At 36.2% G+C, this 143,207-nt stretch overlaps 2 protein-coding genes across 6 annotated transcripts; both read right to left on the bottom strand.

The window, feature by feature from the left end:
* Positions 1-19,180: 19,180 nt before the first annotated feature.
* On the bottom strand, positions 19,181-20,923 carry LOC145688842 (uncharacterized). The gene is made up of 2 exons (XM_081763010.1): positions 19,410-20,923; positions 19,181-19,268 (listed from the first exon to the last, which is right to left on the bottom strand). Exon 1 carries the CDS (start codon positions 20,791-20,793, stop codon positions 19,567-19,569), a length of 1,227 nt encoding a protein of 408 aa, XP_081619136.1. The 5' UTR covers positions 20,794-20,923; the 3' UTR covers positions 19,181-19,268; positions 19,410-19,566.
* A 28,657-nt stretch (positions 20,924-49,580) lies between these two features.
* On the bottom strand, positions 49,581-110,789 carry LOC145689972 (uncharacterized). Of its 5 annotated transcripts, none has more exons than XM_081764382.1 (4): positions 103,154-103,464; positions 77,027-78,717; positions 68,606-69,359; positions 49,581-53,261 (listed from the first exon to the last, which is right to left on the bottom strand). In XM_081764382.1, exons 3-4 carry the CDS (start codon positions 69,226-69,228, stop codon positions 52,079-52,081), a joined length of 1,806 nt encoding a protein of 601 aa, XP_081620508.1. In that variant the 5' UTR covers positions 69,229-69,359; positions 77,027-78,717; positions 103,154-103,464; the 3' UTR covers positions 49,581-52,078. The 5 variants fall into 5 exon arrangements, with proteins under 5 accessions (XP_081620508.1, XP_081620506.1, XP_081620509.1 ...); XM_081764380.1 differs by lacking the exon at positions 77,027-78,717 and adding an exon at positions 74,032-74,130; XM_081764383.1 differs by lacking the exons at positions 77,027-78,717; positions 103,154-103,464 and adding an exon at positions 110,361-110,789.
* Positions 110,790-143,207: the final 32,418 nt, after the last annotated feature.

The raw sequence follows: 143,207 nt of genomic DNA, 5'->3' as shown, positions 1-143,207 counted from the left end.
GACCATTTATCATTATTACTCAATCTTTTTTGTCTTTCGGTACAAATATAAACTTCCGTGAGTAAAGAAAGTGGAAACTACTGCTGTTTTATTTTAAGTATTGCATGTGAATATATTTTACGAAAACAAAAATGAAATAATATATTTCTTTTATGTTTTAATTTCCTCACTTTCTGACTCAACTTGTTTGTGTTGAATCCGTATGAGTTTTGTTTTTCACTAGAAGAGTAGTGTCTTTATAGTAGGTCATTTCAAATAACGTTACTCCCTTTTATTTGTGACAGAGAAAACCGATGAACCGAAACTACAATAGGCTGCAAGCCAGAAACATAGTCGCAAAATAGAAATGACACAATCAAAATTCCTAAGTTATTTAATTTTCAAAGAAACAGGCATATATCTTAAATTTCAAACATATCAATCTTTAAGTAAGTAATTGAATATTTTATGTCTCAACAACGGAAGAAAAGTTCGTTTATTCTGTCTACTACATAAAATTTTAAACAGCAATGTTCAAATATCACAATTACTTGAATTTGTCAAATTTGAAGTTCCCAGCGTCCGAAGACGTCCAATAGCTGACTTATTTCTCCGTAGAATATTAAAAGCTAACCTGGGGGGCGCGGTGGCTCAGTGGTAGAGCGTTCACCTCTGGTGCTTGGGGTCCCGGGTTCGATCTCAGCCCCCGCCAAGTGAACTTTGTGGTGGACAAACACCGTGCTCGTGGGTTTTCTCGGGGTTCTCCCGTTTCCTCCCACTTTATTCATTCCACCATTTCACTCATCTCTCATTATCACCGTCTCCTTTAGCCTAACCGGCATAACCGTGGGACGTAAAACTCAAAGATTTCATTTCATTTCATTAAAAGCTAACCTTAAATGAAAAGTTCACTATTTGGAGCATCTGCATCTCTATAACAATCTTTGTGTGTTTAGTCCAAATATTGATATAGTTAGAACGCCCTTCAGTAAATTTTAAAGAAGTAGTTAATTTTTAAGTAGCAGAATCGATGTTAAATCAGTCATTAACATTATCGCTTGACTGCTTATTCTACTGTTATATGATTTTCTAGTTGTGTGAATACTGTAAATGGTATATTTTTACTTGTAATATTCGTCTCCGTAACTAAAAAAATGCAATTGGAAAGATGAAGAAAATATAGTTAGGACATATGGCTGAAGAAACTATGTTAGGAAGGAAAAAGAAAGGCGGGAAAGAAGAGAAATTTACACTGATCGCATGGCATTAAACCAAAAAAAAAAAAAAAAAAAAAAATCATACGTGAAGTCGAAGACGTTATCTGAATGCCATATTTTATTGATTTTTAGTTTGTGGACTGTTACCAGCAAATGATGACAGAACAACTATCATGGTCATACAATTCAACTACTACTGAATTTTTTTAACAGAGAAATCCACAGAAACTTTTATTTTATTAAAATCCTTCTTCATTCACTTCATTGACAACAAGAAAAATTCAGTGTATATGAATCTCTTATGCACGGAACAGCTAATGTAGGCAGCCCATATGAGACATTATTTTCTGTAGTTGTGAGAGAACGTATCAATTTGTTGATTTTCTTTATTAATGTTTTTATTATTAGTTTTTATTATTTATTCAATTTTACTTTCTGTTATCAATAAGAGAAAAAGACTATGGTGAGGGTAAATAAATTATTTCATTTTTTCATCGAATTTACATCCTTCATGGTATATCGAAGTCCATTTAGTTTTCAACTCCCGTTTTTAAGTTCAACCATATGATGGAGCAGTTATTACTGAAACATTTATTTACGAAATCTAAACTTACATTAAGTATTTTCAGTATACATTGTACGAGGAAAACTTATAACACAGACCAAACTACCCGTTCTTAATTTTTTCATGAAAAATGATCCTGTTAGATTGTAGGATTGTTAGTAATTTTATTTATGAAATATAGACCAAAACGATTGAATGTTTTGGGGAAAAAAATAAAAATCCTGGAAATAACTTGGTTTCCAAGAGTAAATAATTCAAAGGATTTTAGAATGAACAATTACGTCAATCATGTTATAGGGTTGTTAGAGAAATGGTTTCTGCTCTTCTCTGGTTATTAGAGAAATATTTATAAATGAAATCACACTGTAAAAGAAAACAGCATTTAAACATTATTATGACATTTTGAAGAGAAAGTAGTCTCCGTTTATCCAGAAATTGCTCATTTTCAAACCATTATTGTAGTAAGACGTATTCATAACAACTACTTTTGTGCAAACACTGAAGGAAATTTTTATCTTAATTCTTGGACAAATATCTGAGCCAGTTGGGAAACACTATGGCAACTCCATTCTGACCCCAAGCTAGCTAATCTGGAGATCCTATGTAATGAGTTTGAAGATGATAATGTACTGATGTGAGACTATCTGAACTCGCAAGCCATTTCTGGAACACAACATGTCTGAACTTCAGTGCCAAAAGTCATTAGTAATCGGAGACAATTCGAGCAAGTGTCAACTCCAATAAGAATACTGAAGGCGAGCATGAGCCTTTGGTGAATCCGAGTCCGGTGAGATTGATGGTTGCTATATCTATCGTGAGCCTTCTTGAAATCTGCGAGCACCAACTCAAGCGAGTTTTGAGTTAGCGTAGGATTCATTTGAGACTAGTGAACACGAGTCCATAGGAATAGTGAGTCTGAATCATTGCGCGTCTGAGTGAGCCCTTTTAATAAGTACCATTCTGTTCTCACCATCTTTTTTATTGAAGACAGGCAAAGACGAAAATTTTTTTAAAAAATGTTAAAATTTTAAATATGTACATCACAATTGTAAAAATACATTAAAATTCTAAAGTATTTTTATTGCTATTAAATGCTGTAAGGAATACATTATGGATGTACCGTATCTGTGACAGTCATCTGACACACGTAACAGCTGTTCAGTGAATTAGGTGTAAGTGATCCCGGGTTCGATTCTTGGTTGAAGGCTTTGTAGTATTACTATTCCACAGTGTATTCGATAGTCCTGAATAGTTGACAATGAGTAAAATAAGTGTCAGATTTTTTTTAAGGAAAAGAAGTAGGGCGAGAACTTACAGTCCATAAAGTTCTCGGCTCGGTACAAGTCTCATTTGTTCACATGTGTGATAGCATAACATTGACTTCAATATAGAAACAATGTAGGTACTGTCTGAGCTCTTCTTTCTTGGACACTAAAATACCCTGCCTATTCCTCCAATCCTGTATATTTGTATCCTTTCTTCCACTCGCTCTTCCTTTATATATATATATATATATATATATATATATATATATATATATATATACGTTCGCTGTTCCTGCGCATCTGACAATGAAAAACTAACAGCTTGTCACAGTGCAGTCTCAACAGTGGCGGAGCTCACTCCAATCAGCACATTTTTCATGACCACTAATAATGACTTCTTTTAATATTTACGCAATTGACACAACTCCCAATGAAATGACTAAAAATAAAACACTACTAAAATGCGTAATCCTCTTTAGGGTTGTGTCATTTTAAATCATACAACGGGTGTCCATCGTCCATTTTGAATTCTTATGAAAAAAAAAATAGGGGAAGGTGTTGTACCTGTGAACACTTAGAGTTTTCTAAATTTTGGTGCTAATATTCAGCACTTTGCTCCCAATTTTTGTCGTATATTTGAAGTGCCATCTCGTTGCTATCAGATAGGATGATTTTTAAATTTGTTGCATAATTACAGTAGTTCTTATAAGATATAATAAGAACATATCCGTTTTGTTCACAGGTAAATTATGGTGGTGTACTATTGAAGATTCCCTCTTGTACCTTTGAACAAAGTGATAATTACAACGTTTCTGCGGTAATAATATAAAAAGAAGCCATAAATATTAATAGTAAATTACAATACAATGTTTAGCTATAAAAAGTTCCCCAGAATTGAAATTTATTAATTTAATTCAAAATGGAAGAGAAGTTCTAACAAAAATTTGTGAAAAATAATGTTAAGCATAAACAACTCTTAACATAACCTTACCCTACAATCTTAGCAATTCCATAAATGTCAAATGCCTTTAAGGGGTTGTTTACATGCCGTGTATCTACCGCTTGATATGGTTCAAACACAGTTTTGTGTAATGGCTGTAACTTGCTTGAAGCATGGGGAAACTGTGTCACCATTATTATCCCAACTTTTCATGGCCTTTCAATTACTTGCAAACTAAGATATTAGTGGTTCAAGGACATCCAGAATTCGTTGATATTTTGTTGGCTTTGTATGACTGATATAATGATCTAAAAACTGAGGAAAGCAATTTTCATTTGTCCAACCACTAGGATTTGACGTTCCAATCGTCTCACTTGATGCCCTCTTTAGCTTAATTTTTTTTCAGATTTACCCTAGGAAAAATCAACATAGGTGGTACATGGTTACCGAAGGCATTTACTCCTGCTATCATTGTCAATGTTTCCACGTTCAGTTGAAGTTGCTGCGCAGACTTCCTTCATTGCTTTAGGGCTGTAATACTTCTGGATTCCTGAACTGTTGATAAGCCTGTTTCGGTCTACATTATATATCCGATCTGTTGGGATTGGCGCGTAACTATGATCAACCCGTCTTAAAGTTTCGAAGAAACAGTTTATTTTTTCATGATTAAAGCTTGCGGATCGTACAAGTTTAGTTGCTTCTGGCTACCTCAATGAAAGTTCCTGTTTGTGTCTTTTCAGAAACAAGCGCATCCACTCCTCACCTGCAATTTAGTTCAGATCCCACTGACTTCTGTCATTCTTCCAATTAGTAAAGGCAAAAGTGTAAGCTAATTCTCTTGCAGACTTTTTTTTTTGCTCAAACCATCTTTGCATATGTCTCCAGGTACTCTGCAAGTTTTCTCTCTTCACTCTCAGAAAACATCCTCTTTTTATCGTATCAAACACTGTATGAAAAAAGTTTCGACGAACCTTGTCACATGTTTATGAAGAGCAACTAACTTTACTTTGTAGATCCTGCACGTTTCACGAAAAGAGATCCGTCTTTTCGTAAACACATTTACGGGAGCAACAGCTGTATTCATAGCTTCAGGGTCAATGTGCTCTCTTTTTCACCCAGTCTTTCTTCTCGGCATTTTACCTGACACACATGTAAAAACAAAAGAATACTTAGAAACTATTTAAAATTATAATTAATAACTTCATAATCTAACCAAACCCATATATCAATTTCAAATTGTTTTAACTACTTACATCGTGTACCTTTAAACAGTATTATTTATCGTTCAATGGTACACGATGCATTAATGTTCATAGATACAAGATGGTCACCATTACGAAAAAAAGTTCTGCATTAGCTTAAATAATGTACAGAAGTAAAAACTAAAAGTACTAGTGAACTCACTGATAATACTATCCCAAGTTTGAAAAATTAAATGTCACAAGTTGCGAAAACCGAAGAGCTCAAAACTCAAAAGGTAACTACAAGAAAAGAAAAAAACTTTGTTTTTGGGTGAAAAAATTAAAAGGAACATTACTCGGCACAACGCTTAGTAAACAACAGCCAATCGCGTTTGTAGTGCCCTTTTTAATTAACACTTCCGAAAGAATTTTAATCACTGCATCTAGATAGCTCTGAATTCGAGAAAAGCACAGGTGTTCAAAGGTACATTAAATCAAAGGTACAACGCCTTCCCCTATATTAAAGTTGAACATGGCAAGAATACAGAAACAAAATAGTTTTGGTCTCTGGTGATTTGCAACAATGTTGCAGCCTATTAAAAAAAACACAAATAGTTACTTTTGCAACAAAGTAAGAAATTCGCGTTTTGAAGGTATTATTGACAAAGAACAAGAAGTGCCAGAAACCTTTTTTTTTTTTTTTTGTGGTTTATCTTATACTGTGTTTTCAAGTCTTCCAAATCATACCAAACACAGACATTAAAGGTGTAACATAAATCATAACAAAATTGTTGAACTTGGAGAAAACTTTGTTGTGCACATATTTTGGATATTTCCTGTGCGTAAATGAAAGCACACAAAATTTGTTTTGTGCTAGAAGTAATACTATGGAAACAGAACATTACAGTAAAAATATTATTTCCTACCAATCTGTACACCACAAGTGAGAATTTAGCATGAAAAAAGTGAAAATTTTAAAATTGGACTATTTTTAAAAATTAATATCTCACTTTGAATTTTCATAAAAATGACACAAAGCATGCACCGAACATGGTTATCCAATCCTGTGAAAACAGACTTGGTATTATTTTTCTGCGAAGAGAGACATGTATTTTTATACTGCACCTTACACAAGTTGTGAAATAATATCAAAGTAGTGAACAAAGTGTGGGGTTGGCAACACTGCTTTTGATTGAAATTCCACATCTAAGGTGTTATATCACCATTAGTCCAGGAACTTTAGCATTTTTCTTCGGAAAAATTAGAAGCCAAGGTTTTTCTTCACAAAAACGTTCATTAGGTCATTCTAAATGACATATCAAAAGTCCTCGACTTTCTGATGTACGCTTCCTCTTTTTTCGGGGGGTTGAAGTGGGAGAGGAAAACGCAATTTAAAATACAATCAAATTCAGCTTATTTGCATGTTAACCTAAATATTCCGAATAAAGAAACAAAATTTACCGGGAACGCTTAGCACATTTGCTCGTAAATATTTCTCAGAAAGTCCGAAAGAATATAGGGTCGGGTTTCGGAAATATGACGTCATCAAAATGGCCGACACCAGAATTTGTAGTGTTTTGTGGGAATGGTTATAACTTTCCGCAGAATAGTGAAAAACCGTCGTTTTTGTTTTAGATTGAAGATAATTAATTACCAAATGTACGGAATGAAACATGCTTCTGTATTGTTAATTTCTTTCGAGATGCAATAACAAAAAAAAAAAAAACTAGTTTTTGAGTACCTGGTTTTAAGTTTAAATGCAAATAACTCAGTAATCATAAAATATTTCAAAATATATCTTCAAACAATGGTTGTTGGGCATTATAAAGCTTTTCCAACGGTACCTGTACCTGCAATTTTTTTTTTTTTTTTTTTTGTATTATGAAATGTAAGGAAGGTATGTTGTTTTATTTAATAGACCGACTCTTGTAAAGACAATATAGGCCTACTTTTAAAACAAATGAAAAAATTGGATATAAGATTCAATATCGCATTAGAATCCGTAAGTAACACCCACGCCAGATACAGATACAAAAATGAGGATTTACAACATTCGACGATAGATTCTTATCGTTTGTAGAATGAGAAATGTAAAATTCAGAGTAATAATGAATAAGAAATGTAAACTGTTCAACTTACCTGAAATGGTTTACTTATTGAGTTCCTTTGCTGATTGATATATAATAATTGTAATTATAACACGTCCACCTGGTTTGGGACATGCTATAATTACAATTATTATTCATCAATCAGCAAAGGAACTCAATAAGTATTCGGCCTCTATTTCTTCGGCGTCCATGAATATTTCACGTTCAGAGATTCCTTCCGTTGGAGTGACATTCCAACAGGATTGTCCATGACAATTTGGGCAAGCAAGAGAGCAGAACAGACCCAGCTTTCGACACCCACACACATTGCCGCATCCTTTAAATCATGAACAGAAAATCATTTTAAAGGGACGGTGGAGCAGGTGGCTGCGTTGATCGAATTGGTACTAACAAATTGTCTTTCATAACCCAACCCCACTCCTCAGGATTTAGTTGGTTTCCGAGCCATGTTTGTACTTGGTAATAAACCCGAAACAAATGTTGTGCTGCAGCTGAAGTCGGTGGTATGGCTTTTAAATCAACAGATTTATTTCTCTTCACGGATTTGGTGAAATAATGATAACGGTAATCATTTAGTGAAATGTCATTTGCAGATGCACCGTATAAACCCCCCAAAAAACTGTATGCCATTTTCAGTTATTTCTGGATGGGAAACATTACTTAGATTAAAAATTTCTACGACATGTTTTAAATCTTGACGTTGTTGTAATAATTTCAAACAAGCTGATTTCCCCTTCTGAAAAATGGCAGATGTTCCATCACAGCCTGAAAAAGCATGTAGAAATAAAATGTGATTTTTGAATAAACCTTCTAAACTCCTTGGTGAGTAAATCTTTTGCTCTGTCTTTCCTTTTCCTGGCTTCAAGAAAAAAAAATTCTAAAGTCGGCGGAGATCGAGCTGTCATGATTACTAACAAATGAATATACTCGCCAACAATAACCGTAGAATTATAATTAATTTTTGATATCGTGAGAGCGGTTTCTACAATGAGGACATCAGCATCATTCTCTGCTTGTTTGACATCAATATTGGCAGCCTTGAATTTATCAGTGAGCAAACCAATCAACCTACTTTTGTTGTTTGCATTGGCGAGAAGGTTTTCTTGGCTCGTAGTCGCGACCATGTTTCCATCAAATATAATTGTTGGTGATGCTGCTTTCGAGCACCGTCGAAGTTGCTCCATGCCTTTTACATTTTTCTGAGGATTACCATATCCATCAAATACGATGACAGTGTTTCGACCGAAGTGTTTTTCCACATATGCCACGTATTTATCACAAACATCCATGAAAGAATCGTTTTGACGCCACACCACTCGATGAAGAAGGAACCCTCCATCAACGACGTAGTTTGCGTTTCCGAAATCAGGATGAACATTGGTCGGGTTGAAGATGTTGAATAAGGATGATTTCTTCGTTTTTCTCATTCCAGTTGCATCAAAAAGAGCCATTGGGTAAGGAGCCAGTTCGAAATTTAAACATGCTCGAAGGTTATCATCTGATCTTTTGATTACGCTGAATCGTTGAAACAACAGCAGTGGATCGACAAGCACAGTAACATCATGCACCGTAAGGTGACTCTTCACTGTTTGAAGAGAAAGAACCCTATCAGTACGAGAATATTTTGTCATGAAACTTGTCACCAACTTTTCTTTCCATCATGGTTGCTCCAATGTTCAGTGCATCGTAGCAGTTTATCTTCTCCACATCACCTGTAAGCCCTGTTGCTATAGACATGATCACTTGTACATTTGGGAAAGGGTTGTGGGCACTGAACCACTCTGATACTTTCCTAACATCTTCTTGGTCCCGTTTGATTCGAGATTTTCGTGCATCTACGTGCTGTTCTTCACTTGCAAACGAAATCCCACAAAAGTTTTCTAGTCCTTCAGAAATGTTGCTCGCACTTAACAAACCAATAACAAACTTAGTTAAAACATTCTCTTTTGTACTTCTTTCATGCACAAAGCCTCCTCGTATCTTTGAAGACTTCATGAGTGACTTCTACTACCATATCTGTTGGAGTTCCACTAAAAAAAAAAAAAAATTATCTCATCGCTTAACAGTGAAAAAGCCTGTAGTAAATTTTCTACAGACTTCTCCATCCATTATGTTCTCCAACTTTACCATGTCTTGTACAAACAAGTTGGCACTTTTAGCGTACAAAAAATGTCCTGCGACGTGGAAATACGGAATCATCCTATTCACTGCAGATAGATATGCCTTCCAGTCACCCATCCTCTCTGCCCGAATTAACTCTTTGCGGATTAACACCATATCTAAATACTGGTTCTATAATTGTGCAGTTGGACCTCTCCCTTTTAGTTGGTTTTAGTTACAAAAATATGCAGGTACAGATACCGTTGGAAACGCTTTATAATCTTCTACAACCTTTATCTGAAGATATATTTTGAAATATTTTATGACTACTGAGTTATTTGCATTTACACTTAAAACCAGGTACTCAAAAACAAGTTTTTTTTTTTGTTATTGTATCTCGAAAGAAATGAACGATCGAGACAATACGTTTCATTCCGTACATTTGGTAATTAATTATCTTCAATCTGAAACAAAAACGACGGTTTTACCACTATCTGCGGAAAGTTATAACCATTCCCACAAAACACTACAAATTCTGTTGTTGGCCATTTTGATGACGTCATATTTCCGAAACCCGACCCGATATTCTTTGGGTCTTCCTGTGAAATATTTACGAGCAAATGTGCTAAGCGTTCCCGGTAAATTTTGTTTCTTTATTCGGAATATTTAGGTTAACATGCAAATAAGCTGAATTTGATTGTATTTTTAATTGCGTTTTCCTCCCCCACTTCAACCCCCCGAAAAAAGGGGAAGCGCACAGCAGAGAGTCGGGGACTTTTGATATGTCATTTAGAATGACCTAATGAACGTTTTTGTGAAGAAAAACCTTGGCTTCTAATTTTTCCGAAGAAACACCGATTTTTTGACTAAAGTTCCTGGACTACATAGTAACATTGTAAGTCAATATATTGACCAAGAATAGTTCGATAAAATCTAGTGTCAAAAATATGTGACTTGCAAACAATTGGATCATGAAAAGCAGGGTATAATCTACATCCCCCAACACCACTCTAACACCCCTCCAAATTTCTTTACACACACCCCTGGATAGAAAAGGAATACTCTCCCAAATCCAATTATACCAATCAGTATCATATAGGTTATTTATTGCATCAAGTTAAAAAAGGTTTAGGGCCTTATGCAGAATCGTTTTGACGTCTGATTAAGGCAATACTACGAGGTTGACTAACAGATGGTTACCAAAAGTGTATTCAGAGTCTCTGATTAGGACGTAGTAATCGACGGGGTTCATTACATGTGATTAATTAATCCAGATCAGAGGGTACCCTTTTAGCCACGGTTTAGCTTGTGCGACACATTTCGGATTTCTTATGTCAAATATTTCCATTTTTACAGACTACGCATGCGCACATCTCTTTTCCGTAGTTGCCATATTTATTTTACTCACCTGATGCATTGGGTTATATTAGTTAATCATACCCAGATCAATTTTTAGTTGTACTCAAAGTAGACTCTAAATACCAAAAAGTACACCTTCCTTACTGAAAGCCAGTATGACACTAGCTAGTCCGTGACTAACCACTGATTAACGAATTCTCTCTGAATACCACCCTTAGCGTTTAGGAAAGAAGGCAATATCCTTATTTATTTATTTCACTTCAAAATACGAAGCGACCTTTTTCTCATGTAGGCCTACGGCTTCGACAACCACATGACCTCATTGTTTCGGGCAGTGTTTTGATCGAAACAATTGACAAAACAAACTGCTTATACCTACCCTTCTGGGCTCCGCGGTCGTTTCCGAGAAAAGAGATTGATGGACAGATGCAGATGACTGAAATTGGCAACGTCTTGAGCGGTCGTTCACCTACCTCCTCCTCAATAAGGAAAAATGTGACAATATAGTAATAAGCCTATACCAGATTCAGTTGGTAAATGCTACTCTGCAACAGGCTCGTAAACAGAGGGGGGCTAGGGAGGGCCTGCCCCCCCTAAATTTTTCATGTCACCTCCAGACCTCAATACAAAATGCACAATTTAGATATTTGTAAGAGAATTTTTAATGACTTGGCCCCTCCTAACATATTCATGCCCCCCCCCCAAAGTTCTGTGGCTGGTTTCGAGCCTGCTCTGCAAGTGGTGTATCAACGGACGGACGTTAGAAGGGTGTAGTCAAAACGTTTTTAGAAATGAAGAGATCGATCGAAGTAAGAATTATATATATTTTAGACTGAGTTTAGTGTTATGCAGGAACGCATTTGGCGCTAGCTTAATTTTTGTATAGTATATTTTTATTCACGTAAATTCATTGAGCAGAACAGGGCTCATAGCGAGTCACTTTTTTAAAAACTAAAATTTACTTTTTTTCAAGTTAGTCACAAAGTTACATTTTTGAGAGTTAAAGTGACTTTTTCGTGTGATTTATCTTTTGCATTGGCAGTTTTCTAAGAAAAATATATATAAAAAAAAACAAATGGAAGAAGGCAAAAACTTGTTACTCATTACTCTTCTGAAAGCTTCAGTACTGGCTGCTACATGTGAAACAGTCAACATTGTTGTCACTTCAGCTTTTATTCTTTGTAAAGCACAGTGGACGGTTGGTGGATGCTTAAGCTCTCAAGGTGGGGTTGAGAACCCTCCTGTGTCTATTCTTTCTTCTATCATAATAATCTTTTAGTTTTCTCTCGTAAGAGTTAACGCTCCGTTCAGCTTTGTGTGTGTTTGTGTGGTTCATCATGTTCGTCTTGTGTTTTGTTTCTTGTATGTTCTTTTTAAGAGTATGTGGTGAATTTGAATATTTCACGTTTTTGAGAACTGTTAATGCGAAGTTAAATAATATGTCTGGCATGAAGAAATTCAGAAATAGGCCAGAACTGGTTCCACTTACTCAGAAGCTTTTTACATCCTAAGTCTGCTTACCGTAACTCAAAGCATACTTTGAAAACCTAAGGTAGGAGGATGCTCAAAAAGAAATAAAGAAGAAACAAAACAACAAACGAAGAGGGAGAAATTGACAAAGGAAAAAAGCGCATGATGAGATTTTAGTCCCTTTTTCGTGTGCTTTTGACCATTTTTGGTCACTTTTGAACTATTTACAAGAGACCAGACCACTATGAGCCCTGGGATTATTAAAATTAGGGTATATTAAAGAAGACAAAACAGAAAGATACAAAATATTTGTAAATTGTAAAAACTGCATTTCTGGAAAACAACTAAATTAATGAATGATATTCAGAGCCAATAACGTAGCCATTGAAGGGACAGGAACGGAGATTAAAAAATCAAATAATATTACCACAATTAACGTTAACAACAGGGTTAGTATATTAAAATAATGAAATTGGAACTATGTACAGTGTTAATTACTAAACGAATGTGATTTCAGCATGAAACGAGGGGATTTTTTTCCCAATTAATATTTTGGAAAAAAATCGCCCACTAAAACGTGCTGGGGGTGAAAAAAATGAAATAATACCAGAATTTTGCAAAATAATTAGACTACAATAATTCGTATGTAATCTATTCACATGTAATTACTGGGTAAAATAGTGGAGGTTAATTCCTAATACAGTGAAACCTCTCTTAACGGGCATCTCTCAATAGTAGACATCTTCATAAGAGGACAAACTTTCTTATTCTTGAATGCCATAAATATGTGTGGTGTGGTATTATGAGAGAGAACCCTTCCTTTTAGGGGGACCTCTCATTTACGTACAAATAATCGGTTCCACCGATGTCCATTTTGAGAGGTTTTATTGTATTACTTAGTTTAATAATAATAATAAATGCTCAAATGTATGAACTTACTTTATTGATCCTACCACTGCGAAGAGCTGATATTATTATTATTATTATTATTATTATTATTATTATTATTATTATTATTATTAGTAGTAGTAGTAGTAGTAGTAGTAGTAGTAGTAGTAGTAGTATTGCAATAGTTGCGTAACAAAATACTGTTTTCTTGTTTGAGTTTGTTTAAAAATTTTATCATTATTCTGAGAGCACACCCCCTTTTATTTCGAACACCCCCCAAGTAAAAATTTCTGGCGTACTTACTGATGAAAGGGGTCTGTCATGCTCACATTCGCCGCATTCAAAGGGACGCCATTGTTGCTTGGAAAAGATCAAGTACGTCAACAAGTGATACTTTGGTCTTGCACTTTGATTTTGCAGAGAACTTGATGGTTGTGTTGGAGAAGAGAACCAAATTGTTATCATTGGCAAACATTCCAAATCTCAGAAACGCAATGAACTTTTTGAATTTTACGTCCCACCGTTATGCCAGTTAGGCTAAAGGAGACGGTAATTATGAGAAACGAATGAAATGGTGGATTGAAGAAAGTAAGAGGAAACGGGAGAACCCAGAGGAAACCCACGCACATGGTGTTTGTCCACCATAAAGTTCACTTGGCGCGAGCTGGGATCGAACCAGGGACGCCATGAACCAAAAGTAAACGCTCTACCACTGACCCAAATCTCAATTTCACATATGCTGAATATTTTCATGGTACCTCACATAGCTTTGCAGTAGTCAGTGATGACTCATGATAGTGCACATGCACTATGTGCTGTCTAATTGATCACGGGTGAAATATCAGCACTGTGTGATGGACACACGTTTTCTACGCAGGTATTTGTATCTGAGAGTGCAGCCTCCATTTTCAGAAACATATTTCAGTTATTTGAGCTACAACTCATGAGGGACAACGTTACAAGGAAATTTTAGGTAATGGGCATGGAGAAAGCTCCTGTGATTGTGTAGGCGGTTTAGTAAAACACTGTGCAATTAAATTTAATCTGCAACATAGCCTGTTAATGCAATTAGAGATGCAAGAGAATTCGTTGAAATTGTCTTTACATTCATGAAGAACACAACATTTTTGTTTTTAGACAGGTGTACTGTCGAAGAATGTCGTTCAATTAAAAGGGAAGAGTAGGCGAATGTGCAACCGGTGACTGGAATTCAGTCCTGCCACTTTTGCATTGAACCACATGAACTTTCCATTGACAGAACTGCTGTTTATACAAAGAAACCTCTTATTTTTAGTTTCGTATACTGCAGGGCCGGATTAAGGGAGAGACTTAGAGGGCCTATAGCCCCGGGCCTCAAGGTGGACTAGGGCTTCCACTGTGATCAAAATCTCAACTAGCTATCTTAAAAGAATCATGAAGATACAATCATCATAAAATCAAATATGACCAAAAATACATATTCTCTTAATTTTCGCAGAAATGTATTTGGAGAAGTCAGCAGGGGCCAAATTTTTTTCTAGCCCAGGGTCTCCAGATGGGTTAATCCAGCCCTGGTATACTGTGATGGATTTGTGTGTATGTGATTTTGTATCGTGTGTATTAGACAATCAGTGGGGGTGGGACAAATATCGCACGTATCATTCAAACTGGAAGATATTACTATCTCTCTCATGACTCCACATGGTACTGCAACTGCTTTATAATGAACTTCAGTGCAAAATCTCTGTAGCACTACTGTAAGAAGCGTACAACTCAAGATGGATTCCGTTATTCCCACTGGGTGCTCTCCTCGTCCCCACAAATTTCCAGTATCCCAACTAAAGCTTACAGACGACGTTTTTGCACAGCTGTGATAACTGGTGAGTGTTTACATAAAATAAGTCTTAGTAATTACTGAACTTGTTCTTGGTGAACATATTCACTTACATTGTTACTATGGTGATATAGCACCTTGGATGTGGAATTTAAATCAAAAGCAGTGTTGCCAATCTCACATTTCGTTCAGTACTTTGATATTATTTCACAACTTGTGTAAGGTGCAATATAAAAATTCATATCTCTCTTCACAGAAAAATAATACCAAGTCTGTCTTCACAGGATTGGAGAGCAATGTTCTGTGCATGCTTTGTGTAATTTTTGTGAAAATTGAAGATGAAGTTTTTGAGATATTAATTTTTGAAAGTAGTCCAATTTTAAAATTTTCACTTTTTTCATGCCAAATTCTTACTTGTGGTATACAGATAGGTAGGAAATAATGTTTTTGTTGTTTTGCTGTCATGTTTTCGTAGTATTTATTCCTAGCGTAAAATAAATCTTGTGTGTTTTCATTGAGGCACAAGAAATATCCTCAATTTTGTTACTATTTATGTTACACCTCTAATGTCTCTTTTTGGTATGATTTGGAAGAGTTGAAAACACAGTATAAAATAAACAACGAAAAAGTTTTCTGGCACTTTTTGTTCTTTGTTAAGAGTAGGGGAGACCGGGTATGGTTGTAACAAAGCGAGTAGTTTCTACGCTAATCACTAGATGTGGTTCATGTTCCAGTCAAAACACAAGCCCTTCATGCACTTTCAGTCACTGTTTTTGTGTGAGGTAACGCGTGATCGTCTTGAAGTTGTCGCGGTTTTGGTGTTTTTTGGGCAGTTAAGTAAATTTTCTATATCCCTGAAAATATGTAATATTACAATATGTGTGCGAAACATTTAGATAATTTGAGTAAAATATTAAAAAGGATACTAATGAGTATTTGTTTACGTACGGAAACCAAACACAGAATCAACACAATTTTGCAAGTACTCTGGCAAAGATGGCTTCTGCAGTATGAGGTTGGTTGTAACAAAAATAATGGGTCTGGTTGTAACGCTGTTACAACCAGCCCCCACAGAGTAAAACAATGCATATGTAATTAAGTTTGTATTGTTTACTTGAAAATTGTTTACCTAAACAGTGATTCTGTTACATGAACATTGTTCCCCATCCCCTCTCTCTTTCGTTCTTTGAAAAGTATTTCAATTCTCTTATAAAAGTTATGTAGCTACTTAACGACACACAACAGCCTAATGTTTGCTAGGTATATGCTGCTATAAAGGATATTGGTTTTACCTTTCTATTGAAGCAGATGTAATTTTAAGCTATAATACTGAAATATATTGTGCATCTTGTCATCTGACAAAGACATTGATAACGCAATTTGCCTAGTTTGTTGTGAATTACTTCCCAAAAGTGCGCCAAGAGAGAAATGGATTCAATGTAATTTTTGTCATGGATGGGCTCATGTCTGCACCACGGTGACGGTGAATACAAATGTCACAACTGTGATTCAAATGATTCAATGTGGGTAAAAGTAGTAATCGCATGACTTGGTCTCACTTTTTGGCCCCTGGGTCCCTGCCTCAGGACCCATGGTCCCTGGCCCAGGGTCAATGACCTAGGGGTACCATGGCCCACCCCCTAAAATTTGGCAGGGGTACATAGGACCACCCCCAGGACCCATGGTCCCTGGCCCGTGTCAATGACCTAGGGGTACTTAGGACCTCCCCTCTAGATTTTGGCAGGGGTACATAGGACCACCCCTTAAATTTTGGAAATTGCCAAATCTAAAAATTGGGTGTGGTAGCCTAGGACCACAGTATGTACCTCTATCAGTATTGGGTGTCTATGTCGTTCCCTTTCATGAGTAAAAAATTGCCAAAAATTCAAATTTCGGGGTGTTTTTTGACCTAATTTATCCCCTTGGATGAGGTATTATTACCCTATATGGTTATATGTGCATATACAGGGATTCATTCCCTTTTATAAGACATGGGTATATTAATGCACCCCTTGAAATTTTTGGGAGGGGTACTTTGGCCCACCCCTTCAATTTTGGAAATTGCCCAATTTAAACATTGGGTATTATAGTACAGGACCCTAATATGTATTATGATAAATTTGGGTGGTCCACCTCGTTCCCTTCTAGGGGTATAAAATTGCCAAAATATAAACGTAAGCAATACGTAGTACCACGTGTTTGGTTTTTGGTCGATTTTATCCCCTTTGATGAGGTTATTATCCTATATATATAGTTATATGGTCATGTATAGGGGTCCATTACCTTTCATAAGATATGGGTATATTTGTGCACTCCTTTAAAAATTTGGGAGGGGTACTTTTGGCCCACCCCTTAAATTTTGGAAATTGCTCATTTTATATATTTGGTATTATAGTACGGGACCCTAACATGTATTATAATAAATTTGGGTGGTCCACTTCGTTCCCTTTTAGGGGTACAAAATTGCCAAATTTTAGTACAACCACGTGTTTGGTTTTTGGTTATTTTATTCCCTTGGATGAGGTCCTATTACCTTATATGGGTGTATACAGGTGTTTATTTCCTATTGTAAGACGTAGGTACATTTGTGCACCCCGGCAGGAGTGCCTTGGCCCACCCCTTAAATTTTGGAAATTGCCCAATTTAAACATTTGGTATAATAGTATAGAACCCTAATATAGATCACTATAAATTTCGGTGGTCTATCTCGTTCCCTTTTAGGGGTACAAAATTGCCAAAATATAAACGTAAGCATTACGTTGTACCACGTGTTTGGTTTTTGACCTAATTCATTTCCTTGGATGAGATCCTATTACCTTATATGGTTATATGACCATGTATAGGAGTCCATTCCCTATTATGAAACATAAGTACATATGTGCACCCCCGGGAATGGTACCTTGGCCCGCCCCTTAAGTTTTAGAAATTGCCAAATTTAAACATTTGGTATCATAGTACTGGACCCTAATATATATTACTACAAAATTTGGGTGGTCCTCCTCGTTCCCTTTTAGGGTGCATTTTGTTCCGCTTTAGGAGTGAACCTTGCAATCGTCCCGAGTTTGATTCTTGGAAATGTTGAATTTAACGTCCCCGCGAAAACGATGGTGAGAGATGATAGGACGAAACATGAACTTACTTGACTGAGGATTGAAGCAGTGACCTCATACAGTAGAGAGACAAGCACTGAGCCATCGTACACGTGTGTTGATTACTATGCAATGGTCCGGAGTTTGATTCTTGGTGCTAGTGTTAGAAAAATTTAACGTCCCACTTGAAACGATGATGAGAAATGAGAAAACATCATAAACTTACTTGCTTGCGGATTGAAGCAGAGATCTCACACATCAGAAATAAGAGCTGAGTCACCATACTCGATTGAGAAGTTGAGTTTGTTGATTACTATGTCATGGTCCCGAGTTCGATTTTTTGTGTTAGTTTTAAGAAATGTTGAGTTTAACGTCCCCTTGAAACGATGATGAAAAAATGATAGGAGGAAACATGAACTTACTTCGTTGTGGATTGAAGCGCTGAGCCGCCGTACTCCATTCAGTGCGAACAGTTTCGCGTATGAAAAGAAGACGAGCAGATTATGTTACATTACACATTTCAGTGCGAGCAGTTTATACTAGGTTTTTGTTTCATATAGAAAGATAGAAGATCTGCGTTGTCATCTTTTTTACTTCGTGTGCAACTTTGACCTTGAAGAAAACCTTGTTGACTCAGTGCAAAGCATTGACGTATACACATAATCTTATTGTTTAGTTGGCTGTATTTAGAGATGAATCAGACATGTAAGGTTGCTGGTTCGAATCTAGTTGTGTTCGCTGTAACTCAGGGTCTGAGCGATACTTACCGAAATTTTCCAGTGTTGCCAACACTATCAGAATGAATCGATTCATTTAGTCGGAGCAGTTTCGTGACGAAAACTGATTTTTGTTTTGCACACAAAAAATTTTCTGAAACAGAATTTTGTTTGTACATAAAAATTTTTTTCTGAAACAGAATTTTGTTTGTACATAAAAATTTTTCTGAAACAGTTTTTGTTTTGTACACACAAAAAAATTTCTGAAACAGAATTTTTGTTTTCGTACACAAAAAATTTTTCTGAAAACATTTTTTTTTTCGTACACACAAATTTTCTGAATCAGTTTTTTTTTTCGTACACTAAAAATTTTTTGAAACAAAAATTTAGTTTGATTTTACCGGTAAACTGATTCAGAAAAAAGAAATTGAAATCGCAGTACAGGAAAAAGAATTTGATTTTAGGATGTGAAATAAAAACACAGAATCATGTTTTTGTACATTTATTTTAGCATGTGAAATAGAATACAGAATTTCTTTTTTCTTCAAAGGAAGACGTGTCCGTGACGGGTACAAATTCTGTAAAGAGAAAATAAAACATATGAATATACATGGTAATATTTATTTTGTTTCCTGTGAAAGAAGAAAAACAGATTATTAACATCGAACTAACTGATCAAGAGAGAGTGAGGTGAGAAAAGAAACGCAAATGTGACGTACCTGAATTCCTTTTTTTTCTCCACGGGTTTCTGCAAGGTGATGTCATCTGAGTTTTGTTTTTCCGCTGTGGCCTCGTTGAAGCATGTCCCGTGTTGCGTTGATTCTTTGCCCCGTCTTTGGGAGGTGATGTTGGTGGGATTAGGGAAAAATATGGCTGTTATTCTGTTTTGGCTTTTTTATACCCATAGGGCAATGTCTCGTATGTGTCTGGTATTAATCGGCGTTTTTTATAGTTGAAACTGTACTTCTTTTCTTCAGGTTTTGTGACAAGATGATGATCGTGGGTTCTGTAAATTTTGTGCGGCGTGCTAATGGAGATTTTTTCATTCGATTGATTTATGATCATTTGCTCCAGACTGTTAAAATTTAGCTTTTGACTTGCAGTATAATTGAGTGTGAATCCACGAATTTTGCATACATAACTGGTTGATTTCGTGTCGGGGTTGTAGATTTCCAAGGCGTACTGTTTTGGGCCACCAGACACGAATTTTTTAATGTATGCTTTTGGTCCAATTGATTCCAGTTCATTTGACATTGAACCAAGAAATACTTCTGGTTCTATTGTGGGCTGTGATGGTCGCTGCGTGAATATTACGGAATCTGTATCGAAATATAGTACTCTTTCTTGCAGCAGTTCTAAATATTTGTAGAGTTCCAGACGAGCTTGACACGTTGTAAATGCTCCAAGGACAACATTAGCATTGTGATTTTGTACTGGAACATCATCTTCATACTGCCAATAAAGGTATAACATCGAATCGTTAACAGGTAAAATTTGGTTGACTTTTATATCTGGAGCAGTTAATTTTTGATACAGTTCTTTGGGGTCGTTAATGATGGTCGTTTGGCTGAAATTGTCTCTTATAGCGAGTCGTCCCCAGAAGGCATTCAAACAGAGTTTTGCAAGACTACGACGTGCTGAATTTGTCATTATATTTGCTGCATCTACAGTTATGCCTTCCCGTTGTTGTACCACTTGGATATACTGCTGCTTTTCTTCTTCGGTGACGCAATTGGCAGGCCATCCAGAAGCTTCCAGCTTAGATTTCAAAAATGTGTTAATGTATTCGCTGAATAATCCGCCAGTCTTGGTTTCTGGATCATATACGGTGATGTCGTAATCCCAAATTTCGTAAATTTCAATGACTTGATACCCAAGTTCAATGGCTTTTTGAATTTCATAGGACACCCATGTTCCCGTTAGACTTCGTTCACTGTCCGAATGTGTACATTCAGAATCTTGATTTAATGCTGTGGCACAGGCAGCACAAAGTGGAAACAACAACTTCTTATTTGAGCGAAATGGCAGCACTGGATGAAACACATTTCTGCTAGGCAAGATCTTCAACTTGACCAATCCGTTGACATCTTGAATGTCGGGCATTTCTGGATCTCCCTGTAGATATATTCGTGGATGCCCTATTGGATACCGTCCACATTTATTCACATAAGGATACAGGGAAACGATATCCAAGAATTTTATTTCTTCGCCTTCATTTTCATTTGCGACGTGATACAATTTAATGGCATTAACACGGCCACCATAGAAGCTGTCTCTTGGATTAATGGTGTCTTATTAGTATAAGGATGTGTGCTTAAAGAAGAGGCCAATGCTGGATTGGATTTTAACACTTGACGAAATTCACATTCCCACATTTCATGTACTTTATATCCCATGGATCGTAATAATTTCATTTTACGCTGTGTTCTCTCGTAGCGATAGTTCATTGTTTCTTCGGAGTTCTCATAAATGGGTTGATCACGGCCTGTAGGGACACATACAGGACAGCCGTGGAATCTGCACCCTTCAAATTCATACACGTGTTTCTCTTTAGTGTCAGGATCTTTGTAGTAACCGTCCAGATGAAAACCAGCAACATAAACTTCTTTTCCTCTCGCAGCATGTTGAATTGAATGACCCTCTTTTTCCTCCATGTAGGCAAGCCACTGCAAAGCAATCCGTGACTGATTGTTTCTGTGACGGTATCCACGTGCAGGAAGAATGCTAATAGTATTAGGTTTTAAGAAATTTCGTCGAAATACTAAATTGCACGCACTCGCCAAAGTGATAGCCTCCAGGAAAGGATTGACGTGAGTTTCTTGTTCAAAAGTGGTCATGAAAGATATACAAGCCAATCGAAGTACGTTGACGTCCTGGATACAATAGTTTACCAATTCTTCTTGGAAAATAAACGTATCGTTCTGGTGTTCGTTGTACCATGTCATGAATTTTTCTCGTTCATCCACTTTCATTTCATCTGCACCATAATAATGGATGTCCGGTAATTTTCCCACATACGTTTGATTTGCAGCAGTATTAAAAAAGTGTGGAAAATATCCTTTGGTCGCTGGTAAATGAAATGCCTTGGATAATTTACTTAAAGCCATTGGCATGAAATTTAAAGAGTCAATAAACGATAAGTGATTCACTTTCATGCTTAAAATTTTTGCTCCGTTCAAGATCAAAGTAGGTTTCAATTCATGTTCTTCCACTAAAGATTTAAGAATAAAATGACCATCATATCCCTTACAGTTATGTGCCAAAGATACAATAAGTTTGATGTTGGGTCGTGGTTGACGTAAATACGCAAGAAAGGCATTGATCGGATCATCTTGAAAAATATGTTCTCGCTGTCCACAAACTTCACACGGATGATGTATATCCTCATCTTGAACACAGTTGTAACATACTTGTTGGGCCACCAATAAATTGGGCTTATGAATGAATGTGTCTTCATCGAAGAAAGTATCCTGTGTGGCTTCGATATCATAGAAGACAATCATAGCTTTCTTGGCATGTAACACTGATGGAACTCCAGGTTTTAATTGAGTCGTATCAGGCTTCATGTAGCATTGGTGGGTAGACGTAACGTGTTTATGGCACACATTACAAAAATAATCTGTACAATCATGTTTTCTTTCCCCTGTATGGACAAACGAATAAATGCGTAGACATTTCGCACACTGTTTCACCATCTTGCATATTGGTTGGCCTTTATGGTATGGTAGAGTCAGATGATTTGTATAACATGTTTCACCATAAAATTCACGATTGCATTCTGGACACTGCTTCTCCGTATTGGTCTTACTACATGGCGGTTTCTGCAAACATTTCTCGCACACGGCCGAACAGTTCTTGACGTGTGCATTACGATGATCATATTTTTTGTGGCATGCAGCACAGTAATAGTTGGTAGAAAAAACAGACGTTAATGACGTGATGATGTCATAATGAGAATTGATGCACATTAAATTGATTGGAATCTTGTCTTCGCCACCCGGCCCTTCATACAGAATATCTTCTCCGGAAAAACTGGTGTATACGGTAAGTTTATAATCGGTTAAGTAGCGTTGCAATTGTCGTAATTCTTCCACGGATCCCCCATGCTCTAAATTCACTGATGATCTGGACAAAAGTTCATGTACGTCAGGGAGAACGACACACTTTCTCTGGTTGTGATATTGATCGTAAACTTTTTTATTTGTATCCTTATATTTCTTTAGGCCAATAGCAATCACAATCGCATACGCTAAACATTTCTTGTCGGTGTTTTTTACACGTAAAATGCCTTTCTTGCGTTTTAATAATTCGTCGTTTGATAAAAGACCTCGACGCACCAATCCAAATCCACGGGGCACATCCACATGATGAAAATGGACAATGAACGGTTCGTTCATGAGAAAACTATCGTTACTTTGAAGGATGCGATCAAAGGATGCCCATAAAGTCTCCAGTGTCAAATTACTTGCATGCCGGAAAGATAAATAAAATGGCTTGTTCTTCTCATCGTGGGATAAAATCGATAATCCAACCATCGATGATTCGTCGACGTTTTCCAATAAGTAATCCAACATCTGTTGAAAGGAGGCCTGAACCCACTCCACAATATCGGTGCCACTGGTCGGAGCATTAATTTGAATTTCCAGCATTCGTCCTTCAAGATTAAAACGCCGATAATGTCTATTGATTTCTCGCAAGACAGTAAAGCCAGAAGTAGCCATATTCAAATAGGGAAAAAAGGTAAGGTAAGCAAAAAAGGAATAGGCAAAGAAAAACAAATATCTAAAACGAAAAGAGAAAAAAAAGCACGAATTAAAATTGAATTCAGAGATCACTACGTTATCAAAATGACTACACGATCAATCCTAAAAGAATTATCATATCTCAAATAGTTCTACTACTGAAACGTTTTATTGTCGTCAAACCCGGACCAACATCAACATGTAAATGACCTAAGTTTCTGTAGTGATAAAAAGAATGAATGAAATTGTTTTTCTAACTGTGCTGAAAGAATCATTGTAGTAGTAAGCATTTTTTCCTCTGACACTGAACTTTAAAACGTATGACGAACATGAAACGAAAACAAAATCTCATGCGCTTGCTTTTCTCGAGCTAAGGCAAGAAAGACTCGAATTCGTTTCTCGGCGGGAGATCAGATCCCACATTAAACTGTAGGTCCACGTCTCACGTTGTAGGGAACAAATTCGTGCGTAGTTTCTTTGTTTACTTTCAGAAACTGAGCTAAGTGGTTAGCGTTACGTTCCTCTGGCCCGGGTTCAACACCCAGTATGCGATCAGATTCAACATTAAGCTGTATTCGTAGCCCCCCACTACTGAAGGGACGCTAAAACCAAAATCAACAAATTTCTCGTGCTTACTTCTAATGTGTGGGATGTGGCCCCGGGTTCAACACCCAGTATGCGCTCAGATTCAACATTAAGCTGTATTCCTAGCACCCCACTACTGAAGGGACGCTAAACCAAAATCAACAAATTTCTTGTGCTTACTTCTAATGTGTGGGATTCCTAATTCGATCCCCGGTCAAGTTATTCTTCCATTTGCTAAATATTTCGTGTTAAAATAAAACAATGATAACAATGTTATCCTCATGCAAAAAACACTCCATTGATGTTAAGAAAACGCAGTCGATACTTACCTCAAATTCAAGGAACGGAGTAAAGTCACGCTGTCACTAGAGGTACATCTACGTTCATTCAAGATCTTCGTGGAAGTAGGATTTGAAAATGAAATTAAGAAATTTATTTAGGTCTGAAACGGTTCAACTATAAAGTGACAACACTATCAGCCAATCAGAAACGAGGAAAATGAATCAATGACATCACGGAGAACCAATGAAAACACAGCTTTCATCATGAGCCGAAACGTGATGTAAGAAGCAATCTGATTGGTTGTGACATTATTCACGTTTTTTCTCCTTACACATCAATCGTTACGACATCTAGTATCGCAATTTTGATAATGACATCATACCGTTGACTCGTTAGTTTCTTACGACATTCAAATTAACACATCTAAAATGTGATTCATTTTCCTTAAACTTGATTGAAAAAATGTAACACTCATCGATATGTTACGAAACTGTCTTTGACATAAATGTAAAGTTGAGCTTTAAAAGTCCGTCAGCTGAGAAAAAAATGCTGATGTAGTATAAGCAGATTCTGCAATTTCACAATAACAAGCTTCTATGCGTAACAACGAGCAGAAATGTGTAGTAATGTAACATAATCTGTTCATGTTCTTTTTTCATACGCAAAACTGCTCGCACTGAATGGAGTACGGTGGCTCAGCGTTTTTTTTTTTCTGATGTGTGAGTTCTCTGCTTCAATCCGCAAGCAAGTAAGTTTATGATGTTTTCTCATTTCTCATCATCGTTTCAAGTGGGACGTTAACATTTCCTGAAACTAGCACCAAGAATCAAACTCGGGACCATTGCATAGTAATCAACACACGTGTACGATGGCTCAGTGCTTGTCTCTCTACTGTATGAGGCCACTGCTTCAATCCTCAGTCAAGTAAGTTCATGTTTCGGTCTATCACCGTTTTCGCGGGGACGTTAAATTCAACATTTCCAAGAATCAAACTCGGGACGATTGCAAGGTTCACTCCTAAAGCGGAACAAAATGCACCCTAAAAGGGAACGAGGTGGACCACCCAAATTTTGTAGTAATATATATTAGGGTCCAGTACTATGATACCAAATGTTTAAATTTGGCAATTTCTAAAACTTAAGGGGCGGGCCAAGGTACCATTCCCGGGGGTGCACATATGTACTTATGTTTCATAATAGGGAATGGACTCCTATACATGGTCATATAACCATATAAGGTAATAGGATCTCATCCAAGGAAATGAATTAGGTCAAAAACCAAACACGTGGTACAACGTAATGCTTACGTTTATATTTTGGCAATTTTGTACCCCTAAAAGGGAACGAGATAGACCACCGAAATTTATAGTGATCTATATTAGGGTTCTATACTATTATACCAAATGTTTAAATTGGGCAATTTCCAAAATTTAAGGGGTGGGCCAAGGCACTCCTGCCGGGGTGCACAAATGTACCTACGTCTTACAATAGGAAATAAACACCTGTATACACCCATATAAGGTAATAGGACCTCATCCAAGGGAATAAAATAACCAAAAACCAAACACGTGGTTGTACTAAAATTTGGCAATTTTGTACCCCTAAAAGGGAACGAAGTGGACCACCCAAATTTATTATAATACATGTTAGGGTCCCGTACTATAATACCAAATATATAAAATGAGCAATTTCCAAAATTTAAGGGGTGGGCCAAAAGTACCCCTCCCAAATTTTTAAAGGAGTGCACAAATATACCCATATCTTATGAAAGGTAATGGACCCCTATACATGACCATATAACTATATATATAGGATAATAACCTCATCAAAGGGGATAAAATCGACCAAAAACCAAACACGTGGTACTACGTATTGCTTACGTTTATATTTTGGCAATTTTGTACCCCTAGAAGGGAACGAGGTGGACCACCCAAATTTATCATAATACATATTAGGGTTCTATACTATTGTACCAAAATGTTTAAATTGGACAATTTCCAAAATTGAAGGGGTGGGCCAAAGTACCCCTCCCAAAAATTTCAAGGGGTGCATTAATATACCCATGTCTTATAAAAGGGAATGAATCCCTGTATATGCACATATAACCATATAGGGTAATAATACCTCATCCAAGGGGATAAATTAGGTCAAAAAACACCCCGAAATTTGAATTTTTGGCAATTTTTTACTCATGAAAGGGAACGACATAGACACCCAATACTGATAGAGGTACATACTGTGGTCCTAGGCTACCACACCCAATTTTTAGATTTGGCAATTTCCAAAATTTAAGGGGTGGTCCTATGTACCCCTGCCAAAATCTAGAGGGGAGGTCCTAAGTACCCCTAGGTCATTGACACGGGCCAGGGACCATGGGTCCTGGGGGTGGTCCTATGTACCCCTGCCAAATTTTAGGGGGTGGGCCATGGTACCCCTAGGTCATTGACCCTGGGCCAGGGACCATGGGTCCTGAGGCAGGGACCCAGGGGCCAAAAAGTGAGACCAAGTCATGCGATTACTACTGTAAAGATAAAAGTAGACTAGGTAACTGAAAGTGTAAATTTGAGTGTCGAAGTGCATAGGGTACTAGAGTAGATGTAGATGTCGAAATGTAGATGTGCATAGGGTCTAGTATTATGTTTCATATAATGGTTATTATAACAAATGATCTGTTGACATTTTTAAGCTAAAAGAAATATGTCAAGGCTAGTTAGGGTTACATTTCTTTAGGTAAACCTGATATGTAAAAGGCAAAGTAAACCTAAATATATCATACAATTCTGTTCATTCATCAAACTATTAGCTATTTTATTGTATGTATACTGTAAACTGCAGACCTAGCTATCCATTCGCTGCTAAGATATATTTCCAATGTGAAGAGAGAGTTAGATATATATACATGTAAAAGAGCACAGTACTTTCATTAGTCATAAAGTTCTCAAACGTAATCTATTTCACTCTCTGAACCTGTAACAGAGGAACATATTAAATATCGATCTTATAATCTAATTTTGTGTTAATGTTGTGATATATGTAATAGCAATTGTATCCACTTACCAAAGATACAGCGCGTTACAACGAACCCCAATCACTGTTACAACCAACCTCAACGTCGGGGTTGGTTTTAACATTTGGATAGTCTTTGTTTTCTCACTATATCTTAGCAAATACTTTACATTATCTGATATTTGCTAGGTATTTTGAGAGAAGGATGTCCAAACTTCCGATCACGTGCAAAAATTCGTATTTTTCTTCAATTGGAGTCTAGTTATGGATAAAAATGTAAAAAGTGTTACAACCATACCCGGTCTCCCCTACCATAAAAACACAAAATTCCTCAGTTTGCTGCAAAAGTAACTATTTGATTCTTTAAGAGGCTGCAACACTGTTGAAAATAATCAGAGACAAAACTATTTTGTTTCTGTAGTCTGGCTGTGTTCATCTTTAATATATATTTTTTCATAAGAATTCAAAATGGTCATAGTACACATTTGGCTATCACGTGTAAGATTTGAAATGAAATGTGCCTTTAAGAATATTGAAGCAGTAACAAAAATATTGAACATTTTTAGAAGCAGAAAACGAGCAACTCGTAACTCAAGTCCTAATAACTTTCAAATTTACAAAATGTTTGCCAGAAACAGTGGAAGCTGCGAACAGGACAATAAACGCAAGTAAAAGTTATCTCCTTATTAGTGAACATATCCCTGAACACTTACTCTTCAACGTATCCTTTATCCGCCCTAGCATAAGCGTGGGTCGATAAACGAAAACAAACCAAACCAGAAAGCTTACTTTTCAAATTTCATTCCGAAGAGAACGGTTATTTTGAATTTAGAGTCACGTACGAAACATGTTATCAAATCTTATGTAGTATGTCTTCTGTCATAAAATTATTTAAAAAATATTAGCTGCAGGATCTTAATGTATGTGAAGAATGAAACTAGGTAAATTCTATTTGAGCTAAGTGAACAGCAAACTCGTTTGACAGTCTTCGTATATAAGACAGCATAGACATTTGCAGTATTGGATACTTGCGGTACAGAAAGAAAACCATTTTTCATGGGACATTTGCGGTACTGTTCAAAACTTTTCCTTAGATAGTGGCACATTTGCGGTACACACCGTGAAATGTGTGTATATTCTGAAGACAGATGATGGGAAATACTTCCTGCTTTCAGATGACACCGCAGAGGAAAGAAAAATATTATTTTGCACTACGAAGAAAAGATATTGTACAACTGAGCACGCTACGTTTTTTAATGGACGGAACAATTAAGTGTTGTAGTCGGGAGTTTGCCCACTTCTAGACAGCACAACCAGACATCGGAAGTAACTTGGAGGAAGCAAACATTGTATATTTGATCTTTGGTCTCTCACCAGTAAAAGATAGTAAGACGTATCAGAGATTCTTTCAGTTTGGTGAAGGCTAATATTAATGATTAGAATTCAAAATTAATCAAATTCGATTTCGATCAACCTGCGATAACATCTCTAAGAACACTGTTCCTGATTCCCGGAAACGCAGATTAGTGGGTGTAATTCCATTTTAATTAGTGCTTGTGAAGTAAGGTTCAGTAATTAGGCCCCACAAATGACTATAAATCAGTTCCAGAGGTGAGTCTCTCCTCAGAATGTGTTCTCTTCTAGCATTCCTCCCTGTAGATGATGTCGATGTTGGGAGAGTTTCCATTATGAAAGATGCACCACATCAGTAAAGACTTGAGAGTTTTTTATATTATTTTGTAGGACTGTAGTTACAACGACTCACCAAGGGTAGTCGTCAACCTGGTTCGATCGATGATATACAAATCTTGAGTGGTAGCAATTGTTTGCATGTAAAAAATATCTTTAATAATTATATATACTATTATTCTCACCTTTTCTATAAGAATTATAAAATCGATGAACGGTACTAAATGGTTTATTAGTTGATACACTTTTATGTATTTTCATTCAAACTATCATACACACAGACATGATGATTAGGTATCCATAAACAACTACATAGCAACTAATTACATAACACTATCCCATAATATATTTCTTTTTTACATATCTTAAAAACATTCTTCTTTTGTTATTTTTACATTAACATTATATTAGGTATAGTGCTTGTGTATGAGCACTTTCTGCCTAAGGTGCAGGTAATTATTAATCTATCCAAAGTATTTCGTTATATAAAATGTCGCCCGACAATTGGACTGAATATAAAAGTCATAAGCGAGCTTGGCTTTTATCTTCAAGAACCACTGGTCCGTTTACAATAACGATATTCCATTGATTACATCCGTTACATTTTCATCAACCCTCGTATATATAACATCATTTATTTTCATTCGTATAAATAAATTCACAATAAATCTTTTATTCCATTATCATTTATCTTTTATTACATTAATATTTATCCTTTATTATTAAAAACGTCGACGCTTATTAATATAATTAACGAGGGTGAAACACAAATTACCATGATTAATAGTTTCAATCATTATTGCAAACGGTGATGTTACCAATAATGTTTGATCTTTCAGGGCGCATTGAATAACAAATAAGTTAGATGGTGTATTTTAATGTATACATCGTAGCACTAAGATGTCATAATAAAGAAGAATCTTGTTCGAATAATATATAGGATAGCTCATAAAAACAGTCGTCGAATAATTAGTTTTATAGAATGGATCTTATTCTTAACATAATCTTTGGCAATTAAGTTTTCAACACAAATCAATCTAATATAAATAACCTTTGCTTTTAATCATTTATGAATCGAATTATAATTCCTCATATTGCCTGTATAGCGAAGTTATAAGAATTGTTTTCATTATTAATATTAACACATAAACTTAAAAATAAAAGTTCACAAGAATCTATAACTGATATGGGTTTAACCTAATTTCATTAACGGTAATCAGCTTACATTCATACTTGCATATGATTCTAATAAAGTACATTGTACTGCACAATCATGATTAGGTTCCACAATATGTTGTACATGTATTTCATCGTGATTCTGATTTTGATACGAAGTGCCATCTCTTGACCTCCAATTACGTCTATCCATGTAGCTTGTTGTATTCCTGTAATTTCGCCCTATATTCCGATTGTTTTTATGTCTACTTCTGTTGGGTGATCTGACATCAGGATTACCACGATTAATTAGGTTAGGCGGATTCCCTACATAACTTTGCCTATTTTGCTCGTTTTGATTGTTAGAATTTACTCGGCTTAGGTTGTGTTCCGTATCGTTCACACTACGGATATTTAGATTCCGAACAGGTACAAAATGATCTGAATTATTTTTACTTTTACCCACTCCTACTTGTTGATTCAAAGCATGGTATTGAGTTTCATAGCATTGGACAAGCATTAATAAATGATTGAAACTCATATACTGTGTAGAAAACAAGATCTGTTGTAACTTAAATGGGAGCAAATTTCAAATCGATGCTATTATTCTAGATTCCGATTGCAAGGGATTTACGACTTTTAATTCGTTGTATGTATTTACAACAAACTCGACAACAGATTTGTGCAAACGAGGATTGAAATGTTGATTTCTAAGGGTGGCATCTCTATTTGCAAGCAAAAAGTCATTTTCATAATTTGCGATCAGTGCCGCTTTGAATTCCTCATATGTATTGATGTGATCACGTACTGCTTTAAACCATAAAGAACATGGTGGGAGTAATACATGAGGGATTAATTTCATATATTGTGATCTAACTATACCCATTATATTGCATTCGTCCTGAAATTTTTCAGGAAAGAAGTAGCGTTTTCATTACATTTACCACCGAATTTACTCATAGCCCGTATTTCACACATCTTAACACTTAACTTTACCTTCCTTTTATCATTCCGTGTACTTATTGGGTGACAATGCCTATCCATGACGTGATATGTCGTTGCACCATCCCTTTTCCGCCCATCTGTCCTCTTCGGATGAATTTCTTCCAAAATAATATCCTCATCAGACACAGGTGAAGGCGAAGTCATCTCTGGTGAGTGGGGAAACTCCAAGCGATCACTACCCATATTATTGTGGTATGTGTTGTCCTTAACCTGTAGCGTTCTAATTTCTTCCTGTAGAGTAGCTATCAATTGCGTATTTGCACGTATGTTGTTAGAATTATTGATGACCTGAATCTTTTGCTGTTGAACAGAAGATTCTATTACTTCTAAATCCTTTTTTACATCACTGATTTCTTGGATTTGGTGGTTGTGCTTATCCTGACAATCCTCAGATATTCTTTTTAACTTTTCCTCGAACTGCGAGGTGATGTGATTCATCGCCTGGACAATTGACTGTTTCGTTTCATCTGACTTCTGTTCCATTCGTCTACTTAATTCCTCGTATTGCTTATTGGATTCTTCAGACTTCTGTTCTATCGTCTGCTTTAATTCGGTAGACATCTGAATCAATTGCCGCTGTAAGGCTAGCAAGATTCGGTCTTCTGATGTCATTCCTGGTGCCACACTATGTTCACCGTTGTCACTATTATTGGATTCATTCTCCATTGCTTCACCGTTCATTTTTCTTATAATTATTCTACCACTTCTTAGTCTTGTGAAATTTGTATTCATTAACCTTATTACAAAAGTAAATTCACCCTTACTTTGCTTCGGGATATGAATTTATGAAAAATCCCGGGTGAGGTAAACCAAAATTTTTACAACGACTCACCAAGGGTAGTCGTCAACCTGGTTCGATCGATGATATACAAATCTTGAATGGTAGCAATTGTTTGCATGTAAAAATATCTTTAATAATTATATATACTATTATTCTCACCTTTTCTATAAGAATTATAAAATCGATGAACGGTACTAAATGGTTTATTAGTTGATACACTTTTATGTATTTTCATTCAAACTATCATGCACACAGACATGATGATTAGGTATCCATAAACAACTACATAGCAACTAATTACATAACACTATCCCATAATATATTTCTTTTTTACATATCTTAAAAACATTCTTCTTTTGTTATTTTTACATTAACATTATATTAGGTATAGTGCTTGTGTATGAGCACTTTTTGCCTAAGGTGCAGGTAATTATTAATCTATCCAAAGTATTTCGTTATATAGTTAAACTCCCAGTATTGACATCTTTATGTGAAATTGCTCGAATCAACAGCACAGAACGAAAAACATTGTTAAACGGTAAAACCACAGACTCAAATCATTAGGTAAGTCAACTCTTAATGTGTAATGTTTGATGAAGTATCTAAAACGATTACGTACAACGATTACTTATATGAAATCAGAATTTTAAACAGTGAATGCAAACAGATGACATCAGTACATAAGATGGACAGAAGAATACAAAACGTATTAACTGAATGTTTAACTTGGGAAGATGTTAAGAAATTCTTGAGGAAAATGGCACACATTCAAAAGTTGGAGTGATTTTTTTTTTTTTACAGAAGACAAGCTATTTACTAATGTACTAACCGAACTCTATTATAAATCAGTAAAATAAATTTCTAATTCATTGAAAGTTGATTTTGACTGTTTCTTATGCTTATTACGAGTAAAATCAGACCACTAGTCCCTAAATATGCTCATGACAATGGACAACTGTTGTGACTAATCATTCCGCTAGCAAGCTTTTGTTCAGATAATCCCGTAATAGTTACGCGTAATTATAAATATCTCAATATGTTAAAAACGAAAAAGAAGAATATTTCAACTCTGAGTAACCATTGGCAAATAGTTATTGGAAAACTGTTAGAGAAACTATAAAAGAAAAAAATAATAAATATTTGTAGAAGTTCCCTTTAAATATCAAAGTCAGACGTTCGACCAATCAGAGACAAAGACCTGTTTATATTTTTTTCCAATTTTAGCCAGTCATAAACATGCATTTGTTTATATTTTTCAGATATGTTTAGTATTTTTCTCAGTAATTGATCTTTCTTTTTTTTTTTTTTTGATAACTGATCCTTGTACTTGCATTCACATGTTTGCAAGTGCTGTGAGAAAGATTTGTGTTTGTATGGCGAGTTAATAATCATTTATATTATGAAAAATTTTAACTGCTTTTAGTATAAAGAAAACCCAGGCCTCTGAAAGCCGTGTTATCTTCCCTCTAGAACAACTTGTTGGCTACACCAATGTAATAAAATTTGGTCTTTTCGTAGCAATTCTGTGCCTGTCGTTAAACTCAACACAAGAAAATATCCTCTCTCAGCCTGGAGAATGTTATTTTGAATATTACCGCAAATGCCCCAATATACACATGTGAAAACTCGATGCCGCAAGTGTTGCGCTTTCACTTCTAATAACGACCGAGCAGATAGACCAGTGGTAAAATAATAGGGAAAATAAAACAATTAAACAAAAGTTGGAGGTTAGATTCCGAGACAGGAGAATTGTCACTTTTTCTCTCTTCAAAAAGATTATGAAATGTTAAATACAGAGGCTAATAGGAACACATAAAACAAGTCAGAAAAAATTAACATTGAAATATGATGATATGATTTAAGGACCTCGAAGAATTATTGCCCAAAACAAAAACTCCTGAGTAAATTTGTTTACACACAAAGCCAACTTATTTGATAATGATTATAATCTATCCTACTATGATATCTAACCATGTGTGACTGCTTTTTTCTAGGTAAACCAAAACTTTTTTCTCGATGGTTTCTCAATTTGAACTTCACATATCCTTCCCATGCGAGTAGCACGTCAATATTATACGCCATATCTAGAAACTCTATTAATGAAGAGACGCGTAAAATCATTTGAAATATTTAGTCTATTATAAATAATAGAAGTCGAAAGAGACTTGTGACAAGTAAACTACAAAATAAATGGTAATAACAGCGCAAATTACAAAATAATACGGAATACATATTTTGTTTGAGCTGTCTACTTTTGAGGTCTATAATTTATTTCATGTTTTGTTAAATTTCGATATTTTGTCGATCATTACTAATTTCATTTTTCCACATTTCAACATCATTTTTCCACTTTTTTGAAAACAGCGAAGGTAAAAATTATACCTAAAAATTATCTATTATTCAGTAGTTACAAAATAGCATTTAATGGAGTAGTGTTTGTTGTTGGCATTTCTCCCATTCTTAAAAGAATAATGTCTCATTTGATTATGAAACTACTGACGTAGAGGGCATGCAAGCAAAAAGTTTCATCTAAGAAATGTTGGTTAATTCAGTACGTATCATTTTGTACTCTCTAGAAAATTACACACATATATATTACAATATTATTCTTTCATTACTCTACTGGGCGTGGCCAAAAGTCTGGACTGGGCTAAACATTTCCGAAACTGTAATTGCAGTCGATCCGAAGTCAATTCGGATGTATGTTGGTGGGAGGGTGAATCATTATGTCATGGTTAAGATTTGCCATGTTGGTGGCCGCCATATTGGAATCAATTTGTTGATTTTAAATGGCAAAATGGTCATATGACATATTAAAAAAAACTTCCTCGTTCGAAGAGAAATCCAGTGGTAAAAATATTTTTCCAAAATCTGCAACGGTTTTGAAGTTGGAATAGATTCACGATAGGTTTTGTTATACAGGTTCATCAAAAATGAATGCCAGGATTTTGAATAGTTACTATGAAAAGAAAAGCGTTAAAAGCAATTCAATGGTTTTAGCCTTAAAATGTGTAGAAAATATCAAAATAGTACGCTTCGGGCTATCGGTATGCTTTATTTCGTGTTTACATGAATTTTATAGGCATGAAGGCGTATCCGTTTGTGAGATGCATTTTGAATAGATGTTTCTAGAATCTGTAACTCAAGATTTCTTAGAGCAATTGATTTCTTTGGGCTTCTAAGAGAGGGCTGGCGGATACGTTTCATATTTTTTTCTGATGTTCTTGTAAGCCTATCGAATGTTGTTTCCAGGCTCCCTGTGTTTTTGAACTGATTAAGCCATTGTCGAATAGCTTTGTCAGGTGCAGTTTGACGTGGATAAGTTCTTCCAACGAGCCGATATCAATCGACTTTGTTTCCGCGAACCAAAGAACGCACTGGTTTTTCTGTTGCACAGTAAACATTATAGCAGACGGTGGAAGATGGCTGGCGCACCGCGTGGCCTTGACGACAGCGCAGCCAGTCTGCGCAAACACAGGTCACGCTTACGCATTCTGGCGGGTATCGAACGAAACTTACGCTAGAGTAACAGGAAATGTTGATGATTTACCTCAGCCAGGACGACCACGAAGTGCAACTGATCCAGATACATCAACAGCAGTTTTGGGTTTAATGGTGGAAAGCCCTACAAAGAGTGTGCAACGTCTATCAAGTGAACATAATGTTAATGTCAAAAGTGTTCAAAGAATCTTAAAAGAGAAAAGTGGCAACCTTAAAAATTACAGTTGAAACAAAACTATTAGTGTGATATGTGAGATCAATGGAGTTTTCTGAGTGGGCTTTGGCCCAGATAGCTTGTAACCCAGTGTTTCCTCATAACAGTTTTTAGTGACGATGAAAATTTCTATGTAACAGGTGATTTTAACAAGCAAAATGTTTCGTACTTGGTTAGCACAAATCCTAATTGAATAAATGCATCAAAGATTAAAGATGCAGGTAAGTAATGGTGTGGTGTGGAATATGGGGCTGGAAACTTCTTTGACCTGCTTTCATCGATGGGACCTTGAATTGCGCAGAATATGGAGATATGGTTGTAAACACTGTTGTGCTGCCATTGTTAAACGAGGAAGGGACATTTTCTCAATATTGGCAACAAGGTGTGGCACCGCCGTGTTATGGTCGTAGGTAGATGTAATTCGAGGTGTTCGGTAAGGCTGAGGACCTTTCGAACTTCGAAAGTGAAAATTTATCGAGTTGTCGAGGGGTTACTCGAAACCGTTCGAGTATTTGAAATTATCGAAGTTTCGGGTATTATCGAAACTTCGAGTATTATGGAAGTTTCGGGTATTATCGAAGCTTCGGGTATTATCGAAAGTACGAATATTATCGAATTTTAGGGTATTATGAAAGTCTCTTGCAGCCAATGATTCCTTCTTGCAGCCAAACTACTCAGACAACTTGTATCATCTGATAAATTATTGCAAAGTTATATTTGTGAGGAGAAAGGAAAGCGGGACATACACACACTCACAGGAAGTCAAATTTCTTCTGAATTCTAAGTCTTGTTTGTTACTTTCTGACCACCTATTGTATCAATGTTGCTAGACATACGGTCTTAATCCTACAAAAAATAAGGTAAACGATATACTATACGGTCCATCATCTCAACCATATTAATCATGTGCGGTGTTGCTAAAATTTTGTAGAAAATTTTGTTTTTAAGCCAAATGAATTATCTTCTGTCATGTTTTCTTTCCCTCAATGGCCTCTAGTTCACACATTGTTGCACTCAGATATTGTGATGATTTGGGAGCAAACTCATCCTTTCTTCTTTCAGTAAAATAAATGTTAATCAAATCAGTGGTGATTTCAAGAGATCGCTAAGGAGGGCTATTCCCCCACAAACATATCTCTGATCATGTTCACCATGGGTTACCAGTATTTTTGCTACTTTCGTCCTATGTGTGTTTAAAAAATCTCCCGGCGTAGGATTACCATAATTTCTGGACACGAATTCCGGAAACTTTGTTTAGAATGTTGTGAAGTTGTTGAAGTTAAAGAAATTTAGCCTTAAGTTGCAAAAATGCTTATGCTCACTTTCTTTACTTAAAATAGCCTATATTTTTATATAATTTCTTAATTATTTTCTAAATTATTTTTCTGAGTAAAGTATTCTTCTGAAGAACACCTTATCGCTATTGATTTTTTCATAAATATCAGCAAAGAACAAATTTGCAAGCCAACCACTTGACCAAGTACAGTGAAATTTCCCGGCCTTCAATTTCCCCTAAAATTTCGGACATTAGTTAATTCCAGACAATTTTTCGGACGCCGGCTTGAATCCCTGAAGTATGGTAAGCCTATCCGTGGGAAACTTTGAAATCATCACTGAGTTCAATGAAGATGAAAAACGGAAATAAATTTTCTAACTCGACAATGAATATACAGCTTATGTTCTAAATTGTCGGTCGGTACGTTATGATGAATCCACAGACTAGCGCATCCAGAAGCGTCGTTTGTTGCGGGAAGATTGCTTCCTGGATGTATAATGTAGGCTTAAAATACGCAAAAGATTTACATCAATTCAGAATAACATGGTGCATTATTTTATATATATACACCTATTAAAAGGTAGTTTTGGTGAAGGCCAGGTCGGCTGGACTCCCATCCCTCCCCTGGATGCTACAGTGGATCCATATGTGATACTTTCATACCATCCCAAACTAAATTAAACTATATCCGCCTTATGCAGAGTCGTTTTGACATATGATTAGCGTCATACTAAAGCCATTACTACTGCAGGAAACATATGTTAGTCTACGTTTTTAGTATGGTACTAAACACGCTTCCGAATGACTCTGCATAAGGCCTAATAAGTTGTCTCCTGTATAGCTCGAGCCATTGGCTTGTGCAGAATTTCATCCAGGGGTGTTCACTCAATTTTACACTTTTACGACAAGCATGATTTTTGTATATATACAGGGTGGCCCATTTTAATATTTCCACGGAAATATCTCGTAAACGGTTGAACATAAATGAACTGAACAAAAACTCAAATAGGTAATACCATGGGGAAAATCGAATGTGATGTCGCGGTGCCCACAATTCCGCTCTTCAATGGGTCCCGGGGCCCAATTTTAAAATTTTAAATTGAAATATGGGGCGAGTGACAACTCGTTCGATAGATCTTTGAAAACTAAAAAGCGATGTGGCAAAATATTTTTCATATCTGTCACGGTATTCAAAATGTCCGCCAAGATACGTTACCCGTGTCAGATAAACGTCCAGTACTACTAATATGGAAACGGTTGAACATAAATGAATCAAATAAAAACTGAAATAGGAAAGCCATGGGGCAAATCGAATAATGTTGTCGCGATGCCTCCCAGGACCGCCCTAGAAATTTTAATCGGAAATATGGGTCAAGTGATAGATAGGTCGATGGATCTTCATACACTAAGCAGCGTTGTGGCAAAAGATTCTTCATATGGATCACCGTCAAAATGGTCATCAAGACATCGTGCCTGTGTCAGATAAAACGTCCAGGACCACTAATATGAAAACTGTTGGAGATAAATGAACAGGATAAAACTCGTATATTAAAATACAGAGGGTATTTATCATTCCACGCCTTGAGAACAATCCAACAGAGAAAAAGGTTATTAAAGTATAAGTGATATAATGCTACAGAGGAAATCTAATTGATAGAAAATTATCTTTCCGATCTCCCTCCGTAAGTGGGTGAAGCGGGAATAAATGGTAAAATCTTAAAAGAGAACCCAACTTTCAATTGCGATAGGTATGGTTTGTCTGATATGCTTGGGTGTTTAAATGACTGGTATTGTAATGGACCAATATTGTGGAGACGACTTTTGAGGAAAACCAGCATTTGTACACAATTTTCTGAAATTGCATTGTTCGACAAATTGGTTTCGCATTTCTGTTGATTCATTTTTGCACAAATCATTCCCTGCAATCAAAAGGGAAGGTAACATTTTACAAGAATTTTACCTACCTTTTTCCATTACACGCATTAATCTCTTATAGAAACACATTTCAGGTAATTTTGTTGTGTAGATACAATTTGCAAAAACTAAGGATCTCATTTACAATTTCACCGTTCCTTCCCGTCCCGCGTCACCCATTTACAGAGAACGTTGGGACGATGATTTTCTAGGAATTAGATTTCCTCCTTTGCATTATGGCATTTTACTCTAATTATCTTCTCTCTTGTAACATTTTCGAGCCCTAGAATGACAAATACCCTCTGTGATTTCCTATAGGAATTTTATTCTGGTCACCCGTTATTATCTTCAAATATCTTCAACCGTTTTCATTTTAGTGGTACTAGATGTTTTATCTGATACAGGCACCATGTCTTGGTGGCCATTTTGAAAACGGTGACCCATGTGAACAATCTTTTGCTACAGCGCTGTTTAGTGCATGAAGATCTACCAAACGAGGTATCGCTTGATCCAAATTTTCGTTTAAAATTTCTAATTTGGGCCTTGGCCCTCATCAAATACGGCCCTTGAGAGGCATCGCGACAACATAATTCGATTTGCCCCATGGCTTTCCTATTTGAGTTTTTATTTGGTTCATTTATATTCAACCGTTTTCATATTAGTGGTACAGGACATTTATCAAATACAGGTAACATATCTTGGTGGACATTTTGAATACGGTGACCGATATGAAAAATCTTTTGCCACAACGCTTTTTAGTTTTTAAATATCTAACGAACGAGTTGTCACTCGCCCCACATTTCCATTTAAAATTTGTTGGGCCCCGGTCCCCATTGAAGAGCAGCACTGGAGAGCACCGCGACGTCACCATTCGATTTTCCCCATGGTATTTCCTATTTGAGTTTTTGTTCAGTTCATTTATGTTCAAGTGTTTTCGAGATATTTCCGTGGAAAGATTAAAATTGGCCACCTTATATATATACACCTTATATATTCCCTCTGTGATATCCTATAGGAATTTTATTCTGTTCACCCATTATTATCTTTAAATATCTTCAACCGTTTTCATATTAGTGGTACTAGATGTTTTATCAGATACAGGTACCATGTATTGGTGGCCATTTTGAAAACAGTGACCCATGTGAACAATCTTTTACCACAGCGCTGTTTAGTGTATGAAGATCTATCGAACGAGGTATCGCTTGATCCAATTTTTTGCTCAAAATTTCTAATTTGGGCCTGGGCCCTCATCAAATGCGGCCCTGAGAGGCATCGCGACATCATTCAAGTTGCCCCATGGCTTTGCTAGTTGAGTTTTTATTTGGTTCATTTATGTTCAACCGTTTTCATATTAGTGGTACTGGACATTTACCTAATACAGGTAGCATATCTTTGCGGACATTTTGAATACGGTGACCGATATGAAAAATCTTTTGCCACATCGGTTTTTAGTTTTTAAATATCTACCGAACGAGTTGTCACTCGCCCCATATTTACGTTTAAAATTTTAAAGTTGGGCCCCGGTCCCCATTAAAGAGCGCCACTGGAGGGCACCGCGATATCAACGTTCAATTTTCCCCATGGTATTTCCTATTTGAGTTCTTGTTCAGTTCATTTGTTCAACCGTTTTCGAGATATTTCCGTGGAAAGATTGAAATTGGCTACCTTATATACATATATATATATATATATATATATATATATATATATATATATATATATATAGTGGCGGATTCAAGGGGGCTTTAGGGGCTATAACCGTTCACCCCTTGACGCTAAGGTATACACTGGATAAAATTAGCTTCAATCCAGCTTTACACTGCATAAAACGGCAAAATATGTTTTAGTCCCTCAATTGATCATATCCTGGATCCGCCCCTGGATACCCTGGTAATATATATATATTTGTGTGTGTGTGTATTAACATAGTAAATGTTTATTATTCCATAATATCTTGCTCAAGGGACTTAGAACCTCAAACTTCTTGTATACGCCACTGGTTTGATCTAAAATATTTAATCTAACTAATTATTGTAATAATCCTTTTATTTCATTGGGTACAATTTTAAAGCAAGACAAAAATGTCACGATACAGTTTATTATTTTTTTTTAATTTATCTTACCACGTATATACTCCGAGGCCAAGGAAATTGGTTATGATGGTAATATGATGGTAATGAAAGAAATGTTGGAATTAAGAAAGCGAGAAGAAACAGAGGAACCTCGAGATAATATTACGTGCATGGTGTTTATGTACCACAAAATTTTACTTGATGCGAGCTAAAACGATCCATGGACCCCACGCACTAGAGATATCTTGATACGAGCAATAAATTATTATGTATATATAAAAAGTACATTACTTACGTCAGAAATTTTGTTTGGTCCTCCAAACAATATAACAATCCATTCTAATCTTGATTACGGTTTTTGCCTGTCTTAAGTCTAACAACGTTGTAACGCTAATGCTGGTTGTAAAAGAATTTTTATTGCCTACACACATTTTTCGACAACATAGAATACGTTACTAAGTACTTTTTCTTCTAACTAATAAACAAATTCAGAGAGAGACTTTAATGTTAGGCCGTGGTGGGTGTACTAAAGTACTCACCACTGGCGTGTGGGGTTCTTGGTTCGATCCAATCTCTCACCTCTGTGCGTGGCTTTATCTTCAGGGTTACCCCGTTTGCTCCCAATTTCGTCATTCCTCTAATATCATCTATCTCATCATCGTCTCGCTTAGTGTCGATGCAGAACAGTGGAATATTAAATTTAAAAAATAAGAAGAAGGTTATTTCCGGTTTGATTTCCGTAGTATTTTCAAAAATGTGAACAACGGAGAGGCACTGATGAGCACGCTCAAGGAGTACGCAGGATGCACGACCCTGTATATGAAATCCGTTATAGTTCGTGTTTTCTCTTGACCAAACATTATCTTCATTGCACCTCTTCGCAACCACATAGTCATTTCCTAGGGGCAAGTATTTCTGTGATGTTGCAACGCTGTTTTCTCAGGTACAATAATGGATTTTGGACCACTACACCTTACTTCACATTCGGAACTATAACACAGGAACGGTGCAGAGTTTCGAGCTGTATATTACCACATGACCTACACAGTTAGTTAGAGTTACACATGTAAAATATTATCGCTCTACGGCATGTGGAAGTGGGTCAGGGTGAAACTTTCTCGCTGTTGTAATTACAAGAAGAGTAAGTACTTTTTATGCAATTTTATCTGCATAATTTCTATTGATATTTAAATTATAATGTGCAAATTATTATGGGTGGAGAATAGCATCTTTGGGCGAATATTGAAACATCTTCCCTCCACCCTGAAAACCGGTACGTACTGGAGAAAAACGGGTTACGGATTCGAACTCTGGAGCTTGAAACCTATAGAAATGACCTATTTTTGTTCGTGGGAGCGAAAAAAAGTTTCATTTTGCCGACCAGTGTAATTTACGGTAAAATAGTATGGAAAAATACTTTTCTATTATACAAATCGATAAATAGTATGGTATCTCCTCCTTATACCAAGCGGAAAACAGTATGGTTTATTTATTTACTTATTTATTTATTTTTTTACAGCAGATTACACAATTTACTGCGATTCATATTTGGCACTTTGAAGACAAACGTTTCAACAAGGTATTATAAATACAACAATAAAACAATGGTACTAATAGCTATGCATGCGCACGGATTCCACAAAAGAACGGAGAGATTCCCGGACATGCTGTAGAAGAAAGAAGTGTCACATGTTAATCCCGTGCGCACACGTAGCTGAGTTTTCAAATATGCATTTTTCAATAGAATAGATACGACTTTTTAAGTGACGTTTTTAACCACACTCTCTACGATGTGTTGTTACTAAGCTGTTGGCCTGTGAAGTTCATGTTCCCACGCTTTCAACACTCTGTCATTCCTAAACGGAACGGAATTTCCCCCATTTTCACCAGAATGTTTTTGCTTTTTTTTAAAGATGTACTATCACCCGTCCAAGTTCGTCCCCGTAGTTACCGTTCATCGTATATATATATATATATAGATAGATAGATAGATAGATAGATAGATAGATAGATACATACATACATACATACATATTTCCATTATTTTGAAAAGTTGCGAACTATAGCCTATATAAATTGAATCATACAGAAGGAATTCGAAGACGCACTAGACACCAGCATGACTGGTGAAGAACCCTGTGTGTATTACAATACAATAAAACTCCGTTTTGTGGTTATCGCAGCACGTCATACGCTTTTCTGGAGTTAGTTGTTAGTGATCGTAACCACCGCTTTAAAATTCCTTCGTGTTCCCACTTCTATCGCTATTTCTGAGAATATTATTTGAAACTTCTGATTCCAATCATTACCCACTCTTTTCTTCGAAGAATTTTTGCATATGAAATAGTAGAAACATTTTTTCGTGAAATAATATTTTCCGCGACGGAACGATGCACGATTTGCAGACCTAAGGATATTAAAAACCTGATTCGTCGAATATTAATGTCGTACTACTTTTTTATTATTATTTTTGGATTTGAATATTTCTGAAGATATCAAGTTTATTCGCATTCTCGCACCGATTTAGGAAACAACGAATTTGTAAAGTGGTAAACTGAAGTCCGAAGTCCAAAGAAGATACTTGAAAGCTTGTTCTATAAATAAAAACTACCTGGAGTATAATTTATGCAGAAAAAGCGAATAATAATAATAATAATAAGCTAGAAACCAGTGTTCTTTACTTTCCCGAAAGAAACCGAAATTTTCATTTTTTTCAGGCCTCAAGAACACTAGCTGCAACATAATTTCATTTGGCTTTGTATGTGCCCCCCCTGAAAAACGACGGGCCCCTCCTACATAAACCTGCTGGCTACACCCCTGACAGTACCAATCACCGAAAACCACGTAGCAGAATCATGCGTTTACTTACGTCTCCCCTTCCCTTCAACACACACACACAATATAAGTTAAACTATTTCTTGAAAAGTTCTCTGCCATCTTCTAAGAATATATTTAACGATACGAAGTAGGTATATTATACACTAACTTAGAATCTGAAGTGTGAATTAACTGCCATACATTAAAACAGAGCTCAATATGCATGAAATTAGCTTAAATGGGTACAATACACATCACACGAAACGAGCTACGTCAATAAAAAAATCACAGTCGATAAGAATTAATTTTCAGTCTAGATTCTTAAATTGGTGCCATGTTGACGCTATGAATTTTGGGCTTCCTACACTAAATGTCTCTATGCCAAACTCTCTATATATAAAAAGATTTTGGTTGAAGTTGTGACCATGTGGAAATTGAGGAAACCGAAGGCTAATGATGGGATGATGATGATAGCATGCACACTGATGATAGTTCATCATTTATAGGAAGACAGTTTGAAATGCTAGGTGAGACAGAACACTCTTCTTTTTCCTGGGATTCATTCTCACTTACGGTCAAATTTGGTACCGTCTATGTAGTACCAATGTGCGATGTACCTTGAAATCATCTCGTTTGTTAGCCTCCACAGTGCACTCCTAAAATAAAGCAATAGTTTTAAAATTGGTATTTGCAGCATGTGGCAAAATTTAAAAACGAAATACATATCAGAATCGAGATTGTCAAACGAAGCGTTTTACGCGTATTTTTTTATCTTACCTCAGGCTATCCAAAACACTAAAATATTGATTCCTATATTTTTGGGAGTTACTACTAAATATCTTAGTAGCTGTTACTCAAATTGCGCACGCTGAATAAAGCTGTAGTGTAGATATACAATTGAAACTATGGTCCAAGCTTAAAATAATGATATTACCAACACAATAAACTTATCTTAGGATGAAAATGGAAGCTGTAGACGCATAAGTATTACTGAACGAAGGAAGGAAAATACCAACTTTATGGCACCTTCAGCCGGGTTACGAGTTTGGCAGAATTCATGGAGAGAAATCGTTCGGTGGTTTATATTTCCTGCTTCGACTTAAAAGATAAAGAAGATTTGCTTGCTTAAAAAAGAGTTTAAAAGAAACTTTAAAAAGATTTAATTTATTCTGTATCTTTATTCAGTATTTGTAAATAAATAATGTAGAAAACCGACACAGAGCTTGCCCGCTGGACCTTAGCGCCCTAATCCCAATTCCGCTATTTGCATGCCTGCCATAAAGTAATAGAGATATACACTTTTTAAAAACTACAAATTAAAGGTAGCTTAATATTTACATTTTTTGTAATCATACTTATAAATTAATAAGGTAGAAGTATATGTGGTCCTTTTCACTATGCTAACTTATATACACTTGAATATGATATCTTAAAGCATAGTGATAAATCCAACCTTTTGCTCCTATACTGGAGCAGAACGTTTGGGCGCGAGACGTTTGGACGCAAAAGCGTATATCTAAATAGGTTAATCTATTTAAATGGATTATAATGTATTTCATATCTAGAAACCGGATGATATGTGCTAAGCCTTAAAAATAGGCACTAATATCACAAAAAGTCTGTCTTAAAAAATAACTGCACAACCTAAAATTAAGAAGTTCAGAAAGCTGAAAATTGGTCCAATTTTTTTTCAAAATGCCACTTTCAAGACTCTAAATCACTATTACGTTATGGTATGTCTTATGGTAAACAGTCACTGAAAGTCTCAGTTGCAACGAGTGCTGATTTAGTTCTAATAAATTTTTGTATAATGCAGAAACCCAAAAATATGGGTCTATTTATTTTGTTTTTAGAATGATATATCCTAATTTCAGGAAAACCAGAAACAATGACTTGCAGGATTTTCTGTCAGCATGAATCTATAATGGGCTAAAATAAAATTTGCTGTAGGCATCCTGTAACACCCCAAAGTAAACTTCTGTGAAGTTACCTTTATACTATATCTAACGTAAATGATATTCATAATTTCATAGCAATTCATAACATTGCATTAGTGCTTATTACTATGTATTTGCAACAGAGATAATTGGAAAGGAAACAACAGTGAAATCTAATATATATATTGAATAATTATTTTGCCTTACGTCACATATTACCATGACATTATCATTCCATGATGGAATTATAGGCCAAATCCAGAATTATTCTACAATATGAACAGTTTCAAAATTCTATATGGCGAATTCTTTCATCTGCCTGATTTTCTTTTTTCTTTTTCTTTTTTTTTCTGAGTTGAGTTGATTTTGAGGTTAACGTCCCTTTCAGCAGCGAGGCTATGCGAGACGTGGACCTACTGATTAACGTGGAATCCGAATCACATGAGCTCCTGCCAGGAAATTTCATCTTTTCTTGGGCGGATGGTCTGCTAAAAGCATTACCTCGTACACTAAGTCCTGCTTTTCTTTCCCTCCGAAATGCGTTATAAAGTGCCAAATCGACCAATATTACCTTTGAACGGCAAATCGGCGTTTCTTTACGTTAGATATATTATAAAAAACAGAAGTTTATTATTTTTGGGGTGTAATAGGTTACCTTCAGAAAATTTTTGCTCCATTTTTCCAATTCAAATGTATAGTTAGTGCCCATTTTTTGAAAATTTATTAATATTATTATGTTTGAACTTTATATTAGTATAATAATCTCAACTATCCGGCCTAATGGGCATATTGAATAACAAAGAAAACATTCAAATACTCACTTCCTGAATCAACCATAACATAGCATTAAGAACACCATCTTCATTCCAAAATCACTCTCATTTTCTTTTGTCTGATCTCTCGGAATAGGCCAGTACTTAATAAATATTTATGTTTTATACCATGAGTTTAATACAAGGGTCACTACGAAAGTTTTGAGATGTGAAATAACTTACATATTTAACCCTTTGGGGATCCGATGATACAATTTGTACCATACGGGTGTTTCATGGTACATTGCGTTATAACTCTCCTATTTGAGCTTTTTCGTCTGGATTTTTTTTCCAAGTCCAGAGGCATTAAAGAAGACCTTACGTATGGTTTCATACCTTCTTGCGCCGTGACATAGGAGGTGATGACGTCATAATTCTAAAATATATTTTCTTTTATTAAGCCTATGTTCATTATTGTTTGGCGGGCTTACTTTTGCACGTAAAAGATTGAAATTTTGCACAAACATTCAGCACACTGAGTAGTATTTACTAGTTTTTTTCATATTTGTGCGTTAAAACAGGGGGAATCCAGAGGGGCAAAAAGTTGAAAAAAGGGATATTTTTACAAAAAATCCATTTCTTCGGGCTTTTCCCGCCTTAGGTACATGATCGAGACATGTGAATGGTACCGCCTGAAAGGCAGTTCTATTCTGAAGAAAATGATGTGCAAACCATGATCCCAGGGTAATTAAGGATGTCTCAGGGAATTTTTACAAAATATCCTTCTGTATATGGGAATATGGTACCTTGTCGGTATATATATATTTTTGGCGGGCTTACTTTTGCACCTAGAAGATTGAAATTGTGCATAAACATTCAGCCCACCTAGTAGTATTTATCAGATTTTTCAGATCTCTGGGTTAAAACAGGGGGGTCCAGAGGGGCAAAAAGTTGAAAAAAAGAATATTTAGACCAAAAAATCCCTTTTAGGGATTTTCCCGCCTTAGATACATGATGGAGACACGTGAGCCATACCGTCTGAAAGGCAGTTCTATTCTGAAGAGAATGATGGGCGAAACATGGCCCTAAGGTAATTAGGGATGTGTCAGGGAATATTTATCAAAATATACTTCTGTATAGGGGCATATGGGACATTTTCGGTACCTTTTTTGACGAGCTTATTTTTGCACCTAGAAGATTGAAATTGTGCACAAACATTCAGTCCACCGAGTAGTATTTAAGATTTTTATTAGATTTCTGCGTTAAAACAGGGGGGTCCAGAGGAGCTAAAAAGTTGTAAAAGGGATATTTAGACCAAAAAATCACTTTTTTCGGGAATTTTCCCGCCTTAGATACATGATGGAGATACGTAAATGGTACCGCCTGAAAGGCAGTTCTATTCTGAAGAAAATGATTGGCGGATTATAGTCCTAGAGTAAATAGAGATGTCTCAGGAAATTTTTTACCTGAGATCATGGTGTTTTGCGGTAATTTTGGGGCATTGTGGGAATTCGTGATAAAATTTCTCCCGCCTTTAGTATTCAAGATGGAAACTTGAAATTTGGCACGAACATTTAGTATACCAAGTACTATCTATCAGGTTTTTTGAGATCTCTACGTTTACACAGGGCCGCTCCAGTGGGACCCAAAGTGTGAAAAAAATTTACCCCCGATATTTTCTCTTTGACATCATTTTTCCCTCTCCTGTTATAAGGTATGAGCATGCAAGTGATACCATTTGAAAGTCAGCTCCATTCTGAAGAGAATGAGGTATGAACCATTATCCTAGGATAAATAGTGACGATGCAGTAGCTGCTTGACTGAAAGTCTAAAAATACCCCCAAAAGGGTTAAAATCAATTTAACCATTACATTTTCTCAAAGTATTCACCATTACACTGTACACACTTTTGCATCCTCGAAAACCACTTTTGGAAGCCAGTCTTTTTCAGTCTTTTTCTTCAAATGTTGAAAGTTCATTCTCGTACAGCTTCTTCAGGGCTGCAAAATATCTTCCCACGCATGCAATTTTTGACCCTGGGGAACGGAAAAAACATCGCACGAGGCCAGGTCAGGGCTATACGACGGATGAGTCATAAGTTTGATCTCCGTAGATTCTAAAAACTGAATTATGATGGCCGTGTGTGCGGACGCGTTGTCATGATCCCACGCAATCTAGTTCTTGGACGCCCTTCCCGAAGCTTCTATAATACTTTTGTTGGGCAAACAGTGGTGTACCACTGAGCAGTAACAGTCCTTTGTTCTTTAAGTGGAACAGTTGCAACATGGCTAGAATTGGAGAAGAAAGTTGCGACCATCTTTTTCCCCACACTTCGCGGTCGCTTTACTTTCCTGGGTGAATTTTCGTCTGGAAAGATCCAAAATGTAGACTGGCGTTTATTGTCAGGTTCAAATTGATATATCCAAGCCTCATCACCAGTAACAATGTCCGAGACGCGTCAAGAATTGCCTCCATCAAATCTTGCAAGCATTTCTTCACACCATTCCACACGCATGCGCTTCTGCTGTTCAGTGAAGATGTGAGGCACCCAACGAGATGAAACCTTTCTGAGCCGAAGATGATAATGAAAACTTTTTGTTACTGCTGGCTATCCAATATTCACTGTAGATTCAATGTCCTTTAAAGTTGTTCGAGGATTTTCTCCAATCATTTGTTCCACAGCGGCATGTTTCCATCTGACACAAGTGTTGCTGGACATCCAGCTCTCTCTTCATCTTTAAGCGATATCCGGCCTCTTCTGAGTTCACCAAACCACCGAAAAATTCTAGCACGGAAAGGAGCAGGGTCCCCAAATGCGCCCTGCAAACGGTCAAGGCTTTGTGTCTCGTTTGAACCACTTTTGAAATCGTTAAGGATCATTGCCCCAAAATGTCACCTTTCGAGCTCCATTCTACACAGCCGAATACTGCTCACATCAACAAACAAGTAATCCAACGAAGGCGGTACGGCCACGCCGATAAGCGAGGCGAGTTGAAACTTGCATCGCTTCTTCGCTCTGGATACCACTACGGAAAACAATTGTTGGAATTCTAATACTGTTCCACAACAATGCGTATCTCAAAACTTTCGTAGTGAACCTCGTATAATATATTATAGAAAAAGAAAGTGCAAAAATTAAAATATCTACAGTATTGTACAAATTTTAAGTAACACCTTTATAGTAACTGAAGGTTAGGGAGAAATGTGCGTTGTTTTTTTAAACAAAAATTACATGTCCTTATTAGATATGTTATTTTAATACCACAAACAAAGATATTCGAACTAAATTCTTTTCAAATTCAACTACAAAATTTCCTGGAAAAGACATATATCTTCTATGGTGGAAAAATATTAAAACTTTTCAATGTATTAGTATTGATGAAAAATATCTAAGGACTCAATTTGTCACTTACATTTTGATCTTATCTAGTCACTACATACATGTATAAAATTTTCAAAAAATACTGAACATGAAAAATACATATACAAATATTGACATGTTCCCACATCAAAAGTCAAACACAGCTATATTGTTAAAAATAGTTTTGTTTCAACTTTGTTTGAATGTTATTTCTTTTCTTCGATTGCACTTAACTACGTTTTAAACCTTGTGTACATCCTCAAACTGAACATTTTAAATGAAGGAAACAAAATTAATCATCAAATTGTATATGCCGATGTGATTCATTTGTAACAAATATTAGAACTCTGATTTAAAAGAGTACCGAATCGAGCGTTTGAGTTTTGCTTGTGTTCTTCGTTCTTATTTCCATGCTTTTCATTACAGAGTAAAGTTAGAACCGGAGGGGATTTAAATGTAGAAACGCTTGGATCCCAGCCATTTTAAATGTATTTTTAAAATTTTGTTACTCAGAAACTACCCTTTTGAAGTGAATGAAACTTTCAGATTCAATCGAATAAAGATGTACTAATATAACAGAAAAACAGTAATGCACTTAGCATTGTTACCGTTGAATACAGAGTGTTGCAAGCTTTAAGGAATATTTTTTGTATGTTGGAAATCCAATCGAAAGACATATTGTCCGATAATTTCGAGTAAATTGCAAACGACCATACAACTAAATATAAATAAGTTTAAATATACACTACGTATTACAATATGTCACTCCGCCCCCTCCTGTCCCTTTTGGTGACATGTTAGGTGTGAGGACGTTTAGAAGCGCGGCGCGATGGTTGAGAACTAGTGCTAAGAACAGCATTGAGTGTTGTTTTCGTGTCACTGTCGGAAGATTCTAGTTATTCTAATATTGTAGCAATGTCTAAACATTCGATTCATCGTCCGTTTCAAAAGCATGGGAGTCGCTATCATCTATTATTTCCGTAATTTCTCCGGGCGAAAATACGCCACTATCATAAGAACCACGACTTGTTGCGGTGGTATTCATCGCCAGAAGCTCAACTAAAAAGGGGAAGTGAAGCCTAAGCAAATTACAAGAAGGATGTCGAAACAACCACACACACTTCCACTGACTTATAAAACAGGAGAAAAAATAACTACATGTTTTTTTTTCTTCTGAGTACTCATATCTTTTTGGGGTATATACATTTGACACAGCATTTCATATAAATCTACGCAGTACGTGACCTGTAGGCATGAAGGTGATAAATATTAGTGAATAGTAAACAGAAGGGACTAGCTGTATGAAGCTGCTGGCTTCTTTCGTCAACTGCGTGCTGAAGTGCGGGAGCTGGCCTTGATGGGTGCACGGCAACTAAAGTTGTCTCCGGGACTGAACGCCTCGTAACAAGAGGGCAACTATAGTTGTCCATGGGTCTTTAAGTGTTAAAATTTATATTTCTATCGCTTATTAGATTCAAATAGCACTTGTTAAAGAGTTATTACACTGTTGGATTTAGATGCATTAATTAATGTGTTGCATGAAATTTGAACTTTTCAAGTCGCATTTTACCAACTCATGTTGTATCGTCTTGTTGTCAAAAATATTATCTTCCCTCTTCTTCTAGGAAACACAATGAACAAATATAAATTTAAGTATATAGTACTAAAAATGCATATTTAAAGACATGTTGGATTCATTGATATTTCTTAATCTTGAGTGTCATTACTGCCACTTCATTTAGGAATGTCTATTATAGAAACATGTTCTTTCCTTAACTCTGCTGTAGCTTCCGGCCCTAGTAGAAAAATCGTAGCGCGTTGTCTCTCGGCACTAAATTTAATTTCACACGTTAGATAGCGGCGAAATGTACGTCTTGCACAAATATGTATTAGAAAAGAACCATGAATGTTATTTCTCAGAATTCAGTACTTCATCATAGAACGTTTGGAGATTCAAGCAGAGTCCAATAAATACTGCTTTGTGTTGTAAAGATACGAACAAATAGCGTAACAAGAGACTATAACATACAGTCTTACAGACTTATAATCATTCCATAAGAATTACATTATGAGAAATTACAATCAATCGCAATGAACTGTACCAAAATATTTGAGGTGAAGTGATAATTTGTGTTATATCAGGTGAAGAAATGATGAACACACTGCAAAAATTCTCTTTCCTGTGTGTGTTTCACCTACAATCATTTTTTTTTCTTCTCTAAGCCATCGCCCTGTACATTGGCTATATTTATATACGAAGACTACTTCGGACTATGTATATACGAATTAACTTCTTCCACTTAAAATTGTTTTTCTCTATGAGTTTTCATATGTTCTGAAAGACCATATTGTCTGGTGTATCTTTTGCTACATTTTTTACACTCAAAAGCTTTCTGTTTGGCATGTACGGACATATGATTTTTGAGAGAACCTTTTTGTGTGAATCTTTTCCCACACGTATCACATTCAAAAGTTTTCTCCCCCTTATGGATTTTATGGTGCTGCTGCCGCGCTGCTGACTGTATGAATGTCTTCGAACAATAAAGGCACTTATATGGTCGTAACCCTGTATGAATACGTATGTGAACTTTCAGTTCGCCTTTCTCATAGAAAATTTTATTGCACTCAGTACAAGTATAAGATGTATCTTTGAGATGGCGCTTTATATGGTTCGCTAAATTGGTTCTATTACTGAAAATTTTGGCGCAAAATTCACAATTTAAAGTTTTTTGTTCAGTATGTATCTTGGAGTGAGAATTAAGATCACTCTGCAATTTAAATGATTTACCACATTTGTTGCACTTGTATCTTTTGTGAGAGACATGTCTTTTCATGTGCACGTAACAGTTATTATATTGTGCAAATTTTACCCCACAAATTTCGCATTCAAATGGTTTCTTTCCTGTGTGAACAATTCTGTGTCTTTTCAAACTCCCCTGCTCGGTAAATTTTGCTCCACATTCTTCACACTGATATTTCTTTTCTTTAGTGTGTACTACTAAATGATTCTCCAAATGAGCTTTATAAACGAAGGATTTTCCACAATCATTGCAATTATACGATCTTACTTTTTTATGGTACAAACAATGGTTTCGAAATTGAATTCTAGACGAAAACTGTTTTGAACAGTATTCACATTTAAAACGTTTCTCAACGAAGTGTTCATGCTTTACATGAAGAATTAAATTCGTTTTCGTCAAGTATCGTTTGTCACATTCATTACAATGAAAATGTGTGTTTTCACTGTGGATATAAGATTTGAGGAAACTTTCCGACTTAAAGGATTTAATGGGAATATTGTATTTATCAACTTTTGCATCTGTTTGCTCACAACTTGTGTTTTGTTTAATGCGTCTTTTAAGTTGTTCTTCGGTTGAAGGAACTTCATTAACTACTTCATCAGTACTTCCTTTTGGATGTTTTAGAACAGTAGCAGAAAATTTTAAGAAATTAGAATTGCTCTCAAACCCACAATACGGATAACTGAAAGAAAGAAAAATCTATATATTCTTATTTATTAATAGGCATGAGCAGTAAATATGTTGTATTTTAATTACATACAACATACACCAAAAAACAGAAATATTTGCAGTTAATGAACAAATCATTTTTTTTTTTTAGATTTACGGGGAGATCTTTACGTTGATTTAGGTTCAAAAATATTTTTAAAAAAATGTCTTAAAAATTTAAAGATAGACCGAGATGAGTCTCAGATATGTAACTCCGAGATTTAGTGAAAACAATTGACTATTTTTAATATATTTTAGGCGGGTCACCTAAAAACATATATATATTTATTACAGTGAATCATCTCACAAATAGACTGCAATAACGATGGCCACTTAAAGTTCATAATTGTTTTGCTATATCTAAAATTGTGAAAAATGTCATAAGATCATGCTAATTCTTAATTATTAATGTAATATGGAAATATTATCGTGCATTATACTCAAACTACACTGAAATAAAAGTGGAGATCATCGGAATATTTGTTTTATTCACAATAATTTGGACTTCGAAACACTTTTCGCTTATTTAATATTTAAAGTAATTTAATTATTAATAATTTTGCAATGATATACGCAGTCCCTCCTGCGTGAAGCGACTTTTTTATGAATGTATATTTTCTTTAATAGAATTATTATTGTTCATATTACTACCTTCATTTTCTTCGAAGGTTTACAGTATTCAGTTTGGCAGCGTTGAAACTCCGTGTCATTAAATCAAATTGTTACTATTATGTTTGGTACTCACAGTTTTCTTTTCTACAATTGGGGCAAAGCAATATTCTTATTAGAAGTTTAGTTTAAAAAAAGAAAAAGAGTAATGTAGTTATATGTATTTGACACGTTTTACAATATCAAATAAATAAAGTAACGCAGTTAGAAAAGATAGTTAGCAAAAGATCGTGTACCTCCAGTGGCGCACGTCAGGAATTAAGGAATAGCATGCACAACCGGTGGCGCACGTCGGCATTTCAAAAAGCATACTTTCTTTATTACTGTCAGATATCGGGCTGAACGTGTTAATTCTTTGAACAGCATCGAGTGAAACATTTAAACTTTATGTTCACAGTATTTTAAAGATGTTATGAGACAGACGCCTTCGATTATTCTCAATACACTGCTTTAACTCTCAAGTTTCGTTTAGCTCTTTCCCGCATATCGACGTGTATGTTGCCGACAGCTTGGAGAAAATTGTTCTTCGTGAGAGAAAGTTGTTCTTCATGAGAGAGTTGTTAACAAAGTGTCTGTTGGAGTGTTATCGTGCAACAATATGCGCATATGGCTCTAGGTTTTTAATAATGATAATGGCTGCCAACACACGGCAAACTCAGAAAAGTATCTAAAACACGCGATCATAACGTGTATAAAGATATCGCCGAATTATTTCGATTAAACACGTCTGGAACGGCCTTGAACATCTGCGTTCATCCCGAAATCTACCACCAGGGATTTTCATTGACTTCGGACTGCTGCTTGTGCAATAGTAAGTTGTATTACAACAGAACCTGCTGGTTGGCCTGATTTACAGTATGAGGGAACAATGAACAACTTGTAAAGACGTTCTGGTGATCAAAAATGAACATTCCGAGCCGAAAATGGACAGCATGAACCTGCATTGCATAGTTGCCCTACTATCACTATCTTGTTTCTATCTCACATGAATTTCAGTGTAGATTTGCGTATCTCGCCCACTCGTTCAATTTCGCAGATGGACATAAGTTTTCTGTCACCACATTATTAAATTATCACTCCTAAACATGTGGCGTAATTAGAAATTTATCGTTACTTCATCCAATGATTCATAAATACAATTCTTCTCCATACTAATAATTAACAAGATGTAATCTTATACGAAAACATGAGGTTCTTAATGAGATGATACATCATGACCACAAAGATTAACGTACCATAAAATGAAGAACCGAAGTAACGCATTCCCGTTCTTGGCGACTACGAAAGAGCTTAAATGAATTCTTCGAGCTCGATCCAACTGGGCTTTGTGGTGAACAAACTGTGTGCATGGAGTTTCTCACAGTTCTCCCGTTCTTTCCAGTATTTAATTTAATATAATCACTTTCTCATTTAGCCCACCTGGCATAAATGTGGGACGTAAAGCTGGAAGATTTTTTATCCACATGGATTTTTATATTTAGCATTTACATGTCGATCTCTTTAAAAGTAATAAATATATACATAAAACGCAACCTTCTAAAGGTTAGTTGGATAAATTCTAACCGCCTTAGCAGAGTCGTCCTGATATACGATTACCTTCATACTAAAGGCGTGACTACTGCAGGAAACGTATGTTAGTCGAACTCTTTAGTACGCTTTTAATCACGCGTCAGACCGACTCCGCATCAGGCCGTAAAAGTATTAAATTTTAATGAATATAATTTCTACAGTGAGTAATAAACTCTATGGCAACTAAATCTTACTACATCTATTGCAAAAATTCCATTCAAGTTTTCTTAATGCTTATGTTTACTTAATTAAATACTATAATATATAGACTATTCTCTATTAAAAGCATCGTGTGTGGTATTATTATTTATTGGCATAGAACTGCTGGGATAGAAGTATCCTGTTTTGCAATGTGGAAGTAGTTTTAAATTTTAAATCGATAAGAAAGGATAGGAGGTAATACTTGCTCTTACGAAAGAAAATTGACGAAATGACATCCTAAAGCAATTATCTTTTTTAACAGACGTTAAATAACCGACTAAATTTGTAATAACACTAATAGCTTATTTGATAATCTTGAATGCAATACAATTTTACTAATACGAACAAGTATTTAATATTTTTTATTAGAAAATGTGGCAAAGGCCTTTGGATGATGCTTAAATGAAATTTATAGTGCAAATATGAAAACGGTCTTGCTTCAGAAAAAGGACAAAGCACCTAGATTTGCCTGAATTCGTTTATACTTTAATTAATTCGTAGGTCGAATAAAATCAGATGAATGGGAATCATGGAGAAATCTCGACCATTCTCTTAAGCCTAAATATCAAAATTTCTTTGCCAGAGTATGTTATATTCTCAGATGTTTCGAACGAAAGTGTACGTGTTTTTCTTATTAGCTAACTAGAAGAAAGAACTTTCAAAAGATTTATTGTACATCATTTGAAACGTATAAAATGATATTGATATTAATGACAACGCAGAAAATCACTCAATGCTAAATCAGAATGCTGATTGTTTTAGAACAAACTAGGAAATGAGAGAATTTACATCTATATTTTGATGCTATTTGAAACAAGTATTTTGTAAATCCATAAAAGTATAGGAAAACTGATTTAATAACCTAGAACAGTATATTCAACCATTCATATATTTAATATAGTAAATATTGAATACCACTAACAAAGATATTCAAACGAAAATTCTTTTCAAATCAAACTATAAAATTTCCTGGAAAAGACATATATCCTCTATGGTGGAAAAATATTCAAACTTTTCAATATATTTGTAGTGGTGAAAACCAACTAAGGACTCAATTTGTAACTTACATTTTAATTCTTCTAGTGAAGCATAATGAAAAGAAAGGTCAGCGATTGTGATTCCTATTAAGAGATGGAAACATTGGTGAACATTGCGAATAGTTCATGTGCTACCACCTACTAAGTTTCGTGGTAGAAATTGACCTATCGAACCATGTAGTAAGCAAAGGTAATACACGAAGTCAACATGTAAAATTTTGTGGTAGTGAAATTGTTTCGAAATAGTGTCGTGATTATGAGAAGTTAAACGAAGTGTATCAGTGGTTTGTATAAGGAAACGGGAGCATTGTAAGTGAGTGATTAATTTTCACAAATTCTAAATTTAAATCTCTTTTTTTATTCTTCCATATTTTTGGTCAACTTTAAGGTGAGTATTGGTCACCCACTTGGGAATGGCCCCGTCTCCTATTAGATCTATAGTGCATGTAATTAATAACATTAGATTTGGTAAAATATTTGGAATTACATTGAACATAATAACCTCTAAATTGAACAGAAATTAATGGACTTTGAATGAATTTGTCAAAGAAAGTTAAATTACTTAGAACGACATTAAACCGCGATTGCGGAGCAATTTTACCAGGAATCGGTTTTCTCATTGTTAAATTTATATGTTATTCTTTGAAGTTATTTGTTATAATAACTTGTATGTCTCTGTTGAAACTGATTCCTTCTATTTTAAAACTGTTTAAATAACCTTTCACCAAGTCTGTTTTCCGCAACCACTCGAAAAATGCAGTGTACTTGTTCCTTTGACATGATTGCTGCATATTATAATTAGTTACCTTTGCTTACTACCTGGAAATATTAAGACTTGGGCTAGAAAGAAAGGTATATGTATATTATTTTGGAATTGAACCTGAGAACGAAAATACGAATGAATGGCAAGTCATTAATTGAAAGAATAATAATAAGTGAAAATAGCGAGAAGGTATTTAGGCTTAGTATTAGAAATTATAGCTTTTGGATTTAAACCTGGAAAAAAGATGTCACAAAACCTTCTTGAGTGTTTTTCAACGGGTGAGAATGGCAAAGGTAATTCTCTCTTAGTTGACCTTGGCAAAGGGGAAAGAGTGAATGCTTGCGGACACGGGCGAGTAAACGATGAAAATTCCTCGCTTGAGTTCGCAGGTGTTGTTCTTCCTCCACATCGCGTGTCAAAGCCGGCTGTTAGACCAGCAATAAAACGTAATTTCGATAAGCTACTGGATGATAACATGTATAAAGCTATAGAAAAGCAAGTTAGTAAGTTACCTGAAATAGATGGAAGTAATGGCTTTGACGTATGTAAATTTCTATTAAAATTTGACTTGTTACAAGCCCAACTCGATACTTGTATAGAAGCCTTGTTAGTAGCCTCTTTGAGTAAATGTACAGGCCCAGCATTCAAGGAAATGCAGCGGTTATTAAATATCACCACTGACTGGGAAAGAATTATAGTTGCATTTCTAGAAAGATTTGTTACTCCGCTAGTTAAAATGGAATTCTTGAAAATAACGTTGTATAGAATAAGGCAAGTAGAGGAATCTCTGGTAGATTTTATTAAGGAAAAATTAAGCGTATTCATTTTTGATATGAAAATGTCGGAAGATGAATTAACTAAAACTATTGCTAACCTTGTACCACCTGAAATAAGGGATTTAATGTTAATTACTCAAGTTCCCCATACTGAGAAGGAATTAGTTGCATTTGCAGAAAGTTACGAAATGAATCGGCGTTACCGGTTGGATTATAAATTTATTACACAAAAGCAAAATCAGAATGTAAAGCCCCTTGGTTCTGTTAATGAGAAAAATAGGCAGAGGAATAATTTCAGTAAATGTAATTCATGTGGTCTTAATAATCATTTTTTGAAAATGTGTCGTTATAATAAAATAAATATTCGTGGAGAGAAAACATAATATGTTAGTGAGGAACAACCTCCCTCCTTATTACAAATGCCTGTTTCGCTTTGTCGAGAACTATATCCCTGTATTATTGACTCTGGAAGTAGTCTGTTCTTAGTTGAAGAACAAGTGTTGGCCAGGATTGAACGTAGGTGCCGTCCAAAAACTAGAGTAGTGAACTTTACCCTCTCAGCCATGAATTCTGAACCTATTAAAATCTCGAAACAAGTGGAACTAGTATACTTTATAAATGGTGTTAAGTTTGTTAACTGGTTTTCGGTGATTCAACATCCATCTTTAAAACTGCTAGTGGGACTTGATTTCATACAAAAATATAACGTTAATATAAACATTCGAAATCGTGAGTTGAACTTTACGGATAATAATTTAACCGTAAAATTAACTGAATGGAAACAAACTAGTTGTGAATCCAGTGATCTATGCCCACAAATTTATCGCTTTAGGTCTGGTCCTCAGAACTCTGTGTCGCCGCACGATCTTGACGCAGGGGAAGCGGGGAAACCCAGACCTAGTCAGCGAACGTTTCAGCCGTCAACCACTTGTCAACTTCGATCAGCTGATTCACGGAACAGCGGCCGGTCAGCCCGGCAGTGTTTCCATACCCAGCGCAGAAGGGCCAAGCGGAATTTTTATAAGGAGGAGTCCAAAGCCCAGCAACCGAAACCAGGGACTAGCCAGCGATCTTCCGCTGTAATTCAGAACCATGATGCTAGAGGAGGTGAACAGTATCAAGACGTTCCAGCTGGAGTACCAATTTCCAATCCTACCATCCATGATATTTATCCGGAGGAAGAAAATACAGGTACAGTAAACCTTCATGAAAATATTTTTTTTGACGATTTAATACCATATGTTGAGAACGTGTTAGACAAATATAAGGACGTTATAAATGAAGAACTAGGAACTGTTAAAGACTTTGTTTATGAAATTAAAATGAATGATTTAAGTCCGAGTATAACCCAACCTTATCCGATGCCACGTCATAAGTTGCGTGAATTAGATGAATAATTGGATGAATTCATTAAGAAAAAGGTAATTGAGGAAGTTTCCAGTTCTGCCTATATTTCTCCGTGCTTCCTCGTTAATAATCGCGACGGAACCAAGCGGCTTGTGGTAAATTATTTTAATATTAATTCAAAAGTGCTTGTAACTGGATTTCCAGCTCCTAATGCTGAAGCTACTATTGCCAATATAGGTAAACATAAGATTTACAGTGTCGTCGATGCCAAGGGGGTATTTCACCAATTAATGTTAGATGAAAACTCTAGGCAATATACTACTTTTGCTATTCCAACTAGGTTAAGATATTTGAAAATGCCGATGGGCTTCATAAAATCGCCGAATATTCTTTCTAGTATCATGAATAAAATCTTTAGGAATCTCTTAGGAGACTATTTAGATATATTTTGTGATGATATTATTATTCATACTGATACTATTGAAAAGCATAAAGAAATATTAGAGCTAGTTTTGCAGAGGTTACGAAAATGGGGTATCACTATTTCTAAAAGAAAAACTAAACTATGTAAAAATAAAATAACATTTTTAGGTTATATATTTTCAGGTGGATATATGATGATCAATGATGACCGAGTTCAGATAATTAAAAATCTACCACGTCCTAAGAATCGTAGAGCGTTGAGTAAGATGATTGGTTTCTTGTCATATTATTTAAAATTTGTGAAAGATTATGGTGAACTAATAGGTCCTTTACATGCCTTAAAATAAAATACCATTTCGTTGGGGAAAAGAAGAAGATGAGATATTAGATCAAATAAAGGAGGCAATTATTAATCATGTAGTATTGAAAGTTCCAGACTTCTCTGGTCCTTTTGTAATCCACATAGATAGTAGTAGTCGAGCCTATAGCGCTATCTTAAGTCAGTATGATGATGAAGGGCGTCTTCGTTCTGTATATTTCTTTTCGAAAATGATTCCACCTAGTGATTGGTCTAAGAGTATTTTCGATCTTGAAATGAAGAGTTTAGTTTAACCTTTAGATAAGTTCGATATTTACTTACAAAAGAAATTCACAATTTATACTGGCAATGCTAGTTTATCTTGGATATTAAGAAATCATAAGAGGCAAAAGAAGTATGGTTCTTCAATAGAGAAAATACGTAAGTACTCTTTCGATATAATTTACCTGCGCTCATTCAAAAACCATCTCACAGATTACATCAGTCGTATGTATAATTATGTAGACCTTACTCCACCCAACAGTGACATAGTAGAGATTAATACTATTAACGAACAGAAGGTCCATCTTTCTTTTGTAAATTTCTGGAGTCACTTCATTTTTAATAAACCACTGGCTGAACATCAAAGAGAAGATCCTCAGTTAAAAGAGATAATTTTAGCTTTAGAGAGAAAGGAAAATAAGGATCCTTACATATTGAAAAAAGGTGTACTGTTAAAAAGAACCAATGGTAAGAAATATGGTGGTTTACGTGCAGTAATTCCCCATTCTTTGCGCTATTCTGTTATAACGTACTGGCGCGAAGAATTAGTAGGGGGATGTCACAGTGGGATCCAGAAAACTATCTCTAAGGTAGCATCTAGGTTTACATGGGATAAGATGTATGCTGAAATTAGTGATTTCGTGAGACGATGTAGAATTTGTCAAGAGAGCCAAGAATTTAATCGGAAACCGTATGGTACTTATTATTCTAAGGAGCAGCGATACCCAAATAATGTCCTACACTTAGATTGTATGGGAGCTTTGCCTATTAGTAATGGATTTAAATATATTATGGTTTTGACAGATAGTTATAGTCGATTTGTAATAATAGAACCTTTAAGATCTTTGAATTCTAAATTAATTTGTTCTAAATTAACTAAGATCTTTCTCACTTATGGGTATCCGATTTCGCTTCTGCACGATAATGCGTCATACTTCTCTAGTGAGTACTTCAAACAATATTTGTTTAGCTTAGGTATTAAGAATATCTGTAGTTCACCTTATTCAATGTCTTCGAACAGAACAGAGCGTATGAATAAGACGATTAAAGGGATACTACGAGCTTATATTAATAAGAATCATACGAAATGGGCTAACTATCTTTATCAAATCCAATATACTTTGAATATAACTGAAAATAGTGAAACTCAGAAAATTCCGAGTGAGTTGTATCTTGGTCGGAAAATGTTCAATCCATTAGATGTTAACTGGATTTTAGATTTGGGTATAATAGAGAAATCACAAAATAAAGAAGACATTAATGATACTGTAGTAGGTAACATCGAGAAAACTTGGAAAAGGAGACAACAAGCTTATAATAAAAAACATGTACCTAGTAATTTGCCTGTTGGAAAACTAGTGCTTGTAAAGAAAATGTTAAAATCATTCTTGGATAAGAAATATTATGCCAAGTTTAATACTAAATATTCTGGTCCATTCAAAATTTTGATCTATGTAACACCCAATACTGCGTGGGTTGAGTTAGTAATCCTGATGTAAAGTTGAAACGACATGTTCAATTTATAAAGAAGTACTTGCCTCCAAGGAATGTAAACAGTGTTGCAAACATTAGTAATAATAATGACAACTAAAGAAAAAAAAGAAATTGTTCATTTCCAAGATAATGTAAATTGTATATATATGTGTGTGTAGTTTATGTAATGTTTCTGTAAGAAATGTACTGTTGTGTATTTTTACAATTCTGCAGGTACAGAATTATGTGGATCCACAATGTTTGTGTTTGCGTCTGAGACAACTGATTACCTTGAATCTACTGCTTGGAAGAGAAAAGGCGATTTTGTCAACACGAAGGCGAGTTATGTTTTCCACTCCTGTCATCTCATGGGTACTGCCAGTCAATCTGTGGTGGATAAGGAAGAAGATCTCATCTTGTTGTGATCATCTACTTCTGGGACTTAAGATAGGACGTCCGGACATGGGTAATCGTGTAATATCTGGAAGTTGTTGGACTACTCTTGGTGAGTCGAACCATTCTTATTTCTGCATGCAGTGATTTGACATCTACAGTGAATAATATATTTTTTTCTTTTCATTTCGTTAAACCATTGTAAAGAAGTAAAACTTCCCAGAGGGGAGGAACTTAATATGAAGCATAATGAAAAAAAAGGTCAGCGATTGTGATTCCGATTAAGAGATGGAAACATTGGTAAACATTGCGAATAGTTCATGTGCTGCCACCTACTAAGTTTCGTGGTAGAGATTGACCTATCGAACCATGTAGTAAGCAAAGGTAATACACGAAGTCAACATGTAAAATTTTGTGGTAGTGAAATTGTTTCGAAATAGTGTCGTGATTATGAGAAGTTAAACGAAGTGTATCAGTGGTTTGAATAAGGAAACGGGAGCATTGTAAGTGAGTGATTAATATTCACAAATTCTAAATTTAAATCTCTTTTTTTATTCTTCCATATTTTTGGTCAACTTTAAGGTGAGTATTGGTCACCCACTTGGGAATGGCCCCGACTCCTATTAGATCTATAGTGCATGTAATTAATAACATTAGATTTGGTAAAATATTTGGAATTACATTGAACATAACCTCTAAATTGAACAGAAATTAATGGACTTTGAATGAATTTGTCAAAGAAAGTTAAATTACTTAGAACGACATTAAACCGTGATTGCGGAGCAATTTCACCAGGAATCGATTTTCTCATTGTTAAATTTATATGCTATTCTTTGAAGCTATTTGTTATAATAAATTGTATGTCTCAGTTGAAACTGATTCCTTCTATTTTAAAACTGTTTAAATAACCTTTCACCAAGTCTGTTTTCGGTAACCACTCGGAAAATGCAGTGTACTTGTCGTTCCTTTGACATGATTGCTGCACTAGCCAGTACATACATCTATACAATTTTCAGAAAATACTGAACATGAAAAATACATATATAAATATTGATATGTTCACACATCAAAAGTCAAACACAGCTATATTGTTAAGCATTGTTTTGTTTTCAACTTTCTTTGAATGTTATTTCTTTTATTTGAATGTACTTTACTACGTCTTAAACATTGTGTAAATCCTCAAACTGAACATTTTAAATGAAGAAAACAAAATTAATCATCAAGTTGTACATGATGATGTGATTAACTTGTAACAAGCATTAGAAATCTGATTTAAAGAGTACCGAATCGAGCGTTTGAGTTTTGCTTGGGCTCTTCGCCCCCAATTCCTTGCTTTTCATTACAGAGAAAACTTCTTGCTAAAATTTATATTTCTACCGCTTAATAGATTCAAATAGCATTTGCTAAAGAGTTATTACACTTTTGGATTCAGATGCATTAATTAGTGTTGCATAAAATTTGAACTTTTAAAGTCACATTTTACCAACTCACGTAGAATTGTCTTACTGTTAAAAATTTTATTTTTCCTTTTCTCCCAGCAAGCACAATGAACAAATAGAGCATCGAGTGAAATATTTAAATTTTATGTTTACACTGTTTTAAAGATGGTATCAGACTGATGCCGTCGATTATTCTTAACACACTGCTTTAACTCTGAAGTTTAGTTTAGCTCTTTTCCGCGTATCGACATGTATGTTGCAGACAGCTTGGAGAGAGTTGTTCTTCATGAGAAGCAAGGTCCTAAGATCGTCGCCAAAGAAAAGTGATTTTAGATAGTCTCATAAAAAATAGTCGCAGGGGGCTAATTTAGGCGACCATGCTGCATTTTCTCGAGGAACAAAATCTTGTGGATTAAGTTCCAGCGGCGAAACGGCCAATTTGTAGGGATGAAACTTTAGTTTTTCATGACGGTTTCGCCTCACCGAACGAGTACACAGCCCAGCAGCAGCTGCATAAATGCTAGCAGAGCGTTGAGGGGATCACAAAAGTGACAGCTTTACAATGCTAGTGCTTTAGTGTAACCTTGCTGTTCGTAGAAACCAAGATTTTCCTTCACATCGCCAGTTTCCCTTAGGTTGTTTAAAAAGAAACAATCGGCTCTTGGCTAGAACAAAACTACAGGCATAACATTGAAATGGGTACGGAATGCACGTTATGTAATGATGATTAAGCGACCGTTAGAAAAAAGTTTGCCTCGACAGCGTACGAGCGTTCCTCCTCCGTCTAATAAATGATGCCAACTAATGCAGGTGGAGCTACCCTCTCGAATGTGCCTACGCACATCCTCCTCAGACCAACTATCGCTTCAGGGCGCAAAATTCAAATAACAAAGATGTATTCCGCACTTTAAACAACTGTTATCATTTTCCTCATTCAATTTCGTTTTGTTAATTCAGTATCTTCTTTGATTGAACTGAAAAAGAGTCTTTGAAATTGCTGATTGTGATAAAAATATTTAGAGAGAGGTATAACCCTTGATGTTCTTGTACGATATAAATGTAAAATATTTGATGCACTATTATATATATATAAAAGAAAACTTCCTCCGTAGTAGATATTACTAAAGTGAAGTCTGACCCCTATTCCGAAGGTATTTGACGAGTTTGTGCAGTGATGGAAGAGGAGGGGAAGCGTCAATATATTTTTACAATTAAAGTCTGATTATTGATGAAATGCTGAAATTAATTCGTGGAAATCGTGTAACATACTGAAGTTTGGAGAACTCGTACTGTTGTGTTTTGTATTCAGAATGTACTTCTGTTATCTGTGGTTTACGTTAGCAATTACATTTTAGAAAAATTAATGATTTCCGGAGAATCATTTTCTGTTTTTTTTCCTTAAAATATTGAGCAACGCGAGAACAAGTAAAAGTTGATAATATGGAGATATTTGTCCGTACGTTTTAGCAAATCTTCAAGCAGGATTCATTACTGTGATATTTTAACGTAAGAACCATATATTGTGCAAAACATGTACCGAAATTACCAAATTTAGACCACTACAATAACTTAAATTATTATTTTTACAAAGTACGGTGCTCACAACCGACTAATAGAGGGTTAAACACCGATATGCCTACGGAGACCCTGAGACGCATTTTATATTCTAGGAGAAGTTACTATAGTCACAAAAATATTTTACTGAACCCACACTAATTTTAGGCTGTCCCTAAAGTAATGGCCAAAAATGAAACTACGGATTCGATGCACCAGAACAAATAAAAACTTTATATGACATATAATCCGGAACTAGATAGGTGCGCAGCTAGAACCCTTCGAATGTTGGGAAAAGGATCTTCACACCTGACTACCGGACTAATGATAGTAGCTAGTAGTTCGAAACAGAAATACACGAAAATGTATCAGTTAGACTTGTTAAACGCATGTTCAAATGTTTGACATTAGTGTGCAAGACATTCCCGAAACATTGTCTGGGAATTACTGGAATTAATTTCCACTGCGTGTAATGCAACGGTTTAATGAAGATGGACAAAATACAGTTCGAAGTTGTGATTCATGGATGACGAGAAAATGGCGGTCAAAACAAAGCGCACCTAGCATCATTGTAAGAACCTCAGGCACAGTGTGGGAATTAAAGGATACTTTAAAGGTGAAGAGTATATCCAAGAGAATTATCATGGGGAAATTCAAAATTTATAGAAAACATTCAGTTCAGCAAAACTAATCACCTCGCAATAAGAGCGAGAAGAAAAATAAAGAGAAAAGACAAAGTGGGAAAAAGAAAGAATAACAGTAACAGCGAAAGAAAGTTTTGAGTCGTTGATTTGATTTTAACGTTCCTTCCAGCAGCGAAGCTATATGGGACGGGACCTACTAATCAATATGGAATCCGAACATGAGCTCCCGCCAGGAATCGAACCCGGGTCTCCTACGACAAAGCCGCGTACGCTAACCGCTTAAGGGGCCGCGGTTGCCAAGTGGTAGAGCGTTCACCTCTGGTACATGAGGTCCCAGGTTCAAACACTGCTCCTGCCAAGTGAACTATGTAGTGGACAAACTCCTTGTGCGTGGGTTTTCTCGGGGTTCTTCCGTTTTCTCCCACTTACTTCATTCCACCGTTTCATTCCTCATCATCACCGTTTCCTTTAGCCTTACCGGCATAAACGTAGGACGTAAAACTCTAAAATTAAATTTTCATTTGCTAACCGCTTAGCCACGAATGAGCTCGAAAGAAAGAATGAAAGAAATAGACAAAATGAAGAAAGAAATCGAGAAGGGAAGAAAGGGCGAAAAAAGGAGAGAAACAAAGGAAAAAGACAATACCTAAAAGATACGAGAAAAATATGTATATATATATAAATATATAAATAAGAAATGGCATACTTGACAAAGCAGGTCTTCTATTCACACACTTGCCGACTTACAAAACCGCATTTAATATGCATGTAAAACTTACAAACACGTCGACTGATAAAACTCATTCGAATCTTATTCCAGTGATGATTAGCAGGTTGCATTGATGTAGGAGGACAGCACTTTTGACAAATTCTCTAGGTACATTTATTGTTACTACGTATGACTTAGAAGTTTGTAGTGCTACTCTGCTAGATACTATATTACAAGTACAGTACGTCGTTATGTATCATGCGTGATATTGCATAATATTACACGAGTAGTTTGACTTGTTCTCGTCTCTACCCTCTCTCTGCAAGTTTCTACGTGGTATAACTCTTTCCATTCCCCCTGGAGATTGCGCAACCATGTTCAGTGGTCTATGTAGTCATATAACATGCGTTTAACAGATAAGGCCGTTACGATTTTTATGTATTTCTAAGCCCCCTTTCTAGCTCCTATCATTATTCCGGTAGGTAGATCTGAAGTTCCTTTTCCCACTTTCAGACCTTTCAGCTCCTCTCTTGTCCACTTCTGGAGTATATGCCGTATAAATACTTTTGTTTGTTGTGATGCCAGGAATTTGAGGTTTTATTTTCTCCATTACTTTCGGGTTACACTGTATACAACCTTTTCTAACTCCGTCAGAGGATCAACCTCATATGTATGTAGGCTACCACAGAACGTAATTTTCACGAAGATATTATATTACGCCCAATGTATAATGGAAATGTCTTCTTTCTTTCTCCTTAGCTTTTTCCTTGAACGCTCAATTTACACAGTTCTAACTTCGTAATCAGCTTTATGATTTCGCTCGCTTACATTGACACATTTATGTTTTATTACTTCTCTTGAAAACATGATAAACACACAACGAAAGATTAGAACAAGCAATCGCATATGAGCACATAAGAAACAAGAAGCACATACGGTTCCACTCATATAAAGAGACTGTCAACTAGTGGTCAGTTCCTGAAACAGTAATTTATGTACAGTACTCTTGCAGTATTTTCATCAGAATCATCCCCTATAAACTTTCTCTATTTCTTCCGTTAAAGGACAGGCCGAGGGACTAGGTTTTAAAATAATCATATTATAAACCCAATGCACCAAAGACTTATCCTTAACCATCAAATATAATGACGAAGACCTACCAAACCATATTATTATCCGTTGTAATTTAAATACTTCCCTTCTAATTATCTAAACACATGACACTATTTATCGGAGAACATGACATTAAGTCAGTCATTAATGGCTAACTATGATTAACCTAATTACTCAAAAAAAACTGATTCAAATATACATAACACTTAATTCACATCGGACTAATTTATTCCTTGTATCTCTGTATTGAATTTATCTCTTCCGTAATTCACGCACCTCATTTGTTTTTAAGAAAAGGTTCCACAATAAATAGCAAGCTTTCAAGTAGTTCCTCATCCACGTAAATCAAGAGTATTCCACAATTACAGTTTGCAAAATTTCATCCATTTTACCTTATATATCAATAAGCAAATATTTCGTTTTGTTTAAAAATAAGAATTGTTTTCTCTTTTTCTGTTTTCTAAATACAATATAATTATACTTTCGCATTTTCTTTGTATTATGTGCGATTAAATCAGAGGATAGCTACATTCTACTTTACAAGTAGTATAAATTTTAAAGTTACTATTATTGTTATCAATGATATAACTTAATATTAATTTTAGTTTTGAAATAAGTATAACCATACCTTTCATTTGAAAACTTTGTGTGATGTACAGTTTTAATTTCCTTAGTGCTGAATTTCTTGTCTGCTAAAACCTTATCTGCACTCTTTCCGAAATTATCAACTACTGATATTTTAGGGAATATTTCAAGCTTCAATGGCTCTTTCTTGATCGATGAAACAGTATACTTGTATTCCAATGATGTGTTCGTTCCACCAGCTTTACCGGAAATGTCTTTACAATTTTCATTTAGTAAATATGTATATTTATTTAATAGTTTATTATCAATCATCGCCTTTTTTCTGCTGGGGTAATACTTCTCATCACTATTTGAGGGAACAATTTCTTTTCCATTAGAAATGTTTTCACTCTTTAGTTTATCTCCTTGCAAAGTCAAAATGTTATTTATTTCGTCCTGGCAGTTAGGAACTGACGGCTTTTCTAATTTAAAGTGAAATTTATCTTTAGTATATACATTCCCAAATTCTTTAATGTGTTCAGAAACAGAAAATAGATGTTCTTTGTAATTTATCTCACATTTCAGCACACTGTGATTCGAAGTCTTTATTTTTATGTTGGCTCCCGGCTCGCTTAAAACAGGAGGCAATCGCTCACACAAAACAATAGCTTCTTTAAGAACAAACATTTTGCTAAAACAAAACTAAGTTCCAATACTTAAACTCCTTTTATTTCATCTCCACACTACTTCCTTCTAAACTTACATTAATACTTTCCGAAGCAATTCGGTTACAAGTTGGCAGGTTCTTAAGTTGAAATCTGCAAAAAGCACAATAGATCTTGTTAGTTAATATTGCTAATTCTGTGGATTATAAAACTACTTCAAGATACTAGTAGGATCAGCAACGCAAACATAAACATTAACACATTGGATACTGCGTCTCGCGCAATATATGATTTGTATGATGTCAGGAAAGTAAATGTACACCTGATTTTTGAGTTTGGGATTCCTGCGCTCCATCTATGGAGAGTATGAGAATTAAATCAATCAAATGTTTACTGAGGGACAAGAAAAGTCTAATCTGAATAAGACATTGCACAGGGGTACAAGCTGTAAATACGAATAGTGCGTAATGTAAATAAAGGGCAACACCGAAAGAGAAAGCCAGAAACAGCTGCTAAATGGAGAAAAAAAGAGTAAAAATTGTCGAAGTGGGAAAATAAAATACAAATACAACCCTTATGCCACCAACTAAGCATTCACCAAGCAACGATCTTGGTGTAGTGGTTAAGGCGCTAGATTACAAAGAACGGCGGTTCGAATCTGCTCCAAGTAGTATATTTTTTATGTTTTTTTTTTAAGTAATGCATACAGCATATGAAAGGTGGTAAACGAGAGCGTATTACCCGTTAAATATATTAAGTGAAAACAAGTTAAAAATTTCGGTGAAATTTATTAGAGTGAGACAATGAAAATGAGGAAGCAAGTATATTAAATCAGGGGTTGTATCAGAGGGTGGTGACCGGAAAAACTGGAAATTTTCCTGAATTTCGCCCATGTGAGTCTGTACGATAGGCAAATTTCTTCAGAAATGTGCGTATTGTAGAGAGAGAGAGAGAGAGCGAAAGAAAGAGAGAAATGCTCCCGGAACTGAGAGTGTGGTGCTTCCATTCAAATCAACGAGATGACAAATAGACGCTTACATAATAAGAATGCCGAATACAAACAGCCATAAAACAGCAAAGTAATAATTGCAAGTGTTATCACCTAAGGCTCCAAGATCCGAACAACATATCACTAATATCCCGAATGCCAAAATATTGTGACCTACACAACACCCCATCTCCCCAAATGTGTCCTGTGGAAACAATCATAAGTTTTGGGATGAGGGACCATATTGAGACTACAATATTAAACTATATAAGTAGACTTTTAGCAGATTCGTATTCAGTTATTTTTTCCACAACCAGTTTTATTGATATTCAAGACAGCAAAAGCACTATATTTGTTAACGACAAAGCGAAGTTATTGCAACACTGCGTTACACAGTGAATCATGCATATTACACTCGTGAGTTTTGCTATGCAGAGGCTAGCCATGGAGGTACGCTGAATAACGCCTGAAGGAAGCAGCGAGGACAGATAGCGATACAGTGAACGGAACAAGCAATGCATTACAGACATTTCAAGAGAAAAAAAAAGAAAGATCCCTCTTTCCACACTTCATGCTGTAGTTTTAACTTCCATTTCCCCATGAAAGTTACATGCCTAGACTATTATACAATTCCATTACACTTAATCCAGAGTCTTCAAACAACTTTATTCTACGAAGGGAAACGTAGAACACTACACTTATAGATATACCATACATAGACAGTTAAGTAGTAATAGATGAATGCAATTAACCCCACATAATATCAATTATCTAATATACACTGGTTTCAAACAATTAGACACATAACAAACATTCACAACACCATTATAACCTATCATATGTTAATTCCACTTCACAAGTAGTAGAACGAAAACCGTAGACTGACCGTGGAATGAAAACCGTAGAAAATAGAATGATTTTTTTTAAAAAAATACAATTATGAACACAAGTTAGTGAATGAAACAATGACAGTCAATGAAAAGATGATGATCCGAGGACGGATTTCGAGAAATAACTTGATAATGAGATGAAAACAAATTTTTTTAAAAGAAATGGTTATGATGCGCTAGACACAACATGGTTGCCTGTTTCGTCTCGTCATGTGAAAATGTCTCGTCTTAGAGAGGCGAGAAAAAGCCTGTGTTTCGTCATGTGCTGTGGCGGATCTAGCTCGGGGCGGGGGTCTAGGGCCCCACTTTCAGATTGACGAAAATAATTTAAGCTATTATTTATATAGTTTTGAAAATTTATAGTAAGGTCATGATATATTTTATCATAGTCTAAATTCAGGGAACGCCCCCCCCCCCCCAGCTTTTACCTTCTATACGAAGATCGTTGCTTGGTAAACGTTTAGTTGTTGTAATATACGTTCACATTTGTATTTTATGTTCTCACTTCGGCAATTTCTACTTCCTTTTTCTCCGCTTTCTCTGTATTGATTTAATTCTCATATTCTAGATGCTTAGAGCGCAGGAATGTAATGGCTAATACGCTAGATTGAAAATACAATGGACGTAAGTTCGAATCCACTACAAGTAGAATGATTTTTTAATAATGCATACAGCACGTGAGAGGTGGTAAAAGAGAGCGTATTACCCGTTTTAGATGTTAAGTGAAAACTTGGTAAAAGTTCCACTGACATTTATTAGAGAAGTGATTCAATGAAAATGAGGAGGCAAGTATATCTAATCAGGGGTATGAAGCAGAGGGCGGTGATCGATAAAACGAATTTTTTCCGAATTTCACACATGTGAGTCTCTACAATAGGCAAACTTCTTCAGAAATGTGCCTATTACAGAGACCATCATATTCCACCGATTGCGGTAGTCAAAGTTAGTTTAACAATACCAAATGGTGTAGTGTTTTTTCCTTAGAACGATAAATTAAAAAGTGCATGCTGCAGATGAACGAAGTGTTTCGAATGTCCTAGTAATTTCCTTGCCCTCTCCCAATTGACATGCTTAATCGTCTCTATCATGATACAAGTGTCCACTTTCTTAAGGATTGCTCATTTAGTATGAGAAGTCACTCTTTGATTCTTCACGATTGCTTTGAAAATAAAATAACTTGAAAAGGATTTGAAGCTATATTGATTAGCTGTATTACTCACAAGTCCAGCACTTCACCCCTACATTATCTTCTCATGCAACATCATAAGCTAAATATTGCTAAGTTCAGTCCTGATATTTGGAACGAACCGGTAATATTCCTGTAATGATATTTTCATCAAAGTGCATGCCGAAGTTAATTTATTCGATGATCTGGAGACAATTTAGTGCCAATTAATAAACTAAATAACATACAATGGAGTAAAATTTCAGAAATGATATCGTTTTATACAGTAATTGCGCCACGCAAGTTCAATAGTATAATAATAATAATAATAATAATAATAATAATAATAATAATAATAATAATAATAATAATAATTTTTCATCGGTCCTGCGCGGAAAGTGAGAATTAAATCAATCGCATGTGTAGTCAAGGTACGGAGAAAAGCCTAAACTGAATAAAACATTGAAGCGGGTCACAAGCTGGGAATAAGAATAGTGCATGGTGTAAATAAAGGACGACATCGAAAGAGAAATCCAGAAACAGCAGGTAAACGGAGAAAAAAGAGTAGAAATTGTTGAAGTGCAAACATAAAATACAAATACGAATAGGGATAAGCACGAGTCGAGCCAAAATTCGACTGGACTCGGGTTCAATTCAAGTCGAGTCAAAAGTAATTTTCTTGAGTTGAGTTCCGAGCCAAGTCGCTGTTTTCGAGGTCGAGTTTCGAGTTGAGTCGAGTTTGATAATGGCTCGCTCGCTCGTTCAGCTCGTTTTAGCTCGTTTGGAAATAATGGCCTGATTAAACTGGAAAGCGAAAGCCATGAGAAATGTAAGCAGTAATATGGAATACTTTTAGCGTTGCTCACGACAGGAGTGCATCTCATCTCGTAATTTTAGTGCATCTCGTGGGACAATTTTAGTGCATCTCGTCTCGTCTAGATAACGAGAGGACAAGAGTTGTTTTATTATTATTACGAGACAGCCTCAAATGTCGTAATCACCAATATAAGTATATACTGTAGTTCTTAAAATCAGGGCTGAGACCTGCACGGTCGAATTCTTGAACCCAAGCAGAAGACCAACCCGGGTAGTGATATCAACCGGCTCGGCTCGTATCAACTGAGCGAACAGCTCGAGTCGGCTAGGTTGGGATAAGCCGCCGGCTTGGCCCAATTGAGCCGATGACCTGAGCCGGCTCAGTTGGAACGAGCCATCGACTCAGCTCAATTGAGGCGATGGCTCGAGCTTTCTCGGTAGGGATTGGTCACCTACTCGGCTCATGTGAACCGGTTCGACTCAGCTCAACTAAGCCGATGGCTCAAATCAGCTCGGTTGGGTGAGCTGTTGGCTCGGCTCACTTCTCGGTTCGGTTCGGTAGTGAATGAGCTGTAAGCCGAGCCGTTGGAAAGCCTAAACCCGGTCCCAGCTGTTTTGAACATGTTTGGCTGAAGCCTATAACTTTTAACAATTTTTGGCTCTAGCCCGAATACTTGCCCCTTCGGAACTCAAACCCAGAAAGTGACCGATGTCCTTGCCTCCTGAAAACTTCTCGACGACCGAGAGCGACAGTCAATTAGCTTTTACTATTCATATACAAACTGCATATCTTTTAAAGATTATACACGGTGTTGATAATAATAATAAAGTAATAATAATAATAATAATAATAATAATAATAATAATAATAATAATAATAATAATAATGACATTAAAATTTTAACTTGCCCCAAAATTTGGCAAAACTTACTTAAAAGTAGAGATTACGGGGAAAAGGTTCCGTACCTTCAACACACAACTCTGCAACTACCAAAATTTTTAACTAGAGCGTTCCACTGAAGTTTCATGTAGAAAGTGTTCTACTGTATGTTTTAAGGAAAATACCTGTAATAAAAATAACTGAATATCACGCAACAGTAAGATATATAATAAACAAATTTTTAGGATATGCAGAGGTAAATATAAAAGCTTTGCTACAAAAATACCTACACAGACCATAATCCAATGAGCTCTAAAATACAATGAAACGAAATAGCCTATGAGATTCAGTCTACAGAGCAATTGTTAATTAAAGAATGGACTTACACTATTTCGAGAATCGAGACAAGACGGGAAATGTTTACGATACTTTTCGTCTCGTCTCGATTCTCATCTCCAAAGCGAGACGACAATTTTGAGTTAGCCTGTTCCCGTCTCGAATGTAAAATGTTAACTCTCATGTTATTTTGTTTGTTTTAGAAACGAGACGAGAAATTCCTCTTCTCGTGGGCAACATTAAACCAAACAGAAATATTCTTTCCAAATGTCACGTTTCTGCTTGTAATGGTATGACTTGAGCGATAATTAGTTCCTAGCTTTTAATCTTCTACGAGATAATAATAATTATTATTAATTTATTATTATCCTGAAGATTTGATAGTTCAAGTATTGAAACATCCGAGTATTCTAATATCTGAATATAATAAAACGTATGTTATCGCCGATCAATCGCCATCAAAAATCCTAAAGTAAAAAAAAAAGTGCGACGTGGATTTGCACAAGCACCTTGACCACTGAACCGCGATCGCTACGCGGTAAACGATTCGCCTTAGTCTGGTTACGTTAGGTTCTTTGTCTCCCCTTGCAAATTTATGTGTTATATTTCTTCGATTCAAAATGAATTTCAAATTTCTTTTATGATGTCCGCAAAGTTTATATTAATAACTTGAGTTTTTCTTAAACCGTTGATTCACAAGTTTCTTTTATCTCCACATGAAACTACAGATATGACAGATTGGATTCTCATACTCTTCATTTCTTTCAAAGCAGTCGCCATTACCTGGTCAAAGACTTATTTCAGCCACGATTCATATTAACCAAAATAAATTCATTTTTCGGAAACGGAACTTTCACTTTCCGGATTTCGGAAAATTACGGAATTCAGTTAAACTCCGGAATTCAGAAGAGGATTCCGGAACGGATTCCGCAATTGCAGCTACGTCGGAACGTTCAATTTTTATTCTTTACTAATTGCAAATGGCGTTTACATTCAAAATAAGAGGAATTTTGGTGGCATTTGTTCGGATATTCTTCTTTTTTGAAATGAAGATAAGAATAAAAGCAATATGCAAAGACAAAAAGCATTATCTGTACTAAATATTATCAATAATAATTGCTACGAAAAACTAAATACGACCTTTTTTACGATCTCTCATGAACTGTATGTATTATTAACAAAAGTTTTCGAAAATGTCCTTGCTGGGGATTCAAACTGACGTCTTTTGTATTTGTAAGCCAGTATCTTAACCACTACACCAAGATCATGGCGTGGTGAATGTTTAGTTGTCGGCGTATTTGTTGTATTTGTTTTTTTGTTCCCACTTCGACAATTTTTACTCTTCTTTCTACGTTTAGCTGCTGTTTCCGGCTTTACACTTTGCACTGTTCATACTCACAGCTTGTGCCAATCTGCAATGTCTTATTCAGATTAGACTTTTCTTCTTGCCCCTCAGTAAACCTTTGATTGATTTAATTCTCATACTCTCCACGGATGAAGCGCAGGAATGCCAGACTCGAAAAATAGGTGTACATTTACTTTCCTGACAGATAATACAATTATAACTATTTTAAAGACATTCTTCCTTCAAGCGAAACTCTACTAGATACTTCCCGCGCTAACTGACAATAATAATAATTATTAGAAAATTTAGAAGTCTACCAGCAATAAGTATCACAGCTTATGGAGAATGAATGTGAGTACAGAACTGCTCTTGTATATTCGAACGCCTGAGAGATACGTTTTCATCTCAATAGTTCGTTCATTACGTATGTATTTCATATTACAGGCTACTGCGGTGTTATAAAAATGAAAGGGAATAATGCCAAAGGAATTGCTAGAAAAAATAAAAAGATTCTTTATTTAACGTTCCACCATTATGCTCTTTCAGCCTCACGGAAACGGGCAATTAGCAAATGTGAATGATGATTAAATGAAAAAATTTTCTCCTTGCGGACCTGGCATTGGATCCGGGACAACCTGCATCAATAGATCACGGGCTATCCAACAGATAAGCAAGGACTGCAACTGAAATGAAGATAATATAAAAGCACAGAAAATCATGTGGAAAATGCTATTTATTTCAAATTTGTATCTATTACAGTGGAGCTATAAAGTTTTACACAAGGAGATAAAAACTGAAGAAACGTTAAAATCTGAACAGTTTTCCGTAAGACTTCTATCTGTCAATCCCCGAAAACTATCGCATGATCGAGAACATTTTAAAGGTTGTTGTTAAATATCAACAAATTCTGGGAGACCCTAGTATTAACTTTTTCCGTACACCAGTCCACTCATTCACTTCAGCAACAATTTCATACTACCGCAAAAATCCTTTAACATCCTCCTCAAAACGTGCAAATGTGGCTCAGGGCTAATGATCGAATTCGTGTATTGAACAGGATCTTCACCTCCTGCGATATTTCCTGCAGACGCCATGTCAAAAATTTTCAGGCTTGAACACGACGAGGAAGACCAGAAATCTCAGAAAAAGTGTCTGACACAAGTAACTGCTGACACAAATTATACAAATACTGACGCGTAACCTTCGCAGACTTTTGAGATAAACTCAGGTTCAAAATAAACGGCATTACTGTGATCTAAAATTTCCTCAGTTGGCACACCTAATTCCTCATATAAATAAAACAACATAGACACAAAAACTTTAAAAACTTGGGCAGACAACTACACATCACATAAATACTAAAAATTCTAATAATCTAATATATATATATATATACTTACAGGATAGAAATCTGGGAGCACTCAGGAAAACAAAACTTCAAAAAGTATTGAAAAGAATATTTAGCCACAACCCAAACATCATGCTCGAGAAATAAGGCATACAGGTGAGCTACTTTCCACTTGAGGAGAACCTCTCGGACTCTAGCGATACTTCGCCCCTAAACGAGGAATCCGGATCGGTCAGAAATTCCATCTAACCGCAACGAACTCCATGTGAGGACTCGACCACCAGGCCTCAACGCTTGAGTAGTACTTTTCACTCGAAAAAAGACCACATGCCAAAGGAGCAATCACAATAGGGTGAAACCCTCCTCATACAGCACTACGCCCTTAGCAAGGTTCTGCTCGGGGTAACGTCCATACCTCCGCAATAAACCTTGCATTGACTCGCAAAAGAGATGCCTCGCTGCATAAGTAGTGAATTACTCTTAGACCCAACAAAAAATAGCGAATCGTCCTCCATTCTGGTGAAACCATCTGTCTGTTGCAAGAGATACGCCCAATAACTCGTCTCGATCGGAGTCCGTCTACTACACTCCCGCAAGAGATCCAGCCTAGATTTGTCACGGAAATACCCGCTCAAAAAACAGATATTGGCCAATTCAGAAACAGAAAATCATGAAAGGAGAGAAAAACGCTAGAAAACAACAACTAAAAACTTGCAAAAAGAGAACTAGCAAAGTTAGAAAAGCACATCTCCACCATGAAGAGGGTGAGTGAGAGGAAGGAAAAATTGGCAAAAGCAGCTGTTACACACTAGACGTCAGAAGAAAAATGGGGATTATAGCTCTAGACAGGTATTAAGATCGGACGGCTATCCTCTGAAGAAAAGGCATAATTATCCAGTAAAGAATTAGCAAAAGGATTTCTTATAAAAGAGAGACTGGGTATGGGAAGAAGGTTAGGGAATTGATAGAAAACCCTTACTACATCTGGGCCCAAAAGCTGATACTTCTCGATGATCAAGTCAGATCTCCACAGGCTCGGCTCCTTGATCTCTGAATGGCTCCGGTGGTCCGTTGGTCTCGGATCGTTGGTGAAATTCCCTCTGGTGAATCAGGCTCTCATCCACTGACAGATGCAACAACCATCAGCCAGTTCGGAGTCCAACTCCAACAGCCACTCCGCTCCGATAGCAACCTCCACCGCAACCTCCAAATCTTAAGATCAACTCCCCAAAGCGGAAGTCTCCGGTCCTATTTACGCTTGAGCCCAAGGCTTGGCGACTATTACAGGTGAGCCTAGAAGCGAGTCCCAGACGTCACGGGAGTTGCGGTAGTGGGAGGGGTCAGGAAAGAGTCTCTCACACATTTATTACAAAACGCAAGACAATTACATAAAAACATATTACATTTACAAAATGCTGATTCAGCAAAACACTGAACAATCAGTTACTACTTTTTCAGAGAATCAGTCCACATGTTGCTCGTTTCTTAAAACGTATTATAAACAAATAATCATAATATAGCAGAGTTTTATGTCCTTTTTCAGAATACACTAAATTCCACAGAACAAACAGTACGCACACATATAGGCAACCCACACAATTGTTCGCTGACAAATTTGATATTTACAAAATCAATCATTCAATAACAGATCAATCATTATCAGTCTTTAATGTGGGGGACAGCACAAACACAGAGCTTCCTTCACAATATCAACAAGTTCTGGGTGACGAAGATTGGAAACGCCTGGAATTTAATGTTTGATAAATGAATTTTCAGGGAAAGGAATTTCTGTTTGAAATTGAAGTTGATCGAACTAATCATAAACATATTTTCCTTTGCACATTTGTTTAATAGAAAATCGTTTTGTTTGCAGGGGTGCCCACAAGGGGGGGCTATGACGCAAACTGCGTCATTGAAATATTGGGGGGGGGTAAAAATCTATATAAATATGTTTGAGAGGGTGTAAATATTAATCGAAAAGATTTTTTTTATGGAGGAACACCTACGGATAGGCAATTGAGGGGGGTGCGTCATGGACATGAGGGGGGGCACCACTGTTGTTTGTATACATAACCAGAATATATGAGGTGAAATTATACTTCTGATGAATTTAACAATTCTTCCTTGCTGATCTCTTTTATGACATTTTCACTATATAAGAACAAAATATGACATAATAATAAATTTCGAAATGCTTTGTACGTCCCGTTATGAGGCAGTTGTTTTCGTTTGTGGCTGCGAAATAATTTTAAAACTATCCTTTACATCACTTAATAAACAGTTTATCAACGTACATCTAACATATCCTTCTGTCACATATTGAATAGTACCTACTTATTCATTCTCAGAATAATTAAAATTAAATATATTTCGTACAACATTTACAATTATACGAGATCTCTCTTTATTAATCAATTTAATGCAAATAGCAGATTTTTCTATTAGGTTTAGCTGATTTATTGCATTACTATTCTGTTGGTGATTTTGTGTTAGTATATGCCCGTTTTCTTTAGTGATTTACTGTATTGCAGATTGTCTTTCTTAGTGTTGTTTTCCTACTTTAAATCGCCGAAATACCATCTCAATTTTCATGTAAATTTAATATTTGAAATGAAATGAAGTCTTTAAGTTTTACGTTCACGGATATGCCGGTTAGGCTAAAGGAGACGGTGATTATGAATGAAATGGTGGAATGGGGATGTGGGAGGAAACGGGAAAATCCCGGGGAAATTCATGCACACGGTGTTTCTCCACCACAAGGTTCACTTGGCGGGGGCTGGGATCGAACCCGGGACCCCAAGCACCAGAGGTTAAAGCTCTACCACTGAGCCACAGCGACCCCTAATTTAATATTTGAGTTCATACACTTAGTTACAGGCATAGCCACTGACTCATTACAGAAGGACATGTGTTTCATTACTCGCTAACGAATTAGGCCTATTCATTCAATTATCCAAGTGTAGTGCTGTAGAAGTCTCTTTCATATATGTATTTTTTTTAGATGACTTAAGTAGAATGAATCCTACTACAGCCATAATCTACAGCTTCACTCTAGTACACTAAAGCTACAGGAACAAACTCAAAAAGTGCTAGTGCAAATGTATAGTATAAAATCATATTGTATGCCGGAAAATTATAACAAAAATGCTACAACATGAAAACAGCTACAACACTTAAAATTTTACACACTAGTTTAAAAAGATACCAATTTCTATGAAAGAAGCTGCATGAGAAATGATTCGGTCAGAGATGATTAGGATCTTAAAATTTAGATTCGGTTAACACAAGGGAAAAGAAAGATCTTAGCTTAGTTAAGCAATGTAATGGCCGATTATAAGAAGTAGAATTCCTAGTATCGTGAGCACAATGTGCATCAAATACACATAATATTACACTTTGTATTCCAACAACAGATGGTAATCCAAAGATGCGTATTTTTGAAAGCTTCTGTCATGTTTCAATGTTCAGCTATGATTCTAACTCATGTTATCGTCATTTTTTCTAATTTACGTGATTTCTCATTTTTGGAATGTTTGGGTCTTAGTTCCATTTTCTTTTTATTCTTTTGTTTTGGAAACATGTTTAAGACTTTGCACTGTGCTAACAAAACTTCTCATAAGTTGGAATTTAAAAGATGATCAGAAAACGTAAGATGATCTGAACTATATATATTAGTCTTTGTTTATATATTATAAGCACATCGGCTCCATGAAAGGTATGTGGGAAACCTGAAGTGGTATCTTCATTATATATTTACTAAATTAATTGTGTGTAATATATTTCAACCATTCCTGATGTTTGAATTGTTATTTTTTTTTACCGTCTGTATCTTGTCGGAAACAGGCAGTGTGTCTAGGAATTCCATCTTCCTGAAAGTGTCCCTGTTGAATTTTAAACATTAATTACACGATTTATGTGCAGATATTGTTTCTTTACTTTACAGTAATGTTCAGCACACAGAAACACAGCATGTTACATAGCAGGTCCAGATGAGAAGAAAGAGTTCATTTAACGCTGACTAATATGCTGTATTATCTTAATCGTTACATTGTTTAAATCTGCATTTGCTTATTTACTTTTACAATGAAAAGTCATATTTCAACTGACAAAGCTATCGTAACTTTCTGGCTTTGAGGAGACTAAGTCCATCACTTGGTATATTTGTTGCTTTCTTTGAAGTTAACAGTTACGAGCTTAATTCTCATATTCTCAGTTCTTAGGTCATTCTTCCGTATATCTATCTACAGTTTTAGGCCATGATAATTCGCCTCTAGTGATGTGTCTCTTTGATGGTTGCACGATACAGTATCAATGAAAAGTTATAATGATGGACTATCACCCGCTAAAAAATCGACAAAATAGAAATGTTCTCGATCTTGTTTGCACATCGCAATATTACGAATATCTTGTAAGCTCTAACGAACTAAAACCCTGTTCTAGTTTTTACCTTGTTTAGTGTTGTGTAATCTTGTTGCTTTTCTTCAAATTGTACATTTATAATTTGTTTCAATCAGAAAAGGAAGTAGGTTTGCACCATCTTATAATTGTAGGACAGTGACGTAAGTAGTGGAGGAGAAGAAACAGAGTAACAGAGAAAATTTTTGAGTCTTATTACGTCAATCGATTTTGTTTTATAAATATCTTCGCAGTCTTTCCGAATAATAACACTAGTCGACAGAAAATTATTTTTCTCTCCCACACGCAGAAGCTGATGGTGTCTCAACTCCTTCCACTTCGCACTGAAAGAACCAAGAAGACATCTTGTCTCCTCTTGCTTATTTCCACATTGAAGCCTTGCCGATGTCAATCATTATCAGCCTCACTGTTGTAATGGTAGAGTTGCTGCCAACTACAATAATCTCTCTCTTCGTTTGACTCCTACTCCTAACGACCTGTCTTATATGGGAAGCACTCTGATACCGAAGCTTCTCCGGTATAGCTCTTGGAGTCATTAGAGCACGCAAGCCCCACACCGCCAGCTCCGAACGCGGCAAGGTGGCAATATTCTAGAGGGAGGCTAAATTAGTTGCAGCTTTATACCTAAGGCAAGCAAGGACATGAGTAACCACGATGTCGAAAAGCAAATTCAAAATCTATGTGGACCAGTTATTGCAAGCAGAGTTAAAAATTTAGTTCATTGAAATCATCATGCCAACGGAAGTGAAAGTACATGTTATTTTTTATTATTTAACACTTCCATACATTTGTAGTTAACACGCATGTCTTAATACACGTTCTCTTTACAACTCTAGCGGCGAACAAAAGTGCTCAGCTCACTTCCGTGCAACCAACAAGATAGGATTTCTCAATTACGAGAGCAAGAAACTTTCAAATATCCTTATATTATGAGAAAAACGTACTTTACCATCAAATTACTATTACAGTGGTCAACAAGGTTTTAGCACAGAAATGAAAATACCTGATTCCAACAGAACTTTTTACGTAGAATTCGAATCTGCAATCAGTTTTCCTCCATCACCCTGTTTTCCCCTGACAGAGGGATTTTCGGCAATTTTTTTTCGTTTTTTTTACCATTTTCATACCTGTAGATCGGGGACCCTTAGGTATATAAACACACGAATTATATCGTATGTTAGCTTGACTTATACTTAGTAAGCCCTCTAAGTCTCATAAGAATTGGATTTATCTTTCTAGAGAAATAAACATATTTATATAAAAATATGCTATGGGTACCGTTCATTTTACCATATTTATTAGTGCAGATAAAATCATATATAACTTCCACTAGAATTACAATATAAGCACGGTCTATACCTCATTGGATTTGAAATAAAAAAAAAAATTTCAATGATGTATACACCGTGTCACCATTTGTTTGTATGAGGGAATTTCTAGAGGGATTTTGTGAGAAAATCCCTCCAAGAAGTAGTTTATAGGATTTTTCTCTTAACTTGCTATTTGTATATAGTGATACAAAAACAGAAACTGCACTAAAACTTAATTCTATGTCTACTTAATCAATAATACAAAAGAATGAGTGGCATCCTCTTATTAAATGAACACTTACTTACCTTAACTAAAATGTTTTAGTTGTCGACTTTATTCTGTGTTTAGCTTCTGGAACATCTCTTTTGAGTGTCCAAGAGTAATCAGCTAGCATTTGTGAACTCCACTGTCCTTGTCATCTCTTCTCCATGGAGGAAATATCCTGATGAAAACGTTCCCCATACTCATCAGTAACAGCACCAAGGTTTCCAGAAAAGAAATCTAGATGTGAGTCTAGAAAGTGAACTTTAAGGGACATGTTGCAACCCATTTCTTTGAATGATTGCAGGAAATCACTCGCAATTTCACGGTAATTTGGGGCTTTCTGGTTTTCTAAAAAAGAATCTCTGTTACACATTTAAATGAACACCAAGCTGCTTTCTCAACCAGAGTTAAGATATCCTCAAAATTTTGGTCACGAATCAAACATCATTTTGGGGACCTACAAAAATCTTCTTGACTTTAATGTCACTAACCCGAGGAAATTTTACCTTGAGGTAACAAAATCCTGCATTACTTTTGTAAATTGCCTCAACGAAGTTTTTGAAGAGCCTCAACTTTATGTCAAAAGGAATTAGAATTATCAGGGCTCATTAGTGAGGAATAAACAACATTCTTCTGTCCAGGAGTTAATACATGCTTTGGTCATTCCTTCTTCATGTAATGGTCCGCTTTGTTCCCGCTGTCTCATTCGCAGAGGAAACAACAATATTTAGTATAACCAAGCTGCAAACCCATTAACAAAGAAATAACTTTTAAATTGCAGCAAACGGCCCACTTGTAATTCTCATACTGAATTCTTTCTAACACTATTTTGATGTTTTCATATGTTTCCTTCATATTAGTTGCATAAGCCAAAGGCACTGGAGGAAATTTGTTGCTATTGTGCAAAAGGACAGGCTTCAAACTAGTTTTGGAAGAGTCAATAAACAATCTCCACTCTGTACTTATATGTGCATGTCCGAGTGTATCCATCACAGCACAGACATTATTACAATACACCAAATTATTTTCTTGAGAATTGTACTTTTGAAACTCTGTATGACAGTTTCGAAAAATACACACTTTAGTGTCATGATAAAGCAAATTCCAGCCTTTAAGTCTAGAAGGAAGAAGTTCTGCCTGTATCTTGGAGAGTTTTAAATCCCGTACGAGGTCATTTAGTTCATCCTGAGTTATCAGATGGGTATCCAATGTAGATGTGCTTCCTACATAAGTAAGATCAACTTCTTCATTTGGAACTTCAGTAGTTGCCTCAAGTACGTAATCCTCATTTACCGTAAGATGGTTATGGTATATGTGATTCTGCACTGTGTGGAACTGGCCTCATTGCTGACGGCAAATTAGGGTACTGTACTGTATTCTCAGATTTATTGGTTAATCCTTTTATGTGTGTCATACAAAAGTAGCAGTCTTTTGGTTCCCTCCAGATCATCGGTACTGCGAAGTTCATGCTTCGTCCACCATTTGCCCACCCAGTCAGACGTTTCACGCAAGTACAACAAATGTAGTGAGGAACCCAGTTCTTATCTTGGTCTCCTACACAGCAACCAAAATATAACTGATAACACTTCCTCACAAGTGGAGTAAAACATCGAAGTTGCGATTTAAATGTCAGCTCCCCACATACATAACAGAAATTGTCCGGGTGATTTACACACTTCCTCGGCATCTTGTATCCTGTAAGGTATCACACACACATACACACGAATCTACACTCCATCAATCATGAAGCAGCACAAACGTAATCTGACTCAGTGCATCACCACACAACACAATCTATTCGAACTCCACAATGCATAAGCACTTCAACTTACACGCGGCCACATCTAAAACACGTCCAGCTTGGACCGTCACTCAACGCTACTCACAATCATCAGGCTACGTAAGTCATCATTTTTTATGCATTGTTGCCAGATCAAAATATTAAAAAGTTACTTATTTTGCACAGAAAGCATGCGTGTATTTGTGCATCCATCTATGTGCCGACAATAATACGTCAACGTTAGATTTTTGTGTTTGGTAAAAGTCTTGCATAGTATATTCTTTATTACCTATAAATAGACAAAATAGTTTATATAATTAGACAGAACAATGTGATACACATGAAATTAACATTATTTATTCAAATTAAGTAGACAGAAAACTATGGTTTAGTGCAGTTCCTGTTTCTGTATCACTATATACAAATAGCAAGTTGAGACAAAAAAAATCTTATAAACTACATTTTGGAGGGAATTTCCCACAAAATCCATCTAGAAATTTTCTCATACAAAAATGACGACATGGTGTACACATAATTGAAAATAGGTTTTATTGGAAGTCCAATGAGGTATAAACCGTGCTTATATTGTAATTTTGGTGGAAGTTATATATGATTTTATCTGCACTAATGAATATGGTAAAATGAAGACTACACATAGCATATTTTATATAAATATGATCATTTCTCTAAAATGAATAAAGCGATTCTTATGAAACTTAAAGGGCTTACTAAGTATAAATCTAGCTAACATACAATAAAATTTGTGTGTTCATATATCTAAAGGTATCCGAACTACAGGTACAAAAATAGTTAAAAAAAAGAAAATTTTAGGGGAAATTTCCTGAAAATCCCTCTGTCACGGGGAAACTGAGAGCGATGGAGAAAAACTGATTGCTGATTCGAATTCTACGTGAAAAGTTCTATTATAATCATGTATTTTCATTTCAGTGCTAAAATCTTGTTGATTAGTGTAATAGTAATTTGATGGTAAAGTAAGTTTTTCTCATAATATAAGGATATTTGATAGCTTCTTGTTCTCGTAATTGAGAAATCCTATCTTGTTGGTTGCACAGAAGTGAGCTGAGTACTTTTGTTCGCGGGTAGAGTTGTACAGAGAACGTGCATTAAGACATGCGCATTAACAACAAATGTATAGAAGTGTTAAATAATAAAAAATAACATGTACTTTCACTTCCGTTGGCATGATAATTTGAATGAGCTAAATTTTTAACTCTGTTTGCAATAACTGGTCCACATAGATTTTGAATTTGCTTTTCGACATCGTGGTCACTCATGTCCTTGCTCGTCTTAGGTATAAAGCTGCAACTAGTTTAGCCTCCCTCTAGAATATCGCCACCTTGCCGCGTTTGGAGTGGGCGGTGCGGGGCTTGCGTGCTCTAATGACTCCAAAAGCTATACCGGAGAAGCTTCGGTATCAGAGTGCTTCCCATATAAGACAGGTCGTTAGGAGTAGGAGTCAAACGAAGAGAGAGATTATTGTAGTTGGCAGCAACTCTACCATTACTACAGTGAGGCTGATAATGATTGACATCGGCAAGGCTTCAATGTGGAAATAAGCAAGAGGAGACAAGATGTCTTCTTGGCTCTTTCAGTGCGAAGTGGAAGGAGTTGAGATGCCATCAGCTTACATAGTCCCTAGGAAACAACACTGAAAGGAGAAAGACAACGTAATATTAGGGAATACGACATTACTGTCTCAAACTGAGTCATTTCAAGCAGTGGAGAGAAACAAAACAAGGCCTCCTCGCTCGTCATCAAACGAAACCCCTGAAGGATAGAAACCTGGAATATACGATCGCTATTACAATATAGAAAACTTGGAAACATGAAAAAAGAAATGGAACGCATGAAGACAGATATCTTGGGAAGTCAAGTGGCCTGATGGGGGAGATACATGGAGCGGGGAGTTCAAAATGATATATTCAGGAGCAGCAAACGGCGAAGCAGAAGTCGGTTTTGTATTGAATAAGAAGAAAGGACAGAAAGGTATAGGCAGCTGAACACACAAAGGATTGTAATATTGAAGATAGCGAAAGAACCGAGGAATTTGACGATAATCCAAGTATATGCGCCTACATCAAGCTACACACATGTGGAGGTACAAGGAACCTATGACCAAGTAGAGGAAGTATTGATGAAAGGTGAAGAGCAGAACAATTTAATAATCATGGGTGACTGGCACGCAATAGGCGGCGAAGAAAAAGACTAAATTGTAACTGGAAATTTTGGCCTAAGAGAAAGGAATGCGAGAGGTGCACTACTAGAACAGTTCTGCAAAACCATAATTTGACTGTAACAAATGATCTCTTTGAAGAAACACTAAGAAGATAATCAGTAGTCAAATCATGGACAAAATCAGTAGTCAAATAGACTATATACTGGTCCCAGAAGCATTTAGAAATCAAGTGAAGAAGAGTAAAAGTTACCCAGAAGCAGACGTTAATTCACACCATAATTTAGTTTTGATAAAGAGCGAACTCCGGCTAAAGAAGAAAACAACGGCAGCAACAATCAAAAGATAGAGCACAATCCAGCTAAGAGAAAATGGAAACACGAAAAGGGAATTTGCAACTCTGACAGAGAGACGTCAAACATACGTCTAGCGGTTTACAACATGAACTCGAAATGGAAAGCCATGAAAGCAGAGATTATAAAGCAGCCGAGGAGCACACAGGAAGAGAATCGATAAAACCTGGACAACAGCAGAAAATTTAAAAAAATGAAATGAAATCATTAGTTTTATGTCACACTATTATGCCGGTTAGGTTAAAAGAGACGATGATGAGAAATGAAGGAATGAAGAAAGTGAAAGGAAACGGGAGAATCCCGAGAAAACCCACGAGCACGGTGTTTGTTCACCACAATCCACACGGCACGAGCTGGGATCGAACCAGGGACCCCAAGCACCGGACGTTAACGATCTACCACTGAGCCACCGCTAGAGATATTGAAACTGATGGCAAAAATAAGACAGTTGAAGCTAAACAAAACAAAGATGAATTAAGAAGGCGCAGAAATCATATCAACGGACAAATAAAGAAAGCCAGACAAAACTGGATACACAACTTGTGCAAAGAAATTGAGGAAAATATCGTCAAGAGTAATCAGAAAGAGCATATAGAAAAGCTAGAAAATAATTCGGTGAGAAAAACAAACACACATACATTATCATAGACAAAGACGGGACAACGCTAATAGAAGAGCAGATAAAAAGAAGAGGGATGGAAAACACTGAAGAACTCTACAAAGGAGACTGAGTGAACGAAGAAGAGATAAGGAAGGAAGAAGACGTCGATGAAAATTAATAAGGACTATCAATTTTACAGTGCAAATTTGACAATGCTTTGCAGAAAATGCAACTTGGTAAAGCCCCCAAGAATACTTCAAATACCATCGGAAGTGATTTAGAATTTCAGAATAGAAACAAAGAAGAAATCACATAATCTCATTAGTAAAATATACATCTCGGGAAAACTACCCAGAGAATTCAAGGAAAGCATATTGATCCGTATCCAGAAGAGAAAAGGCGAACGAAAATGCGAGAAACATAGAATGTTAACTTTACTTTCCCATGCATCGTAAATACTGTGCAAAATTATCACACAACAAGTGCAAGGGAAAATTGAAGAATAGCTATCGCAGGACCAGTTTGGATTAAGAAGAATAAGGTGAACAAGGGAAGCAATATTTAGTCTACGATTGATCATGGAACAGCACAATAGAATAAACATTGTCAATTGTGATAGCATTTTTAGATATAGATAAAGCTTTTGGCAACGCAGAATGTAACATCATGCTCAGAGCGTTGAAAGGTAAGAAGGTAGCTTACAGAGGCAGAAAAAATATATACAAACTTTACAGGAACCAGACAGCTGTTATAGGAAGAGATCAGATAAAAGCAAGAATATGTAAAGGAGTAAGACAAGGATGTGCAGTTTCACCTCCTTTGTTTAACGTCTTTATAGAAGATGTTATGGGAGATTTTAAAAAAAAATGAAAAGGCGTAAACGTAAATGAACAGGTGTTGAGCACAATAAGGTTTGCTGATGACATAGCACTGATAGCGGAGAACGAAGAGGACCTAAAGGAAGCACTTTCAAACTTCAACGACCAAGTAGGAATAACATGCAAAATGAACATAAATTTGAAGAAAACCCAAATGCAAAACAGAAAGGTGAAAACGTATGGCTGGACGGAGAGAAAATCGAATATAGTAAAACGTTCCCCTAATTAGAAAGTCTAATATCCTCGTGCGGAGGAGAGAAAAATGGGAGTTCCAGAATAGCTCAGGGTAAACAAGAAATCAATACGAAAAGAGGACTGCCAACATGAAGAAATCTGTCGTTGGAAGTTCGAAAACTACTTATTAAGACCCTGGTATGGAGCGTGGCGCTTTACGGATTAGAGACGAGGACACTGAGAAAAGCTGAAATATCCAACCTGGAAGCATTTGGAATGTGGTGGTGGCGTAGAATGCTGGAGATATCATGGAGCAAGAGGAAAAGAAACGAAGACGTACTAAAGGAGGCTAATGAAAAATGATACATAATGAAAATAATAGGAAGAAAAAGAAACAGCTTGTTTCGCCATATTATTCAGGACCCCCTTAATCCATATAAGCCCTTATTTTTTTGTTTTGTATTTTGATTTATTTTGGAAAATAGATCATTTTTTACCTATTCTTGGTAAATTTAGTGTCATTTCGTTTTGCTGATCTCCCATTGGCGAATTATGATACCGGGTCGAAAACGACCCGGGGGCAAATATATAAGCTTTAGCAATAACAAAATACTAAGTGGGTCGTTTTTAACCCGGGAGGCGTAAATGGGTTAAATCATTGTGTTCATAGAAAGAAAGGCAGAAGGAAAACCAAGAAGAGGAAGATTAAGGATAGAATATGTATTTGTAGAAGATGTATTTACGGAGATACCTTCTCAAATTATAAAACAGTTCTCCCAAGGGAGAGGAATGTTTTAAACTTGTGTGTTGCTCACCAACATGTGGCTAGGGTGAGAAACAAAAACGGTAATTTAGCAATTTATTTAATTACGTTTCCCATTCTACTATAACCTGCTAACTTTAAATTTTCTCCCCGACATTTGAATACTAAATTGTGTAAAGTTAGACAGAGAATATTGCTAATAAACGGCATTTCTAAAATAACTTGCTACTGTTGTATGTATATTGATTTGAAATTGTGTGATCCTGTGGCAGTATAAGACTGCCAAAAGCAAAATATTTTAAAACAATGGTTTAAGGCAATGATACGTTTACAATTCAAGGAGAAAATGTATTTTGCAAAGAGTTTGCTAAACAAGTAATATTTTTCGGTTTACTGGATTATTACTTTGTTTAGGAAGAAATCACAAGTGAGATTATTATTCAGAAAAAACATGAATATCCATAAGCCCTTTTAGGATTTCCACTTTTTGAGGTAAACTTTAGATTTTCACGCAGTCACTGCTTCCTTACTATTTATCTTATCATTATGGCTCATAACTCGTTTTACTTTTTCCACGATAGAGCATAATTTCCAACGGTACCATTTGCTTGTCCATATTATACGCCAGAAATAGGAAAAACCGGAAGATTTTTGAAAAAAAAATTGAATTTTTTGCGTCCCTCTGGCTCGGGTCAGCAGTGACGTAGTGATCTGAATATTTTTTAAAAATACGTTGTTATGTATCAAATACGTGTGCAAAATTTTAATCATCTACCACGAAACTAAGACAGGGAGAATATTTTGGAAATCTGAACGTGACCCATATATATATATATATTTAAAAAATATACTGCGTCATTACAATTTGACCAAAAGTCATGGTTGAAACACTATTTTCTTCAGTATAACGAGCAATTTTCCACGGTACCACTCGCATGCTCGTATCATACACCTGAAACAGAAAATTCGGGAAAAACCCGGAATTAAAAAAATTCCCCTTTACACTTAGTCCCCTTGGCCCGGATCTGTGTTCACGTAGTAATGGGCAAATTACCGGGAAGATATTTTTCGGGAATATTCTCGGAAAGGTTCCCCAAAATGGGAATTTATGTACAATCACAAAGCTAATTTTATTCTAATACTATATTATGACTTAAAAGTTAAATTCATTTTTTATCACAGTATATTATTACTGTTGTTCCAAGGATTCTTTAAATTGTATATTCTGAACGGTATTATGTTATTTTATTGTATTTAGAAAGTAGGATAAATGTATATTTACTTTCAATATGTTCTTTGCAGTAAATATATGGAAAAAATGATATAGTAAGTCCATATACTTTTACACCGCTAAACACTTTATATGTAAGTGGATTTTCTAAATTTAAGTGGATTTTCTAAACTTTACTACTGATATAAACATATCAAATTTTTAAATGTTATAAATAAATTAGATTGGGCAACTTTCAGAAGACAAATGTCTCACGATTTTATCAGCATTTGCGCATACATATTCATGTTCACAATATTTGCAAGATACTGTCTTATGGTTTTTAGTTTAGCACGTAACATTGCCACACACTACCCTTCTTCCTACGTATTTCTCGAAATTTCATGCGTTAATTTACATGTAAAAGAAGTTTGAGCAACTCTTCAGAGACAGGAGATAGACCAACGTCTATTACTAACGGTAATTTGTGGTGTGTTAATACTACTTCATCTCTATTTCTACATAATTTCTACATTAATTAACAAACTGGTTTCTTTTCATCATTTGTATATTAGTACTTTACTACTTTTTAGTGCAAATGGGAATGGAACTTTAAAAAATCATATTAATAGTTATACAAAGTACAGTCAACGAATTTTAATTTTTTAAAACATCCAAATTATTTAAAACCTAGAAGTAAATCATAATAAATGAAAATAAAATTATTAGTAATATGGTTCTTAATAATAGATATTATTAATAGATATATTGTGACGGAGCATTCCGAATTCCATCTAGTTCCATGCCAATCATATGGACTACAAATGACGATAGATAAACCGATTCGATCAGATAGACTCCCAGGTAGAACTTAAGAAATCACCACAATCACCAATCACATGAGCATGGCAACAAAGATTCCAGTTACACTTGTTAAAGTAATTTTGAATTTTGCAACAACACTAATCCCTTTTATAGGATGTCTTTACTGCCGAAAGAGATCTCGTTGCTGTCCTTGGTGGTATTAAACGAAGATAAGAAAAAGAAGAACTGAGTTCCAATGGCTTCGGAAGACTATACCTTTTTCACTACTTTTTTATATTCTTTTACTCGAGATTTCTTCATAGTTTGTTATTAATATACTTACTAACATATTCTCATTTTATTGTCCTAACAAACCAATATGGGTATGTTGCCAGTAAAATATTTCAGATCGATCGAGCCCCTGATGTGTGTAAGCACAGTATTTCATGTCAACTCCTCCCCCCCTGGGAAATCCTGGCTAAACAGACCAATATATGTTGCCAGTTAAATAGTTAAAATTATCGAGCCCCAGGTGTGGTAACCAGTATTTCATCACGGACACACCTATTACTAAATCCTGGCTACATGCCTGGTAGCGGTCTTTACAATATTTCAGTTACATAATTTTCAAACTGTTCAAAAGTGTAGAAATCAGGTATCCCATGGCACAACCGAACATCAATGGGTTACTCACTTACTTTAGCGTAACAACATATTTTGGGTTGTTGTTAAGCAATAATAAATATTTTTTCGAAGTTCGTCGTACTTCGTTGCGACCAGTGCTGTCCAAATCGGTTTTTGAAAGAACCGAAAACCGGTTTTTCAAAAAAGTGTAATTTCATAAAACCGAAATGTCGGTTTTGAAAACCTCATTTGCTGTTTTCGGTTTTAACAAAACCGGTTTTCTCAAAAACCGAAAACCGCAAATGTCACAAAAATTCGACAGCACTAATATCAAGTAACGACGAGGAAACAGCAAAATATCTTTCCCCACTTCGGCTCACAGTTGCCAGATGGAGGAAAATTTTCCTCGTCGTAGGGAAAAAATGCTCAAAATTTGCAGAGGGGAAAGAAGGTATTTTTTAAAGTCTTAAAGTGTAAAGAAACTTTTGTTGAGTACAATTTTGCAATCGGCAGAATAAAAAAAAAAAAATAAGTTGCAATTTTTCACAAAGAGGCACGGCTATCGTTATTGGGAAGTAAAAAGATACAGAATAAAACACGATCGGTGTTTCCTTCATGTATAAACTATTGCAGGTGCCTAGGACTTGCGATAAGAAACAAGTCAACACATACAAAACCACAACATTCACATTTATCGGAGTAGCAACAAATCAACAATAAAATTGTGTATTGCGATCTACATTTTTCTTTCTTTTCTTTTTTTTTTTTAAAGAGAGGGCATCAGGTGGTGCATTTTTTTAACAAAAGAATGAAAGGCAGTACTATTTTTAAAAACAAGAGGATAGAGTAATAATAATATAAAAGAACCCAGTCTAAGTAGATGAGATTTTAAATTGAATTTCATGGGTTGCATGTGTATTGATCTTAAATAGGGATATACCTTATCTTCTATTTGGCTTAGTGTTGCCAAATTACCCGATTCTAGTGGGTACCACCACATTTTCAAGTTCTATATTCGTCCCCCGCTTAAACATATCTTGATCACGAAAAAACACCCGCTTTTTGGGATTGGAGAAAAATCTAAGACGACTTAGTTGATAAAGTGTTGGTGTATTGAAGGTAAACTGCTACACCTCTGACAATCTCAATAGCGATTGAGTTAAATTTGTACTCGCGCACAGGCTCAGGCTGTGGGCTATATGAGCGGCGTGCGTGTGCAGGGCCATTTGCTAATAAGAGATCTGCTCTATTGCACAATAGTTTTCTTTGTGTAGTTCATACGTTTTTAACGTAATGAATTGGAGGTTCTATACGAATGAATATTCGTTTGTAGATGTTATGAGAAACATACTTGACTTATTCATGCCGTCATAAGCTACAAGAATGCCGAACGACAATTTCAAGTGTAACTTTAAAGATTCTTATAGAAGCGAATTTACGTTTGTTAGCCAGGGCAGAACTCAGTTTGAAGCAAAGTGTACAATCTGGAAAATACAGTTTCGTTTGAAAACTAGCTGCAAAGAAGCAAACTGGACCCCACCATATTTTTATATATATTTTGTAAACTAGACCACGAGGAACACGAATCTGAAGGAATCTGTAAGATATATAAAGGTAACCAAGAAAATTCTGTCGCTTTTGTGGAGGTCTGTGTTCAATTGGCCCTCACACCGTGAGTTGAAAGCGAATGGAAATAGGGCGAAGGTCAGTTGTTGGTGTGGGTATATCCAACATTCTACCTGGTTGTGGCACTTACAACATGAACTTGTGTAAGGACAGAGTGAATATGAAACCTCCACAGTGCGTCATAAGGGCGTGAAAGCTGTACGAGTTCAGACTTGGGTGAAACGCCACTGCAGCGGGACGGAAGATATTTCAGGTCTTTCGTGATTACGCAGACAGTGCAAGGATGGTTTAGCAAGTTTAAGGACGATGACGAAACACTCACGAAAGACGCACCACGTGGCGGAAGACCAACACATGTACAAAACGAAAATCTTCAAGTAGCAGTTGAGGCGAACAGTGGACAGACATGTGAGGACCTGGGGCTAACATTCAATGTGAGTGGAGAAACCATTCAGCAGCACCTCCATCAACTTGGGAAGCACTACAAGTTGGGTCTATGGGTTCCACATGATTTGACTCCGAACCAGAAGGCTACGCGAGTAGACATCTCTTTCTTTGCTGTCTCGTATGAGGAAAGAGCCGTTTTTGAACAGGATGTGTCCTGTACGAAGCTCCACGGCGTCGTCGTCATTGATTAAAATCCCATTAACCGGTTCCAAAACAGCTGAAACCAGTAATGCAGGAGAAAGTCCTCCTGTGTTTTGTGGACTGCTCTCGACAGCGTGCATCGGGAACAGCTACGGATGGTCAGAGCAGAACATCAATGCAACTGTCTACTGTCAGCAGTTGAGCCGTGTTCACGAAAAACTCAAAACCTTGGAACCAGCACTTCTCAATCGCTAAGGGGTTCTCCCGTTGCGGGATAACGCTAAGCTCCACATGGCTAGAATGAACCGAGACACTATCCTACACCTTGGATTGGAAACACTATTGCATCCGCCATACTGCCCGAACATTGCATCGTCCGATTATCACCTGTTCCATCCCTTGGACACTCACCTTAGAGGACTCCAGTTCAACTCCGTAGTAGAGGTGCAAAATGCACTTGATATTTTTTCGCTTCACGGCGAACCAAGTTCTACCGCGAAGGAATCCATGCCCATCCCGAACGTTGGCAGAAGGTCGTTGATACTAATGGGTACCATTTTTTATCTTCCAGGTACGTCTTAGGTGACATATCTATGCTCTAAGGTGATAGGTCAAAAAGTGACAGAACTTTCTTCGTTACTTTTATACATACTATATAAAACTACTGTATTAGTTCTAGTATCTCGAGTTCGGGAAGTCGGAATGTTAAAATTCCTTCAGATTATGCTCATTTTAGTCTAATTTACAAAATATATAAAAAGCAGTAGAAGTCCAGTTTGCTTCCGTATTCACTTTATGTTCGAATATCTGGAGTTACAAAATTTGAAATGTCAAATTTTCTTCAGATTCGTGTTCTAATTTACAAAATATATGAAAATCAGGGGGGTCCAGTTTGCTTCCCTACAGTCGAAAAGTACATTGGAAGTGTCATCAAAGAAAAAACTTTTAAAAAAGTGCGAAGGATCCCAGGTCAGTACTTGTAACACAGAAGTTCACATCAATTCTTACGGTTTAAAACCCTCCACTTTTCTAATTTTAAAATATGGCAACCCTAATTTAGCTTTGACTTTGTACAACCATCGAACTCTCCCTTTCGCACAGTGATACATATATTACCATAATAGTCTTGGAGCAAATGAAAAAAAGTTAAAACACACATATAAATAAATACAATTGTCTTGATTGATAGATGCTTTCGCAATTGTTAAAAGGTGTAATTAAAAACAGCAAACATTGTTTCAGCTTTGGAAACGACACATATGGTTTCGCTTATAAAACCGCAAACACGGTTTCTGGCGGCCTTTGCAGTTTCGGTCTTGGAAATCACTTTTGCGGTTTTCAGAAAACCGGTTTTCTCAAAAACCGAAAACGTCTCAAAAATTCGACAGCGACTTTTCGACTTTTTTTTTTTTTTTAGATAAACGGTTGCATTGTTAAGTATGATTATTGGATTAACTTCTAATGCCTGCTCAAGCCGGTACACTCAGTCAGAAACGAGAAATTACGCCGTATTAATTTTATGAAAATTGGTCAAAACTTCCCTAACCTTCAGCTAACCCGTTCCTACCTCTACCCTATCCTAGTATGCTTCATTTTTTTAAAGCAGCCCTACTTATCGATGCGCAGCTGAAGAGTGTATTGTAGAGTTTACCGCAATTATTATACCATCCTAAACTAAATCTGAATTGAAAAATGCGATCCCGCCCATTAAATACGAAATTATTAACAGTGAAGAAGGATAAAAGTGAATAGTGCATGTATTCAAACATTATTTGCGCTCATATTCTCAATTCGAACAAATGAGTAATATGAAAAAAGTATAGATTCCATTATACCAATCTAAACTCACATTTATAACCTGCATGATATACTCATTCCTAGGAGCCTAAAATGAATTAATATATATCATTAGTTACGCGTATGCGGCCTGCATAAACTTCTCCTAAGCATTTATTTTTGAATTTGTAAACTATATATTAGCGCTAAAGCGTATCCTGAACTTCAAACTTTACGTTGTAATGCACACACAAAATGAATAAAATAAAGGGAAAAAAAAAGATTTGAATTGATAGTAGACACCAAAATATGACATTTTTTTGCATTAGGGGAGATAAGGGATGACTACCGACCGACACACCGTGGAGGCAAACCAAACAACTCTTGGCAAAAACTCGAAAAATTAAGTAAAAAATTGACTCGAAATAATTTGTTAAAATGAAACACTATAGTGTACACATAAGATGGTGTGCAGGAAAGGAAGTCATAGCAGCTTACAATGAGCTTATGACACGTAAACATGAATTTCCGCGGAAGCCAGAAAGGCGCTGCATAGTGACAGAAGATAGGACATTGACTTTGAATGTCACTATCCGTACATAGCATATAGATAACATGAATTTCCGCGGAAGCCAGAAAGGCGCTGCATAGTGACAGAAGATAGGACATTGACTTTGAATGTCACTATCCGTACATAGCATATAGATATTCAGGGGCTCCTAAACATGATGACACGACCCACATTTATGTATCGTTTTGCTTATTTAGAATGTTGATGTGATGTGCAGTAGTACTACTTAATATCATAATTGAAAAATGATGTAGTAATCGAAATATATAAACTATGCTCAAACGAGGAATTGGCATGTTACCATAAAATATGATATATGTCTCTAGTCTTTTCAATATGTCGTAGCGGAAACATTGTTCTAAATGCATGCAAAGAGAAAATCCGCAGATATTTGCACTTTTCGGATAATATAGCGCATAAAAATGTTTTAGGAAAAACGCATTCTGGATGTAGTGCTGCTTTTGAATTGAGCTGGGATGAATGTAAGAGCAAATGCTAGGTTATTAGACGTGTCATCCCCGTGCACGCACTGACAAACTTGAATATACAACGATTCTGGGAATGGACATTTCCACTGGTTTTTCTTTTATTGCTCTAAAAAAAATCAGGGCTGGCTGATTACGGAGAACACTTTCTTTCGCTCACGAGAAGATTCTAACAGGTTGAAATTTGCGATTGAATTCCGGTCTGCTACTCGTGCGCTTAAAATAACGACCACCATGTTTGTACGTGACGTGTCGGTACAGGTGAAAACGTCTGGGTCGCTCACTACGGAAACGGCTTAGCGAAAGATACGATGCATAATTTTCACATGTGTACGGCGTTGCTAACAACACAAAGAATAAGAAAAGTAAAAGAATTTAAGGTTTCTTTAAAAATAAACCTATTTGTCTATTTATTACCGATTATTTGAATATACTTGAATTTCTTAGGACAAAGTTGTATTGTACTAATTTGATATATTATTGACATTGTTTGCACCCTCAGGTAAGAAAGGAAGTAATATTCTCATGTTTCGGTCAACGACCGACGTTACGAAGTGGATTTTATTCTTTCTTAAGAAAAGATCAACAACATAAAAACATAGTTATTTGATAGTAGAGTGCTAATTTCTTATATGAAAGTTCGTCGTGGATTCGATAGTTACGCTCTCAGGGGGAAGCCCAAAATAAGTGGGAAAACACATTTTTCCAAGTAAAAATTACATAAATTATTTACTGAGTTCAACACAAGGACCCACAAACTTACCATAATAATCATGTTTAAGAGCATTCTGAGAATTTACCAGTGTTCTTATCGAAATACTTTTCACTATTATTACTATTATTATTTCACCACAATATTTTCCCACTTACTGTCAATTTAGAGACTGACTGAAAAGTTTTGAACACATGAGTTAACATTTAAACCAATAGAAAAACAAGTACGGTCTAGTAGTGATAGCAAACTAGTTACATTGGCTTATTATTGAATAAAAAAGAATAAAATTTCTAGTTTATGTTCCACGTAAATGCCCTGCACGCAAATGGAAACAGATTATTAATGAGAGCGGATGATTATAAAAGACTGGATGGAATGGTCATGTGGGAAGAAACGTCAGAATGGTGAGAAAATCCAGGGAGACGATGTTGTCCACCACAATCTCATATGGCCTGAATTCGAACCAGAGAACCTTCTCGCTAGACGTGAGCGCTCCACTTTTGATCCACTCTGCCCTTTGATAATGAATATTTGTGATATGTCTTGACTAGCAATGAACACTATTGTTCCAGTAACTGAAAACAATATAAGGAAAGTCAACCCACAGGTCGAAACGTAAGAAAGGACTGAACTCTTCAACCATTCGCTTTTATGATTTTTTTTTTTTTTTTTTTGTTACCTGTGCCCCTCAGAACACAGAAACGCAGTACCTTCATGGTATAATCTTTCGCAAATGTAAAACCATACACCAAACATTAATCACCCCAGAGCTGAGGGCAGACCCGTAGCCACCCCATAATTATAATGGGGCCTGGTAGAAGTTAGGGGGTCGAATCTAACCATATTATAGTTTATTTGCAAGCCTACCGAAAATTTTAGTGGACTAGTAATAATCTTGGTTCAGCCTTTAGGGGGGTCAGCCCGCCGAATTCCTTGTCGATACGGACCTAGCTGAAGGAGAGAAAGAATATCAATAAACTTATATTTGTATACTTAGAACAATATTTTGTGTGAAAAGAAAAAGTTTCAAAGTAACAACATATGTAATTCATAATGAATTTCTGTCAGTATTCCTCTTGCTCAGGCTCGAAAAATCTTGGACGCCAGGTACTCAAGCCGATTGGAAATACGAGTCTAGCTCCAAAATAAGTTAAATCGAAAACAAAATTATGCAAACCCATGTATGAAATTGTATTATTATTATGGTGTTTAGGTTTCAGGACCAGCACCTTGGACAGAAGAAAAATTTTTGAACTTATCTTGTTTATTAAGATGCTCTTTTGACAGCATAACCATCTGCCTGCCTCTATTTGCTACAGCTTTCTTCAGCTTCTAAATACTGCCGTGACAACAAAAGCACTACCTTTCAAGAAATATACTAAGAAAGAAAAGCGCTATATCATACAATTCTAATGGCATTAAGATAACAATAGTAGCAATGGTGTGGGGATGAGCAATTGCTATGCACAGTAAATAGTATTAAAAATGAAAGGATGTAATAGGATATAATGATTTTATTTAAGGCATTAAGAGCATTTTGCTGGAGAAAGTGCTTATTTGTTGCCGTAGTATAATAGCATGGAGATTCATGACTAATCTTCAAAATTTAAAAAAAAAAAAAAAAAAAAGCTGTAATATAGTAGCCTACACAATCTCAATCTGCGCATATATTATTTTGAACTGATATGGTACTTACTTTTAGGGCCTTATGCAAAGTCGCTCTGACGCGTAATTAGTGCAATACTATAGCCTTCGACTAACATATGTTGCCTGCAGTAGTAAGACCTTTAGCATGACGCTAATCATACATGTAATATTGCGACGCATGTAACACAATAGTAAATTAATCCTACTTAAGTGTTCAAGTATCTAAACAATTAGTAATGATAGAACATTACAAAAGACCTTTAATGTATTTCAAGCTACAAAAATAGGTCTCAGTAAGACGTTACATTTATATACATTGTGTATTACTTATTTTGAGACTTTTTCTTTCACTATTCTGCTAAATTTATTTGAAGTCTGCGGTAAGATACTGCAATACGAAAAGATTGTCTGAAGCTTCCAATGCGCCTCCCAGAGCGATACTGATCTGTGACGTCACGCAACAACCACTATTTTCCTAGCCATAACTTCAGCAGCTGATTTTTGCAATGTTTGAAGCGTTGTATCTCTGTAACGAAGAAATATTTTTCTGAAATTCTTTTTATGTTGTATATTAAAGATGAGCTCTACACGATGGGTGTCTTTACATTACAATATTTGGTCAAAAAGGAAATGTCTACTTTGTTCCAAGACCTGATTGGGTGCTTCGCCTCTAGGCCTAATCTTGTTCCCTACATCTAGTCATACTTCTCTGGCATTTATCAAATGAATTAAACTCTAGTCACCCATATCTGATTAATTGTGATGACATTTTGAAACGTCAATGTTTGCTAAGTAGTCTACGGACAATAAGGTAGCACGATACTAAAAATGGTTCAGATCAATTCAGTGCTTTGTTTTTTGTGATGCGTTAACAGGAGTGACATTAGTATCAATTATAATGAGAATCCGCTCGCTCCAGCTCTGAGTGTTCCAATCAAGATACTGAAATGAGTCCACGTATTGCACAATGCAATATGTGACACAACCGTGTAAATCAAAATATATATAATATATCTGCTAATATATTCATATCGAGAAATTGATAATTTTTATGTATTGAAGCGTCCTTGCATCACGAATCCTCCACAATTTTGAAATACTTTTCAGAAGCAAAATTTTTTTTTTAATTTTATTATTCTTCAGTTGTGGATTATATTGTTACACTTTTTCCTTTTATGCGGAAGAATGTGAGCAAATAGTAAATTGCCAAACCAAAGGATATTGCTACACATATGTTTATGCCAATCAAATAATTGCTTACATAATTTAGGCGCGAATGAAACAAAAAAAAATAATTCCTTTCATGATGTAAAATTTTATATATATATTTTTTTTTTTTTTTTTTTTTTTACGAAATAATTTCAAAATAACATGAATATTTCAGTCCACGATTATTCTTTTACACTTTCAAAGACATGTTCATATAACGCATCTTGGTGCGAACCTAGTGATGGGCAGTGGGAATATTCCCAGTGGAAAGGAATTTAAAAATGGGAATATTCCCGGATTTTTTCCCTGGCGTATAAATTCCCGTGAAGAAATTTATTTCCATTTCTTTATTTTATCTTCCAAATTATAAGAACTATATGACTAATTACTTTATTTTAATATATTATGACTTATTTCTACATTTTAAAGAATTTGGAGGTAAAGATATTTAAAATTCTTTGACAATACTTTACATAACTAATAATATGATTTTTTAGGTTCCATTTCCATTTACAGTAAAAAGTAGAGTAATTGTTTAGTATTGGGGGGCCAAAACTAGCAAAAGGTAGGATGATTTATGGAAGAAATGAGTTGATAATAGTGTTCACGTGGTCAGGAAAGTATCGAACACATTTTTTTAGGGCAGTAGGTGATTTGCACAAACCGTAAAAAAAAGGTAGGTCGAAGTAATTTATGTGAGAAAAGAAAGCGAATTTTTGGTAACGAAGATGGAAAACAACGTGCCCTGCGGGGATCTAACCCGCCTTCACTCGCTCGGCAATGCTGTCTAAATTTAATTTTGATAACATAATTTAACGTATGAAACCATAAAACGACCGCATCGAAATAGAATATCGCCAAAAAGTAGGTGCAAAATGTGACCCACCAAAGCTAAACAATCGCTAAAATTAGCAAAGTACTAATTTACAAACGATGAAAAGAAACCAGTTTCTAAAGTAATGTAGAATTATGTAGACATAGAAATGAAGTACTATTAATAAACCCATGAACCACTGTTAGTAATAGACGTCAGTCTGTCTCCTCTCTCTCTGACTCGAATTTCTCAAGAGGTACTCGAACTTCTTTTACATGTGAATTAATGCATGGAATTTTAAGAAATGGGCAGGAAGAAGAGTCGTGTGTGGCAATGTCACATGCAAAATTTTAAAGACAGCAAAGTATCTTGCAAATATTCAGTGGCGTATTTACGATTTTGTTTCGGGAGGGGCTTTGCAAACTTTCGGGGGGGGACTTTGCCTGGAAATGTGAAAATTTTGCAAGATATTTCATTTACTTTACTATACTAAGTAAGATTTCGGGGGGTTAAGCCCGGAAGCCACCCCCCTAAATACGCCACTGATTGTGAACATACATATTTATGCGCAAATGTCGAAAAAATAGTGGGAAATGTGCGTTCTGGCGGTTACTTAACCTAATTTGTTTATAACATTTAAAAATTAAATGTTTATGGTATAATATCAGTAGTAGAAGTTTAGAAAATTCACTAACATGTATATTTAAAATGTTTAGAGGTTTAAAAGTATGTGGACTTACTATACCATTTTTGAAACATATTTACTTTCATAGAACATATTGTAAATAAATATCCATTTTGCGTACTCTCTAAATATAATAAAATAACATCGTTCAGAATATACATTCTAAAGAGTTCCCTGGAGACCACAGCAATAATATACTGTGATATAAAAACGAATTTAATTTTTGAAATCATAATATATTAACAGAATGCAATTTTCTTTGTGATTGTACATAAATTCCCGGAAAATTTTCACTTTTGGGAATCTTCCCGGGAATTTACCCATCACTATGGGTACCACCCAGAAACTGTTTATTTATGTTTTTGCTTGTAAATTTATTTTATGTCTAAATCTATCATCTACGTATAGAATACATTACTGTGGGTTATGTTTAGCAGAAGGGGTCCGGAAGCAAATATATATATGTATATATAGAAGAAGTGGATGATGCAGAAACTTAGACCTAATGTTAGTAGAAATAAGCGAAATACTACCTCTTATTTGGGGAGGGAGATTATGCTGGAGCCCCTACAGTAACATAAACTAACCTAATGCGAATAGAAATTACCAACACTAACATTTTTTTAGAACAAAAAAAGTGATGAATCCCTTTTGATAAATATTAGCCCATTATTGTAGTCACTGTACGCACCGAAAAATTGGTTTCCTTACAATTTTCTGCTTCATGTTGCACATTAGTACTTTCTATCAAGAATTCAGAGCTTTTTCTCCACTGTGCGACATGCATAGTAGTAAATATACCTACACATATTTGAGCACGTAATATTTCATGTTATAGTGCACAACATTTATAACTTAAGAATTTCACCCACATAACATAACCAGCAACAGTAAAGATTGTTACATTTCAATAACAAAACTAGATTTCGACAAAATTTCCTAAGAATCAATTAATTTTCGAAAATCATTCTCTTCCAATTGTAAAATTTCATCCTGCATTCAATGTTGCCAGCCCTGAGGATTAAAATATATCATGTTTGAGATAGAAAAATATCCTATTTGGACTACTTGTAACTCAAACATAAGAATTAATTATTTTGTAGCTGTACATTTTTCTTATACTAAAATAAAGGTTAGGATTAGCAATGGGCAAATTCGCGCGAAGATATTTTTCGGGAATATTCCCGGGTCCGGGAATTTATGTACAATCACAAACAAAATTGTATTATATTATTATATTATGATTTCAAAGCTAAATTCGTACTTTATCATAATATTTTATTAATGTTAAGACAATGTTTAGCAGAAGGGATCCAGTTATTTTTTTTTTAAAGAAAAATGTTAAAATTTCGGTAGTTTCTATTCACATTACGTTAGTTTAGGTTAGCTAGTTTCAGCTAGGTTAGGTCAATTTAGGTTAGATTATATTACCCTAGAGGTCCGGAATAATTTCCCAAATAATGATAGAATATCGCTTATTATTAATAACATTAGGTTAATTCCGGTTACTTTAAGTCAGGTAAGGTTAGATTACGTTAGGATATGTTGCATCTAAGAACTTGCATCTTCCATTTCGGGACAACTTCGGCTATGGAGACCTCTACCGATTTTCAAAATTTTGCCATCATTCGATAGGATGCCACTCCCTAAGCACAAAACTAAAACAATTTCTTGTCGGAACCACCCCCTTCCGCCCCATAATACATATAAATTAAACGACAAGTGTTATGAGGAAATCTACAGATTTTCAAAATTTTGTCATCATTCGATAGGGTACCACTCGCTAAGCACAAAACTGAAACAATTTATTGTCGGAAACTCCCCCTTCCCCTTCATAACTGACATAAAATAACCGACAAGGATTAGGGAACCTCTACTGATTTTCAATATTTTGCCCTCATTTGACAGCATGCCACTCCCTAAGCACGAAACTGAAACAATTTCTTGTCGGAATTTCCCACTTCCTCTCCATGACCGACAAGGTTTATGCGGACCGCTACCGATTTTCAAAACTCTGTCCTCATTCGACAGCATGCCAACCCCTAAGCTCGAAACTGAAACAATTTCTTGTCGGAATCTTCCCTTTCCCTCCATAACCGACAAGGGTTATGGGGACCTCTACCGATTTCAAAATTTTGTTCGCATTCGATAGCATGCCACTCCCTAAATACGAAACGGAAATAATTTCTTGTCGGGACCTCTTCTTCTCTGCATAAGAAATTAGTGTACTTATAGGAACTTCGAAATTCTATAAAATAACGGCGGAAATGCGTAATTGTCATGGAGTTTACACTTGAAAATGGTAAATTTAGGGGTAAAAGAATCTGGCTCTTTGGCTGCAACTTATAAGATTAATACTGGAATTTTGCGCGGTGTGTCTAGCACGCACCACAATTTAACCAAATTCCGGAACATTATCAACCATTCCACTTCGCGAAAACTTTCAGTGTTGCTCGTGCATACTCTCGGCGGGGAACTTGGTTGATTCACTTTCCACCCTGCTATTTTCAAGGACTGACGAACTTAGCTCAATTTTATGAATTTTTATGTTTTGATCAGTTTGAATTTACAGCAAATTCAATAGGTCAGAAGGGGACAATTAGGTGCAGGGGTAATTGGGCGAAGTTTTTTGAATATATTTTGCATTTCAGTATATTTTTATGGAATGTAATTAGACTAAAATTTTTGATGGGTAGATATTGATCAGAAAAAAAGCTTATATGAATTTTGAGAGGGTGTAATAATGACAAAAAGAAAACTAATTTGGTTGAGAAATGACATATTTGAATCCGAGCTTCAGGTTTTTGTTTCTTTTGGTTTGACACACAATAAATTGAGCATCTGTTAACTTTTAGAGCCACAATTTTTTACTGCTGCTTAAAAAGCATCATAAGGATGGTGCCGTGAAGAGAAGCAATGGTGAATCCTCAATCTGAGGCAGTTAAAATTTTGTTAAAATTTGTACCTCCCAATTACCCCCGCAGGGTATATAGGCCCATGATGCGGGGGTAAATGTGTGGAATGCCTTTGTTGCTTAGAATTCATTTAAATGCTGTGCTTTCTTTGTCTTTTGTGTCGTAGTGACTTGTGCTTATTAAGCTATTTTGTTCATTAGGACTCCAGTGGCTGTTACATATGTCAAAATGCTGATGCTCTAATTTGGGCCTGTTTATCAATCCAGAGTTTCAACACATGTTCTATTGTAATAATCAGCGGCGTAGCGTAAGGGAACGCCGGTATGCCCGGCATCCCCTGTTAATAAGAAAAAGTACGTATTTCATTATATATAAATTGTTTGCTTGTAATTATCACAATTATTTCCACTGCAATCTTCTGGCGCGCTCTCTCGACTTACTTTGACAAGAGGAACCTACGCATGCGCGTCGCTCAGATGCACATTTTCTGTCTTTCCTCCTGTCGTATGCTATTTTCCTCGGGCTTCCAGGCCTACTGAAAGCATCGGGGTTTTCGTCTGCTTTCTGTTGAATGCGCATGCGCAATACTTCCCTTCTCACTCCTCCTCATCCCTTGCAACCCAACATTTGCTTTTGATATACGCTGGCATATTCAAGTATTTCCAACTGTATATATTTTGAACTAAGCTATAGTTTCTGAACAGAACGTACGAGCCCTAATATAAAGGATATAGAACAAAACGGAAATGGTTAGTTCAACGCATTTTTGAAGCATGCCGGTTATGTAAATAATAGTATTAAAATAGTTATGCCTTAATCGTAACTAAATGCATCGTAATTGTAATCTTCATCGTAAAGGAGCTCACAGACACAGGCATAAATTTAAAGCATTCTGTAAAATTACGGTCACCGATCTGGTAGAACAAGAGAGCCACCACTTCCCGTCACTCGCAAGGATTGTGCCAGGGCCCTTCAGTCACTGGCACAAATCTCGGGGACATAGTGGGAACATGTTCCCTACAATCTTGTCCCCCCCCCCAATAATCCGATTTGAGATTGTGATGATGATGATTTCTATCCGACTGCCACAAAGGAAATTGATGTCCTTTGACTTGTTTCATTTTTAAAAAAGAATCGTATTCTTTAATATTTCATTGTCATTAATTATTAGTAGTCTATTTTCAACTATTTCTTTAATTCCTGTAACAATTCCTATAATGCTATTATGGTAATCATAATTTTGCTCAGATAAGAGTATTGTTGCGCCAAATATAGGCCTGATTGATTTTCTTTCATAGTTTTGGGGAAGTCATTATTTGTATTGTTATAAAATAAATGTCCTAAAATTTTAATGTGGATCATTGTGGATGCGTAAGTAGAAACATGACAATTATTATTATGCATATATTCAAATTTCAGAATGTGCTCACGGCACTGAGTTGTAATAATGATATATACCACTATTTCATCTACATCATTTGGTATATAATATACGAGTACAACAGGTTTACCTCAGAAATCTGATTCATCTACTGTAATATGAGTCTCTTCTCCCCTCCCCCCACAATAAGCCTTAAAATGTGCCCTCCTGCCGATGTTATAGACAACTCTGCTCCCCCAATTCTCCACAGCATTGTTTTCAACTTCATAAATATTTTGAACATCGTTAAAAAAAGGAAAAGATTATGGGAACAGTCTTACCCATCCCACGAAGGTTGAAGACAGATTTGCGCCCTTGACTTCAGTATCTGGATACAGAAACAGGCCCCCAGAGTTGGTTTAAGTGCTTTGTATTTACATCTTCCAATGATATATACACTCAGGCCCATATTCACGAACGGGCGTCTGAGTTCCGGACCCAAGATGACAAATTTCTAGGGGCGATTTTTTTTTTTTTTTTTTGAAAGAACGAGATTGACGTGTGGTATGTGGAGAAAAAAGCCGCCAACGAGAAAGAAATGAAGGGAACGATACTGGACAATGTTCATACAAAAGTGGAGCCTAGTCTTCTCGTCACAACGGTAGTGGCAAGAAGGAGCTGAGACAATTGGTTATTAAATTCTAACGTAATCCACGCATTCGCTTCTCTATGCCCCACTAGACCTCCAATTAGGGGGGCTTCCTCCTAAATTTTGTATAACCCTATATTTCCATTCGGAATACCTATGTATTGCTGCTTGCAGTAGTACTATATCGCAGAAATGACTAACTTTGGCATCCCCCTTTCGGAATATCACGCTACGCTACTGGTAATAATTTATAGTTATTTAGCGTCAGTCTTATTACCTTCTCTTATGTTTGAATATCACGGCTTGTTCTCTTGGTTTTTCTTTGTATTGCGTTTTCAGTAAAAGTTTTGAGGACTTATAGTTTCTTTTTTCGTATGTGATAAATTTTGGATTAAGTTCACAGGACAATACAGGCCTACTGTGCTATAAAGAATAACTGGAAGTCTTGAAAAGGCATTCATGTATCTTCGAGATTTACATATAAGTTACTTCTTATTTTGCACAAACAAAGGCATATTTTTTCCTAGGCCACATAAAACTATTACTTTTTAAACGAAATACAAGATATATATATATATATAAAAAATGGAACCTTGAGTATTCCTCATTTACACTCAATCACCCTCACGGGATTATGTGTACCGGCAATGGCTCTAATCGTTTTGCACCCAATTACTCCCAAGGGGTAATTGGATCGAAATCAAACTAACAACAATAAAAATGTTGCAGCATCAAAAGTTGAAGATACCGAAAACTTACCACTCACCACAGTAGGTGCAGAAGAACCTGCGACATACAATCAATTCTTAAAAGCTAGAAAAGCACATATAACCTATGAGGAAAAAGTTGACAAAAACATATCTTCCAATTCCCCCCTTCAACCTTATTTAAAAGTGTATAAAATTTAATTTAGAAGATGAAGATTACTTACTATATAAGGATAAATAGGTAGAAATCCCCATAAATCTTTTTAGTTATTATGTGTCATGGAGGAGAAAGGGGAGGTTTCGACAAAAAATTGTTTCAGTTTCGTGCTTTTGGAGTAGCACTCTATCAAATGAGAGCAAAATTTTGAAAATTGGTAGAGGTCCGCATAACCCTTGTCGGATTTTTATGTCCGTTACGGTGGAGAAGGGGGAGATTCCGATAAGAAATTGTTTAAGTTCGTGCATAGTGAGTAGCATACTATCGATTGAGGGCGAAATTTTGAAAATCGGTAGAGGTCCCCGTAACCCTTGGCGGTTATTTTATATCGGATGTGGAGGAGAAGGAGGAGGTTTGGACAAGAAATTTTTCAGTTTCGTGCTTACGGAGTGGCATGCTATCAAATGAGGGCAAAATTTTGAAAATCGGTAGAGGTCCCCATAACCCTTGTCGGTTATAGAAGGAAAGAGGTAGGCTACGACAAGAAATTGTTTCAGTTTCGAGCTTAGGCAAAGGCACCCTATCCAAAGAGGACAACATTTTTTAAAATTCGGTAGAGATCCCCGTAACCCTTGTCAGTTATTTTATGTCAGTTATGGAAGGGAAGAGGGAAGTTCCGAAAAGAAATTGTTGCAGTTTCGTGCTTAGGAAGTTGCACCCTATGAAACGAGAGCAAAATTTTGAAAATCAGTAAGGTCCCCATAACACTTGTCGGTTATTTTATGTCGGTTAGGGTGGGGAAATGGGAGGTGCGGACAAAAAAATGTTTGTTTCGTGGTTAGGGAGTGACATGCTGTCAAACGAGATCAAAATTGTGAAATTCGGTAGAGGTCCCGATAACCCTTGTCTGTTATGGAAGTGAAAGGGAAGTTCCGACCAAAAAAAATCAGTTTTGTTTTTAAGGAGTGGCACCCTATCGAATGAAGCCAAAATTTTGAAAATCGGTTGAAGTCCTCATAACCATCGTTGGTTCTTTTATATCGGTTATGGAGGGGAAGGGATCGGCTCCGAGAAGAAATTGTTTCAGTTTCGTGCTTAGGGAGCAACATGCTGTCGAATGAGGGCAACATTTTGAAAATCGGTAGAGGTCCCCATAACTCTTGTCGGTTATTTTGTCGCTTGTGGAGGGGAATGGGGAGGTTCCGACAAGAAATTATTTCAGTTTCGTTTTTAGGGAGTAGGACCCTATCGAATGAAGGCACAATTTTGAAAATCGGTAGGGGTACCCATAACCTTTGTCGGTTATGAAGGAGAGGAGGATGGTTCCGACAAGAAATTGTTTCAGTTTCATCCTTAGAGAGTGGTGTGCTTTCGAATGAGGACAAAATTTTGAAAATCAGTAGAGGTCCTCATAACCATTGTCGGTTATTTTATGTCGGTTATGGGATTAAGAGGGAGGTTCCGACAAAATTTTTTTTTCAGTTTCGGGCTTAGGGAAGGGCATATTGTGCAATGAGGACTAAATTTTGAAAATCGGTAGAGATCACAATAACACTTGTCGGTTATTTTATGTCGGTTATGGAGGGGAAGGGGGAGCTTCCGACAAGAAATTATTTCACTTTCGTGCTTAGTGAATGTCAGCCTATCGAATGAGGGCAAAATTACGAAAATCCGTAAAAGTCCCCATGACCCTTGTGGGTTTTTTAATGTGTGCTATGAAGGGGAAGGGGGAGGTTCCGACAAAAAATATTTTCAGTTTCGTGCTTGAGGAGTGGCATGCTGTCGAATGAAATCAAAGTTTTGAAGAGCGGTTGAGATCGCCATAATCCTTGTCGTTTATGGAGGGAAAGGGAAAATTCCAACTAGAAATTGTTTTAGTTTCGTGGTTAGGGAGCGGCACCCTATCGAATGAAGGCAAAAGCCGAAGTTGTCCCCCCATTTCTCCTGTAAAATGTCATTATTTTAAGTAGTTCTGGACCCTGTCTGCTAAACAGTTACCTTAATGTTGTCTCCAGAGCATTCTTTAAAATGTATATTCTGAACGGAATTATCTTATTTTGTATATATATTTATATTTAGAGAGTAGGTATAAATTATTATATTTACTTACTGTGGTAGTCAGCGCCACCACATCGTCCCAGGCTTCTGAAACGTCTCTGGATGGTTCCCAGTTTTCTCGCCAGGTGGCAGCGCAGGATCCGGCCAAGGGGGCTGTATACATCAGAGTGAGGAGAGCCTTCTTCTTCACGTGGGACCCAAGAAGAGAACATCAACAGTAACAGCAGCAGCGGAAGGGTCGGAACCCGTACCGAGGGGGCACCGGAGACCAGGCTCTGGAAGATGAAGTGCATGGAGTGAAACCAAGTGCGACGAGAATTATAGACTCAGTTATTTTTTGTGAAGTGCAATGGACAGCTGGATGTCATTATAAGTATCCTATCTACCTCATTATACCTGCACAGTCTGTATCCGATACTCATAAATATTTTTATAAAATATATAGGAAATCTTTAAACCTTGATTCTTATTTAAAAATAATATTGGATACCACCTCACCACTCCACGCGCCATCTGCACAACTAAAGGACATGCACCCTCACATTTGCTCTAGCGTAAATGCGACGGTGACATACAGATTATGAGACTTATGGAGTGTTTCCAGTTTCGTTAGGAATGGTGGTTATTTTTTGAGACAAGTGTATACTTACGCCCGGTTTCGCGCGGGGTTTGCAGTACCTTCTTTGCGGGCCACGTTCTTTATTTTTTGTTATGGTGAAATATAAATTGTTCATTTTAATACCTGTAAGCCCACATCAATTTTCTAGTGGTACATGTATGGTCCACGTGGTTTGAGATCCGTAGTTTACATAGGCTCTGTCCCACTTTGTTAAAAAAAAGCATAGCTGTTGGGAAGACTGATCATTTCCGTACCCGAGTGATATATTTATTTTATTGTAAAACAGTACTGTACAGGTATGTCTTGTAATTTCAAATATTCTCTTTTGTGTTATTTTGTACTTATGTCATAGTTAAGTTTCATACATGCAATGTTTAGATGTGGTTGCATTGTCTTATCACTAGTGTCATTGAGTGTTTAATTTCATGTACTTGCGCAGTGGACATATAAAAGGCAAAATGGAACCGGTAGACATTGAAGCTATTTTAAGGAGTATTAGGGAAGAGATTAATAGTTGTCGTAAAGATTTCAAGGACACTCTTAGTAAAGAATTAAGTAACATCAGAACGGAATTATCTGAGCGTGTGGGTGAAATCAATGAATCCGTGTCGAAAGTGCAAAGCGAATTAAAGCAAGAGGTAGCGCAATTAAGTACGAAGGTAGTAAATTTAAGTTCAGAACAGGAACGAATCACTCGTGAAGTATCTAGTATTCAAGTTACGGGAAGCAAACAGGCGCGTATTAATGCAGAACTGCAAAGTAAGATAGAAGATTTAAGCGAACGTTCTAGCAGTGAACTGGTAGATGTAGTTAGTAGGATAGATCACCTTTGTACTGAGCATGACCAATATCGTACCGCGATGAGAAAGGAAGTAGATAAAGTCTCCAAGAACTTAGAGAGTCAGAAAAGTGAAGTTATACAATACGTTAGTGCTAGCGTTCAGGACGTTCAGTCTCAGTTGGATAGCCTTTTGTTAGAGGTTAGAGATATACGAAGAGATTTTATGACTAAAGTTGATTAATCCGTGGTAGAGATTCAATCTAGAACGAGCGAACGTGTTTCAGCTTTAGAGAACCAACTTTCACAATTATTAGCTAAAACAGATCAAGTTGTTAGAGAGAATACAGCCGCTCACAATGATTACCCGCATGTTCTTTCGCGCCAACAGTTACCACAGGACCGAGTATTTGAACGTACTTTACATTCTTCGATTGGTGATGCTGTTGTTACGTTAAGTTCGAACACCGCTTCATAACCACAATCTCATTGTACAGTAAATTTTGGAAATGCGCCGAGTTGTGAAGTTAGGGAACACGCTCACGAAGTTTATAATAATTCATCATACAATGAAGGTGATAACAATAGGCCGGCACGCACACCACGTTTGAAATTAGCTGATATTAAGTTGTGGTCTAAATTTAACGGATCACCTTCAGACGTGCTTCCATCCTTGTTTTTACAGCGTTTTGAGCGGGAAATGAAATTGTTAGGTGTTCATCCCTCGGATTATCTTGATGTTGTAGAATTCGTACTCGAAGAAGACGCCTTAAAATGGTTCACTCTTAATAGGAACAAGTTCCGTGATTTTTGTGACTTTAGTGACACGCTCGTTAATCACTATCAGAACTCGTATGTAGTAGCTAATAAACTTACGATGTTACGAACGGAGAAATTCTCACCATCTAAGCACGGTTCAGTGGAGTCATTCATTGTTAATCGTTTCCAGCAAATGAAGACCCTTTCACCTAATATATCTGAAGTCGAAATAATCACGTCTTTAATTCCACTGTTACCTTCGCGTTTCCAGAATTACCTTGCGGCTACCCAGCACTCAAAATTCTCTGACTTTCTTGCTTGTGTTCAGCGAGTGGAATCGATTCCGAATTTGTTTAGTGACGGGAATCAGCCAAATCAAAGGAACAATTATTCACGTGGAAACAACAATCAGTCATACAGGCCTGGCCCCCAGGAACATAGATCCGCTAATATTAGGTATTCTGACCGTGCCCAACCACGCGACAATGTTAGGTACCCAGAGTCTGATAGCTTGTACGACCGTTCCAGGAACCGGTTCGATCGTAACAGTCATTCCCGCGATCATGACTACAACCGTTCAGGTAATGCTCGAGGAAGGCCTCGTGGTTCACGGCAATTTAATGTACGTCGGGACTATAGGTCTGGTTATAGTTCTTCGAATGCGCAAACTACACATGTGAATCGAATCGAAGCTGACTCTGACGAATCTAACGATTCTTTAAACTGATTTCACACTCTAGTAAGAGGGGTACTAGAGTTGAAGCTTGTAATAATAGTGTCAATCCCTCAGAAACTGAATCTTTCTCTGTACAAGACACAGCATATTAAGTTAGATCTGTCCATCTGTCATCTAACAATTGTTCATTAGCTAATGATTTCGTAGGGCTAGACAGTGCTCATGATTCAATTATCAGTGACAGTGACGGGCACGTTCTAGAATTTATGAAACGTAACTGTTCGGCACGCATTAGAATTCAGTTGCTTGACAATGAATACGTGGCTCTATTAGATAGTGGTTCTGACGTAAGCATTATTGATGAACAGTGTGGAAGAAAGTAAGTAGATTAGTGTCGTCACCACATTTAGAACCTACTAATAACGTCACTTTGATTGATTTTTCCGGTAGGCGGCGAACATTAGTAAAAGGGAAAGCTTTGTTGCCACTAAAATTAGGCCAAGTTGAATTGTACGCGTATTTTCGTCGTAGCTAACTTGTCTGAGAAAGTGATTATGGGTTTGGATATTATGACGCAGTAGTAGGCCCCCGCGTATGCCCGAATGACTCATCCTCACTCTCTTTTACGACCAGGGTGAAAGGTCAATGACCTGGCCCGGGGTCAATGACCTAGGGGTACCTAGGACCACCCCCTCTAAATTTTGGCAGGGGTACCTTGGCCCACCCCCTAAATTTTGGCAGGGGTACATAGGACCACCCCCCTTAAATTTTGGAAATTGCCAAATCTAAAAATTTGGTATGGTAGCCTAGGACCATAGTATGTACCTCTATCAGTATTGGGGGTCTATGTCGTTCCCTTTTATGGGTAAAAAATTGCCAAAAATTCAAATTTCGGGGGTTTTTGACCTAATTTATCCCCTTGGATGAGGTATTATTATCCTATATAGTTATATGGGCGTATACAGGGGTCCATTACCTTTCATAACATATGGGTATATTAATGCACCCCTTGAAAAATTTGGGAGGGGTACGTTGGCCCACCCCTTAAATTTTGGAAATTGCCCAATTTAAACATTGGGTATTATAGTACAGGACCCTAATATGTATCATGATAAATTTGGGTGGTCCACCTCATTCCCTTCTAGGGGTATAAAATTGCCAAAATATAAACGTAAGCAATACGTTGTACCACGTGTTTGGTCTTTTGGCCCAATTTGTCCTCTTGGATGAGGTCCTATTACCTTATATGGTTATATGGTCATGTATAGGGGTCCATTACCTATCATAAGACATGGGTATATTAATGCACCCCTTGAAAAATTTGGGAGGGGTACCTTGGCCCACCCCTTCAATTTTGGAAATTGCCAAATCTAAAAATTTGGTGTGGTAGCCTAGGACCATAGTATGTACCTCTATCAGTATTGGGTGTCTATGTCGTTCCCTTTCATGGGTAAAAAATTGCCAAAAAATTTAAATTTCGGGGTTTTTTGACCTAATTTATCCCCTTTGATGAGGTATTATTACCCTATATAGTTATATGGACGTATACAGGGGTCCATTACTTTTCATAACATATGGGTATATTAATGCACCCCTTGAAAAATTTGGGAGGGGTACCTTGGCCCACCCCTTAAATTTTGGAAATTGACCAATTTAAACATTGGGTATTATAGTACAGGACCCTAATATGTATCATGATAAATTTGGGCGGTCCACCTCGTTTCCTTCCAGGGGCACAAAATTGCCAAAATATAAACGTAAGCAATACGTTATACCACGTGTTTGGTCTTTTGGCCCAATTTATCCTCTTGGATGAGGTTCTATTACCTTATATGGTTATATGGTTATGTATAGGGGTCCATTACCTATCATAAGACATAGGTACATTTGTGCACTCCTTTAAAAATTTGGGAGGGGTACTTTGGCCCACCCCTTAAATTTTGGAAATTGCTCATTTTATATATTTGGTATTATAGTACTGGACCCTAACATGTATTATGATAAATTTGGGTAGTTCACCTTGTTCCCTTTTAGTACAGGACCTCATTATGTATCATGATAAATTTGGATGGTCCATCTCGTTCCCTTTCATGGGTACGAAATTGCCAAATTTAGGTACAACCACGTGTTTGTTTTTTGATTTAATTTATTCCCTTGGATGAGGTCCTATTACCTTATATGGTTATATGGCCATGTATAGGGGTCCATTTCCTATCATAAGACATAGGTACATTTTTGCACGCCTTTAAATTTTTGGGAGAGGTACCTTCGCCCACCCCTTTAATTTTGGAAATTGTTCAATTTAAACACTTGGTATTACAGTATAGGACCCTAATATGGATCACTATAAATTTGGGTGGTCCACATCGTTCCCTTTTTAGGGGTACAAAATTACCAAATTTTAGTACAACCACGTGTTTGGTCTTTTGGCCCAATGTATCCTCTTGGATGATGTCCTATTACCTTATATGGTTATATTGTAATGTATAGGTGTTCATTTCCTATCATAAGACATAGGTACATTGGTGCATCCCTTTCAATTTTAGGAGAGGTACGTACCTTGGCCCGCCCCTTAAATTTTGGAATTTTTTTGATTTAAGCATTCGGTATTATAGTACAGGACCTTAATATGTATCATGATAAATTTGGATGGTCCACATCGTCCACTTTCATGGGTACGAAATTGCCAAAATATAAACGTAAGCAATACGTTGTACCACGTGTTTGACATTTTGACCCAATTTATCTCTTGGATGAGGTCCTATTACCTTATATGTTTATATGGTTATGTATAGGGGTCTATTCCCTATCATAAGACATAGGTACATTTGTGCACCCCTTTAAAATTTGTTAGGGGTACCTTGGCCCATCCCTTAAATTTTAGAAATTGCTCATTTTTATATATATTTGGTATTATAGTACTGGACCCTAACATGTATTATGATAAATTTGGGTGGTTTACCTCGTTTCTCTTTCATGGGTACATGTTATATGGGTATGTACAGAGGTTTATTACCTTTATATGTTTATGTTCCCTTTTAAATTTGGGGACTTATCAAATAACAAAATTCGGTAAACCTTTTTCTAGGACCCAATGTATCCTCTTGGATGAGGTCCTATTACCTTATATGGTTATATTGTAATGTATAGGTAGATGTTGGTGTTCCTCTTATGGCCAAATATTCAAAATTTAAAGGTTATTGACCGGCTTTATTATTGAATAAGTACAGGATTTATTACTTTTTCATAACACACAGGTGTATTTGTGTACCAATCTTAAATTTTGGGAGGGGTACATTTCTTATTGTCATAGCAATAATTGGTAATGGTTCTTAAAATTGGATAGTATCTCATTCATTGGGTAAATCATTGTGATCACGTGATCAGGACATTGGAACATTGAAACTTTGTAGGATAATTTGAGAATTGCGTCATTGGTTTTGATTATTCCCGCCAAATATAAACGTAAGCAAGACGTTGTACCACGTGATTGTCCTTGATGAGGTAGTGTACAGGGATTCATTTCCTTTGTTGTGGTACTTCTTAAGTTTGAGTACACACACACTTCTAGAAAACAGTTGGTTCTACTCAGGTAAACAATTGACGGACATTATTGACATTATTGAACATATAATGATATGATTAACTCTAAGACTTAGGTATATCAAGAGAAGTATTCTTTAAATTTGGGAATGGTGATAAACAGAATTTTAACATAAGGTGCGAAATTTGAAACAATACATTGAACTTTAGTCACAGCTCATAGTCTAAGATCTTTGGTGGTGATTGATTTGAAATCTGATAGCTAACCTTATTGAATTTTATGACTCATAGACGAAAGGCAATACATGCTACAACACTGGCAAAGTTATTATTAATGCAATTTGATTGGTTGATCACTATCTGTCGTGCAATCTGATTGGCTGATCACTATCTTTCGTGCAATCTGATTGGTTGATGATTTTCAAATCTTTGCTGTATTCAGTTTTAAGTTTTGTTTAACATTTAAAAATCTTGGTTTCGTTCAACATTTTGCACTCACTGATAAATATGATCAAAACCGTTTATTTGTTAATCGAATAGTTAAAAACCGGATAAAGTTTGACGGTTAACCGTGAAACGTAAAATTTTTTTGCTTGAAATTTTTTGTTTGAAAATTTTTTCGTTTCAAAATTTTGTTTGAGATTTTTTTCGTTTGAAATTTTTGTTTGAAATTTTTTTCGTTTCAAAATTTTGTTTAAAATTTTTCGTTTCCAAATTTTTTGTTTGAAATTTTTTGTTTCAAAATTTTGTTTGAAATTTTTTTCGTTTCAAAATTTTGTTTCAAAGATTTTTGTTTGAAATTTTTGTTTCAAAGTTTGGTTTGATATTTTTAAAAGTTTGTGCACTTATTAGTAAAGAACCGGAACTGTTTAGAACAAAAACCTTTGACAACATTGTGGTGCAATAGTACACGTCAGAACCTGGGGTTGTACTTGAAATGAAAAAACACAATTCATTGAAATGGATCATTTTATTACACTCCACATACATCCATACCAGATAGTGGTTCTGGATATTGTCGATACAATGTATTTTGAACTTCTTGCACTAGTTTGTCTTTAGCATATAATTTTAATTCCAATTGAAGTCTTTTAAGGTCTAATGCAATATCAATTGGTGGAAACTCAATGTCCATTTGATCACAAATAAACTGTTTATCAATACAGGTATGCACCCACGAACGCTGTTGACAACCATCACAATATCTAGATACATGTTGTACAATATGCATAACACATTTTTCAAAATAGTACTTTTTCAGGAATATACTTGTTTTGTTACACATTTCCACTGCATGTTTCACACACTGAAATACGCTGATGAATTTGTTCCATTCAGTTTCCGTTAGATACACCATATTGCGAGGGACATGGAATGTACTCTTCTTACGTAACAGCACCATCTTCTCTTCGAGGACTGTACGCAGCACCACTTCATGATTTGAGCCTAATGATTTGACTATGGTCACATTTAGCTCATCATGAAAATAATCGTTCATTTGGTCGATTCGTGAACATAATGTTTGCCATTCTTCACAGGTCAGTTGTACACCAAATTGTTCTGCTTTGCCCAATCGAATCACTGGGTCAAATGTTCTAGCACTGATACCAATCATCACATGTTTTGTTTATTGGATAATAGCTTGCGAAGATGAACTCTTTATCGTTAGAAGTACACATCTTTCCTCCTGAAAAGCACTTGCTCAAATGATTTCGTGGGATGACAGTGCATTGGTTGGTTTATAGTTATTGCTGACGTCATGTGCTGACGTTTGAATTCATGATTTCATCACAGTTGCTGACGTCATGCCGACCAACCAAATTCATACAACTACGGCTGACGTCATTGGAAAGAAATGTGCTGATTCATGATTTCATCACAATTGCTGTGTACTAAATTCAAGTTGATGACTTCGACCCAAGAATCCTTTGTAACATAAAGATACAGATCCAGTATTTAAGAAACGCAGTAGTTCTTCTTGTTTTGATGCTTCCATGGGTAAATATCTTGCTGGTAAAATTATATTCTTATCATTTTCAAGCTTCACTACGATTCTTAATCCAAACTTTGTAGGGATCATTTGGCTAGCTAAGATTCTATAAGGTACATTCTGCTGTAAATCAGTAATCTTGGTAAATGATTTCATCACATCACGTGTGTTTAGAAACTGCAGACAAGTAGCCATGATGATGTTATCATGAATACTAACGCGAACGATACTTATATATGATGCAAAACTGATGACGTTGCATTATCATGTTCTGACATGTACTATTGCACCACATGTTGCCAGAGGTTTTTGCTCTAAACAGTTCCGGTTCTTTACTAATGAGTGCACAAACTTTTAAAAATGTCAAACCAAACTTTGAAACAAAAATTTAGAACAAAAAATCTTTGAAACAAAATTTTGAAACGAAAAAAATTCAAACGAAAAAAATTCAAACAAAATTTTGAAGCGAAAAAAATTTCAAACAAAATTTTGAAACAAAAAATTTCAAACAAAAAATTTGGAAACGAAAAATTTCAAACAAAAAATTTTAAACAAAATTTTCGAACAAAAATTTTCAAACAAAAAATTTCAAACGAAAAATTTTTAAACAAAAAATTTTGAAACAAAAAATTTGGAAACGAAAAATGTCAAACCAAATTTTGAAACAAAAAAAAATCAAACAAAAATTTGAAAGCAAGAATTTTTAAACAAAAAGTTTCAAGCAAAAAATTTTACGTTTCACGGTTAACCGTCAAACTTTAACCGGTTTTTAACTATTCGATTAACAAATAAACGGTTTTGATCATATTTATCAGTGAGTGCAAAATGATGAACGAAACCAAGATTTTTAAATGTTAAACTTAAAACTGAATACAGCAAAGATTTGAAAATCATCAACCAATCAGATTGCACGAAAGATAGTGATCAACCAATCAGATTGCAGGAAAGATAGTGATCATCCAATCAAATTGCATACACAATAACTTTGCTAGTGTCAGATTACATCACCTTATGATTAAATTTTAAACTGTTGTAGCATGTATTGCCTTTCGTCTATGAGTCATAAGATTCAATAAGGTTAGCTATCAGATTTCAAATCAATCACCACCAATGATCTTAGACTATGAGCTGTGACTAAAGTTCAATGTATTGTTTCAAATTTCGCACCTTATGTTAAAATTCTGTTTATCACCATTCCCAAATTTAAAGAATACTTCTCTTGATATACCTAAGTCTTAGAGTTAATCATATCATTATATGTTCAATAATGTCAATAATGTCCGTCAATTGTTTACCTGAGTAGAACCAACTGTTTTCTAGAAGTGTGTGTGTACTCAAACTTAAGAAGTACCACAACAAAGGAAATGAATCCCTGTACACTACCTCATCAAGGACAATCACGTGGTACAACGTCTTGCTTACGTTTATATTTGGCGGGAATAATCAAAACCAATGACGCAATTCTCAAATTATCCTACAAAGTTTCAATGTTCCAATGTCCTGATCACGTGATCACAATGATTTACCCAATGAATGAGATACTATCCAATTTTAAGAACCATTACCAATTATTGCTATGACAATAAGAAATGTACCCCTCCCAAAATTTAAGATTGGTACACAAATACACCTGTGTGTTATGAAAAAGTAATAAATCCTGTACTTATTCAATAATAAAGCCGGTCAATAACCTTTAAATTTTGAATATTTGGCCATAAGAGGAACACCAACATCTACCTATACATTACAATATAACCATATAAGGTAATAGGACCTCATCCAAGAGGATACATTGGGTCCTAGAAAAAGGTTTACCGAATTTTGTTATTTGATAAGTCCCCAAATTTAAAAGGGAACATAAACATATAAAGGTAATAAACCTCTGTACATACCCATATAACATGTACCCATGAAAGAGAAACGAGGTAAACCACCCAAATTTATCATAATACATGTTAGGGTCCAGTACTATAATACCAAATATATATAAAAATGAGCAATTTCTAAAATTTAAGGGATGGGCCAAGGTACCCCTAACAAATTTTAAAGGGGTGCACAAATGTACCTATGTCTTATGATAGGGAATAGACCCCTATACATAACCATATAAACATATAAGGTAATAGGACCTCATCCAAGAGATAAATTGGGTCAAAATGTCAAACACGTGGTACAACGTATTGCTTACGTTTATATTTTGGCAATTTCGTACCCATGAAAGTGGACGATGTGGACCATCCAAATTTATCATGATACATATTAAGGTCCTGTACTATAATACCGAATGCTTAAATCAAAAAAATTCCAAAATTTAAGGGGCGGGCCAAGGTACGTACCTCTCCTAAAATTGAAAGGGATGCACCAATGTACCTATGTCTTATGATAGGAAATGAACACCTATACATTACAATATAACCATATAAGGTAATAGGACATCATCCAAGAGGATACATTGGGCCAAAAGACCAAACACGTGGTTGTACTAAAATTTGGTAATTTTGTACCCCTAAAAAGGGAACGATGTGGACCACCCAAATTTATAGTGATCCATATTAGGGTCCTATACTGTAATACCAAGTGTTTAAATTGAACAATTTCCAAAATTAAAGGGGTGGGCGAAGGTACCTCTCCCAAAAATTTAAAGGCGTGCAAAAATGTACCTATGTCTTATGATAGGAAATGGACCCCTATACATGGCCATATAACCATATAAGGTAATAGGACCTCATCCAAGGGAATAAATTAAATCAAAAAACAAACACGTGGTTGTACCTAAATTTGGCAATTTCGTACCCATGAAAGGGAACGAGATGGACCATCCAAATTTATCATGATACATAATGAGGTCCTGTACTAAAAGGGAACAAGGTGAACTACCCAAATTTATCATAATACATGTTAGGGTCCAGTACTATAATACCAAATATATAAAATGAGCAATTTCCAAAATTTAAGGGGTGGGCCAAAGTACCCCTCCCAAATTTTTAAAGGAGTGCACAAATGTACCTATGTCTTATGATAGGTAATGGACCCCTATACATAACCATATAACCATATAAGGTAATAGAACCTCATCCAAGAGGATAAATTGGGCCAAAAGACCAAACACGTGGTATAACGTATTGCTTACGTTTATATTTTGGCAATTTTGTGCCCCTGGAAGGAAACGAGGTGGACCGCCCAAATTTATCATGATACATATTAGGGTCCTGTACTATAATACCCAATGTTTAAATTGGTCAATTTCCAAAATTTAAGGGGTGGGCCAAGGTACCCCTCCCAAATTTTTCAAGGGGTGCATTAATATACCCATATGTTATGAAAAGTAATGGACCCCTGTATACGTCCATATAACTATATAGGGTAATAATACCTCATCAAAGGGGATAAATTAGGTCAAAAAACCCCGAAATTTAAATTTTTTGGCAATTTTTTACCCATGAAAGGGAACGACATAGACACCCAATACTGATAGAGGTACATACTATGGTCCTAGGCTACCACACCAAATTTTTAGATTTGGCAATTTCCAAAATTGAAGGGGTGGGCCAAGGTACCCCTCCCAAATTTTTCAAGGGGTGCATTAATATACCCATGTCTTATGATAGGTAATGGACCCCTATACATGACCATATAACCATATAAGGTAATAGGACCTCATCCAAGAGGACAAATTGGGCCAAAAGACCAAACACGTGGTACAACGTATTGCTTACGTTTATATTTTGGCAATTTTATACCCCTAGAAGGGAATGAGGTGGACCACCCAAATTTATCATGATACATATTAGGGTCCTGTACTATAATACCCAATGTTTAAATTGGGCAATTTCCAAAATTTAAGGGGTGGGCCAACGTACCCCTCCCAAATTTTTCAAGGGGTGCATTAATATACCCATATGTTATGAAAGGTAATGGACCCCTGTATACGCCCATATAACTATATAGGATAATAATACCTCATCCAAGGGGATAAATTAGGTCAAAAACCCCCGAAATTTGAATTTTTGGCAATTTTTTACCCATAAAAGGGAACGACATAGACCCCCAATACTGATAGAGGTACATACTATGGTCCTAGGCTACCATACCAAATTTTTAGATTTGGCAATTTCCAAAATTTAAGGGGGGTGGTCCTATGTACCCCTGCCAAAATTTAGGGGGTGGGCCAAGGTACCCCTGCCAAAATTTAGAGGGGGTGGTCCTAGGTACCCCTAGGTCATTGACCCCGGGCCAGGTCATTGACCTTTCACCCTGGTCGTAAAAGAGAGTGAGGATGAGTCATTCGGGCATACGCGGGGGCCTACTACTGACGCAGTTAAAGTCTGTTCTTAATTTTGCGGATGAAACAGTGCAATTTTCTGTGAATGACTTCAAGGAAATCTTTTGTTTCTTACCGGTGATCGACACGAGACAAGATAAGAGTATCCCTCCCGCTTCACTCAGCTATGGTGATGCTGCATTACCTCCTGACGAAAATAGTTTCTTCGAGCCTAGAGAAACAATTATTGACGATTTTGGATGTTTCGAGGAAGTCTTGAATGATGAGAATGAACTCTTGTGTAGGGACAAATATAGATAACGGAAACAATTATGGCATGACTTTTAGTACTAGTAACGAACATGTTTATAATGGTAGGGGAATCGATTTTAGCAAGTTTCCCCAGTACTTCGCGACAGATAAAGAAATTTTTAACGCTGCAGCGAAAGCTACAGCTCTCAGTGACGAACAGAGAAAGCATCTTTTGTCAATTTTGATGTGACATCGTCAAGTATTTGCTAACTTTCCTGGTTTATGCAGAGATTTTGAGTATGATTTGCAAGTGAATGCAAATTCCCCTGTGGTTAGGTCACCGTATCCCATTGCTGTCAAATACCGAGAAGCCGTGAGAAAGGAAATAAGTAAACTTAAGTCTTTGGGTATTGTCGAGTCAAGTACTTCTTGCCACCTTAATCCGCTTCATGTAGTCCGTAAGAAAGTTAATAAAGAATCAAATGAAGTTTCTGTGAGAATCGTAGTTGATCTCAGATCTATTAATGCTCTTACACCACTACAACATGTGCGTTCTGAGAAGACCGAAGAATTACTAGCGTGTTTCCATGGTAACGATTGATTTAGTTCCGTCGATTTTTCGAATTCGTATCTACAAATTCCCTTAGTAGAATCTTCACGCCCATTCACCGCATTTTTGTTCGAGGGGGGACTACTCCAATATATATCTTTACCTTTCGGTCAGCGTAACGGGTCCAATGCCCTCAACAGTTGCTAAACAAAAAGTATTAAAATCTGATCTACTGCCCCATATAGTGAGATACATCGACGATTTATGCCTTGTGAGTAAAGACGCCGAAGAGCATTTACGTAAATTGGACATATTGCTAGAAAGAATAAAGTTGTCAGGCATGACACTTAACTTGTCAAATTGTAGCTTTTTTGTGACAGAAACAAAATTTTTAGGATTCATAATTTCAACAAAGGGTTTCCGCAAAGATCCCGAGAGTGTGCAGGCCATTGTCAATTTGCCATCTCCCGTAAGCATAAAGGATCTCAGACATATTTTAGGTATCTTTTCATGGCATCAGAAGTTTATTAACAACTTTTCCACTATTGCCGCACCGCTATTCGATTTATTGAAAGCCGGACGTAAGTGGCAGTGGACACAGGAACACGATAGTGCGCTTTCGACTCTAAAGAAAGAAGTCATCAAAGACGTGATGCTATCTTTCCCTGACTTTTCGAAAGTCTTCTATTTGCAGAGTGATGCAAGACCACGGGCAATAGGAGCCGTGCTTTACCAATATGAGGGGGAAGAAAAGCGCGTGATTGAATATTTGAGCCGTACTCTATCTGATTGTGAAACTCGCTACACTATAACGGAACTCGAATGCTTTAGTATAGTATACGCTGTAAAGAAATGGGAATCTTATCTCGAGGGTCAACCATTTGTTATTAGGTGTGATCATAAAAGTCTCGTCTATCTGCAAAAGATACGTCATTGGAATAATAGATTGCTACGTTGGTCTTTGCAACTACAGCGCTTTGATTACAAGATTGAGTACATACCTGGGCCCGAGAATAAGAACCCTGATGCATTAACTCGTGTTTTAACAACGCCTGAGCACAAAATTGTGCGTACTCACGCATTGCAGACTACGAACCGACGTGAAAGATATTTCAGTAGAGGATTTGGTGGAACAACAACGGTTAGATGAAGAATTTTCTTTAGTTCTTTCTTATCTAGAAAAGGACCGTAATGATGATAGTCAAAGTAACAATGCTGACGTTAGTTATCCTCCCAGTAGTAGAAAGTGGAAAGATTTATATCGTGTAGAGAACGGAATATTGCAGATTCGTGATTTTCATTTCCCGAATCGTTGGCGTATGTGTGCCCTCGAAGTACATTCCGAAGATACTTGACAAGTATCACAATGAAATGGGTCACTTTGGTAGGGACAAGTGCCTGTCGTTAATTTCTAGAGCGTTTCACTGGCCCTACATGAATAAAGACATACGCAACCATATAAGGGACTGCCAAGTCTGCATGAGGACCAAATCACATAAAACACCTATTTATTCACCTATGCAATCTGTCACTGCGACACGGAAAGGTGAACTATTATCATGTGATTTATATGGACCTCTCCCTAGGGAACCTAAGAGAGAAAAGTTTCTATTAACTGTTCTCGATGTTTACACACGTTATCTTCAAGCATACTGCCTCACGGTCGCCACGAGCGCTTCTATTATTAAATGTCTTGAAAATTATTTCGATCATTTAGGAGTGCCTTCTTCAGTAGTCACCGACAATGGTGCGCAATTTACATCTAAACGATTCAAGGAAGCTATAGCCAAGTATGACGTTAAAATAAAGCACTGCACCCCCTTCCATCCGAAATCTAGCCTCGTTAAACGTGAGCATTCCAACATTTCGCGATTGTTCCGCCTTTTTTGTTCAGAAAAGCAGGCAGACTGGCCGTTGTTCGTGTCTCAAATTGTTAGATTACTGAATCACTCTATTTCTGCTTCATTAGGTCTTTCACCGATTGAACTACATCTTAACATTGATCCCGCCAGTAGTATAGAAAAGCGATTTGCTGTACATTTGACCGAGAAAACGGGGGAAGACGAGTTGCAGGATTGGAAGAAGAAACTTGTAATGGCAGACCTGCGTAGAAAGAACTTATTGAAACGCAGAAATGATAAAATCAACGAAGGCGAAAGCAAAAGGCGTTCGATACAGACTCACGATTTAGTGTTCTTGAAACAACACCCCATTAGTAACTCGGTTGATAAACGGATCTCAAAGTTTGTTGATTTGTACCGGGGACCATACATTTGCACCAGACCGGTAGGGCAGAAGGTATTTGAACTTCGGGATCCTCTATCCGGTAAAACGATTGGGGTTCATTCCATTGAAAATTTAAAATTGTGGCTGCCAACTCCGCAAACAAAGGAAACTTGGTACAAAATTGCTCTCCGTCATCTCAATGACGATGATGCCTGTAAATTAAAAGAGAAATTTACGATACAGAATAACACCGGAACAGACGCGCCTTCCTGTTCTCCTACACCCTAGATTTCCCCAAACATCCAGCTTCTCGAGCAGAGATGTGATTAAAAAATAAGTAGTTGTTTTTACTAAAACACACAAGTGCCTCTTTGAACTAAAAAAGTGCTCTTCCTAGGTGCATATTCTGTGTAAATAGAAGTACTGTGAAATAACCAGTTGAGGAACGCTTCCCTGAATTGCCTAGTTGGACTGGAATTATCTTTTACAGTGTATACTATGGGTGGATGAAAGTACTGTATATTAACAAGTTTTGAAGCCTTCACTATTATTTTGAACTGAAATTACCATCAAGTGTATATATTGTGTGGTTCTGTATTTCATTGTTCTTCAGTTGCTGATGAACTGGATCTATTTGTGAATGTACAAGTGCTTCTCAGACCTTGGGTTAAAGAAAAAAAAGCACGCATCAAAATTAACCAAGAGCATAACATGATCTCGCTATGTGTTACAACACCATTAGGCATCAGATTTCTAACCCGTGTTTACTTTCATGCGCATTTCAGCTGGAATTCCTTGCCTTCGTGAGTTCGCCATCAAAAGTCTCACCGGAGTACCACATGTGGTAGTCAGCGCCACCACATCGTCCCAGGCTTCTGAAACGTCTCTGGATGGTTCCCAGTTTTCTCGCCAGGTGGCAGCGCAGGATCCGGCCAAGGGGGCTGTATACATCAGAGTGAGGAGAGCCTTCTTCTTCACGTGGGACCCAAGAAGAGAACATCAACAGTAACAGCAGCAGCGGAAGGGTCGGAACCTGTACCGAGGGGGCACCGGAGACCAGGCTCTGGAAGATGAAGCGCATGGAGTGAAACCAAGTGCGACGAGAATTATAGACTCAGTTATTTTTTGTGAAGTGCAATGGACAGCTGGATGTCATGATAAGTATCCTATCTACCTCATTATACCTGCACAGTCTGTATCCGATACTCATAAATATTTTTATAAAATATATAGGAAATCTTTAAACCTTGATTCTTATTTAAAAATAATATTGGATACCACCTCACCACTCCACACTCCATCTGCGCAACTAAGGAACATGCACCCTCACATTTGCTCTAGCGTAAATGCGACGGTGACATTACAATATGTTCTACGCAAGTAAATTTGTGGAAAAATAGTATAGTAAATCCACATAGTATAGTAAGTATTACACCGTTAACAATTTAAATTTATATATAAGTGGATTTTACAAACTTGACTCTACTACCTATATTATAAACATGTTAAATATTTAAATGTTATAAACAAATTAAGTTTTTTTAACTGCCAGAAGACACATGTCCCACCATTTTATCAACATTTGCGCATACATATTCATGTTCATAATATTTGCAAGATACTGACTTATATTTATAACTTTGGACGTTAACATTGCGACACACGACCATTCTTCCTTCCTATTTTTCGAAATTTCAAGAGACAAAAGACAGACCGACGTATATTTTAACGGTAACGGTGGTTCAGAGTGTATTAATATATCTTCATCTCTATTTCTACGTAAATTCTAAATTACTTTACAAACTCGTTCGTTTTCATCATTTATAAATTAGTACTATGCTACTTTTTAGTGCAAATGATAATGGAGCTTAAAAAATCATATTATTAGTTATAAAAAGTAGTAAACGAATTTTATTCTTTTAACCTCCAAGTTATTTAAAATCAAGAAGTAAATCATAACAAATGAAAATAAAGTAATTAGTCATATGGTTCTTTGGAAGATAAACTAAAGAAATGGAAATATATTCCTTCCCGGGAATTTATATGCAAGGAAAAAACCCGAGAAAATTCCTTTTTTAATTCCCTTCCACCGGGAATATTCCCACTGACCATCACTAGTTAGAACAGAACAGAAATGACGACAGTTAGCAAGATTGCAAGTACGTCAGGTAGATTTTTTTATTATTCTAGTGCATGTGAGCGTGTTCCAATCTTTAGAGCAGGAAGAGCAAGCTAGGAGTATGCAGAGACGTATGCAGAAATAAAATGTGGCGGATGGCAAAGACTTCATATGCATATATTTTTTTGTTTGTTTGTTTGTAGTTTGATTTTACATTAGTTCCACAGAACATCCACTTATTTTTGTCTTTTTTACTTTTGTAACAATGATCGTTAGGTGTTTCAAGTTATGTGTAAATATTTCAAAGAAGAATAAACAAAACAACTGCAACGATAGTTTTCTTTCTATTACCAAGTATTAGGTAAGCAGTGTCACTGAACGATATCAGTTGTTACAAGAAACAAACATTTTTTATATTTAGGATTATGGTTTCTCGTCATATCTACAACCTATTTAAGATTATTCCTCGTGTTTAATTTTCGTAGAAGCGAATCTGCAGCGTTTTAAACTTTATGTCATTAAATTTGACAAAATGCCATGCGACTCCGAAGGAAATTTTTTCACATACATCTACTATAGAAACAGAGATAATCTCTGCACAACATTAACATTCAATTCTTAGACAAAATACAAGTTATTACGTTGAAAGGGATTCTACAAGATGTAACTGAAAAATAACTATCATACAGAAGGGCTGGTCATGTGATATGCACGCGACCTTTCATTTTGTCCCAGATTTAATGGAATCGGTTTGAATTAGAACCTGAGCCCTGAGATAGCAGATCAAGATAAATTTCCTTCTTCCAAATATGTCAACCTGAAGTGTGAATTTTAACTGAAAAAAATACTCACAAACAGCCGTGAGAATTTCATCAATCTTGTGAATATTATTATAATTATAGAGCTTCTATGGCCTTGGTTGCAGGGCAATTAAGATCGCGTGACACAAATACTTTTGACAAATGTATAGTAAATAATTTAGAAACATTTCCGGTGTCAGTGTACTTCATATGGTACCATGGGCGCAAATATGTTTTCAACATTAGGGAAATATGCAAGGGCGTTCGCATAATCTATTTTTTAAGCGGTAGTTAAGATATTTATGAAGTTGAAAAACAATGTTGTGGAGGATCATGGAAGCAGATCTGTCTTTAACTTTCATTTTCAGAAATATTTGGAATATAAAAGAAATGTTTATAGTTTTAGCTCTTAAATATCATACAAATACACATGTCTTTATGTTGGTATACATTTCGCAAGCGAAAGAGAAAGCAGCCTCCTTCCCCAGTAATGCACAACGCTAAGTACAAGTTCTCGAAAAATATTAGTGCATGAACATGAGGTTTACATTTTTCACATTTCAAGGAAAAAGTTAGAAACCCGCTTCAAAACCGTAAATAGTCCATTGTCCGAGTAAGGCAATTTCTGATTGAATCTCAGAACACCCTTTTGACCGAGTTGAAAAACGTACAATATCACTGCACTGGCAACCGTTCATTGTAGACCCTAGTAGGGGTGGGTGTCAATGTTGTCGGATTTCCCGTGGTATTGTGTGTGATATTTGGCTTTTGAACATTGACGTCAATGCATTCACGCAGTCTTTGACAACAATGATCGAAGACGTTGCCACGGGTTGTCAATTCAGTTTGACATTTTGGTGTCTTTGGAGTTATCGAGCAGTGGTGTGTCAAGTGTTTTTATCTGCATTCTTTTGCATTAGCTTTCGGTGGTGTTTAACTTCTTGTTTTGTGGTTGTTCTTATTGTGTTGTGTTGTGTTTCGTAGTTTTCCTTGATTATTAATTTGCGAAGAACTCGCAATTGCTTCAAATTTTTCTCAGTGCTCTCTAACTAGAGGAGAGAAAAGAATGCTATTAAATGTGCATACACACTTTCGTAACCAGGGGGAAAAGGGAGGCATGGAAACTGTTGGAGAGACTTTGAGAAAAACATCTGAAGCAACTCTCATTTCTCAGTCTACTATTATGAATGTGGAGCGGGAATTTTTGAGTAATAATGTTCAAGTGTCCACTCCTAGGAACAGGAGACCGAATTATAGGAAAGTGACTCGGCTACAGAAATATGTTACCTTTATAGAAGCAGCAAAATTCATAAAATGTATAGGAAAATCGAACTGGCTGCTTTAGCGAAAATTCAATGAAGATCGCGACCTACCGAAGGTTTCTATTTCTAGTCTTCGATGATTCATCATTGATATGGGATTTAACTTTATAAAACGTGGCCGCAAATCGTTGTTCATTAATAGAGAAGACATAATAGTATGGAGGCATAGGTATCTAAGACAGATGAAAAATTATAGAGCTGACGGCAGAACTATTGTTTATACAGACGAATCATGGGCAAATGTCGGAATAATCAAATCAAAAGATTAGGAAAACTAAAACGGTGAAACAGGAGTGGAAGAAGGGGCTACCTCCAGGTCTCAAACCATCTTTGGGGAAGGAAGGAAGAGCCATCATAATACATACAATGTTCGAAAATGGCTTAATTTCTCTCGCTGCTAAATTGTTCTACGGCAAGCAGTCAGGTGACTACCATAACGAATTGGATGCTGCTGTGTACGAAAAGTACTTCAAAGAAACTTTATTTTCTAATTTGCCTCAATTCTGTTATTGTAATGGATAATGCACCAACGCATTCCGTAAAAGTTAAAAAAGTTCCTACAAAATCATCTTTAAAAAAAAGTAATAGTCCAGTGGGTAGAACGTAGATTAATTGCGTGTGATCCGACCTGGAACAAACTTGAAGTAATTAAAGAACTGAATAAGACATTGAAAAACACAGAGGTACCATATAAAATTGACATCTTAGCAAAGGAAGCTGGTCATGAAGTGCTATGAATTTCCTTCAGGGGCGAATCCAGGACGGACTTTGGGGGGGGGTTGTAGTACTGTTACTTAAAAATACTTTTAAAAGCTCCAAACTTTGGAATGGGTCTTATTTACATATAAAATAAGAAAGTTTCCTCTTCAGACGGGGCGATCGCTCCTTGGATCTGCCCTGCTTCCCCCTTATCGTGTCGAACTCTCCGCCATAGAGATGGTTTGGAGGAAAATTAAAGGATACGTAGCAGGGGAAAATCAAAATCGTGCTAGTTTAAGTGTTACAAATAGATTACTCAGGGAGGGCATGAAAATGTTACAGCTGAAGACTGTAGAAATTACGTACAACACGTAAAAACTGTAGAAAAGGAAATAAACGGTCTTATCGAAATAATACACAACATATTATTTAATGTCGAGAGTGACACGTCTACTAGTTCTGAAGAGGAAGATGATTGTGACATTTGGAATGGAGCAATTGATAATGCAGTGGACGAAGGAATGTAAGATGAAGAGGACCTCGGAGTTGGTATTCTACAAGATTGACCCTACATGGTAAGTTCTTTGATAAATTTATTTCTCTAATTTCATTTCCATGAATTTCCTTTACTTTCTCAGGCTAGTTTTAGACGGAAGCATTTCTCGCAGCAAAATCGTATCATCGATATCCTACCGTGTAAAGTACCAAATGCTATAGCATTTCCCATGCAATGGTGTATCGTATGGCATTTCTAGTCGACAGAACCTGCCCTATTTCGAAGCATTTTTCCCAGCATTTCTGGTCCGATTCCAGCGCCGTGGTGTGTTAAAAGGAAGCGAAACAGTTGTGTCAAATATCCATGCTGTTCATTTTGTGTGGGAAATTGAATTGTAGTAAAGAAAAATGAGTTGGAACAGGGATGCTCTTTGCCCACTTAGTTCTTTCTAAAACACATGACTGCTGCGTGTTGTATAGGGTACTGAAGACGTAACAGACTAATTATCTACACAAACATCACAAAAGGTTTCATTGGAGTAAATACATAAATGAAATCACCATCACCATAAAATTACAAAAGAAGCTTATTGCACACAATGCATAAGTGCGGAAGATACTAAGATCACTGATGTGATCCTGATTGACACGGAGTTTATATTCTCGTTTTGGAGTTAAGCCTGTAATGTGTCCATTTCTTTACAAAGACTAGCAAAGAGTTCATAGAAGAGTACTTACATTACACTGAGGTCCACGGTTATATGCTACACTTCATTCACGCCACCAACACAAGACTAAGTTCGTCAGGTACTCGCTGAGTGAATATTCCTGAATGGATGCTGCTGAATGAGACGAACTTAGTAGAATTTTCTAGGATTTTTATTGTTCTTTCTTACAAACAGCCACACTTTCGTTTTCTATTTGTTATTTCGTGTTTGCAGAGGTTGAAGTCCAAGAGAAGAGAATTGTTTGTGGAACAGTTTTATTTCCACTAAGGCCATCCGTGTTTTCCAATAATATATGTTTTCTCTTTTACCTTATTTGTTAAGTAAAATGCTTTTCTAAATTTTATTTTAGAAATGAAAGCTAACTACATGTGTGATACAATCGATTTCACTTTTACTTCTTATTGTTTTTTGCACTTGAAAAGTATTCTTCTCTTTTTTCTTGTTCGGAGGATTCGGTAAGTTCTTGAATTTATAAGTTTGTTTTTGTATCACGATTAACGAACGTTTTAATCCTCGGCTCAAAAGAGTCTTTTGGTCATCTGTTCATACGAACGAGTGACATGGTTATTTTATCTTCTTTTTATCACAAATAAAGCAGTAACACTTGCAGATTTTGTCACTACAGGGTTGTAACACTTATACACAAGAGGAAATGATCCAGTGGGAACATCATGGAGCCATATTGGAGTCCAGAGGTACGGCAAACTAGAATGACTTGGAGTATTGCTGTCTGCATACCTTCCTGGGGTCCGTATCAAACTGGAACGGCTTGGAGAACTACTGGCTGCATACCTTGCCGGAGTCCACTGTGGTTGGCAGCGGCCCTTTTTCGGAAATAACCATCCATGCCCAAATGAAGGATGGGTCCAGGTTCATGACGTGAATGAAAAGAAAATAAAACAATACGTAGATTATGGAATGAAAGCAGGCTTGTGCATGAGTATCCTTGTTAGGTTCTACTCAAAGCTTTTATACCATATTGCATTATATGAAAAATATAAAGAGAAAAAGTGAGAAGAAAGGGATAATGAGATTTATCTGATACCATGTATGCATCAAAAGAGTAACTATTTACAAATAGTTACGGGTTAAAAAATGTAATTGTTGACAGACATAAACTGGTGCAATTTGTTTCTAAAAGGCAATATTTAAAAATAATTATTCCAATTAAAATTTAAGGAGAGAACCGGAATTTAAATATAGTCCAACCGGGAATCCAAAGCAGGTACTCTCGGAACGAGCTACAATACAACAAATCTGCAAAAAAGTGGACGGAAGTAGGAGCGAATTGATTGTATTGTTATTATTATTATTATTGTGATTATTGGTCCCTGTATTCTGTTCCTGTCATTGCCCCTTTCTTCTCGAGAGAATCAAAGATGAATAAACATTTTTTTATACTAGCTATTTAACAGTAGCAGATTGGTTGTTCGTAGCATAGGAGTAACGGTAGACAATGCTATTTTGTCCTCTAGTCGGAAGTAGGTCAGGCTGCTTCACACCACGCGTAATACCTTTTTACATGTAGATGCAGCTTATGACGGGCTTGGCGCTTGTTTATTACAAGAAGATAAGAATAATGAAATACACCCAGTTGTATTTTGCAGTAGAAGTCTTAGACCACAGGGAAAAACTATGATGTTATGTCTCTAGAAATTGCTGCTGCTGCTTATGCATTTCGTGTTTTTGTTTCTTTTTGTTGGGATGTAAGAAATTTACTGTTATCACCGATAATGCTAGTTTAAGCTACTTACAAACACCCAAGAATCTTACAGGCAAGGTAGCTCGTTTGAGTAATTTCTTTCAAGAATATAATTTTGTTATTTTGCACCGTTAGGGCGTATCCAATAAGATAGCAGATGCATTGTCAAGAAATCCTGTAAATGAGCCAACAGAGGAGGATAATGCACTTGATACAGAAAATAGGCTTTACTTTCGCAGACGAAAATTTCGACATTTTTGTTTGTCAGAGGAAAGATAGTTACCTATCTCAAATTATACGAGTGTTAGAAACGGATGGATTATGTAGTGAAATGGAACCGAAAATTCAACGGGCAGCCTATCATTTCTCTCTGAAAAATGGTATACTTATGTGCAGGCAGAAAATTGGTGAAGAAATTGTATATTTGATTTGTGTTTCTTGTGTTTACGTAAACATGTTCTTGAACAGTATCATGTTTCTCCACACAGCGGGGCCCATATGAGTGCCCTTAAAATTTATGAGAATATGAGGCGTCGATATTATTTTCATGATTTAAAGATATATGTATACTACTCTAAATTACGATCGTGTAAAACTTGTCAATTTGTGCGTCCGGTATGTGGGAAAAAGCCCCACATATTACAAATGTGTGAGAACAGTCCTGTACCATTTACTTTGATCACTTGTGACATTTACGGGCCGACTGTACTAGGCAAAAATAAACATCGTTATCTTTTTTGATAATTGGTGATACAACTAGATTTTTGGTGGCCACAACATTGGAGAAAGTAGATGCAGAAACCGTTGCTGATGCTTTAGTGAATTATATTTTTCTAAGGTACGGCACACCTAAATTTCTCAGATTGGACAGAGCCTGAAGTTAAGGAGCTGACTCAACGGCAGGGGGGTACTCTGAAACTTGCAGATACAATGGCCCACTTTAGAATTGGCGTTGTTGAGAAGGCTATACAAACAATTTCTATGCTTCTCAAAGCGTATGTGTATGATAAGCAAGAAAAGTGGTCTGATTATGTTCAATCCATCACATTTTCTTATAATACTGCCGTCCATTTTGAAATGAAGTTTTTCCTTGCTTATCTTTTAATGGGCTTTAATCCGTCACTGTAAGTGGATAATACCATGTCTGTACCTGTTCAGTTTCAATCTAATGAAGATCGACTGAAGAAGATTGAAGAAGCCCGCCGTGAAGCATATATGAATCTTCGCAAGAAATTTGAATGTCAGAAGAAAGTATCCGACGCGAAAACGTCACACCCACAATTTTCAGATGGGGAGACAGTCTTAACCTCTTAACTGGGTGAACCGCGTTTAAGCGTCACGGAGAATCTAACCTTTGTTGGGGCAACTGCTTTTTGGCGTCGCGAAAAGATCTTATCTTTTCCTAGCTGTTTATGCCGCTGTTTCTAGAGTTTATCACGAACTCGTTTCAAAGAGAGGAACCAGCAGCAGAACTTGTGGAGGCAGCCATTTTTCTCGACAAATGACCAACAAGTTGCCCACTGAAAATATGCTCAATAGATGGCAGGAAAACCCAGAGGAGAATATGGTAAATGCATGACAAGAAGTTTCCCCAAAATGCAACGTTCATACGCGGCATAAACAGCTAGAAAAAGATAAGATCTTTTCGCAACGCCGAAAAGTGGTTGCCCCAACAAAGGTTAGATTCTCCGCGACGCTACAAAAAGCAACTACTGAAAATTGGCAATCTGACATCTTTGTGATTATGATGATTATAACTTTGAAATTTCTATTGGTTCACGTGGGTTGTATTAGAGTAGGTTATACTAAAATAATATATAGTTAAAATTTAGTACTATTATTTGTTTCAAAGACTATAAATTACAATATTATAATATAAATGTTCTATCTTAAATTAAGCTTAAAAAATTCCCCAACAGGCTATTGCCCTCAGGTGACAAATTACTCGCTTAAGAGGTTAATTCTGGACGTAAACCCAAAACCAGCAAAATCGAAATTTTTCAATCAAATATACAGAGGACATGGTATAATAGCTAAAAAGAATGATGAGAATAGTTACATCATGCAATATTATTCTCCGACTGGTAAACTTGTGGAAGATTCCATTACTGTGTCCAGATTGAAGAATTTCTTTCCAGAAGAAAAGGAAGAAGAAGAGGAGAAGGGTGATAACAACAAAGCAGAAGTAGAAGAAAAGGAAGGACAAGAATCTGAAACCAGGAAGGAAATTAAGCAACAGGATTTTGGGCAACAAGGAATACAATCAGAGGATAAGGAGACATCTCGAATCACGAAACATGATGAACATCCGGACCATGAGCAAAATAAAATCGGTGATGGCCCTAATCTTCGAAGATCAGAGAGACTCCGTCAGAAACGTATGCAAAAGAAGATACTTGTGTGATTGCTAAAAAAAACAGATTAAATAACACTAAAGGAAATAAAAAAATTAGATTAGGGACTAACACAGGTGGTGGTCTCCAATAACGCTCTTCATTACAGTAGAATGGGCGAATGTGGTAGCCTGTGTGTTCCAGTTTGTCAATATGTCACCCCGATGGTCAAGCTACGATTTGTGGAAACACAAATCGTCCTTTCATTCTTCTATACTGTAATGGAGAGTGTTATTCCTTCTTTTAAACTATTTAGAATCATCTTTTCTATTCTTTGGTTAGATATAGGAGGGGGGAATCTACGTTTAAACCGTAATATCTTTCGCGATGTATAGATCTTTTTTTACAATTAGAGATTACATATTTTCATTTGTTGTTTCAGCGTTCTCTTAGCAGAACGTGGTCAATAGGTCATACTCCTGACATCTTTACGTTAGCTGAGTTTTCTTTTATTATTTTGTTTCCGTTGGTCGATTTATCGTTGAACGTCTGTATATTTATGCTGTAATCAAAGTACAACATTCTCATTTGCTTCCGATTTTTCTTTCTCTTTCTTGTCGTTCGATTAAGCTGTGTTAGCGTAGGGTGACCAACCGTCCCGTAAAAACGGGATTGTCCCGTTTTTTCACTACTATTCCCGGTGTCCCGAAAAAATCTCCCGGGACGCCAGAATGTCCCGTATTTACATTGGGGACAGAGACACTTTCCAATCGCTAAAATTTCCAAATTTATATTATTTTCTAAGCTATGTGATTATATTGGAACATGTCTAATTACTGAGCAACATTACTACGACGTTTGCGATGGTGGATGTTGTGGCTGCACTGTTTCCCCTCCCAGGTCTCCTCACTCCAAGACTTCCACTCCGCAGATGACAGTGCAAAGGACTGAAAGCCTAATGAAGAACAAATGTAACCTGCTTTTGCTCTCAAGCTCTTTCGTGGTTAAACTGTTAGCGTACGCGCCTTTGGCGTGGGACACCCGGATTCGATTCCAGGCGGAAGCTCATGTGGTTCGGATTCCACGTTAGTCAGTAGGTCCCGTCTCATATAGCCTCGCTGCTGAAAGGGACGTTAAACTCAATATCAACTCAACTCAACTGATTTTGCTCTCTATTTTGGGCCGTGGAAAATTGAGGCGCTGTCATCGGTACAGTACAGTGTCTCCGTGATTTGACTAGACAATAATCCTTTAAGTGAAGCATAAATATAGTTTATCTGTAACCAGCATAGTATCTTCCACCACGGAATTAAGAAAATTGAAAGGAAGTGCAAAAACAAGTGTTATGGATGGAAATTATGGAAAGCATGTTTAAAGCTGTCTGAAAAAAAAAGAGGAACAGTTTTTATCATTTAATGTAAAATCCTTTCTTAAAAGGAATGACAATATGCAACAAGACAAAATCAACTTCAAAAATGAAATTAATGAGTTTTATGAAATTTGCATTGAATATCTGAGGAAATGGAGTGTATTGTTCCCTACTTTTTCAATATTCAAATGGATGCTGTTGAACATCCTCAGTTGGGGGCAGGTTGAAAATAGTGTTGCTTACTTCAAAGAGAAAAGTATGGAAATAAATGATTCTTTTTCGATCACGTGGCAAATTTGAAGGACTTTGTTAATAATATAAAGGAGTGAAAAAAAAGATTTTAAAAAATCCCTCTAGTACCACGAGAAGTGGGTTTGTTTTTTACTAAACCTATACTAGGTCTGAATAGCACTCAGAAATTTTTAAAGATATGCCAATATGTGTTTGCGATAGCAGCTCATAATGGCAATACTGAAAGAATATTTTCGGTCATGAACATTCAATAGACAAAAGAAACAGGACGGTAGTGGAGACCCTTTCTGCAATTCTTCAAGTGCTATACAATTTTAAAATAGTTTGTTGTGATTTTTATAACTTTGTAAACTTGTTAGAAAAGAAGGAAGTTTTAAAGATGACTAGGACAACAGCTAGGTTTTCTTATGAATCTAGCTCATGAAATAAACTCATGTTTTGCGTTACATTATTGCCATGAACATACCTCATGTTTTTTTTTAATTTTAATAATTGATAAAATGTTTCATATATATTTTAGTAATGTTTTCAAATATTTCATTATTTTATATTTTAATTTCTTGTTAGCTGCTGATAGTTACTTGTTATTTAACTGATTCTACAACTTTTTCGATAGGTTTGAAAACGAAAAAGTGTAAATTTGTCCCTTTTTATAAGAGATACAAAAAGAGAGAGAACACAGAGGCTAAAAAATATATTTAGTGGAGCAATCTATCCAAAAATAAAAGGTGTTCCGTTTTTTCTAGTTGACGATTTGGTCACCCTAAGTTAGCGTGTGATGAAAATCAGAGGATTTTGTTTTGTATCATGTTTGAAGTCTTGTTTGATTTTATCGTTCGATTACAGGTTAGCTGTAATCCAAGATGTAAGACAGGAAAAATGAGTATATGTACGGGTAATAGTGATGTTAGTTTAAGAGACCTTATCACTGCAAAATTAAAATATCGCTAATTTTACAGTAATTATATGATATCTTCAGATAGATAAAAGATAATCAAAATGTGGAACAAGATCGCCTTAGACAATATTATTTTGCATGAGGTACAGTTATCACGAGTCCCCTAGTAGCTTTCCCTTTGCAGCCATTTAGAAACGCGAAAATAAATGCCGATTTTCTAAATGATTGGAAATTGAAAGCAGATAAGTGCATCATGATATCGGTATCTCATGTAAAATAATATTGTCTAGGGCGAGCTTGTTCCACATTTTGATTATCTTTTATCTATTTGAAGATATCACATACATACTGTAAAATTAGCGGTATTTTAATTTTGCCGTGATGGGGCCTCTTAATGCAGAATAATAGAAGTATTAGTTTATCCTTTTGTTAGGTACCAGGGACGTTGTTTATTATTGTTCTGTTTCTATTCCATTACTAGTTTTATTTAGAAAAGAAAGGATCTATTGGGAGTACTTCCAGTAGTACTTTCACGTATAATTCGTATCTATTATTCGTCTTGATTGATAGCATCTATTCGTGCATGTTTTGTAGTTTTTTTTCTCTACTGAATGCATGGAAATTGATTTTCGTTTTCTTTTTGTTTGCTTACAGGTGCACAGGAAACTGGATTGATCTTGCGATCTTTCCGTCTTATTTCGGTGATCGTAACCTTATCATCTCTAACCGCTACTCAGCATATGCAAGTTATTTCTGGCATCTATTTGAAACGACTACCAAGCATTATTTCACATTCCTACACAATGATACACCCGATTTATCCTTGTGGCCTAAATCAAACAACTACTCATAAAATAATTCACTCACTATCCGCTGCCTTGACAAATAATTTGCAATTCCCTCTTAACACACCTTATAAAACGTCACCTCACTTTAAGGTTTCCTTTGTTTATGATAGATCTTGGGCATCTCCGATTCCACACCTAAATATCACACCTTACCAAACTGTTCCAATTCCGAAATCTATTCCTATTTACTTGCATTCTCATGTTCCAGCTAATTTGTTGATTATATGGAATTTTTTGCTCACCATGGCAATCCTTTACTTGATGAATTTTCATCGTGTGTTGGCGTCGTTTTGTGTAATATCTAGGGCTAATGCATTTCTATTAGACTAACCAGCTCATTTGGCCTCCACATTTTCTTGGTCAGTACTACTATTCCTTTTTTTTTTTTTTTTTTTTTTTTTGCATTCCTGCTTCTATCTACTTTTCGATTTTGCTTGAGAAATCTCTGTTGCTTTTGCAAAAGGAAAACAACTCAATCACCTCGTACTACACCAACGATATCTCAGCCAGTAATTAAAACAACAACGGATTCTCCTCCTATATCAAACTCAGATTTCTTTACAAGAACAGGATTATTAAATCCTGAAAACCTAGGCCTGCGTATCACACCCTGAGATTCTAATTTTTTTTAATTAGAGCTTAATAATAAAATAAAATCCAGACTACAATAAGCTTTAAACATATTAAATTTTAGTCTTCAACTCGTGAGAGGAAGGTTGAAATATATCCGCTTGTATTTTTAAGCCTATTTTAGGTAATTGAGCAACTTCCAAACCTTGTGATTTTTTCCATTAAAAATTTAACATCTCCTTTTCTAAAATGTCAAATCATAAAGAATTTTATTTAATCTGTTCTATATTTTCATTTGAATAATGCATTTATATTATTCCTTAAGTCAGTATTTTTATAGCATTATTGCATTTAAATTTGATCTATCTAGACTTCCTTAGAATAATGAAATTGAAATTATTTATGTATATTTAAACGGAAATTATGGAAATGTTTCCCTAAGCCATCTCTTGGAGACGAGAAACAGTAGTGAGAAAAGTATGCTTTGTAATATGATTTTTGATTCAGTTGGTAATAGAATCAGTATTTTAAAAATGAACTAGTTAGTGATTTCCTGTTATTTTTAATGCATGACAAAGAATCATTTCCGTAGGGAGTGCTTATAGTGATCGTGGAAGAAAAACGCTGATGGAAAGATAACGAGAGGTGTTGAATCCACGGCTGAGTGGACACCTGCAAAATTTCTTATCTGATTTCTTCCAAAGACATTTCTTGGTTGGATGAGGACAGGGGAGACTTTTTGCTCTCTTATTGAAGATTGAAATATATGATAAATGTGGCCCATCCAGGTGAACCCAACCCCTATGTAAGACTAATAACACATGTACAGTCCACATCAAAAAACTTGAAACAGCTGACGCCGTGCAGCTAGGCCACCCAATATACACCTTCTTATCCCATAATCGTGTCTGGTAAAGAGACCCCATCTCTCTCCTACTTTCTTCTCTCCCATACTAAAATTAGCTAACAACATGAACGCAATTCTAATTTCAAACTACACATGTATTAGTATCGATAATATGAAATAACAAAACCGAGACGAAACGAGATTCATAAGTTAATTTAGCGAGAAACTGAAACAAACACAATGATAAATTGAAACAAATGGATGTCTTCATTATTATTACACAGAGATTTAGAAATAAGGCAGAGAGAGAGAGAGAGAGAGAGAGAAGAGGCGAGAGAAAAAGAAGAAGAAAAGGGAGAACATATAAAATGTAGAATTTTAAACTTAGTAAGATTAAAACCTAACATTATAAAGTTCCGTAATCCAGCAGTAACATAGAAATCCAACAGTAATATAGAAATAACGTTTGTTTTTGTATATATTTTTAGGACTATTCGAATATATAAAGTATGCTTGAAACATTCATTAACTCTCTTTCATAAAGGACAGCATACTCAATTCCCAGTAGAACTGTAGATCTCACAGACACATCTAAGATAAAGTCACCAGTTTAACACATGCGTTGTTTTCGCGTGGTTCGGTTGTAATTTCGATAGTGTTAATTGAACGTACTCCAGTAGCACGCCGACGTGGGACCCATATTTGTGCGACATCGGCCAATGTCGGCGTCGTGAGATCTAAACTGGCCCACAATAACCCACCAAGTTCCCATATGGGTCCCACATGGGATCTTGGTGGGCTTGCCGAGGTTGATTTACCGATATGGGTCTCACGTGGGAACTTTGTGGGCTTGCCGATGTTGATTTACCGATATGGCTCCCACGCGGGATATAAATAGGCTTGCCCACCAAAAAGAAAAAAAGCATGGAAACATTTCCTTTTTCCAATGAATAAATTTGAAACACATGAAATTAACATTTTGATGGTTCTGTGGCAATTATTTGAAAAAGTAATTTTTCGATTCGGCCTCGATCTATGTCGAATTGATGTCGATCGGAGTATGCAGGTTGTTTGTCAACTGTTCACAGTTTTAAAACCATAACACCGTATGGCACCACAAGCGGTGCGAAGCGAGGGAAAAGCAGGAAATATATTTATGACGGTTGTTTGTTGTTTTGGTTTTACCTTCAATTTGTTGAAATCGTATTAAAAAACTATAATATTATTGAAGGTGTGTATTAAAATTATTTTTTTCTTTCATTACTAGAATGTATATTTTATCTTTGATTTGCATGAACGATGTCGACTATAGATTAAGAGATCCACATAAACTGTTCCAAATAAATTTTGGCTAGTTTATAGTCCGCGCTCGATGCAGCAAATCTGGTACTGGTTTTGTTGTTACAGGTGCAAACATGTGTAGATATCACTATACTTAGTCGTGAATAATTTTGATTTATGGCCTTCAGGCTTAGGAGGATCAGGCCGAGACGGCCAAACATTGGAACACATTTATTTAGTACTTAAAAAATGCGTTAAAAAGTACTTTAAATTGAGTGATTATGACAAATGTAGGTACTATCGAGTTATTGACTACCTAATTGGCACCTTTTCGCATAGTTTCAGGTTAAGATCAGCAAGATTTTACTTTGTATAAAACAGTGGTAGATGCACACGCATCACAACTGATTTGTGTTAAGTACAAGGGACACAGTGTTGATAAATATAAGTTGTAACTCCATTTTAAGTAAGTTAATTTACTATTTTGCTCCTTGTACTTAATAAACTTTAGGTGAGCGCATACTTTCGCTGTTCTGCGCAACGTAAGATCTTGAACCCAGCTGTTGGTGTAGGGGAAGAGCATCCGCCTGTCACGCAGCACTTGGGTAGTTCGAGCGTGTGTTGGAATCCCGCGCAGGTCTGACTGAGGCTTTCCTCCGCCCCACAATGCGAATGCCGGGATAGTACGTTCTCTTGAAAGGCCAGGGCCAATTCCTGTCCAAATCCTAGTTTTACCTGAAGGATCGATATCTTCTTTTTGTCCTTCCCATTAGTAAATAAATAATCAAAATAAGGTCTTGCCGGTTAGATCATGTTAGGTTAGTTTCTGTCTGCCACTACGTTGGTTTGCCTGTAACCGCCATTTGAAAACTAGAATTGGCAATGAAAAGACAGATTAACACGTAGGTTACTTAGCCTGTGATTGTCACTCAGAAACTAGATTTGCATAAAAACTAGCTAGGTTGGTCAGATCTCTTCTGAA

This window comes from Thermobia domestica, chromosome 7 (genome assembly GCF_964235325.1).
Source record: "Thermobia domestica chromosome 7, izTheDome1.hap1.1, whole genome shotgun sequence".
NCBI lineage: Eukaryota > Metazoa > Arthropoda > Insecta > Zygentoma > Lepismatidae > Thermobia > Thermobia domestica.
This window is presented reverse-complemented; position numbering and strand designations above follow the sequence as displayed.

What these genes read in the sequence shown, in the direction of transcription:
- LOC145688842 (XM_081763010.1), bottom strand. Translation starts at nt 20,793, where the DNA reads ATGCCCGACATTCAAGATGTCAACGGATTGGTCAAGTTGAAGATCTTG.
- LOC145689972 (XM_081764383.1), bottom strand. Translation starts at nt 69,228, where the DNA reads ATGTTTGTTCTTAAAGAAGCTATTGTTTTGTGTGAGCGATTGCCTCCT. An exon ending in ACAAAGTTTTCAAATGAAAG is followed by an intron (nt 53,262 to 68,605) that starts GTATGGTTATAC and finishes TCTTTCTTTCAG; the next exon opens with TTATCCGTATTGTGGGTTTG.